Source organism: Ricinus communis, chromosome 3 (assembly GCF_019578655.1).
Source record: "Ricinus communis isolate WT05 ecotype wild-type chromosome 3, ASM1957865v1, whole genome shotgun sequence".
NCBI lineage: Eukaryota > Viridiplantae > Streptophyta > Magnoliopsida > Malpighiales > Euphorbiaceae > Ricinus > Ricinus communis.
In genome coordinates this window covers 25,499,826-25,641,265 of record NC_063258.1, presented here as the reverse complement: position 1 = coordinate 25,641,265, position 141,440 = coordinate 25,499,826, and the positions used below count along the sequence as shown (strand labels likewise).

General features: G+C 32.4%; 15 protein-coding genes across 24 annotated transcripts; 6 read left to right on the top strand and 9 right to left on the bottom strand.

The window, feature by feature from the left end:
- The first annotated feature begins 1,938 nt into the window (after positions 1 to 1,938).
- Positions 1,939 to 6,282, top strand: LOC107262268 (zinc finger BED domain-containing protein DAYSLEEPER). Of its 5 annotated transcripts, none has more exons than XM_048371535.1 (3): positions 1,939 to 2,487; positions 2,878 to 2,960; positions 4,080 to 6,282. In XM_048371535.1, exon 3 carries the CDS (start codon positions 4,103 to 4,105, stop codon positions 6,119 to 6,121), a length of 2,019 nt encoding a protein of 672 aa, XP_048227492.1. In that variant the 5' UTR covers positions 1,939 to 2,487; positions 2,878 to 2,960; positions 4,080 to 4,102; the 3' UTR covers positions 6,122 to 6,282. The 5 variants fall into 5 exon arrangements, with proteins under 5 accessions (XP_048227492.1, XP_015582571.1, XP_015582574.1 ...); XM_015727085.3 differs by having other exon boundaries at positions 1,940 to 2,487; positions 2,878 to 2,999; XM_015727088.3 differs by lacking the exon at positions 2,878 to 2,960 and having other exon boundaries at positions 1,940 to 2,487; positions 4,091 to 6,282.
- Positions 6,283 to 6,721: 439 nt separating this feature from the next.
- Positions 6,722 to 16,105, top strand: LOC8272222. 3 transcript variants are annotated; one of them, XR_007214970.1, is made up of 10 exons: positions 6,722 to 7,065; positions 7,149 to 7,275; positions 7,383 to 7,499; positions 8,164 to 8,362; positions 8,462 to 8,507; positions 9,162 to 9,237; positions 9,506 to 10,047; positions 10,228 to 10,326; positions 10,761 to 10,828; positions 15,633 to 16,105. XR_007214970.1 is itself a non-coding variant. In XM_002531913.4 (7 exons), exons 1-7 carry the CDS (start codon positions 7,009 to 7,011, stop codon positions 9,772 to 9,774), a joined length of 891 nt encoding a protein of 296 aa, XP_002531959.1. In that variant the 5' UTR covers positions 6,722 to 7,008; the 3' UTR covers positions 9,775 to 10,167. The 3 variants fall into 3 exon arrangements, 1 of the variants encoding a protein (XP_002531959.1); XR_007214969.1 differs by lacking the exon at positions 10,228 to 10,326; XM_002531913.4 differs by lacking the exons at positions 10,228 to 10,326; positions 10,761 to 10,828; positions 15,633 to 16,105 and having other exon boundaries at positions 9,506 to 10,167.
- Positions 10,869 to 14,108, bottom strand: LOC8272221 (probable galactinol--sucrose galactosyltransferase 6). 2 transcript variants are annotated; one of them, XM_015727080.3, is made up of 6 exons: positions 13,943 to 14,108; positions 13,804 to 13,847; positions 12,349 to 13,718; positions 12,052 to 12,261; positions 11,827 to 11,961; positions 10,869 to 11,730 (listed from the first exon to the last, which is right to left on the bottom strand). In XM_015727080.3, the coding sequence occupies exons 1-6, from the start codon at positions 14,073 to 14,075 to the stop codon at positions 11,046 to 11,048; spliced, it is 2,577 nt and encodes an 858-aa protein (XP_015582566.2). In that variant the 5' UTR covers positions 14,076 to 14,108; the 3' UTR covers positions 10,869 to 11,045. The 2 variants fall into 2 exon arrangements, with proteins under 2 accessions (XP_015582566.2, XP_015582567.1); XM_015727081.3 differs by having other exon boundaries at positions 13,804 to 13,840; positions 13,943 to 14,071.
- A 1,287-nt stretch (positions 16,106 to 17,392) lies between the features above and the next one.
- On the top strand, positions 17,393 to 24,173 carry LOC8272219. The gene is made up of 10 exons (XM_025159584.2): positions 17,393 to 17,687; positions 17,813 to 17,880; positions 18,360 to 18,421; positions 18,508 to 18,657; positions 19,475 to 19,651; positions 19,910 to 20,122; positions 20,675 to 22,380; positions 22,861 to 22,926; positions 23,024 to 23,093; positions 23,304 to 24,173. Exons 1-10 carry the CDS (start codon positions 17,476 to 17,478, stop codon positions 23,988 to 23,990), a joined length of 3,411 nt encoding a protein of 1,136 aa, XP_025015352.2. The 5' UTR covers positions 17,393 to 17,475; the 3' UTR covers positions 23,991 to 24,173.
- A 7,613-nt stretch (positions 24,174 to 31,786) lies between these two features.
- Positions 31,787 to 41,884, top strand: LOC8272218 (CCR4-NOT transcription complex subunit 10). 3 transcript variants are annotated; one of them, XM_048371695.1, is made up of 7 exons: positions 31,787 to 32,002; positions 32,105 to 32,381; positions 33,728 to 33,814; positions 36,161 to 36,343; positions 36,437 to 36,523; positions 36,610 to 36,681; positions 39,649 to 41,884. In XM_048371695.1, the coding sequence occupies exons 2-7, from the start codon at positions 32,139 to 32,141 to the stop codon at positions 41,587 to 41,589; spliced, it is 2,613 nt and encodes an 870-aa protein (XP_048227652.1). In that variant the 5' UTR covers positions 31,787 to 32,002; positions 32,105 to 32,138; the 3' UTR covers positions 41,590 to 41,884. The 3 variants fall into 3 exon arrangements, with proteins under 3 accessions (XP_048227652.1, XP_048227653.1, XP_002531955.3); XM_048371696.1 differs by having other exon boundaries at positions 31,787 to 32,381; positions 36,164 to 36,343; XM_002531909.4 differs by having other exon boundaries at positions 31,787 to 32,381.
- Positions 41,885 to 47,765: 5,881 nt separating this feature from the next.
- LOC8272217 (36.4 kDa proline-rich protein) lies at positions 47,766 to 49,638 on the bottom strand. The gene is made up of 2 exons (XM_015727083.2): positions 48,790 to 49,638; positions 47,766 to 48,018 (listed from the first exon to the last, which is right to left on the bottom strand). The coding sequence occupies exon 1, from the start codon at positions 49,535 to 49,537 to the stop codon at positions 48,797 to 48,799; it is 741 nt and encodes a 246-aa protein (XP_015582569.1). The 5' UTR covers positions 49,538 to 49,638; the 3' UTR covers positions 47,766 to 48,018; positions 48,790 to 48,796.
- Positions 49,639 to 63,259: 13,621 nt separating this feature from the next.
- LOC8272216 (vesicle-associated membrane protein 711) lies at positions 63,260 to 64,901 on the top strand. Its single transcript, XM_002531907.3, has 4 exons — positions 63,260 to 63,662; positions 63,935 to 64,125; positions 64,228 to 64,391; positions 64,529 to 64,901. Exons 1-4 carry the CDS (start codon positions 63,443 to 63,445, stop codon positions 64,620 to 64,622), a joined length of 669 nt encoding a protein of 222 aa, XP_002531953.2. The 5' UTR covers positions 63,260 to 63,442; the 3' UTR covers positions 64,623 to 64,901.
- Positions 64,902 to 66,491: 1,590 nt separating this feature from the next.
- Positions 66,492 to 78,863, top strand: LOC8272215. The gene is given in 14 exon segments (XM_048372378.1): positions 66,492 to 66,503; positions 66,547 to 66,793; positions 66,917 to 67,159; positions 68,308 to 69,394; positions 69,898 to 70,320; positions 70,322 to 70,359; positions 70,456 to 70,757; positions 71,245 to 71,537; positions 71,593 to 72,138; positions 74,639 to 74,672; positions 76,904 to 77,044; positions 77,298 to 77,459; positions 77,557 to 77,956; positions 78,001 to 78,863. Coding segments are annotated over 14 exon segments (4,032 nt in total). The 3' UTR covers positions 78,105 to 78,863.
- A 649-nt stretch (positions 78,864 to 79,512) lies between these two features.
- On the bottom strand, positions 79,513 to 83,714 carry LOC8272211. The gene is made up of 3 exons (XM_002531902.4): positions 83,072 to 83,714; positions 81,561 to 81,745; positions 79,513 to 80,267 (listed from the first exon to the last, which is right to left on the bottom strand). The coding sequence occupies exons 1-3, from the start codon at positions 83,544 to 83,546 to the stop codon at positions 79,743 to 79,745; spliced, it is 1,185 nt and encodes a 394-aa protein (XP_002531948.2). The 5' UTR covers positions 83,547 to 83,714; the 3' UTR covers positions 79,513 to 79,742.
- A 1,518-nt stretch (positions 83,715 to 85,232) lies between these two features.
- LOC8272210 (putative clathrin assembly protein At5g35200) lies at positions 85,233 to 90,996 on the bottom strand. The gene is made up of 16 exons (XM_002531901.4): positions 90,801 to 90,996; positions 90,169 to 90,292; positions 90,011 to 90,080; positions 89,809 to 89,906; positions 88,859 to 89,000; positions 88,669 to 88,769; positions 88,336 to 88,419; positions 88,118 to 88,168; positions 87,954 to 88,019; positions 87,807 to 87,872; positions 87,609 to 87,689; positions 87,448 to 87,522; positions 86,770 to 86,919; positions 86,585 to 86,660; positions 86,187 to 86,299; positions 85,233 to 86,033 (listed from the first exon to the last, which is right to left on the bottom strand). The coding sequence occupies exons 2-16, from the start codon at positions 90,265 to 90,267 to the stop codon at positions 85,659 to 85,661; spliced, it is 1,647 nt and encodes a 548-aa protein (XP_002531947.2). The 5' UTR covers positions 90,268 to 90,292; positions 90,801 to 90,996; the 3' UTR covers positions 85,233 to 85,658.
- Positions 90,997 to 94,623: 3,627 nt separating this feature from the next.
- On the bottom strand, positions 94,624 to 104,297 carry LOC8272209 (N-alpha-acetyltransferase 35, NatC auxiliary subunit). The gene is made up of 16 exons (XM_002531900.4): positions 103,875 to 104,297; positions 103,691 to 103,758; positions 103,274 to 103,429; positions 102,366 to 102,533; positions 102,047 to 102,197; positions 100,962 to 101,041; positions 98,734 to 99,006; positions 98,512 to 98,655; positions 98,038 to 98,172; positions 97,190 to 97,288; positions 96,852 to 96,908; positions 96,361 to 96,565; positions 95,904 to 96,022; positions 95,537 to 95,605; positions 95,224 to 95,322; positions 94,624 to 95,126 (listed from the first exon to the last, which is right to left on the bottom strand). Exons 1-16 carry the CDS (start codon positions 104,011 to 104,013, stop codon positions 94,887 to 94,889), a joined length of 2,202 nt encoding a protein of 733 aa, XP_002531946.1. The 5' UTR covers positions 104,014 to 104,297; the 3' UTR covers positions 94,624 to 94,886.
- A 980-nt stretch (positions 104,298 to 105,277) lies between these two features.
- LOC8272208 (probable glycosyltransferase At5g20260) lies at positions 105,278 to 108,621 on the bottom strand. The gene is made up of 4 exons (XM_048371644.1): positions 107,309 to 108,621; positions 107,069 to 107,229; positions 106,274 to 106,628; positions 105,278 to 106,058 (listed from the first exon to the last, which is right to left on the bottom strand). The coding sequence occupies exons 1-4, from the start codon at positions 107,510 to 107,512 to the stop codon at positions 105,390 to 105,392; spliced, it is 1,389 nt and encodes a 462-aa protein (XP_048227601.1). The 5' UTR covers positions 107,513 to 108,621; the 3' UTR covers positions 105,278 to 105,389.
- A 1,888-nt stretch (positions 108,622 to 110,509) lies between these two features.
- LOC8272207 (probable glycosyltransferase At5g20260) lies at positions 110,510 to 113,984 on the bottom strand. Its single transcript, XM_048372455.1, has 3 exons — positions 113,605 to 113,984; positions 112,160 to 112,514; positions 110,510 to 111,736 (listed from the first exon to the last, which is right to left on the bottom strand). Exons 2-3 carry the CDS (start codon positions 112,499 to 112,501, stop codon positions 111,080 to 111,082), a joined length of 999 nt encoding a protein of 332 aa, XP_048228412.1. The 5' UTR covers positions 112,502 to 112,514; positions 113,605 to 113,984; the 3' UTR covers positions 110,510 to 111,079.
- Positions 113,985 to 116,850: 2,866 nt separating this feature from the next.
- LOC8272206 (heptahelical transmembrane protein 1) lies at positions 116,851 to 120,079 on the bottom strand. The gene is made up of 4 exons (XM_002531897.4): positions 119,095 to 120,079; positions 118,889 to 118,981; positions 117,830 to 117,872; positions 116,851 to 117,661 (listed from the first exon to the last, which is right to left on the bottom strand). Exons 1-4 carry the CDS (start codon positions 119,409 to 119,411, stop codon positions 116,984 to 116,986), a joined length of 1,131 nt encoding a protein of 376 aa, XP_002531943.3. The 5' UTR covers positions 119,412 to 120,079; the 3' UTR covers positions 116,851 to 116,983.
- A 5,262-nt stretch (positions 120,080 to 125,341) lies between these two features.
- On the bottom strand, positions 125,342 to 132,773 carry LOC8272223 (probable sucrose-phosphate synthase 1). Its single transcript, XM_048371728.1, has 13 exons — positions 132,397 to 132,773; positions 132,164 to 132,253; positions 131,184 to 131,425; positions 130,828 to 130,891; positions 130,009 to 130,707; positions 129,001 to 129,117; positions 128,681 to 128,812; positions 128,364 to 128,540; positions 128,104 to 128,157; positions 127,482 to 127,544; positions 126,448 to 127,392; positions 126,164 to 126,291; positions 125,342 to 125,991 (listed from the first exon to the last, which is right to left on the bottom strand). Exons 1-13 carry the CDS (start codon positions 132,577 to 132,579, stop codon positions 125,712 to 125,714), a joined length of 3,174 nt encoding a protein of 1,057 aa, XP_048227685.1. The 5' UTR covers positions 132,580 to 132,773; the 3' UTR covers positions 125,342 to 125,711.
- Positions 132,774 to 141,440: the final 8,667 nt, after the last annotated feature.

Below are 141,440 nucleotides of genomic sequence, written 5' to 3'. Positions count from 1 at the left end.
AGGCCCATACCCCATATGTCAATATTTTTAAAGAATTAGGTTGCTGAGGTGAGTGCTTACTTTAGTCTTTTGCCCATGATTTTGCATTCTCCATTCCCTACCAACAAATCTCAAATCCCAAATTTACTCTTTGCCAATTGGCCCATACAATAATAAAAAGGGCAGAGTATGTCTAACTTTCTTATTATTATTATTATTATTATTATTATTATTATTATTATGCATGAATTAAATTGGAATAGTTATTCCTCAAAACAAATAAATTTTTTGTTGCCATTGATGATTGATTGACAAGTGGGTCATGGTACTATTGGCCCTTCCTCATGAGTTATAGGCCTTGTCATTTCAACATGAACTATCTTTCTCATCTTAGGCTCCCTTTCCATTTTTTATATAAATTATTATTAAAAATCTAACTATTGTTTATTATATGGTAGGAGTAATCATCTCTTATTTTATTGGCATCATGTATGTAAAGTGCCTAAATTTGTTATGCTTTGCCATTTGGCACCCTAAATTTTATTTAACTAGTTAAATAATTAATTGACTTTTTAAAAAAAAATAAAAAACTTCTTACAGCTGAAATGTGTAACATATATTATCTCGTTGAACTAAATAATAAATAATATATTAAATTTTTAAAAATTTTATAAGATCCATATAATCCATACAATTTTTTTTAAATAATTTATGGACTTTTTTGTAAAAAAATTTTAATCCTTAATTTTTTTAATATTTCAAAATTTTTATAGAATAGACTTTGATCCTTAAGAATATATTTATGTAGAGTATAAATTTTAATAGTTAAATTAAAATATTTTGACCCATATAAAGATATTTAGATGTATAAATTTGTTAGATTATCTTTTTGGTTCCTACAAAATATATTATAAATAAAGTAGCACTTTTGATCATGTATAACTATTGTTGTAAATAAACATTTAATTATTAATATTTAGAATTTCATAATTTAGAAACATTAACGATGTTTAATAAATTGCACCTATATATTTAATTTGACATTAAATATATAATTCAACTTGAGCAATATTTCAAGTTTGAGTTTTCGTTTCCTCATGTATAACTCTAAAAAATAATTAAATTAAAGTTTCGATTTAATTAAAAATACATATTATTCAACTTCTTACATTTAAATAGATATATGTTTAAAATAATTCTAGAAGTCAAATTATATTTTATTAAAAATTATGAAATATTAAAACTCTATAGGGGTAAAAAGATATTTTATAAAAATATAAAAAAAAGTTATTTTAGGGGTTAAAATGACATTTTAATAACATATATTTTAATAAATATTTTAGAAATTAAAAATAAGGAAATACTCTTGCTCAAAACGAATAAATATCTCGTTATTAGTTTCAAGTATTTAAACTAGTAAAAAAAATAGAGTTCAATAATACCAAATGAAAGATACAACATAAGTTCACGTGCCCATATCACTAAAATAATAAACTCACAATATTAGTGGGTGATTGCAAAGAGAATCAAACTTCAAACCTCTAAAATTCTTAAAAGTAAAACTATTAATCAAGTCTCTATCAATAATCTCCATAATTAAATGGACTTAAATGATAATATTACACAGTAATTGGGTTAATTTGAATGCTCCTATTTGATTAAAAATGTCTTTGGACCACACACATGTTAACATTCCAATGCCTTGTGAAATTTTCTTTCCACCAAAACAATAAAGAAACCAAACTAGGCAAAGCTAATCTGAAAAATTGGACCAATTAAGCCATCATGTAAGAAGAAAGATTTCTCAAAACACTATGGTCAAATGTAATCATAAGGACTTGTTCATGGAAAGAAAAAGGAATCTAAATCCTCTATGACCATTTCAAATTCTGAGTACATCTTATTGGGCCGTATGATAAATAAACCCCATGTGGACCCCTTACCCTAAATAAGCAGTCTATTTCTATTTTACAATTATCTGGGCTTTTTAGGAAAAAACGAAAAAAAAAGAAAAAAAGAAAAAGAACTTGCCTCTCACACGCTTACACAACATTCACACGTGCGACATGAATGAGATAGAAGAAGAAAGGGGAAGGAAAGGGAAGGGAAGAGGGAAGGGCAGTGTTTGGATGTGGGCTTTCTTTTTGTGGTCCGTGTTTGGACCCTAAATTCAAAGAGTCCAAAAAGTGAAAATACCCTATTCTTTGAAAATTTTATCTATTCTGCCCCCCAACCCCAACCCCAACCCCAATCCCAATCCCAACCCCAACAAACAAAGTCTTATCTGTTAAGTGTTAAAACCAAACAAACCAAAATAAGAAAAATAAAAGAAAAGGGTCCTAACAAGTTTTATTTTCAGGTCCAATTAGGTTTCTCGGGTTGGTTCGAGATCGAAGCCCAAATCTCTCTTTCTGTTACTGCAAAACCCTAGATCTTCCTGCAGAGGCATCGGAGCTCCGACTCCGAGACCGGCGATCTTGTCATCTTGTCTTATTCTTCTCGCGACTGGTAATAATAAAAAGAAATACTCCGACTCTAACCCTAATTTTGATTTCTCTCTCTTTTCGTCGTTTATGCTTCTCTTGTTCTCCTTCGATATTAAATCTCTAATTCTTTCTATCCTTCGATTCCTGTTTCTAATTTTGGTTGTTTGGCTTCGTGTGTGCGCGCAATTTGCTGAGGAATTGGTTTCTTATTCTCTTGTTTGTTGTTGAGGTCATAAATTGATGCGGGAAATTACATGTTTGAAGTGTTGTGTTTTTGATCTGGGCTTTGTTCTTGTTAAATTCTTCTCAGGTGGTTAGGTTTGACCTTGTTTAGATTCCTGGGTTTGATTTGATCTGGGCTTCTTTTTGTTTCTGTTTTTGTTGTTTATTTTATTTTATTTTATTTTTTTAGTGTGAATTATGAAGCCCATCTATGATGACCCGATGCTAGCCAGATGACCCGGTGCTAGCGAGGCGGTTTCGGCCTTAACTCATGTGGGTCCTCCAAACATAACCATCTGGTTATATGTCATGGTACTTGGACATCCCTCATCACATTACCAATATGGGGCCCATCTTTGGTTTACATGCTTTTGAGTTTGGGTTTGGTGGCTTGTAATACTACTGGGCCAGCGGTCTTATAATCTGTTGCATATAACAAACTCTCTAGAGCATATTCATTTGCTTGCTGATGGTATCCGAGTAGTTAGGCCTATAAGAACATGCGAATTATGAAATGCTTTGCATGGCTGAGACTTGTATCTTTAGAATAATTTTGGGACCTATTAGTTTTTTTTACACTGTAACACTTGGTGTATTGGTTTAAAACTATGAAAAGTCACGATCACCACCTTCGTCAAACATCTTGAAACATGGGGTTGTACTGGAATGAAGTTGAGTTAGGATTTAGGTGAGTCTTTGCCCTTATAAAAGAAGAGTAGTTTAGGTGAGATGCAACTATGGTTTTGGAAAGTAATAAGTAGCATGTACCTATGTACCTGCTCAGATTAATCTTCTTTCGCTTCATCTTTTTATTTCTTTTTAGTATGAGTGCAACTATATGTTGAGACTAAAACTTATTGAAGTGGAAGTAGACTGGTTTCCTTGGTCATCATTCTCTGACCATTTATAATGGAAATATTTTGCTGCTTCTATGAAGTGAGTATTAATTATGGTAAAAATTCTCTAGGATTTCTTTCTTTTCCATCAAATGCTCCTCCCTTTAGATCACTATGACTATTTATCCACTTTTTACTCATAGATTTTTTCCTTGAGTAATTTTTTCCTTCATGTAGTTGTGAATTGCCAAATTTGCTCTTACATATAGTGCTTCACTACGCTTCTAACCTTTCAATCCATATTAGTTCTGCAGCAACTATATGTTCTGATAGGCAATAATGTTCTCAAGTATTAAGGTCTTGACCAGGTGTTCTGTTGTATTTAATGTCATCTTGGTGCCACTCGTATATATTTAACTTAAAATTGGAATTCTGAGTCAGCATTGCCCTCCTTCAGTATCAAGATGATTTAGGTGGTTCAATATATTTAAGTGGACGTTTTATTATTTGGTCAAACCATATCCTAATGTTGCTGTTAAATTTATTTTGCTGATAGAGGAATCTCAGTTACGAGACAAGATGGCAACACCTGAAGAGAACAATGCACTGGCTTTGACTGAAGAGAACAATGAGATGACTACTCCAGAATCACAGCCTAACAAACGGAGGAAAAAGAAGTCCATAGTCTGGGAGCATTTTACAATAGAAAATGTAGGTGCTGGATGTAGAAGGGCATGCTGTAACCAGTGCAAGCAAAGTTTTGCATATAGCACTGGTTCAAAAGTAGCTGGTACCAGCCATCTCAAGCGTCATATTGCCAAGGGAACTTGCCCAGCTCTATTACGCAACCAGGGAAATCAGTTAACGCCGTTTACCCCAGGAAGTGGAAATGGCAGTGCCACTGATCCACCAAAGCGTCGTTATCGATCCCCTAGCTCACCGTACGTTCCATTTGATGCAGACCGTTGCCGCCATGAAATTGCTAGGATGATCATATTGCATGACTACCCTCTTCACATGGTTGAACATTCTGGCTTTGTAAATTTTGTTCAAAATCTTCAACCAAGGTTCAGCATGGTCAGCTTCAATACTGTCCATGGGGATTGTGTTGCAACTTACTTGAGGGAAAAGCAGAATGTTATGAAGTTCATTGAGGGAATGCCTGGACGTGTTTGCCTCACATTGGATTTGTGGACTTCAAATCAAAGTTTAAGTTATGTGTTTGTGACTGGACACTTCATTGATAGCGATTGGAAGCCACATAAACGGATTCTTAATGTTGTGATGGAACCATATCCTGACTCAGATACTGCTCTTAGCCATGCTGTTGCTTGTTGCCTTTCAGATTGGAGTTTGGAGGGCAAATTATTTTCTGTCACTTACAATCATCCAGTGGGTGAACCTGGGCTTGAAAATCTTAGATCCTTACTTTGCATTAAAAATCCCCTTATTCTTAATGGTCAATTATTGATTGGAAACTGCAGTGCTCGTATTTTAAGTAGCCTTGCAAAGGATGTGTTATGGGCTGGGCGGGATATTATCAAGAAAATCCGAGACAGTGTAAAGTATGTGAAGACTTCAGAATCCCACGAGGAAAAGTTTGTTGACCTTAAGCAACACCTCCAAGTTCCCAGTGAGAAAAGCCTATCTATTGATGACCAATCTCAATGGAACACAACATATCAGATGCTGGTGGCTGCATCAGAGCTTAAAGAAGTATTTTCTTGTTTGGATACATCTGATCCTGATTACAAAGAGGCCCCATCCATGGAACACTGGAGGGAAGCTGAGACTATATGTTCTTTTCTGAAACCCCTGTATGATGCCGCCAACATGCTTACCTCCACAACTAACCCAACAACAGTTGTGTTCTTTCATGAAGTATGGAAGATCCAGACTGATCTTGCTCGTGCCTTTACAAGTGAGGATCCCTTCATCAGCAGTATTACCAAGGCAATGCAAGAAAAGATAAGCAAATATTGGAAGGATTGCAGTCTGGTATTGGCAATTGCAGTAGTCATGGATCCCCGCTTTAAGATGAAACTTGTTGAGTTTAGTTTTTCAAAAATGTATGGTGAAGATGCGCCAACATATACAAAGATTGTTGATGATGGCATCCATGAGCTCTTCCTTGAATATGTGGCACTTCCTTTGCCTCTAACTCCAACTTATGCCGAGGAAGGAAATTCTGAGAACAATATGAAGACAGAGGACCACCAGGGCAATCTTCTATCGGACAATGGACTAACAGATTTTGACGTCTATATCATGGAGACTACAAGCCAGCAGATGAAGTCCGAGCTGGATCAGTACTTGGAAGAGTCTTTATTGCCTCGAGTGCAGGAGTTTGATGTGTTAGGTTGGTGGAAACTGAACAAGCTGAAATACCCAACTCTTTCAAAGATGGCTCGGGATATATTAAGCATTCCAGTAACCACAGTTGGTCCTGATTCTATGTTTGATACTACGATCAAAGAGCTGGATCAGTACAGAAGTTCCTTGCGAGCAGAGACAGTGGAAGCCCTTGTGTGTGCCAAGGATTGGCTTCAACATGGATCTGCTGAAGTCTCAAATGCACTTGTGAAAATGGAATTTTAGATGTAGAGTTTGCTTTGTTGCAGTATAATGTGTACGATGTTAGGTTTAGTTCTATGATTCAGCATTAGATAACCTCAATGTATCATTGGAAACAATTATCGGGATTCTGAGACATTAGAAATTAAATTCCCATTAGTAAACCTGACAACCATTGTGATGAATCTTCTATTACTTTGCGAGTGGCTTCTAATTGACAAAAGGATGGGGAAAGCTTCTCGATTGTGCAGACATAGTGAACAGGTCTATTATTAGTGTGCTCTTAACTACCCAGATGAGCATTGCCTGTTTGTTACTTGCATGTCTCTTGTGCTTTCTTATGTTTTGTTTTATTTTCTTGTCCAAAATCAACGGTAAGAGTATTGGCTATTTCTTTGAAGAATGAGCATCTCCATCTCTTCTTTGTCCTCCTTTTGGAATTGATTAGTAAATAAAACACCAAAAATAAACTAAGGGCGGGCCACGCGAGAAGAAGACATTCCTTGTCTAATTATGAAAGTCGACGGATCATTATTCTTTGTTTAACTGTAACAAATAAGATTCAATTTACCCCCTAAACTTTTCAGAGAAGATTAATTCCATCCTTTTGACCTTTTAAAATAAGAAAAAATGGATTAAAAAGTTAAAAGTGGTGATTTGATCTTTTCTAACAACTTCGAGCGTTAAATTGAACCTTATTCCTGGATATATAAAATGGCTATTTGAATTGGGTCTCTCTGGATCTTTTAATCTGCCGCGAAGAAATCAATCTCCGTTTTGTGCACAAAAATCAATCCGTGGGAATTTTTTAAAGGGAAAGAAAGGGCTTCTGTGTTTATATTACATTACTTTGTGCGAGTGTTAAGGGTTTTGTCTTGTGCTTTAGGGGTTCGAAGAATTTTTAGTCCTCAATGAGTCTGTCTCCGTTCAAGCAGGACATCGATGAGCTTATAGATGAGTTTGTTCAGGTAACTCTATCGCTTTTGTTTGTTTTTCTGGTTCATTTTCATGCTTTCCTAATTAATAATTTTGGAGTTTTGGTTACGGGTAGGGTGAGTCTCCAACTTTTGCTGAAATGAAGAAAGTTTGGCTTTCTAGAAAGTTCAGTTACATCTTTGAGGCTATGCCTTGTAACAAATTGGCCTTGTTTATGCAATCAGTTTATTCTCATTCTATTGGTACCCTCCTTTCCCCTCTTTCATTATTTTAGTTTCAATCCTTTTCTTTTGCTGTCAATCAATTTCGTTCTTTTATTTAACTCTTATTCATTGTGTATGATACGCAGGTTACATGATCAATAGCAGTGCTTCTTTGTCTCAAAGACTGGGTGGATTGTATTGTCTTTACTGCCTCTATGAGACTCAACCCTTCAAGCCTCCTTTCAAAATTTATCTCTCTCTTGGTTTGTTTTCCGGTCACTGCATCAGCTTTAATTCAGAATTTGATGAACATGATTTGTCTTTTTTCTTCCATGTTTGTAGATGATGAATGACATACTAATTGGTTTTCTAATTATTTCTTTGATGATTCTTTTAAGTCAGACTTGAATGCATCTGCATGGCTTTAGTTGTCACATTAATTCATGGATGGCGTTTTTTAATCTATTTTTTTTAACTCTAATAATTTGATTGCCATGATGGACTATTTTAACTGATTTATTCTGTGATCTGTTTACAAAATCCTCAATCAGTCGGAAATATCCAGTCATTATGATCCTGAGCATGCTTAAGGATTTTCTTACTATCTAAATCTGTCTTTAGGATGCTTTTCATTTGTTTTGATGATGTCGAATATTACTAACTGCATTGAGCTTGGTTGGAATTAGTAGAAAGTGAACTCAGTCTATCTAGACTGTAAAATTTAAATTCCTCTTTTTCTTTGACACTAAATGAATTCTGCTAGTTATACGTATTTTAAACCTATGAATTGGGCCATGCATAATTGAATTCAATTGAGTTTCTCATTTTTAGAGTTTTCTTAAATAATTTGTAAGTTTATTAGTATTCTAAAATCTTGTTCTCTTTTTCACTCTTTCTGTTACCTTGTTTCCATAACTAATCTGACAGGAGAGCTAAAGAAACTTAAGAACCTTGTGGTTGATGCAAAAGAGCAGGGTGTGCAAGTTGTACCCGTTATAGTCTCTAGAATGTTGGAAAAGGACATGTTTCTCTTTGGCTCTGTAGACTTAAATGAGGGCTCTACTACTGAGTTAGTGGACCAACTCACACAGTTGCAGAATGATCGTGTTCAACATGCATATAAGAAGTAAAATTCTGACCTTTTTATTTCTTTCTTTCTTTAGCTTGGTTATGATTTCATGCAGCCTATGCACCTTATAATTGTTCTTTTGCTTTTATCTTGCAGGTTATTTCCCGATACTCGCCTTAAACAGTTCCTCCACATGGACTTGGTAGGTTATATAACTCCTTGCATTATAAAATATAAACAGGCAACGCATGACTCTCCTACAGAAAATGTCTATATGTAAAGCCCAACAGTGGGAACTTCCTTTTTGGAGAGATAAGAGTGTTTCATTTATATAATCAAGATTCAACTTGACACGGATGCCTCCAAGACTATTATAAGTTTCTGCCTTGCATTCTATAATGTAACATTAATCTTCAATTAAGTTGAGCATGAGAAAGATTTATTCCAATTCTCAGTCAAGTTTTAACATTTCATTTATTTTACTTTATGTGGCGCATGTTGTTTTCTCTTTTTCCGAGGTTCTTCTGCATGTTAAATCTCATCTGGTTATAGTTTCTGGCAAAGACATTTCCAGCCAATATTATGACTTAACTGTTAACTGGTTGGAAAAATACTCATAGCTGAATACACAGAAAAAATGAAGAAGCTTTGTTCAGGTTTCTATAGGTCCATATACCATGCGAGGAGATGGGAATAGTTTTTATAATTTTGCCTGTTGATTTCATCAGTTGCTGCTTGTTGTTTCTCTTTAGATAAGCTTATGGATTGAATGATCTCTTTTTTCTTTTCTTGCTGTTTCTCTTTAGATAATCTTATGATTGAGCAATCTCACTTTTTTTATTGTCACATTTACCAGGATAGCGAATTTGATTTTAATGCAGTGACGAAAATGTCAACAGAGTATGCGGAGGCTAAGAAGCAAGCCATTCAAGGTAAATTTTTCTTTATTCATAAACTTTTTTCATTATTTTTCTTTCATGTTATTTCAGCAACTTGCTTCTGTCTGGACTTCACTGCTTTTTTTTTTAGTCCCAATTTTGTCCCTAAATTTTATTCGTTGATCTTTTCTATATTATTTCTGTTGCCATGCGAACTTCAAATATTTGAGTTTTCATGGATTGATCCCATCATTTCTTTTAACTTTGTTGATCGAGTAATTATTTATTTATTTCTGCTCTTTTCTTAATTTTCTTCTCAAAGAGGCCAGCAAGGTGGTGGATATTGAGGACATACAGCACATATCAGATGATAAGGTATTATTTGGAGATGTAGTGAAGAACATCAAAGGGAACTGGAATGTCCAAAGAGAGGTGTTTTATCAACAAACAGGGTTGAACCAGCATCCTGCTCAAGAACAAGAGCAGCAACATCAAGGGTATGAAGAGAAAAATGAGGATGTTAATGATAATGATGACAATTTTAGTCGTGAACTAGAAATGCAACTATACGAAGAAGAGCCACACGAATAGAAGCAAGAGGATGAGGAATTTATTGATGAACTCAAATTGCAATTTGTTGTGAACCAGCAACAAAACCATTATTGAGGACTTGATGATGAGGAATTTAGCCATGAAAACAAAGAAGATAGAAAAGTTATTCTTTAGGCTGCATAACCATATATGGACTTGCGATCATCATCAATGAAGATTTTTGCTTGTTTTGCTAGAGTTCGTTAAGCAAGACTTCACATAGGTACTGCACGCGTTCAATTTATGGAAGAAAGCTAACACCTAATTGGATAGGTATTTCCTTAGTTTTTATCTTATACCTGTAAATACTTTTTATTTTCTAGCTTTATATATAATATTGAAATAGTTGTTTAGAAGCAAAGATGTGAAGAATGCAAGATTTAGTTTGATGAACTTATGCTGCCATTTAGTTTGATAACTCTCTTTGAACCTATGTACCTAACCTTATTTTAGGATTTTTGGTGGCATTTGATGTTTCCCTGCACTTCAGTGCTGCAGCTGTGGCTGCTTAGGAGACTGGTATAGTGGAACCGCAAGGTCTTAAACAAACAGGTATTACTGAATGCAAAATGGTGGCAAAAAAAAAAGCATTGTGCTAAGTTGATTTGTACTGCTGTATGAATACTGTCCTCTCAAGTTTAGTCTATGCCAAGGAGGAAGATGCTTTTCTACTTGTCCCCATTGAGCTTTTATGAACAAACGCATGCCGAGTTCAATTAAGTAAACAGATTCTGAATGGTGTTTTCCCCTTGGGGATGTCAACCATTTAATTGAATGATGATCGAGTTTGATATCTGATCATTAAACTTTTTCCTGAGGAACTGTTTGAAGTGATTCTATGTTTATTCTAGCGTGTTCTCGTCTGTGTTTTGATTACTCTAATTAGGAAGTCATCAAACATGAAAAATTTATAACTCTTAGATTAGGAAATCACTGATCATGAAAATTATGTAACTTATGTTTAGTGGCAATGATTGACATTGCAGTAATGGCGCGACGACTGAAGATGAAGATGGGTTCCTGGCTTCACAAGCTTAAAGAAGTTAGAGAAAAGGTAAGAGTTAGTCAGAAAGAAAGTAATTTCTAACAGGGTGTAGTAGAAGAAACTTTATTGGTTTTCCCCACAAAATAGTAAAATATTACATCAATAGATTAATTCCTAACATAAGAGCAAATTTAAGGGGAAAACTGGTTAAATTCCCTCCAAAACAATCCCCCATTTTCACTGCATCTCTCATCTAGCCTTTTGTGTAACCCAGTAAAATAGTAATCTACACTTCAACCTCAACAAGATGAAGTCTACCCTCCTCAGCCAAGTTATCCAAGTTAAATGTAACCAGACCAGAAGATGAATCATACTCAAATTCAGCAATATTAGAATCAACAATGCACATCCTTGGTTTAGTTGATGAATACGCTCCAAACTTGCCACACCCTTTAACCTCCATGCATATTTTCCCTACTAACTCGCTACTGATATTCTCCACCCTTTCATCACTCACAGTGCTGTTTTCGCCCTTGTATCCCTCATCCAGCTCTACCAATTTTACACCTTTTACTTCATACTTGAGCCCTTCGATAGCTCCACCAGCATTATACATAGCAATGAGCCCCAAAGGTGCAAAGCTGAACCCGGGTGCTAAAACCTTGATGGGGGTCAGAGTGAATATCTCATGCTCAAGGACTTTAAGTGACACCGGCAACGATGCATTGTAAGGGACAGTAGTAAGCTCGGCAGTCTGGTGACAGTAGACAGCACAGTCACCATTCCAGTTAGAATCTGTAGCTGCTTCAGCAATGAGATGGACATCACGACCCTTGATGGCACCTGTTAATGCCTCAGATTTTGTTTCATGGAATGTGTTCTTTCTTTCAACACAGTTCCAAGCTGCTCCTTGGCAGTTGTAGACTCCTAGGACCCCTGTGTGCTTGTTCATGTTCCATATCTTCAACAAGCTGGCAATGGCACAATTTCAGTTAGAAAAATGCACATAGCATGCATAAATTTTATGCTAACACACAACAGTAACAAGATTCGTCTACTTGTCTTACCTAATACCATCACGGGCTGGATCAGAGAACAAACAGTCCCGGGTAGGCCGGCCGGGCAAACGGGCTCGAAGTATAGACCCATCAGGCAAGACCAGCTTCTTTAGCACATTAAAATCATGCTTCCCAGGCTCATCACTGGTCATAATTATTGCTCGTAACAATTAGCATTACAGCATGACCACTATATTTAAGAAAGGAAATGGAGAGGTTGTTATTATTAAGTACCTAACATAGACAGGGCCACCACTAATGGCCCTAGCAGATGCATGATATTCAGCAGCTGGATGGAGTGAATGGAACATATCCCAATCTGGCTGCATAAATTCTCCTAGAAATACACTATTATATGCCACAGCTGCTATATGTATTGTGTGTGAGACTGGGTCCCTCGGGAAAAAATCATCTGATGCTCTCACCACAGCCGTTTGTTTCGAACTGTAACAGGCACCCAAATAGTATTAGATTAAATCCCTTAAGAAAAGCTAAATTAATCAATAAATTATAACCTAAAAAGAAACTTACCAGTACAATGCATCAGTATTGTGACTCATGCAAGCAATGCACCCATTATCAGGAAAATTTCTAGCAACAGAAGCGTCAAGTGCTTGATGATACTGCCTAGTTATCTCTACCCTTCCTCCTAGACCAGCACCTAATGTTTCCAATATACACTGCACGTCCACCTTAACACCATCTATACCCGCAGACGCTAAATAATTATGCAACTCATTATAAAATTTATACACTGCCTTAGGATTCATCAGCCCCAATCCCTGCACTGCCAGAACATCAGTTCTCCATGTAGGCTCATTCTCCAACACTCCTTCTGAGACCTTTGGATACTTCATCAACGATCCATATTCCTCCATCTCCTTAACTCCCGGACGGACCCCACCCCAGTATCCAGTAATTGCATGCCATACGTAGACGTATTTTAACCCATACTTCTCTTTTGCTATGTTTACTATATTCTTAATCCCTACCGTTGGATCATCTTTCTTTCGAAACTTCTCATTTTCTTTTATCCCAATCAACCTAAGCAACGGCTGCGGTTTGTCTTCATCATCTTCCTGTGGATCTCCGCCGACTGATTGCCATCCATCATCAATGATTACAAACTTCGGAAGGGTCCCACCTTCAGATAAACTCTTCAGCCCTGCTTCTACCCCTTCTTGTGTTACTTCTTGGTAAAACGCATCCCAGGTGCACCATCCAAAATAATCAATGATCGCAGGCAATTTTTTCTCATGCCGTTGACGGAACGATTTCAAATGCAGCTTAACAGCTCTTACAGCTTCCGTTAATGTACCAAAAGGATCAGTACCGGCGTGAATAAAAAGAGGATGAGTAAACGACGCCGCTTTAGTGTCCACGTCACCGCTCTCTAAACATAATTCAAGCTCATCGTTATCATTTCCCTGCAAACAAGCTCTAAAAGATCCTTCGATCAAAGGAAGAAAAACTGTATAAATGATCTGATTCTCTTCATTTCCACCGTCCGATTCAAGCTGGGACCCATCCTTAGTTTCCATCATTAAAAACTGCGTTTCTAGTGGAATATCCCTTCCATGATCTCCCATTTTTTGTGCCATCCAAAATAGTTTGAACCGGAAACAGGCCATGAACCGGACGTCACGTAGAGTACCTAATGGCACTACATGGCGGCTGTTTTCTTCGTCAAAAACAGCTCCGATGAATACTCCCTCTACCGGACTGGATGATGAACCGGAAGTTGCTATCACATTGTCCTGTAGTCCAGTCAAGATCGTCCGATCTTTCACTATTAGTTTCCGGTCCGAAATCCGAACCGCTGGTTTAATCGTCATTGCGTCTAATTGCCTGTCTCCTCCTTTTTTCTCTAGCTTTCTAACAGTTGGTTTTATCTCGCTTTTCTGCAATAGATAATAACAAAATTATTCAGCTCGGACAGGTCTGATTCATTTAAAAATATATATGAAAAAGAAAAATAAATGATACCTTAAATGCGAATGCGGATGCTTTATTGGAAGAGTACCTGCAAACTCCAAGCCATGAAGCAAAATATCAGCAACTTAAATTTTCTCGGGAATCAAACAGAAAAATCAAAAAAGAAAAGAAAAACCTAAAATACAAATACCAGAAAGAGAGAGATGTTTCTTGGTTGGTCTTGAGATATTGTTAAGAAAGACTGCAATTGATGATTGAATTGAAGGTAAAAGTGATAATTTTGAGGTATTTATAGTAAGAGATTGGGGATTACTCGACGCCATTTGTCTGTTTCTTTTATCTCTACAAGTAATTTTCTTTTCTTCTCAGTCCAATTAAGTTCTAAAGCTCTCTCTTCTTGTTCATTGGCTCCCTTTATCCAACGGTAAATAAAATATCTTCTTCCCTTTGGCTGTTTACTTTTAACGGTAGAATAGACTGCCACGTAGGATCCACGCTGTACCAATCACAAATTCTTTTCTCGTAACATGACAAAGAGCTCCTCACACGGGGTTTCATAGTTCTTCTATGAAATTACGCCTGTTACCTTGACACGTGTAATTACATGTATAGTATATTGGAATAATTCTATTCTAGTGTTGGATTACGTAAACGTGTCAATTAGGGAGTTGCTGACTAAGGTATTACGGAAATTATGCGGTAGTGTTGGTTTGCGTTTATTCGTGTTAGCTTATCAGTTCACACTAATTGTTTTTGTTTGAGCTGATCTGTGTCCACGTACTCAATTTTTGACGTTTTCAGTATAAAAGTTTATAAATAAGTTCGAGGGTTGATTCCGTTAGGATCAGCCTACGTGGAGCCAACTTCTTCTGACACCATCTAACGGCTGATATTTTTCTTGAAACTTGTAACTGAATGAAATATCATGATTATCTATTTAAAATAAAAAAGAAATCCAGGAATTTGTTGCGTTGAAGACAATTAATACAATACTGAGTTGGAGTGAAGAATTTGTAGTGTACATACGGTATATCAGATTGAGTGTTGAAATTTCAATAACAATTAGCACAAATATCTTAGAGCATTAAAATTAAATGGTTGAAATTTTATTAAATATTTAAATTTAATATTTAGAAAATCAGTAATTTTATTGAATAGTAAATTTCAAATAATAATTTTAAATCAATGATTAAGATTATATAAATATAACATATCAATGTTTAATCATTTAAACATGAGAATCAACATCAAATTCGACATGCAACAATGTCCATAGTCAATAATTACTTTGTATAATTGTTCTTTTAAATGCATTAATAAAGAATTTCATATTATTAACATGACAGCAGCCACATGGCTGATGGGAAATCAGGCAAGTGGAAATGTGATTTTATATATATATATAGTCACACTGCAATGTGGATTGTTTTCTGCGAGAATTTTACCCTTTTGATGTTGATTGAAATGCGTGTATGTGAATGATTGAGGTGAATTTATTCAAGTTCATCAATCAATCCTTAATTGGATTCTGGCTGCTACGTGTATGGATATCATTTTTTTAGAGAATGATATATAGTCATATACTCCATCTAATAATAACTTATGTATAATTATAAAAAATCTTAATTTAATTTAGACCAGATGTAGATATAAATAAATTTTATATTGTAGTAGGCTATAAATTTGTTTAGATTCTGTTTCAAAAAGAATATTTTTTTATATAGTAATATTTTATTTTATGTGTTTATTTATATAATATGATAATATATTAATATATTTTATTTGTAATTATTATCAATTTATAGATAAAATTAAGTATTAAATTAAAAAAATTAATATTAAAATTTATATTCATAAATTTTATTTGATTTCAAACCTAGGTTTATAAAAGAAGTTTACTGTACTAAGAAAAGGAATGATTCTAGAAGTGTGCAAGAATCTCCTTCCTCCCGGTCACCCCCCGAGGGAACATCAATCAAGTTTAACGTTGATGCATCTTTCTCAGAGGCAAATAGGAAGTCATGGCAGTGTGATTGCTGGCAGATTAAGCAGAGATAAATGCTATCTCTCCTAGCAGGTGAAGCTTTAGCGTTGAAGGAAGGTTTAACTCTTGCCAAGACATGGGCTGTGCAGAAGCCATTTTTGAGTCTGATTGCTCGTTGCTTGTTACTACTGTTAATATGACGAATAGGGTGTTTTCCGTGGAAAATTGAGGTTTTTATTTACGACATCTCTCTTGTCTGAGAATGTTAATTATTTTGTCAAGCACATTAGTAGATCTGCGAACTCTGTAGCAGACTTTTTAGCCAGGAGAGCTTTAATTGATTCTTGCTGTTTAGAGTGATTGTTTTAACTGGTTATTTTGAAGTTGGTTTGCTGATAGAGAAGGCTGTACATAACCAACATGATCTCTAATTACTTAACATTTACTTAAAAAGCTTCATTGATTTCAACTATTTATGAAAACAAGAAAAGCTAAAGTGTTATAATAATAGAAATTTGACAGTTTATCAATTTAAGCCAAGTACCTCAAATGAGTAGCAGAAAAACCTTGCAAATAACCCACCATGCTCTCCACAGGAGTAACATTTTACTGTTTAACACATATTTTATAGTATATTCTATATTTTATGTATGCTAATATTTCTCATAAGAGTTCTTCCATACCAATTTCGAATAAGCAGTTGATAACAATAAAGTCTTCTATAGGTTGGGCTTATTAATAACTTAATTAATCCAATAAAATAGTAATAATAAAAAAATCCAAAGAATGAAGTGAATTCAGGATTTGTTGAAAGAATTAAGAGTAAATTAAAGATGCAGTACTTCAATTTTTATTAGGAGACTCATCAAGGAAATGCTAGTTGCACTAATACCTTTTATTACCTTAATTAAGGTTTAAGGTCATATTTGGCTTACAGGATGCAATGAGAATATAATAAAATAAAAATTATAATAAGTATAATAGTACTTCTAGGCTATTTCAATCAATTATTTCACAGACTTGGTTTAATTTTTTCTAAATAGGATTTAATTTAATTTACTATATTACCCTTGTGTAAGAATTTTATTATAATATTAAATTATAATTTTTGTTTTTGTTTTTATATTTCAATTGGTAAATTGAATTTAAGATGGACAGTTAGGTAAATATGTTACTCCTTAAGCTGCAGAATAACCACTCTTTAGGTAAATATGAAATATGTATTTAACAAAATTGAAGAATAATAATTTTGTGAAATAATAATTTTTTTTTTTGTTTAAATCTGAAATAAAACTTGGAATATCTATTCCACATGAAATAGTTGTTCAATATTTGTATTTTATGGTTATTCTATGAACCAAATATGAAATAGAATAATATTTCTTAAAAATCCTTAAGAATTTTTATTATATTTTTTATGTGTAGTGTGTTTAGTTTTTGAAATGAAATCTACAGCATACTTAATTTCAATATGCCATTGAACTTAATAATAATGAAATAATAATAATAGGAAAAAGGGTTACCAGAATACTGATTTTGTTTATTATTATTCATTTTAGAAAGCATAACACTATTAATTTTAAGACAATCAGGGACTAAAGTATACATTTACATAAACCTTAGAGGTTTAATAGTAATTAACCCTTTTCCCTTTCCCTGTCAATTCTTGGCGCGAAAATTGCACTGAACTCTGGTACGCTCAAATTAGGGTTTATCTCACAAATACTCTCTAATTTAACATGACAATGTCGAGTTTCTCTGATCAAATGGAGGAAATCAAATCCCTAATTCACTCAAATTCCAAAGAAAACAAATCACTTGCTTACTCTACTCTTCTTCACCTTCAAGAACAATCAAATAACCACTCTTCTTCTATACAAACACTAGCTAATAGTTCTCACACTTTGATCTCTTTGATTTCTGTTGATATTTCAAATGATGATGAAGAAATGTAAGTTCTCAAAAGTTTGACATTTCTGTTGATAATTTTTGAAAATTAAATAGTTTAAGTGTTCTGAAAAAAGAAAAGATTATTTTTTTTAGTGTTGTTCTGATTTTATATTCTTTTGACTTCAGTGCTGCACAGGCTTTGAAGTGTTTAGGATTCATGATATATCATCCTTCAATTGTTGTTTCAATACCAGGTAGTGAAATTTATGGTTTCTAGGTTGCTTTGTGTGTTAAATGTTTGCTCTTTTTTATTTAGTTTATTTAATTTTCTTTTATTTATATGGTTGTCCGTATCGACATAAAGGAAATATTAACAAAAGATTGAGGCTTATATGTTATTTGACGGATCAGGAGCTGGAATAGAACTTCTGTGACAAAACTGTGGATGAATAAAATGAAATCCCCTTAATGTAACATATGTACCCATCATGTGATTGAGCTTAGCCTTAATTTTTCTTTTCGGATTTTGCTCCCATTCTGTACTTATTAGAGTGAAAGGTAGAATTGTGGAATTTTGTCGATTATTGGGGCTTACCTTGTTATCATGACAAGGGAAAAGGGCAAGAGGAAAATTGTTGTAGCCTAGCTTGGTTCTTATGTTGGTGGGATGGTCTTGTTTTAATTACGAAACTAAGTCATATACTATTTACATTTTCTTTCTTTGGTATTATAGATGATGATGCTAGCATGACATTGGATGCATTGGCTAAAGTCATTATAACCACCAAGATAAAGGTATTTATTGCATAATGATTTGTGGTAAGTTTTAATGCACTATACTTCTCCTCTTTAATTTAACATATTTAACCTCTTAATTGCAGTCGGTCTGTAATTTAGGTGTGTGGTGTATATCTATGCAACAATTTGATGCAGCACTTCTTGCTTGTCACTTCCAATCTTTGCTGCAGGCAGTTGTTCATGCCCTTGACAACCCTTTTGGTTCCTTGTCTACCACTTTTGAGGCTATACAGGTAACATTTGCTAATTCAACTACCCCTCTGTTGGACATCAAGGTTGTTGTGTTGGTTGGGATATATGGCAAAGTTAATTAAAAAGTTGATTTGCTTTTTTTTTTTTTTCCCTACAGCATCCTTAATATGCTGATAGATCTATTAAGTGTACCATCTTGCAAATTGTGCAAAAACTTATATCTCAGTGGCCTTTAAAATTCCTTGGTGTCCATGCTTGTTTCTTAACTATGGCTGCAGGAATTTTCAAGAAAAAAACATATTGATCAATAGAGCCACTCCTAAGTTTGGTCACTGTTTTTCCAATAAGTTCATGCTATTGTTCATACCGAAAAATGGAAATGAGAAAAAAACTTGATGATCCAAACAACTTTTATTTTCCTTAATCTTCAATATTAAATTTTGAAGCAGGAGCCTGGACCTCATTCATAGGTATTCTACAATTTGTATATATTGATAATCCTTCTGTTAAAATTAAATTCATTTATCATAATCCACTTATCTGCTTCCTATTTAGCATAAGCATGTCCTATTTTGTATTTTTTCTGAACGGACTATGCATAGATATACTCACTAATGGCTACTATGCAACCAATTCTTTATAAACTGCCAAACTTGATTTTGCACATTGCTTTAGTTTCTGATGGATCGTTAGACATATTTGGTCTTCACCAGAAAGGGCCTTTCTTTAAGCACGGACATCAATAATATCTATTTGCTTGATAGTTGGAACTCGTTTAATTCTGTGTTTGAGTTGTTGCAATGAAATACAGCAACTAATTTGTTCTTAATATAACTATTTTTGATACTACTATAACAGGTTGTGATGAAGTTAGTAGCTCAGTTAAGTGAGAAGATGAGAGAATCTTCATTCATATGGGTTCCTCCAATATATAGAAGACTTCTCAGCATTGATAAGAAAGAAAAGGATATGTCAGAAAGGTGTCTGTTGAAGATTAAACCTGCAATATTTCCTCCTCCGGCAGCTCTATCTAAGGTATGAATATGTAGTTTCTTTCTGTCTCTGCTTTTTAAAAAATGAGCAAACTTTTTTTTTTTTATTATTGGTGAACACATGAGTTTTACTTTTAAACCTTCTGCTTTTCAATCGGATGCGAACCTTTCGTTTTTATGACTTGTGTGTCTAAGAACACAGGCTTCGAGAGATAAGCCTTGCATGTGAAAGGTTTGGAAATATTGTGTTGACTTCTGTAATCTGAGGTTGTCAACTATATCTTTTTGTTTCATTGTACAGGCACTTGTCAAAGATATGAAATGGAAACTGCTCACTGAGATGAAGGATCTTTTGAACCAGGGTATGAAAGTTCAAACATTGCAAGCATGGAGATGGTTTATTAGCCTACTGGGATCTCATGCTTTAAAGAATAGGCATTTAATTAATGACATGCTCAAAATTCCTGAACAGACATTTTCTGATCACAGCTCGCAAGTCCAGATTGCTTCACAGGTATTCCCATGTAGAAGTCGATTCATTGCATAAAAACAGGATGTGAGTTATTTTGGAATCCTTAGCAATTAACTGGCAACTCTGAGTTAGAAAATATGCAAAATTTTCTCTGTAGTTAGGGTGTTCAATTCGCGCAGTGTTCTTTGAAACAAGTTCATTATGAGTCATGGATGATATTTAAAAGCGCTCAAGAGATGTGTATAGCAATTGCAGTGTTGATGATGAGGAAAAGACACCAACTATGACAGGGATTTGGACCTTACTTGAAACTAGAGCCTCATGGATATTATGAGACCCAAGTTTTAGTGAGGCTTGAACTTGGATTTCAAACTTGAATTTTTCTCCATAACTTTTGATATTAAACTATGCCTTAGATTTGCAATAATGTTACTCTCAGCAGCATGTGTGTAGTGATTAGCATACTCTATTTCTTTGTGTTAGTGTTGTTCCTCGTTCTCTATCCTGGTTTCTTTTCTTTTATTTACTTTTTCCCTTTTACGTGCTTGATATCATTTTCTTAGTGACATCATCATGTGTGCCTTGATCTAGTAGGTTGCATGGGAAGGACTTATTGATGCTCTTATTCACACTCCAATGGTAACTTCTGAGGCTAGTAGAGAAGAAGTAAATGGTGTTCAACCAATGCAAGCATCTAAAGGAAATGGCTGTGAAGTCCATACAAGTGTGTTAACAAAAAGCATAAAACTTTTAATGACACCTTTAATAGGCATCATTTCAAGCAAATGTGATACATCAGTTCACATATCCTGCTTGAACACATGGTGTTATTTGATACATAAACTTAATATCTCCATCAACCACCCATCGGTGATTGAATTGGTTCTGACTCCTGTCTTTAAAGCAGTTTTTAAAATGGATCCTGATACCAAGACTGCCTGGTTATGGAGTCTGTGCTTAGATCTGCTTGATGATTTTATAATAGCAAAATGTCAGAAACTAGACAATGAATTAAGTAGTAAGGTAAGCCATCATTCATCAGTTGGAACCTCTATGCTAGGACCTTCGATATCTGGCAGGTGCTTAGAGAAGCAACATTCTATTAAATGGTTTCCATGGGGTATTGGTCAGTTGGACTTATTTATAGAGATAATTAATATTATCCTCAGCCATGCATCAAGTGCAATAATCACCCCTCAAAATAGAAGTTCAGCATGTGATGCTGCCTTAAGGATATTCAGGTCTCTTCTAAAAGGGGTCCAAGTGGAGTTAACAAGTTCATCCATAACTTATGCAGATATTATGCTGTGTTTAAACACAGTACTGAGGTTCATAAAAGAGGTGTGTCAAAATATAAATTCAGGTGGCTATGGTGATAATAAATTTCAGCACACTTCCATCCAGTTTCTACTGGCTGTCATTGATGAGATAGAACCTGCTATATTGGGATCCCCTCTATACAAGGTGTCTCTAGACCTTGTATGCATCAAGAATCTGCAATCAGTTAATGATGTTAGGAATAAAGATTTTCTAGGTATCAGCTCTGTTGCCTATATGGATATGGTTTCGCCATTGGTTTATCTTATTATTCTCTCAATCTGTATGGGGACGCAGTCAACTTCCCATAGACCCAGAGCGGAGTTAATTTCGACGACACTGTACAAAATTTTCAAATTGATACTATTTTCATATGATTCCAAGGAAAATCTACATGTTGCAATTGGTTTATTGTATAAGTTTGTGGGTTATAGGAACTTACAAATATGGATAGTAATAGCTGAAGCTCTGCGAGATTGCATTGGTGGTATACAGGATCTTTCTATGTTGAGAATGGAGCCAGACGGCAATGGTCATCTTTGCCTATACCATCTTTTGTCATACCCATTTGTCGCATGGTCTTCCCCCCCAAAAATACTGACTCCTGAGGAAGTTAGCTTCTCCTCAGAAGAGTCTCATATTCCAGTGCAGGGAAACCTTGAGCTTGAACATGTGATTGAAGTATGGAAGTCAGTTTATGGTGCTCTTTCTCTCTCAATCTGTTCTGCAACTAAAAGTTTTTCTGACAATCTGTGCTCCATGTTAAATTGGTGCATTGATGAAAATCTAAGCATGACTGACCGTGGCACTGAAGTAGATTTAAGTTATAAGAATCCTGATCTTGATTTTCTTTTTTTATCTGGCAATGCTGTATCATGTGTATTGGAAGAGATCTTGACAGCTGGTTGTGATGACAACAAGAACAATCGTGTTGAACCTCCAATATTCAGTGACATTAAAAATGTCTTGGCATTTGTGTCCAGGTATTTGCAGCCACTACTTCTTGAAAGCCTAATGTAATTATCTTTATTGAAATATGCCATTCTTAGCCAGTCATTTCAGCTGTTATGTGAGCATTGGTGCATGAAATCAAAATAAGACAATTTGGTCTTTCAATTGCAGTTCAATATGGAACATGTCCGCTGAATTGGATTTGGCTTTAAATGAAGTAACTCAGTTCACTTCAGTTGCATTTTAAGATAGAACAAGTCCTCTAGGTTGAATCATGTCCATAAGGATAACTCAGAATGGGAATGAACTTTGTCTATTCAATTGCCAAAAAGTCCTGTATCATGTATTTATTGTTAGGAACGTGATCAGAATTCAGTAATGAGTGTTATCATGTGAAATATGTGAAAAAGTTGAACTGATACACTATGAATGTATTGGAATGATTTTATTTATTTTCCTCAGGGTGCCTTTCTCTAACTACAGTCACTTTTCCTAATGTGGTACTATTACAGATTCTTGAAGTTGTCATCAACAAGAATACAAGCAGATCCAACCATTGGTCTTCCTGTAACTTCAAGGTTAGGATACATTTATTTTCTTTATTCTCATGGTTAGGTGGTTCTCTTTGTCATCTGTCTGCGGATTCTCATATCACTCGTCTCTATGAGAATGTAGGGTATTTTCTGCATTGGCACGTTTCATGAGTTGCCTACATTTGAAGCATACTATTCTTTCTACTATAGAGGTAAACATCTCTCATTGTAGTTATACCATGTTAGTGGAATCAAAGCAAGGAAAAATTATTTGCTTGAATGTCTATTTCTAGATCATTTTCTTTATGAAACCAATTATATAAAAGATTGCATGTGTCCAGCTCTTTTTATTTTTGAAGATTCAGAAAGCCCTGAAGAAAGAGAGAAGTTTGATTTTATCCTTTGCTTTTATTTCATTGCAGATATTAACTTGTCCACTAATTCAGTGGCTGTCACACAGAGAAATGCGTGATGGAAGCACCAATGATCAGCTTCGAGATCTGTGGGCTGAAATCCTTGATTGTTTAAGGAGGAGTCAGCCACCAATAGTCTTTGATTCCTCGTTCCTTAAATGTCAGGCATCTATCTTAGAGAAAACTCTTGATCACCCAGATTCCACCATTTCGGAGCTTACTATCACCTTCTGGAACTCAATGTATGGTGAACAGAGCAAATTAGACTACCCTGAGAGCTTGCTTGATATTTTAGACAAACTGTCCAGAAATAAAAGAATCAACCTCCGCAAGAAAAGCCCGCTATTTCTCATAAAATGTAACTATATTCCAGAGTTGACTGCTCAAACACACAGGGTGACTGCAACACATACTGGGAGCTCAAAAAGGGTAGAACTGTTGCAGGATGCAGTAAATCAATTTGAGCATAAAGATAAGTTGCATTCAAGCTCGAAAAGGAAAAGGTTAGAACTAACGGAGCACCAAAAGGAAGTAAGACGAGCGCAGCAAGGAAGGGGGATGGATTGTAGTGGACATGGTCCAGGGGTCCGAACATATACTAATGTTGATTTTTCACAAGGAAACGAGGATTCTCAGGATAGTCAGGAGATTCGGAATCCAGAATCTATTCTGGAGATGTTAAGAAGAGTTGTATAATTGTTTTCTGTATATGTGGCTTCTTCTGGCAGAGTACTCCAGCAAACTGGAAGGTACACACACCTATATAATTGATTAGCCAAGTTATTTGATTTATAGAACACTTAAAAAAAATCATCTATACAATGTTATTATATACTTTTATATAATTAAAATACTAATTAATTTTGAAATTTTGTTAAATTATTCCAGCGTAACTTTGAAAGACCGGATTTTTTTTTATGCTAATAGGCAAAACTATAATTCTGAAAGTATTAGAATAAGCAACTGATAGAGCAACTAAAATCTAATGCTCTATTTGGTTAAACTCCGTAAAATTTATAAAATTATTTGTAAATCTAAAGTTTATATATTTTGAATGAAGTAAAAGTTAATTTAAAATTTTACATAATCAAATTTATATGGAATTAATTATAGCAAAACTAAATTTAAAAAAAAAAAGATTTTTAAATGAATCTTATATTAATAAATCAATATATTTTATAACACAAAAATATCTCTTTTAATTTCTTTTTCGTATCTTTTTCTTAAATTGAATGAATTATTTTATAAATTTTAATTAAACATAGCATAAGGGACATTTGGATTGAGAAATTTTAAACGTCAAATTTTATAAAATTTATGGATTTTAACTTAAATTCATTATTCGGCAAGTAAAAAATGGTATAAATATGTGGATTTAGAGAAACTCCTTATCTTCTAAAATTCTTCTTTTTTAAATGTATAATGATTTCAAAATCCCTCATTTCTAAATATATTTTATGTGTGCAAATTATAAAAATTACAATTATATATAATGAGGCGCGGGAGTTTATTAATGTAGGAGTCAAGGAATGAAATATGCAAAAATATAGTCATCAAGTTATAGATGTCTATAAATAAAGAAGTATTATAATGAATATGTTCAAAATTAGGCTTCTAAGAGCATCAATGATATTCCTTATATGTCTTTCTATTAAATTATAAATAATTAATTTCTTATTTTAACTTGTTTTGAAATGTGTATATTCGAACAATACCTTCTATTTTACTTCCTAGTTAACTTTTTATTAATAAAGTAAAAAGAGAGAAAAATAAGTAAAAAGAGAGAATGTGACTCTTAAAGAGAAAAGATGAAAAAAAATATATATATAATATACTTAAAAGCCACTTAAGAGCTACTTTCTCCCTCAAAAATTTAATTTTTAGATATATTCGGTTAATAAAGAATAAGCATAATTTAAGAGTTTGTTGGGATGCTTTAAAAGACTCTTTAATTCATCACTCTTTTCTAAAACAATTTAAGAGTCACATTCTCTCTTTAATTTTTTTAAAATAATTAATTTTTAAAAATATTTAATTGTTTATCTTCTTTACAAATATTTAATTATTTTTTTTTCTCATTTTTTAAGAATCATATTCTCTCTTATATTCATTCTTTCTCTTCCTTTTCTATTAATAGAAAACCTAACTAGAAATAAAATAGAGAGTGATGTTGGAACACATATATTTTTAAATAAATTAAAATAAAAAATTAATTATTTATAATTTAATATAAAAATATATAAAAAATAATTGTTGGAGATACTTTTTAAACTCCGGCCAACCAATCAATAAAAGAAATTAGACCTTACTGCAAGCATTTTACTGTGTTGTCAAGCTTCCAACTTCCGTTCCATTACTTCAAGCATTTTATTTTTTATGCAATCAAATCCTCAGGTTTACAACTTACCAGTTTTCAAATCCTTTAACTTCTAATTCTTTAACTTTAAAGTCTTTAGCTTTCTATATATTTAACTTTCTTGTTCCTAACTTAATACAATCCTTAGCTCATTTTTTTAATTATTTTTAGCTAATCTTGAATATTTTGTTTTTGGTTCATTAATGTATTAAGTTTAACATCCTTAGTCACATCATATCAGTTATTGATTATGGAAAACATGCCAAAACGAAGTCTATACATGTGAAAATTTGTTTTCCTTGGCACATCATTAATGTCCGAATTATATTATTTTTCTCAGTAATTTATTATTAAATATATAAATCTATTTGGTAATAATATAAAAATTCAAATTGAAACTCATATTATATCTTGAACTTTAGATTATATTGTATTATGTATCAAAATTTTAATGCATGTGTCAGAGTTCTAAAGTATATTTTTTTAAAATTAATATTTATTAAATCGGTACTAAATACTCATTAAACATGTACTAAATGTTCATTGTCTATTAGTTTTATTTTATTAGAAAATATTTGTACCAAAATATAAATATTTGTAAGATAATTTTAGCTTAAATTCTTTTATTTACTAACTGTAAGGACAATTTATATTATGTCTACATTATATATGTCTATTTAAATAAATTAATGAATATAGTATTCATTAATAGTGAATATTCACTAACAAACTAATGAATGATGAACAAATTAAATGAGTATTATGTTTATAAATGATGAATACTTATATTAATCACAAAATTGTTTCAATATGCATTATAAGAATAATGAATTTAACTTTCATAAATAATCAACATTATTTTTATCTGAAAACAAATATTTCATGGTGATTGAAGAAACATATATATATTCTTCACTAAAATAATAAATATTTAAAAATTGACTGAATATAAAATAAATATCATTACAATAAACAATAAATATTATACTATAAATGATGAATATAATATCCATTATAAAAATGTAATACTTTTAGTTATAAAATTATCAATTATATATTAGTTTCATTCAAATATGCAAAAATATTAGTTTCATTCATTAATAATATAAAATTTTAGTATATAAAGAGTTTTTAAAAATTATATTATATTAGTTCTCATAAATAATTTATTTTATCATTGCTGAAAGTATTTCAACTTTTAATTTTCAGAGTATGACCAAATGAACAATAAAAAATATATGCCATTAATTATGTTAATTTTTAAATTATATATATATATATATATAAAAAATTTTAGATATACAATTTTTTAATGTGCTACTATATTTTGACACATTTTGATATTTGTACTATTTTTAACACATAGAATTTTAAATTTATGTATCAATAAAATTAAAAAAGATATTAAAAATATTTAATTTATTATTATTCATAAAAATATTATAAATAATGATAAAATATTGAAAGTTCTATTTAATTTTATTTATAAATTTAATTTATATTATTATTTAAAATAGTTATGACAATTGTACAATGTATAGATAAAAAATTAATTTTTATAAATGTAAAAATATTTACTTAAATTATATATTATATAATATTAATTTGTATAATTTATTTTATTATAATTTTAAATTAAAGAAAATAAAAATAGCAATACTGTGTTCCGCACGTATGTCCTTCCTTTCGGCCCGCGCTGCAAACTATAAACGAGCTTAAGTTGTTTTCTAATCCTTATTATAAACGAGCTTATGTTTTGTAATTCTTTAGTCATAGACATTTGGCAAAATATATATTTGAGTCCCTGACTTTTTTGCATTTGTTTTATTTCATCCTCGGTGATCAATTGTGTTAAAGGAGTTCTAGACTATTATTTTTATAATGTTCAGGTCCTTAATAGATGAAGCGTGTAAAGTTATAAATAATTCTGTTTAATTATTGAGACATAAGCTATTTTTAAAAAATAAAATAATAAATCAGTCATAGCCAGATTCTCTTTCTATATTCTCTATCTCTAATATCTCATTTAGAAACTGACTCATGATCTCTCTCTCATTCTGTAATACCCGGAATTTTTATATATTTAATAATGAGTTTTTATTTAAGTTAATTTTAGCTTCATTTTTATTTGATTTAATTTGAAATGATTTAATGTAAATTTTAATATTAGTCAATTAAATGAATTATTTTTCTATATCCAATTAGTTTGAAATTTTAAGAATTAATTAAGTAAATTATTTGAGAAATGATTATATTTTGGTTATTCAAATTTTCCCCAAATGCATATTTATATAAGTAAAATTATATATTGGAAAATTTTGGAAGAAATTGTAAAGGATGTTTTTATAAAAGAATTTTGGAGAAATTGGTATTTTAATTAGCTAGTGGTATTTAATTTTAAGTTGGAAAATATCTAGCAAATTGGTTATTTAATTTAATTATGTGTAGGACTTAATTGGAGAATTATTTTTGGATGAGGATTAAAAGTATAATTTTATTTTTATGGGGTTTTAATGGAAATTTATGAGTTTGGTATTTTTGTAAATAAATATGGCGGTCAGGGGTATTTATGTAATTGTGTATTTTCAATAATTCTAATTTGGCCCAAATTAATTAGTTAGGGGTTTAATTGAAAGGCTAAAGGAAAGTTTAGGGGTTAAATTGGAATTCTGCAGGATGAAATTGTAAGTAATTAAGAAAGTTGACGGACCCAATTGTAATAAGAAAAAGTTCAGGGGTCAAATGTTGATATTGAAAGAAAGGAAAGAAGGATCGGGGAGAGAGAAAGGAAAAATCAGGGAGAGAGAGGGAGACGTCAGGAAGAGGAAGGAAGAAGCTGTGGCGTCGTGCCTAGCGCAATGGCGTGGGGGGCGAAGGAAGGTAGGCGGCCCGAGCGTCGTTCGGTTGTTCCGGCCTTCCGGCCGATCTCGATGGCTATCGGCTCCCCTTGGAGAGAGCTTCCTTTTGGCGGTGGCGGCGTCAGTTTTGGTGGCCGGAAGAGGGAGTTTCGGCTTTTCCGGCGAGCTCCGTCGGAGGATGGACGATCAGAGGACATATCCCAACTCTCCTTAGCTCAAGCTTCGCAATGGCACCGGTTTCGTGGCGATCAGGCTTCGTTTGCAAATCGATGGCCGAGATCGTCCGCAAATCTCTCCGGACGATCGGGTGTCAGATCAGAAAATCGGAAGCGAGGATCGTCGTCTGCGCGTCGTTGTGAGTCCGATAGTGTGTTCGGATCGTCGATCGGACTCCAGCGGCCGGAGGCGAGTCGACCGAGCGATCGAGCGTCTCGGTAATTTTCTCTGGCCCGTTGATCTTGGAAATCCTTTATTTTAAAATTGTGCTTATTGTTTTGTGTTGAGTATTTAATATTTGTGAGTAAAAAAAAATTGTGTGTCAGTTTGCCTGCCTCGTATTTTGTGCTGTGTGGCAGAGTCGGGAAATAGTGAAGTTTGGGGATCCGACTCCCGTTGTTTGAATTGTTGAATATTTGAAGTGTTTTTTTGGCAGGTCCTGGACCCGTTTTTACGGGGGGTAATGTCCGTATTGTAGGGGAGGTTCTGCCGGATTTTCGGTCGAATTCTCCTGAGTCGAGATTTTTAGACAGTCAGGCCTAGGAGTCTAGACCTAGGATTAATGATCGATTGTTTCAGCGTTTTGATAAATTATTTCCGTGACTAGATAGTCCGTTTGTTCGGATCGCTCCAACCGAGGCACCGGAGCAGAGTTAGGAGGTCGCCAAACCTGTGAGTTAAAGTCATATATCGCTTATGCACGTGTCATGCATAAAATTTGATTGCTACTGTGATTATTCATTTACAATTTTAATTTTTCATTTAATTATTATTATTATTTGCATGATGCTTTTAATTACTATTTAAATATGTTTTTCCTTTATCACCAATTTTAATATTGCATGACGACTCAGGATGGGACGGCAGTAGAACATAGGAGTTGGATGAGTGTTCCAATATAAATCTGAGAGAGATAGGGAAAGGGTAAAGAGGTAAAAATTTTAAGAGAGAAAGATTAGGACCTGTCCTGGTCGAGCATCACTCTCTAGGCTTAGTTGAGTGTGGTTGCCGGAGTAAAGGTCCCTGATCGAGCTTTGCTCTCTGGGCGCCGGCTTATTTGGAAATTTAAGTGACCAGACTAGAGGTAAGGTCCCTGATCGAGCTTGCTTTCTGGGCGCTAGTCTTATTGGATAAGAGAGCCGAAAGGCTAAGGCTGAGAGTTAAGATATAAGTGACCAGGCTGGAGGTAAGGTCCCTGATCGAGCTTTGCTCTCTAGGCGCCAACCCTGTTGGAATGAGAGAGTTGAGATATAAGTGACTAGGCTAGAGGTAAGGTCCCTGATCGAGCTTTGCTCTCTGGGCGCCAGTCCTGTTGGAATGAGAGAGTTGAGATATTAGAATTGAGCTTGGTCGAGACGTGAGTTTTGAAATTGATCGAGATGTTGAGTTGGGATTAGGGTTCTACTGAAGTACTCCGTCCCGTTGTGTGTGGAATAATTTTTGTTTAAGCATGGCATGACACATATGGTTTAACATGACACGTATGGTTCGCGTGATTTATTAATGATTTTAAAATTAAATGAATGTGATATTGAGATGTTTGAAACTGTTTTAGATATATGATTTTAGCTCACTCTCGAGACTGACAGTCTCCATTTACTATTTTTTCAGATTCGTGACTGTTAGTCTTCCCGCGACTCTTACTCAATAACCCGACTCCTTCATCATCGGGTGGTGTTTGATTTGGTATGTCAAATTGTAAAAATCTTAGATTCTCCGCAATAGTAATAGTAGGGATATCAGTGGTAATTTTTTGTAGTTTCGGGTTTCGCCTAATTCTTCGGGCAGACCGATTTAATTGTGTAAAATTTAATGACTGTAAATTGTGGTATTAATAATAGTAAAATTTGAGTTGAGGTTGGTTTGAGTTAGTGAGTGTCAGGCTTACTACGAGATTCAGTGGCCTTACGCCTACCCGTTCTCTAGTGCCGGTCACTGGCCCACAGGTGGGGTCGTGACACATTTCCTCCCTGCTTAGCTCCTTTTTTTATAGATCTTTGCGATATATGCATTCAAGTTCTCTCCTGTTGCATGAACAAATTTTGGCTTCATAAACTCATTAGATAAAGAAAAGAAAAGTTACAACTTAATGAAGCAAAATATGAAATCACAAGTAAAGAAAAACATTGCCTGTAGCTTAATGTCATTAATTTCATTATAATTAATCGAATTACTCATTTATAAAATTCTTATTCTTATAGACTTTTCTCTTAGTCTTGATTTCAAATAATTTATTTAGTGTCTCATTTTAAGAGAAACATAGGATGTTTGATCCATTGTATGAATTCCATTATAAGTTGATTTGCTTTAATTAGCTTATTTACTTTAATAAGTGGGTTTGATGATTGTTAAGAGCTTAAGATTTTTTTATTTCAGTTTGTAGAAGTACAAACTGTTTGATTTTATCTTTTGTACTGTGATTGTAGTGGTAACGATGGATTCGCCAATAAAAGTGTGGTTATTGTGATTTTGTTGGTAGCCATTGATGTCAATTACTATAATTGATTTTTTTTGGGTATTGTGTGCTGGTGTTAGAGTTGTTAAAGGTATAGTTGTTTGGATGGTGGTAGAGATGAAGGTATAGTTATTTTATAGTATTTAGTCGTTGGACACTCTTTTTCTGGTCACATCTAAGTTTGCATATTTTATTTTACACACTCGCATATAACAACGACTGAATTTACTCTTTTAACTGTTGTTTATAAAATGACCTAAACATTAAAAAAAAAAAATAATATAAGGATTTTCTAAGACGCAATTGATCATTAGAGATGAAGTAAAATAAACTTAAAAAGTACAAAGAGCTAAATATGAGTTTGCCTAAACAATTTAAGAAGTTGCTTACATTTCGTTGGTCAAATTTTAAATGTAAATTAATCAAACAAAACTTTACATAACAAAGCCCTTATACTTTAAAATCTTATCTCATTTTCCCACCTAAGTATTTTTTTTTTTTTTTGAGTAATTCCCACTTAACCAAGTTAAATTTAAAAAAGAAAAATTCTGCACAATCCACTAACTCGCCCTATAAAAAATAAAGCTCAAAAAGAGAACAAAATATGGACTCAAAATCAAACGAAAACTAAAACGAAACCAGTTTTTATATATACTTTACATACACTTCCCTCCCCCCTTCTCTCTCTCTCCCTCTCCCTCTCCCTCTTTCTATCCATTTCTCGCCTTTAAAAATCTTCTTCTCTCTGCTACAGTGTCCTTGTCTGCAAATTTTCAAAACCCTAGGCCCTTCCCTTTCCCAATTATCTTTTTAGCTGTTTAATGTAATTTAATTTAATTTAATTTCTTCTTCTTCTTCTTCTTCTTTGCCACTTCTCAGATTCCATTTTTAAGTTAGGGTTTTGATAAACATTTTTGTTAATTAGATTCTTTTGCTTCTTCAATTTCTTGGATCTGGTCATGGACACTAAAGATTCGTCTTCTTCGCCGACCGTCGCCGCTAATCGAGACTCGAGCACCACTGCCACCACTCCGGCCGCCGCCGCCTCCGGTTCCTCATCATCGATTACTGAAGATGACGCTGTTCTTTCTGTAAACGCTGCTCTTGCTAAGGATGCTTCATTGCATTTTCAGTCTCGTCGTTTTGTTGAGTGCCTTGCCGTTTTGTATCAGCTTAAACAAAAGAAAGAAGACGATCCAAAAGTAAGTAATTATTTACTTAAAGTTGAATTGTTAGAATATTTTTGTTTTTCTTTCTTGATTGGCAATGGCATTTAAATTGGAATATCTTTTTTCTTTTGTTCTTTTTAGTTTTAGATATATAGTGAAAAATTAGGTTTTTTACTTTTATTTTAATGTGAAATGTGATAATTGATTGTTTATTTTTGAGTTAGTTTTATTCAGCTACTGCTATCAATATCTTGCTTAGTTTTTCTTTACTATCCTAGTGTTTTTGGCAAACCTAAAGATATAAGAAATTCAATTGAGTTCGATTTGGTCAAATTCTCACGTTTGGGAAACTCATAATTCTTAGATTTTGTTTCTTTTAACTTGAGGGAAAAAGAAAACCAATGCGTTTTTTTCAACAAAAATGAGATCATGCCAAAGTGACATGATTTTGAAAGAGCTGAGTTCAATTCTTGCACATGATTTATTCCTAACCAAGGCCTTCGAGATCTCTCATTGATAACTTAGTTTTTCTCAAATTTTAGGAACTGATGTTGCAGTCTGCATGAATCATGATACACGAATACTGCAAGTTCCAAGCTTATGAGTTTTTTTTTTATTTGTATATATTGATCTTGGCCTTGCATATAATTTGAAATTCCTAACAACATTATATTAGAGCCAAGTCAAGACTGATAGCATATGCTGCTAACATTTGGATGACTTGTGATTTTCTTTTTTTTTTTTATGCCTCAGAGCTTATAGAGTAAGTTTATACTGCTGTGAACTGTTTCAGCTATTTCAAGGACTATATCAGCTACGCTATTAAATTTGGCTCCTGTTATTTGATAATTTCAATCAGTAAACAGAACCAATTTTCGGATTCTGTGACAACTAGTCATCGTTTATTAGTCAAAATGCAAGAATTTCAATTCAATCAAGTCAAATCTCATGTATGAAAAACTCATAGCTGCTAGAATCCAATTCTCCTAATCTATAAAAAGAGGCATTTTGAAATAAATGAAATCATGCTAAAATTGACATGACTGAAAGAATTGATTTGATTTCTTGCACAAGCTAATAATGCCTTAGGGATCTCATTTATAACTTAGTTATTTCTCAAATTTTAGGAATTAAAGAAATTGATATTGTGGTATTTATTATATGATACACGAATACCATTACATCCTAAGCTTATGATCAGTTGTGAGCACTGTAGTCTATTCAAAGAGCAGAGTTGCAAGCATTTTAGTGGTAACAGATGTATATGTACGCTACATTATTCAGTTGAATAACTTCTTTTGGCATATGCTATAAACATTTTTTTTTCCTTTCTTTTCGTATCTTTTCTGCATTTTGACTTCAATGTTAATATATGTCAGGTTCTTCATAATATTGCTATTGCGGAATACTTTCGCGATGGTTGTTCGGACCCAAAGAAGCTGCTTGATGTACTTAATAATGTTAAGGTATGATTTTTATTTTTCATTTTAGCATTCTTCATGGGCTTATGGTAGCCTATACACCAATAATTTCCCATCTACTTCTCCTGTCGTGCCATGTTTATTACCAAGTTGCACTTTAAACATTTGAGGTATATTGTAGTACAGGTTGGTAATTACTTTTCTTATTTTTTGTAAGTTTACCTTTATTTATCACTATGGATGAGGTTTTTATAGAGAGGCAAGGAGATAAAAGAAGATGGAATTTGAGAGATTTTCCAAAAGGATGTGCTAAAAAAAGAAAGAAGATAACCGGAAACGAACCTATGATGGAAAATCCAAAATTGCCAAATTATTGCCTAGAAATACACCAATAACTGCCTATTTACTTTCTTCTGATGCCATGTTTATCACCAAGAACGTTTGAGCCATATTGTAGTACAGGTTGATAATTGACTTTTTTTTCTTTTCTTTTTGTGAGTTCAACTTTATTATTACCATAGATGAGGTCTTTTTTAGAGAGGGAAGAAGATAAACGAAGACAGAATATGAGAGATTGTCCAAAAGGATTGGCTAGAAAGAAAAGAAGATAACTGCAAATGAACCTATGATGGAGAATCCAAAGAGGGCATCAGATTTTTAATTCTAAGTTCAGCTATATTAGATAACTATTTGTGTTGAATTTGTCCAGGCCATGCACAGTTTATGGTGTTATGATAACTCCTAATTCCCAAATAATTTAAATAATGTTTTTTCCTGAACCATAGAGAAAGTTAATTTTACTCTTCTTTTTCTGCATAGCTCAGTCTTGGTGTTCATATTTGTGGTAAATAAAAACCGAGTCACTTCGAACATTTGCACTGTGTTTGGTTAAAAGAGAGAAAATTATTTTAATTTTCTTTTGTTGGACAGTTAACACTATGTTTGGATCCTTGGTAGTGGAAAGGAAAAGAAAGAAAATTAGAAGGGGGAAAGTAAAAGACGGGAAATTAAATGTTATCTCCATTCTTTGGGATTTTTATTATGATTATGGAAAAGAGAAGTGATATTGGACAATTATGTCCTTAAAACATTACAACTTTTAACTATTTAACTTCCCTCATTTCCTCCTGTGTTGGGAGGGAAGTTAATTGAGCTTTATTTTCTCTACTCATATATGTGTTACATTCTATTCTTTCCGTTCCTTGCTTCCGATCTGCCCGAACTTAGTCCAGTCCTATTAAAGATGGAGGCAAATCAAGCAACTCTTACAGATGGATGGGATAGGAAGGAAGAACCACTAATAGCATTTGCAGCTGCTTCTTTCCGAGCGATAACCCAAATAAAAGAAATTAAAAAGATTCTCTTTCTTTGCTTTTCCTTTCTCCTCATTTCTACCCAATCAAACATAGTGTACATGAAAAAGAGAAAAAGGAAAGGAAGGAAAAGAAATATGTGGAAATAGAGAGAAATAAATGCAATTAAAATTTTGTTCCAAATGGGAGGAAATAGAGGGAAGTGGAAAAGTTAAGTTATATAATCGTTTTTAACTTCCTTTTTATGCCCTCTATCAACAAAAGCAAGAGCCGCTTGGATATAATATTGCAATATTTGATGCCTTGTTAGTACATACTTATCTATGTACTTTTCTGTTTCCTAGTTGTTGATATATATGTGCATATATGCAAATATTGCTGCTGATGTGATACATATATTAGTCCATCGATAGAAGCTCTTGAATTTTTATTGAGCCAGGAATATTGATTCTCTGTGTTCATGCCTAATTGGGATTCACTTCCATGTATTAAGTTTTTGCAGTAGTGATTAGGCACTAGCAAATAACTTAATCTTAAATCTCTATTTAAGTCCTTATATTTTGATAAATTTTTTTGCGTGAAATCATTTTGATAGTTACATCCAAGACTTCCTGTCAATATGTGCTTGCTTCCAATTTGGAGCTGTAACTATGATTGTTGCATGATCTCTAACTTGTGATGTTGGGAACAAGCTGCATGCTGCTTTTACCATTATTTTTTGATTGAATTGCTACTAATAAATTAATTTCTCCTTCTCCCGACTGATCATGGTCTTTAGATGGAACAAACAGTTGAGGAAATACATCCCCAAATAACTTTAGATAGCTGGTTGGACTTTGTCATGAAGGTCATGTGGTTATTTTATGTATTAGTTTCAATATCTCATGATGGGGTTACTGATCTGATGTCATCTTTTGCTGTATTGTTGTGCAACAACTTGAATGGAATTTGTGAAAGGGTTTGGCATATGTTTGGAAAATTTTGTTGCATTATTTATGACTCCACTGATTTTCATTTTCAATCTCTGGAGTGGAATGTGATATTTTCTTTCATTGTTCTTTTGTTGGCATTGGTCTAGAAGAAAAGCGAACAGCTTGCTCAAGCTTCTGGAGAACAAGTTGAGGCTGCGAACAGTGCTGTAAATAAAGCAACTCAGGGATCTAAAGGAAGTGGAGCAACATCACATCAGTTTTCTGCTGCAAATGGTGGGACTCTTGTTTACATGGATGAATTTGACCCTGCTGTGGCAACATTAAATATCGTAGGTTCTTTATAGTTTCCTGGTTTGTTTATTGTTTTGCTGTTGATTATTCTTGCAACATTTGGTAACATGTAAATTCTTTTTCCTTTATAGGCAATTATTTGGTTTCATCTTCATGAATACACGAAGGCGTTGTCTGTTCTAGAACCCTTGTATCACAATATTGAACCTATTGACGAGGTTTGCTCTCTTAGCCTCTTTTTTTTCCCTTCTCCTTTGATGGTTGTATTATTGTATCATGATGTTCCATGTTTTTCTATGTGCAGACAACTGCGCTGCATGTCTGCCTTTTGTTGCTGGATGTGGCACTTGCCTGCCAGGATGCATCAAAATCTGCTGTAAGTTCATGAATTTTTTTATTTATTTATGTTTATTGGATATGTTTACATATGCTATATGTTCACTTCTCATCATTGTTGATTTAGAGATAAGAGTTGCTTCTTCAATCTTTCTTGCTGAAGAACTTTATTGTTATGATCGGCCTATGTTACTTTTCTTGTGATTATCAATTGAAATTGATTTCGTACTATAATACCCTAGTAGTATTCTAGACAAATGTTTTGGATAATTTTCATAATTCAAACTGTAATACCCTAGTTATTATCTAGTGTAAATACTTTGTCTGGTGTATTATAATTTCAAATTGTTATGATAGAATCATGTACTCATCTAAATACTTTGGATGCATGAGTTCTATGATACACCTATTACTTACTACTTCACTGAAACATGGAAATAAAGAGTATGTAAGGCACTTAGGTATGTAAAATGCCTTGAACGAAAAAAAGACATGAAAAACATAATCTAAGTGAAAACTGAAAAGAAACAACAGGAGAAACAGAATCTGAGCGCCAAAGTTTGGACAAGATATAGAATTTCAAATCTGCTGTTCATTGGAAATACAATCTCAAAAATTGTTGCTCAAACAATTGCATTGGAAGTTCTAGCCTTTCAAGTACATTCTTAATGCTATGGCTTTTGTTTTTGAGATATTGAGTTTGAACCAAATATTGCCACGCAAGATTCAAGTCAGAGTTCTTGGTATTCCCACAATCCGGAGTACTTGTTAGTTACGTCAAAATAAGAAATTCAAAGCTCTAATCCTTGTTCTTACAATTATTTTTCTTATGTTGAGGCCTGAAGGTGTCAAGTAGCACAAACCTTGAAAGTCCTGGAATTCCTTAAATGGAATTGAAAATTCTTTAACAACATAGAATGCATAGATGCTTTGCCACGTTTCTTCATTGATAGGATAGCTTGAAATCATCTTATAAATTAATGGCTAGTATGGTCCAATGTATACTTACCATCATAAAATGATTTTTATCTTGGCATTAATGAAGAAGAGAAATATCAGTAGAACGTTTTTCAAGTGGCACATGATTTTTTTTTAACCCACCGTGGATTGTCTTGTTCCGTTCACTGTGTGCCTTTGAAGTGTGTCTAAGAACCATTATGATGTGCATACCAGCTGTATAATTCTTTCATGATCACTATCGTGATTTCTGGTAGAAGCTTCAGAAATCTGAGGCTAGAAAAACCTAATTCATCTACGAGGCTAGCAAATTCTTGGATTCAGCTTGTGGACAGAGTTCTGTAGTTTCATAGAACTGACTAAGCGAAAAAAAAAAAAATGAAAAATAATGCCAAGTGATGAAGTGACAACTGGTTGGAAGACCTAAGTTCAGGGTTTTTCACAGGACAAGTGTCGATACTCTTAGATTTCAGCAAGAGATTTTTTATCATTAGTTTGAAGACTTGGCTTTAGGGCTGCAGTTGTTGCAAAAATATTTTGGCATAATACATGACCTTAGCAAATGTGAAAAAGATTCTTTCCTGAACAGCCACAAACAAGTGGATAATTTTCCTTCGGAAACCTTGTTCCATAACTTTTCCTTTTCCCCTTCGAAAACCTTGTTATGCTGTTGATTTTTAGTGCAAATTAAATGAAACAAATGCTATCTCGGTTGTGATATGAGATTGTTGGCTTTTCTGCATATATGGTTGTTATTTTGCATGGCAGATTTTGATTTACTTCTGTTGCTGTAATTTTATTCAACCGAAATCTTCTGTCTAGTCTTATGAGGTCCTGACAGCTCAGTTGAGATGACATTGGATAAACTGGCAGCACAGGATTATCATACTGAAAATGCTGCCATTATTTTAGCCATTTCCTGAAGAGATATAGAAAGCCTTTGGTCAAACTGCCAAAACTCTTCTGACTTGCTGCTTGTTCGCCTTCTGGATTTGTTTTTAAAATGTATGTTAGTCACTCCTGGATTTAAGTATTTATGGAAATGAATGAGTTTTGCAAAAAGCAATTAGTTTTTTGATTTCTGAAACAAGCAACTCTTTTGCATTTTTTTCGTTTAAGAAATCACTTTTTATCAATGAATCAAAGTATCAATTATTGGTTCCTTGCTTTGAGAATTGCAAAAGCCAAAGAGGTGATTCAATCATGGAAACCACACCATGCTAACACTGAAGATTGCTGAAAATTCTCATTCACTACTATCGTGCTCTGTGTAATCAGTGCTTATTAAGGGGAAGAAAAGAGAGGATGATAGGTTCTAATTTGGTTGTCAAACATCATTATCATTAGTTGCTGTTCAGTTGTATTTTCATGGAATCAGGAGCATGACCAATACATCCGCTTGGGGTTTCAGGCAGCCAGGCTGTAAAAGGTTGGGTTGAATTTATGGTATGGATAGGTAAAATGTTAGGATAAGTTCTAGTTGTGGTTCTTACGAATTAAAATACAAAAAGAAAATGCGAGCAAGTTCTATTGTGGCAGTCTTTTCATTTTGGAGTTTAATGGTTGATCTTTTCTTTCCACCGAACTGATTCTGTTATTTGGAGGTGGAAATTTTTTTATATTATTGAGAGAAGCTTCTTTTCTGTTTATATCATGTCTTTTGGTGCTTGTGGTTGAGATTTGAAGCCTTGGACCATGTAGGTTGTGGTTTTGTTGTAACTGTTTGGTTTTCATACTGCAATATAGTCGAGCTTTTGGCTGTTGAAATCTCTTGAAGTAGATGATTCCATATTGCAAATTGACGTGAATAAACAAAAATGAACATGGTAAATAGCAAAGTTCCTTTACCTCACCTACCTATACTTGCCTAAAAGTTGAAGGAAATGACTTGAATAACTTCGTTCCTCTCTCTCACACCAACTTTTGTGGCTTTGCATCTCTGAATACAAATACTGTTAAAGCTGTCATCAGCTTGCTTTGTTAAAGCACATATAATTTTTTTGGGTAACTGAATATTCCAGATAGCATCTCATTTCTTTCCATTGATCAGGATGTACTGATTTATCTAGAAAAAGCTTTTGGTGTTGGTGGTGTGGGTCAAGGTGATGGAAGCACAGCACAACAGCAATCTGCAAATCTAGTTGCAAAATCTACCTCTGTTCCAAGCAGTTCATCAGTCGTGGATGCTTCCAGTTCTGATTTAGCAACTAGTGGGAATGGCTTGGAAAATTCCTTATCAAGAACTTTATCATTATCAGAGGAGACACTCGAGTATGAAACCATGTTTTCACTTGAGATAAGTGGACAGAACTTGACGAGACCATCAGCCCTCTCATCTGCAAATGATCTTTCTAGGGCCCAAGTCGATAGAACTATGTCTTCAATTGATCTGAAGCTTAAGTTGCAGCTTTATAAGGTACGCTTTCTGCTTCTCACAAGGAATTTAAAACAAGCAAAACGTGAAGTTAAGCTTGCTATGAACATTGCACGTGGTAGAGATTCGTCCACAGCTCTTCTCTTGAAGGCTCAGCTTGAATATGCTCGTGGGAATCATCGCAAAGCCATCAAATTGCTGATGGCATCTAGTAATCGGACAGAGATGGGAGTTTCAAGCATGTTCAACAACCTTGGTTGCATATATTTTCAGCTGGGAAAGTACCATTCATCGTCTGTTCTCTTTTCCAAGGCCTTAACTAGCAGTTCATCTCTTCGGAAAGATAAACCTCTGAAGATGCTTACTTTCTCACAAGACAAGTCTCTTCTCATCATGTACAATTGTGGCATACAGCACTTGGTTTGTGGGAAACCCTTTCTGGCTGCTCGCTTTTTCCAAAAAGCAAGTTTAATTTTTTATAATGTTCCTATCTTGTGGCTCCGGCTTGCTGAATGCTGTCTGATGGCTTTAGATAAGGGACTTATAAAAGCTGCGGACAAATCAGAAATTGTTGTTCATGTTATAGGCAAGGGAAAATGGAGGCATCTTGCTATAGATAATGGAAAGCCAAGAAATGGATATGCAGATTCTATTGGAAGGGAAGACCTGTTTTTGGACAGTAATGGGCATCCTAAACTCTCTTTGTCCCTTGCTCGGCAATGTCTCCTGAATGCTCTGCATTTGTTGGACAGTTGTGATATAAACCATTTGAAGTCTACTTTGCCTTCTAGTATCTCCTTGGAGGAAAACGAATCAAGTGATGCAGGATCTCTCAAAAACTCAAATCACAAGAGTTTAACTGGCCACGATACCAGAGCATCTAATGTATCTGTGGGCTTAGGTCAGCTTAACTCAAATGGTGATGTAAAAGAGCCAAAAGGAGGGACAAGTCAGGAGATTATGCAGAACTCTATCTCTTACTTTGAAGATATTCATAGGAGAGAGAATCAAATGATTAAGCAAGCTCTTCTTGCTGACTTGGCATATGTAGAGTTGGAACTGGAAAATCCTGAAAAGGCCTTGTCTGCTGCGAAGTGTCTTCTTGAGCTTCCAGAATGCTCAAGAATTTATGTTTTCCTGAGTCATGTGTATGCAGCAGAGGCCCTCTGCGTGCTGAACAAGCCAAAAGAAGCAGCTGAATACTTGTCAATTTATATGTCAGGAGGAAATAATGTTGAGTTGCCATTCAGCCAGGAAGACACTGAGCAATTGCGAGCGGAGAAAAGTTATGATTATGAAGAATCCAATGGAGGATCGGCTACTGCCAAGAGCTCTTCCGTGGAGGAACCACAAGGTATGGAGTTCCTCAAGCCAGAAGAGGCTAGAGGTATCCTTTACACCAATTTTGCGACCATGTATGCAGCACAAGGTGAGATCGAGCGGGCACACCATTTTGTATCACAAGCATTGTCCCTTGTACCTGACAGTCCAGAGGCCACTTTGACAGCAGTTTATGTGGATCTTATACTTGGCCGGTCACAAGCGGCGATTGCCAAGTTAAAACAATGTAGTCGAGTCAGGTTCCTTCCAAGCCGTGTACAATTGAATAAATTTTGATGGTTGTATCAGTGGCTTCCAATTCTTGTGTTTGGCTCAACTTCAGTGTTAGTTAGTGGGTAGATCAGCGATCCTTTTGATATAGGATTTGTAACATATATATAGTTCAGTTCAGAGAATAAATTTTCTGTTTCTTTTCTTTTTTTCTTTTTCTTTTTCTTTCTTTGATTTTTCATATTTAGGGGTCGATCAATCGGTGTGGCAGAGTGTTTTGGTTAGAGCGGATGCCCACCTTTCAAATTTATGTTGTGCTCTTCTTGCTATTGAAAACGGAAGGAAAGAAATTATTCATCAATTTCTCTCAAGAGATTTCATTGTTCTTTCATTGTGTTCTTCCATCAATGCAAAAATCTTCTAATTAATGCTCATGTAGAAATGGTCAGGTGGAGATGAAAGGGTCCCCCACCTTGCAGAAAGCTCACTAGTATCTCTACGAGATTTATACATCATTTATTTTTGCTCTTTCAAGTGTCTAATTAGCTTCAGCGTTATGGTGTTATTTCTTGCCACGAGGTACATTTTCCGAGCACAGTGGAGTTTCTCCCCACCAGCGACTGACTTCACCCTTGCTGTCACTACAAGACAATGGAATATCTTAAGATGGATATCATGAAATGAAATCTTTTGTCATGGTTAAACAATGCAGTACCAATCATTTTAGGTAATAATTTCATCCCACTGATATTTTTGCTATATATTTATTAGATGTCTAATGTGCCAGATGTACTTCGTAAAAAAGTGATAGCTGAGAAGAGTATTTGATTTTACGACTTGCTCAAAATTGATTAAAGGAAAAAAACATTTGAAGAAAAGAGAAAAATTGTAAGGAATTGAGGGGAGATCGGTTGATAAACAGAGACAGTGAAACATGTGCAATTTGTCAAACAGCTATAACACCCAAGTGGATACCCACTTTTTTTTTGTTTTGTTTATCTTATGTGAAAAATTTTCATATTCCCAACTGGCATTCCTAAGAACAACAAAATGTATCACATCATTAGGAATTGTTGGGGTCTGGGATAGGCCCCTCTTCTAATTACTTATTCAGGACTACTTTTAGGGGGCCAAGTATGAAAACATTAAAGACTAAAGTTCAAAGAAACAAAAAAGAAATGTATAAAAGTTTAGAATGTACAGATCCTGTAATTGAGTATTATTAGATCCTTTAATTGAGCTTTAGTAAAAGAAAAAACAAAAAAGGAAAGAAGAATGGGGGAGAAAAGAAACTTGTAAAACATTAGTTGTAAAAGAGCAGTCACATCCATTCTCACTAAAATGATGATATGCAAGAATACATAATTTCTTGAATATTACTGATTGCAAGAAAAGGACAAACACATCACTCACATATGCATATGTATATTTGCAGGATTTAACCTGTTCTGCAACCAAGAATTTTGGCAATATAGCGAGCTGAAAAATAGCTTCCATGTTTCCACATGGTTCAACCATAGAATTTATGTCCTTTTATCAGAGAAAGATGCATAAAAGCTGTATCTTGCTTTAGATGTTTGCTGAAAAGGGGAAATTCACCTATTTACCAATAAAAACATATAAGACATGATCTGCTGCTCTCACCTATTGTATTCTTTCAAAAAGTTATTGTTAATCATCTCTAGACATCCCAATTGGATAGGTAGTGTCAATTTCCTTACCCCTACTACACAAAAGGGTGTATGTCTACCCATACTTCTACCGACATCTTTTAACATAATAAACGTTACATTCTTATATTTTTAAGAATATTATGGTAACGATTTCCGCTCGACGATCTATATCTCTCTCTATATCAACTGCATTCAAACTCTTAGAAAGTACTCTATGCGCTTTGGATTTTGAAAAATTACTCAAATAATTGTTGATATTTTTAAAATATGTGTATGACATAAAACATTAGATTTATAATCACATTCAGATCAAAATAATACATATTACATTCCATGAAACCATTTAAAGATAACTAAGAATACTAAAATGAAAAAACTAATAAAAGTTTGTACGAGCTAATCATTGAAGAATCTAAGATATATGGTGAAGATAGGTTGTTCAATTGGTTATGCCTGATATGTATTTCTGTATGTGTGTGTATAGTAACCAAATTTGCAACTGTGTTACTTGAATAGAAAAATTGACTGCAACAGTAAGTTTATACAGTTTAAACCCTGTCAACAACTGAACTACATGAACTTTTATATTTTGAATTGGGATTTAAAAGAGAAACCTTCTCTTTGAGCTTTAGAAGGTTTATAGGTCATGATAATTAGCTAATGGGAAATAGAGACAGGGTTACTTGAAGCCTGTGGTGGTTATGGACTCCATAACTGTTTCTAAAGTTAATTTTTGTATTGGATTTCAGATAATTCTTTCAATGAAATATCAGTAGCTTCATGAATTTTTAATAAAACCATCTAGACTCTTGAAGTTAGATGCGGCTAATAATATCAGTCAATAATGATTAGTTGTTGATTCTATTTTTATAAGTTAATAATTAATTTAATTATTTTATTTATTTTGACAATATAATCTTTTTAAAAATAATTAATAATAACTTATTTTCAATTGATCTCGTATAATTAACTTTTTATAGCTCATAATAAATAAATATTATTTTAAAATAATATTTAATAGTGAAATAATTATGCTTATAGCATTAGTAACGTTAGTAGCACTGTAATCCTCATCAGAAGATGAATATAAACCTAAAATATCATCATCATTCAACCCTGCAACACTGTAATTTACCCTAATTCTGCATTCTGCTCTTATCATTTGTGTACTGATAAATCCACAACTGCAATTTCACTATCCCCTGCAATAAACCCGCCACCCGTTTCAGCATCACTCTTTTCACCACAAACATCAACATTTTCGTCATTAACTGCACCAAACCTCTTAGCAACACCATTCTCTACTACTGCTTCATCCTCATGTGTAACATTAGGATTAAACTCCTCAACTGCAGCACCATAATTATCATCGATGGATCCCTATTCACAACAAAACTTACTATGCTTAATGGTTCTGACATATTGTATCATAGCATATTTTGCACATTCTTATCATCATTTATCTCTTCTATACTTATAATTCCATTTAAGTAATGAACTACAATTGATTAATGAAAGAGTTTCAACATCAACTCTAGATTGCTCTTTTAGAATAATCGATTATGAGAACGGATTGAAGAATTAATTTTGAAGTTGCTTTACTTTTTTCGTTAGTTTATTAATGTATAAAATATCGATTTGTTTTTTTTTTTTTTTTTGTCTAAACCCGTATCCTATAATATTAAGAAACGTGGAATGAGTGAATGTCAGTTTATGTCCAATTACTTAAATATGCTAACATTTTACATTTTCTTTAGTAAAGCAACAGATGGTTGCATCTTACCTTCTCAGATTATTAGCAAAGTTTCTACTAAAATAGCTAATACTCCCAACGAAAAATAAAAATTGCACCTTTTACTGAACCACACATATGCAACTCCATATGAGTTAAACTCTATCTATGGTAATGCTTTCTTCAAAAGGCTTCCTTCCTTCTTGTCAACAGACTAACAGGAGATCATATGTAACATGTTTTACTAAAAGAACAATATTGGACATGGCCATGGAATCTCCTGATATGTCAAAGCTAAATTAAAGGAGGTTTTATCAAATAGACAAGATTGTGTTAGTGGGAGGAAAAGACAAACTAAGTTCATGTGACAAATATAGCACAGAAGTGGTCCCTATAGAAATGTTCAATCATGGCTATAAGGGTACTGCTCATACATGGAGATACAGGAGCCAGGGCGTCAAGATAAAGACTGGGTGACGAAGGTTTTCTGTGTATGAAGAGAAGCACTTATTATATTTTCACCCTGATCACGGAAGTCTCAGAGTTATTGGGAGAAAAAAAAAATCTTGTGAAGTGGGGTTCTATTGTTCCCAAAGTGGTTCCCATTAGCCTTGCAACATGATTTTAAGATGAATAATATATATGAGTTAGATATTGCAAATTCCGGGACTTCAACAGCACAGATAATGGAGGGGAATTTGCCAGGACGAAGAACTTAACCGTCAAATCGGGTATTAGAATTGTGTTTTAAGTTTTGTATCTGCTTGGAATTTATTTATAAATATAAAATTTAAATGGTAAAAGTTAATTTAAAATTTTATATAATTAAAAATTTTAAATTATTATAGATGAGTTAATTTTAATAAATTAAGTAAAATTTTTAAATAAATAATTCTTGGTTGAAGACTAATTGTTAGATTAACGGACATCTAACAATTATAAAAGTAATCTTAATATTAGTGTATGAGAGTTAGAAATAATTTATAGTCTAAATATTTAGATACCCAAATCTGGACCATTGGATCGTTTTAACATTTTAATCTTCAATATAACTTGATAGACGCCTCAACTTATATTTTTTGTGCTATTTAAACACTTTTTAACGCATGATTTCGTTCAACACGTCCATGTGTATTATGTATATGTATTTAAAAATTATTATAAAATAAAGTTCATGTGTCAGATTAAATTGAAAATTAAAAGTATTTCATAAGTTATAAAAATATAATTTAGATATTTGTTAGATTAAATTGAAAATTAAAATATTAAAATAATTAAAATTTAAATATTTAATTATGCATTGTGCCTAATTTATATATATACGTTTATTTATTTATAATTGACCGAAAAGAGAAAGAAATAAAAAAGGCAAATACAAAAAGCATACCCAAATCTGTATACGAACGAGGGATGGGACAGTGTGTGTGATATAGTCTAATAAATATCCACAATACTAACTTAAAAAACCTGATACAAGACATAATTAATAAAAATTATCTTTATCAGTAATAATTTACTAGCTTTATATATCAAAATAATAAAATAAATAATTAATATATAATTTTATTATTTAAAATTAATAAATATATATCTATAATTAATAAATTTAGAAACTGCAACACTTATGAAATCATTACAAAGTGTAGTTGAGTGAGTGTCTTTTAGAGATATATGTAGTCAGTTGGAAATTTCTTGTCACCAGTTGAATTAAAGAAAGAGGCCAAATTGCCAAACAAACAGGAAAACACCAATTGTTAAAAAGTAGGGTTATAAGTAAAGATTAGCCAATAATTGCACATGTTATTCAGGCCATTGTTAAATTCTTTTGAAGTTGGCACTTGTGTGATAAGGTTTGCACAATGAGAGAGTGACAGGAAAAGAAATGCATATATGCAAGATCCAATCTCAACCATTCATTGGTAATTTTTGGAAGTGAATAATATCTCTCTTAAATTATTTTGTTAGTACAGCTTCATGGTAAAAGAAAAACTGTTACAAAATTGTGTCCCCCTAATATCTGCCCACAGAATTACTCACCTGGCAAAAGGAAATATGTCCAGTTTTATCAGTGTCCTTTTCATTCTTGCTGCTGATGCAATGTAGTGTTTCAGAAATAAGATATAATAATAGCCCACTGAAATTCTAAAACCAGCATCTCCTCTCTCTCTCTCTCTCCCCCATATTGTGAATTGTACCCTGAAAAAATGGAAAGGAATGTTTGATTGATTTAGCTCAGGAAGGTGACCCATTTCAACTTTAAAGCTTAAAGGAGGTTGTCCTTAATTATCGGCCAAAGTTGAAGAAAAGTGCTCAATCTTTTGTAGACCCCCTAAATTAAGGGTTTCTTTCTTTTCATACTTTCTTTGGTAATTAAATAATTACGCTTTTGAATTATGCCAAAAGCAAGTTAGTTGTGGAGATAATATTTGGATATGATAAAGAAAAAAGAGGAGATTTAATGCACCTTTTCACATACATATAAGAGGGGCTAGAGCGTTCTATTGTTTTCTTAAAGACAAACTCGTTTGTAGTTGTATTCATTTATTTTTAATTTTAACTTCTTCTTTTTTCTTACAATTTTTTTTTGTATTTTTAACAGTCATAACCTTTTATTTAGCTTTTCCAAATAAATTCTTGAGTCTTTTATCTGAAAAATTATTATATATAATTTTGATCCATTATTGTTATTAAAAGATTCGTTCAATAAAATGATGGTATTTAATTTCATTTTTACATTTTATGTTATTCATAAGTAGTTTATTAAAAAGAAAGAAAAGTTAATAATAATTATAGAAAATAAAGCGGATTAACAGATTGGATATCTAAAAGATAAGATCTGAAATGATAAGAGAAAATCTCTTCATTGCTCCCTTGTCTAAGACAAACCACACATACAACAATCTTAATCATAATCATAATCATAATAATAATAATACAAATTAAATGGTGTACAATGTAATCCAAACATCATCATTGCCAATCAAGAAATTAAAACAAAGAGAAGAGAGAGATGGAGAGAGAAATTAAGGGTCGACATCCTCTCATGTCGATTTCAAGATGCATGTGAGTGTCTGTGATTCTTCTGGCAACCTGCATGTACATACACCATCAAATATATATATATACATCACCCAAACATATATATATATATATATATATATATATGTAGCAGCAAGCAAAGCCTTTAAGAAATTACTCTAAATGGTCTATATGTTTACTTTATTAATTTTTAAATAGCTCAAGTCAAAAATATCATTTAGTGCATAGTTTAACAAGAATTTTAGGATTAGGCTGCCTTTCTTTTCATACATGTTTTTTTTTTAAGAAATCATGTGACTTGAATATAAATTCAAGGCATGTCTTCACCTGAAATTATATGTATCAACTTATCCAGACTAGTTTGCAGGGATATGTTTTCTTTTTTAAGTGACAAATACTTGTTGTTTGGTCCCAATGCTAGGAAAAGAAGAACTTCCAAAATCCTGGCCGAACTGCCAGAAATGAATCATCTAAAATAGACATGTGAGTCTTTTGCCATTCCACTTTATATTTCTCCTGTAAATTCTTTTTCTTTTGCTACATTTCTTTAAAGAAGCAAAAGAATTTTATGAAGAAGACAAACGTGAAATAAGGAAACACATGCATGTGAAATTGTGCAATAAGACTACTGAGCTCATTGGAAAATTAGAACCTGCAGTCCTATATGAAGAACTTAAGCAAAGTTACTAGTTAGGGTTTGTGAGTTAGGTGAAGTGGTAGAATACTTCAGCAATGTTCTTAAACCCTATAGTATTATTGTTGTCTCCAAAACTGAACAAATATTGAGCCCAAATAAAAAGAAAAAAGTAGTAATGTACTTAACTTGGATCTAGAGAGTGCAGGTGTAACCAGGAGGAGGAGTCTTGCCACAAGTAACAAGGAGTTGAAGAGCAAGTGGAACATAGATGTTAAGGTTTAGAAGCTTGAGTTTGAGAGTGGTGCAGAGACAAACTGCAGCTTCAAGCTCAACAAGTCCTTGAAGAACTGGACAACATTGATTGACAACTGGGTCACCAAGACCAATGTGCACTAACCCGCCAAGAAGATCAACACAAGCGCCTAATTTCAATGTATCGATTGGGCAAGTAGCAGCCTTTGCTGGTGGCGGTGGGCATGGCTTTCCACCACTTCCCTTCGGTGGGTTAGTAATAACTGGAGGAACTGTAACTGGAGGAAGATTGATTGGTGGTTTAATAACGGGAGGAATAACTGGTGGCAAGTTGATTGGAGGCTTAACAACAGGAGGAATAACTGGTGGCAAGTTGATTGGAGGCTTGACCACTGGAGGAATAACTGGTGGCAAGTTAATTGGAGGCTTAACCACTGGAGGAATTACTGGTGGCAAGTTAATTGGAGGCTTAACCACTGGAGGAATTACTGGTGGCAAGTTAATTGGAGGCTTAACAATTGGTGGCAAAAGACCACCACCACCCCCTTTGTGTCCTCCGTGCTTTGGTGGCTTGTGATGGCCGCAAGCGCCGCAGTCAGGGTTAACTGCGGTGGCTGCTGAGGAAGTGAAGAACATGCAAATGAAGAGAAGAGCTAAAATCTTGGTGGACTCCATCTTCATTTCTTGGAAAGAAGAGAAGATGGGAAATAAAAGGAAAACAATTAGAGTAGTTTTTTGTGTAGAGTAGTGAAGTATTATATAGAAATGGCGAGGAGAAGAAGAAAACAAAAAAACCCTAGAGCACACCACGTGAACATGCAAAGAGCTATTGAGGCTCTTCAAAGGCAACTGCCAAATTTTGCTAGTTGGCAACTACCTTACAAATACATCACTCCATTTTCCATTAATAATATCTTATAAAATTATTCCTAATGCTATTACTATTACTGTCTCTTCATCTTTTACTCAACTGTCGTATAGGTTATTAGTTACTATTAGATTAATAATTTAGTGGCCAAATGTTTATATTACAGTAGAATTATTAGCAATATTATGGAAATCGTTAACTACTTTTTAATTACCATTAGACTAAATGATTTAAGAAATCGTAGGGTTCTAGGTAATTAATGGGATTGGTGAAAGACATAGAAGGGTTGAACTGGCTAGCTAGAAGGTCATTTTGGATATGTACTCTTGGGTTTACAAATGTTTAAGGAATATGCCTTGCTTAATTCTGACCTGATTTCTTGGGCAACTTATCCTCAGCTTTCATCCTTTAATTATTAGCCATGGTCAGATTTTATAAAGAATGAAATGGTGCCAGGATGATGATTGTGTTCTCTTATTGTTTAGCATCATATATAAGGTAACTGAAAATTGGAAAACAGAAAAAAGAGATTCACTGCATATTCTAGTGCTTTTAAATGCTATATATTTATTTATAAACTCAGTTCGACAATAGATGTATATTTAAATAATTTTTTAAGAAATAATAAAATAGAATTCATTTTTATTAAGAAAAATACAAAACATTATTTTTGTCATATCATGTAGAATCAATAATTAAATATGTTGATTGGAGATAAATTCGTGATATAATATTGATTAGGTTTTCCTTTTGGATTAAAGTGACAGTCCCATCTTTTCTTTATTCTATAAATCACATCCTCTCATATTCTAATTGCTAAATATTGGGAGATTACGAGATTAGTTAGACTTAATACCTTTGGTTGTCACTTCCTTCTTCTTCTTTCAAATGGAACGTTAACAGGTCTACTTTGGGTAAGCCAGGGGCTGCTAGCGTAGAAGGTGTAACGCCTGCATTTTCTCATCATCCATGTTATGTGCATTTACATTTAATCATTGGGCATATGATGGTATATCAATGATATTTTTATTTTATGAGAACATATATATATTAATTATAAGTAGAGAATAAGAAGCATGATATTAGATTATTAATTTAGATAAGTTGATTAAGTACTTGAGTTATGTGTATTAAGCCTTAAGACTTAATTGAACCAATAGTTGAAGGTTGGGTAAATAGATTGGACTTAAAAGATACAATTAAAAGTTAGTACCTATACATGGTTAGTAAGAATTAATTTAGGATGATAAAAATAGTTTAGTAGGTGGTGGCATTAAGAGAGGAATATTGGAAATTGGAACCATGAGTAAGCTTATTTTACCTCTTCATTTCTCTAAAATTCGTACATGGCCAAAAACACAAAATTTGGAATAAGAGAGAGGAGTGGAATACCTAGAAAAACTTAAGATTAAGATAGGATTTTGCCAACTATTGAAGGAGCCAAGCTAAAGCTAAAGGATTTAAGCATATTAGCAACCCAAAAGCTGAAATTGGTAAGTTGTTACTTGAGTGTTATTAATTTGTCATTAGGGTTCTTGATTACAAATTGGAAAAACTTCATTTGATGCTCTCATTGATTAATTAAAGGTCTGATTATCATGAATTAGTAGAGTATTGAATGATTGCATAAAGATTAAGCTTGATTTAAGTTTAAGTATGTTAAGATAGAAAACTGTCAAAATTCCAGCAACCTTGATGTTCTGTATTTTAGGCATAACATGAGTTATATAAGTCCAAATTAAGCTTAATTGGTGTCTATGGAAAGTTTAAAGAGTCCTCTATAATTTTGTAGTTTTGTGAAGTCTCCTCCTGATGCATTTTTGTATGCAGTTATGTGATATATATGGAAGTATGCCTTATAAGGCATAAGAAGATGTTTGTAATACTTGTTAAATGATGTTTAAGTATAATCATATGTTTATATGTTAATAACCTTGTGTCCGGATTCTTAACAACCTACATATTGACCTATCTACTGTAGTATATATTCTACGACGCTTGTATGCTTCCGGCTAATGTTTATTGGTTAGCATGTGATGGGGGTGTTACATTTTAGTGGTATCGAGCAGGGATTAGATTCATTGGGAGTAGATTCATGTTGCACATCATTAAGCATATGATATATGTTCTTTGAACTTGACTGAATATTTGCATTTCATATATATAGATGGAGAGACAAGGAGAACACGCGAATCGGCCCGGATAAGTCATTAGAGTCATGCATGGTCATGAAAATGCATCCGAACATGATCAACATGATGAGCATGAGCTACATTCGAAAATGCTTGCACAATCGAATGTACAAAATGTTATGGAACAGTTTATGGATTTTCCGATGCAACGGCAACAAACACAAGCAATGCCTCGGACTCAACAACAAGCACCTACCGGACTCAACAACAAAAAGTCATGATAGATAAGAATTATGAAAGAGTTAGGAAACAAGGTGCTAATTTTTTCAAGGTACTACCCGATCCCTGCCGAGGCCGAGGAATGGTTACGAAATCTGAAGGGTGTTGGATAGATTTAATTGCACATCCGAACAAAGGCTTCTATATACGTGATCTTTAATAGAAAAGATGCACTTGATTGGTGGGAAACAGTTTTAAGAAGCAAAGATCGACCAATCACTTTGACTTGGAATGATTTCTTGAGAGAATTTCACGAGAAGTATACTCCGAAATTTATAGAGATAGAAAGAAGCTTGAATTTCTTCGGTTGAAACAGAATGATATGTCGTTGCAGAGTCTGAAGTTCAATTTGTGAGATTATGTAAGTATGCACGGGAAGAAATAGCCAATCAAGAACTGAAAAGGAAGAAATTTGAGATGGGTTTGAGGCTTGACATTCGTGAGAAAATGGCAGTGAAACCTCATAATTACAATGCCTCAATTGAAGCTGCTTTGAGAGCTGAAGAAACATCATTTGAAAGGAATACTATGGAAGCTAAAAAAAAGAAGATCATTGGTGCTTATAGTAATCCTCCAAGACATATTAGTATTTCTTCATTTAGAGGCTCTAATTCACAGCGGAGTAGTTATCGTGGACGAAGGTTTGGTGGTCAGTCTAGTAGATCCTCCACAGTACCTTATAGTAGAGGTGGATACAATTCATCCAGACTTGAGGGAGGACAAGTTTCAGCCAGTAGAGGGTTTGCTCCTGTTTGTCCTACGTGCAACAGGAGACATACTGGAGAATGTTGGGGACCTAGACTAGTAGTATGTTTTACTTGTAGTACGCCAGGACATTATTCTAGAAATTGTCCTATGAGAAGAAATAATGCTGGAGAATCTTATACAGTGGGTCAGAGTAGTGTTGGTGAAAATATTCCAGTTGGTTCAGTGAGAGGAGGAAGAGGTGGCGGAGGAGGTTTAACTATTTCAAAGCAACACCATCGGAACAAATTGGTCAACCACAAGCACAAGCTAGAGTATTTGCTACTACTAGAAATGAAGCATTTGTAGCACCGAAATTGTTCTTGGTATACTTTCTATTCATGATTCCGATGCACATGTTCTTATTGATCCTGGATCCACATGTTCATTCATATCACATGATTTTGCATCGCATGTTCATGCTAATATAGAGGCATTAGGTTATGATATATATGTATCTATGCCTTCTGGGGGTATTATCACAGAAATACGATAGTGAGATCATGTCCTGTAGTAGTAGATAGTGTCAAACTACATGCGAGATTTGGTTGTTATTAATCTTAGAGAGTTTGATGTTATTTTGGGGATGGATTGGTTGTCAAGAAATCATGCTATTGTTGATTGTAAAACGAAGGAAGTGGCTATGGAAATACAAGGAGAAATGAAAATAGTAATGGTGGGTGAAAGGAAGACAATTCCTAATTGTTTGATTTCAAAGTGTTGTCGATTAATTAAAATGGATGTGAAGCATATCTAATTAGTTTTATAGATACTACTAAGGTCACCAGGGGTATTAGACATTCCAGTGGTCGGAGAATTTCCTAACATATTCTTAGATGATTTGCACTGGTTTGCCACCAAATCGAGAGGTTGATTTTGAAATTGACATCATCCCCGGTATCGCACCTATTTCCATTGCACCATACAGAATGGCTCCATTAGAATTGAAAGAATTAAAGAAGCAATTAGAAGAGTTACTTGATAAAGGTTTCATCGGGCCAAGTACTTCACCTTGGGGAGCACCGATTACATTTGTGAAGAAAAAGGATGGTAGTATGCAATTATGTATTGATTATAGGCAATTGAATAGGATTACGTTGAAGAATAAATATCCATTGCCGAGAATTGATGATTTGCTTGATCGGTTAAAAGGTGCAACTGTGTTCTCTAAAATTGATTTAAGATCGGGTTATTGGCAACTCCGGGTTGAAGAGAAATCTATTGCCAAGACAGCATTCAGAACAAGGTATGGGCACTATGAATTTATTGTGATGCCATTTGGTTTAACAAATGCTCCTGCTGTTTTTATGTCACTGATGAACAAGACTTTCCAGCCATATTTAGATCACTTTGTTATTGTGTTCATTGATGATATTCTGATTTACTCTAGAAGCCTAGAAGAGCATGAACAACACTTGAGAATTGTTTTACAGATTTTGAGGGAAAAACAGTTGTATGCAAAATTCAACAAATGCGAGTTTTGGATAGAGGAAATTGCATTCTTAGGGCATATTATTTCTAAACATGGAGTGCAACCAGATTCATCAAAGATTAAAGCAATTATTGAATGGGAACCGCTTCTAGAAATGTTTCAAGTTCAAGTTTTCTTGGGTTAAACCGGCTATTATAGAAGATTTGTAAAAGATTTTTCAGTTATTGCTAAGCCTCTAATGACTTTGTTAAAGAAGAATGTGCCATTCCGATTGAGTTATGTGATCAAAATTTTCAAGAGTTGAAGAAAAGGCTTACTACTACATTGATACTCGCATTGCCATCCGAAATGGAGGTTATGTTGTATATCGATGCTTCTAGGCAAGGACTTGGATGTGTCTTAATGCAGCATGGGAAGGTTATAGCTTATGCTTCAAGACAATTCGCGACCTCATGAGCTGAATTATCCTACACATGATCTTGAATTAGCGGTATTGTACATGCATTAAAGATATGGCGACATTATTTATACGGGGAGACATTTCGGATATTTACCGATCATAAGAGTTTGAAATATATCCCTACGCAGGAAAGAGTTGAATCCGAGACAACGAAGATGGATTGAGCTTCCGAAGGATTATGATTGCACTATTGATTATCATCCTGGAAAGCAAATGTTGTTCTTCGATGCTTTAAGTAGTAAGTCGTTGGAAAATTTTTCAAGTATGATTTGTTACAATGTAGAATATTTAGTTGCACTTAGAGCTATGGATGTGAAGTTTTATCTTTATGACGATGATCCTGTTAGCCACATTACAAGTAAAGCCTTTGATTGGAGATAAAATTAAAGATGCACGGTGTGAAGATTCTTATTTGCAAAGGATGAAGGGTAGAGTACAAGAAGGAAAGAATACACAATTTGTGTTGAAAGATGATGGTGTGTTATTGAATAGAAATCGTGTATGTGTACCTGATGTAGGAAATTTGAGAAAGGAAATCATGCATGAAGCGCACTATGCACCTTATGCAATGCATCCTGGAAGTACCAAAATGTACAAAAATTTGAAGTCTTATTATTGGTGGTGACAGTGAAGAAGGATGTGGCGAATTTGTGAGTAAGTGTTTGACATGTCGGCCAAGTGAAAGGAGAGCACCGAGGCACCCTGCAGGTAAACTTCATTCTTTATCTATACCCTGTGGAAGTGGGATAAGATTACTATGGATTTTGTTATGGGATTGCCAGCGTACATTTAACAAGCATGATGCTATTTGGGTAATTGTTGATCGACTTACTAAATGTGCTCATTTCTTACCCTGTGAAGCAAAATGATTCACTCGATAAACTTGCTGAATTGTATATTTCCGAGATTGTTAGATTGCATGGTGTGCCTATATCTATTGTATTAGATAAGGATCCCGGATTTACTTCGTTTCCGGGAGAGTTTGCAGAAAGCATATGGTACTAAGCTTCATTTCAAGATGCATTTTCATCCTCAAACAGATGGGCAATCGGAAAGAACTATTCGGACATTAGAAGATATGATGAGGGCTTGCACACTTGAGTTCAAGGGTAACCGGGATGATTACATACCACGGATGGAATTTCGCGTATAACAGTTTTCATTCTAGTATCGGTATGGCTCCTTATGAAGCTTTGTATGGGAGGAAATGTAGAAGTCCAAGATGTCTTTGGGATGTTGAAGGTTTAAGACGACTTGAAGGTCCGAATTGGTACAAGAAACAGTGGATAAAATAGAGATAGTTAAAAAGAACTTGAAAGTAGCACAGATGCATAAAAGAGTTATGCTTTGATTTGCATCGAAGGGAAATGAAATATATTGTGGGTGATAAAGTTTTCTTGCGGGTATCACCATGGAAAGGAATATTAAGGTTTGGTAAACAAGGGAAATTGAGTCCGAGGTATGTAGGACCTTATGAAATTATTGAAAGAGTTGGACCATTGGCTTATAGGTTAGCATTACCTACAGAGTTGTCTTCTATTCATGATGTTTTTCACGTTTCTATGTTGAGGCGATATAGATCAGATCCTAGTCATATCATTCCAGAGCCAGAGATAGAAATCACAGAAAAGTTGACATATGTGGAAGAGCCGATAGAAATTCTTGATCGAAGGGTTAAGAAATTGAGAAAGAAAGACATTCCTATGGTCAAAATTAAGTAGAGTCATCATTCACCAAGAGAAGCAACTTGGGAAGTGGAAGAGCATATGAGACAGAAGTATCCGCATTTATTCCATTGTAATGTTGGTGAGTTGTTAAAATTTCGGGGACGAAATTTCTTAAGGAAGGGAGAGTTGTAACGCCTGCATTTTCTCATCATCCATGTTATGTGCATTTACATTTAATCATTGGGCATATGATGGTATATCAATGATATTTTTATTTTATGAGAACATATATATATTAATTATAAGTAGAGAATAAGAATCATGATATTAGATTATTAATTTAGATAAGTTGATTAAGTACTTGGGTTATGTGTATTAAACCTTAAGACTTAATTGAACCAATAGTTGAAGGTTGGGTAAATAGATTGGACTTAAAAGATACAATTAAAAGTTAGTACCTATACATGGTTAGTAAGAATTAATTTAGGATGATAAAAATAGTTTAGTAGGTGGTGGCATTAAGAGAGGAATATTGGAAATTGGAACCATGAGTAAGCTCATTTTACCTCTTCATTTCTCTAAAATTCGTACATGGCCAAAAACACAAAATTTGGAATAAGAGAGAGGAGTGGAATACCTAGAAAAACTTAAGATTAAGATAGGATTTTGCCAACTATTGAAGGAGCCAAGCTAAAGCTAAAGGATTTAAGCATATTAGCAACCCAAAAGCTGAAATTGGTAAGTTGTTACTTGAGTGTTATTAATTTGTCATTAGGGTTCTTGATTACAAATTGGAAAAACTTCATTTGATGCTCTCATTGATTAATTAAAGGGCTGATTATCATGAATTAGTAGAGTATTGAATGATTGCATAAAGATTAAGCTTGATTTAAGTTTAAGTATGTTAAGATAGAAAACTGTCAAAATTCCAGCAACCTTGATGTTCTGTATTTTAGGCATAACATGGGTTATATAAGTCCAAATTAAGCTTAATTGGTGTCTATGGAAAGTTTAAAGAGTCCTCTATAATTTTGTAGTTTTGTGAAGTCTCCTCCTGATGCATTTTTGTATGCAGTTATGTGATATATATGGAAGTATGCCTTATAAGGCATAAGAAGATGTTTGTAATACTTGTTAAATGATGTTTAAGTATAATCATATGTTTATATGTTAATAACCTTGTGTCTGGATTCTTAACAACCTACATATTGACCTATCTACCTGTAGTATATATTCTATGACGCTTGTATGCTTCCTGGCTAATGTTTATTGGTTAGCATGTGATGGGGGTGTTACAGAAGGCATTGCTAAGAAATTCAGATGAAATTCTCCTTGCTCTTTTCTCATGTTCGGTTGGAGTTTAAAGACTCAAACAAGACTAAATTACTTGCAATCCCTAAAGCTGCGGAGTTAACTAGCAAATCAGATTTCTTAATTGATAAATATGTATGCATTGAATCGGATTCGGATGTAGTTGTTAATTGGATCGCCTCTTGGAGAGCTTGAAATCATATATATGCATCAAATTAAGAAGCTAATGTTTGTTTAGCCTCTTATATCAGTATCACACATCTTCAAAGAAGCAAACTCAATTGCTGACAGTCTGGCAAAGAAAAGAATTAAAAAAAAAAATAACTAGATCGCTCAGAAAATTTATTAAGCTTTTAAGTGATTTAGTATTGTTTGATAATTTATCAAGTACCTAAATTTAATTTTGAATTGTTAGTTCAACTGTTATTTTCTTGCAATTGGGAGATAGAAAACTCTATATGCGTTTGTATTTTGGCAACTTCTTTCTCATTTTATATCAATAAAAATATTATTATATTATAAAAAAAAATATAATTTAATATTTGTCGGTTCCATCGTATTATAATTTGATAGAGGAGGAACAATTAATTTGGATGATAAAAACATGTCTAACATTTATTAATTAAAGTTAATATCCATATGGAAGAATAACATATATACGTGGGCAAGGAATATATTTTATTTTATTTTCTTATCTTAGATTGAGAAATTATTGATGTCAATGTGAATGATTTCCTTTAATTAAATAGAAATAGAAGTATTACATAAAATAAATAGATTTCTTGTGATTAGTGTGTGCTTATACAATTAGGTTGAGCATATGAACAGGGCATCATTACACCACAAGCAGCAGATCCGAGCCCAAGTTATCTGCTCAGCTTGTATAATTCTCTCTCTTCCTCAATAAAACCCTAATTTTTTTTTTTTTTAGGAAAAGAGAAAAAGAAGAAGAATTATGCATGGACAAGATTTACCAATACAAGATTTACCAACCAAAGAGATAAAACTGGAATAGAAATTAAAAATCACTTTCAGCACTTTGGATTCCAATATTATGGTGTGCATTTTTTAATTATTTTTCTTCTTTTAGGATTTTGAAATTGACAATGGTACACTCCACATTCTAATACTCGATTATTAGTTTTATTTTTTTTGAAAATTTCAGTAATTATTTTTTTTTTTTCGTTTTGTTTCAGAAACTCTGTTAGTTTATCATTATATCTTCCTCGGCTAAAATACTTTTAAAAAAATAATAAATTAATAATTCATGAAACATGACAGAGGTATGAGAAAAAAAGAATTTTGAAAAAAAAAAGAAAAGAAGAGAAAGTACACAAAAGGAAAAATAATATTAGAATTTCTGCAATTTTCAGGTTGTTGCAATATGGTATCTACTAACTAAAATTGTTGGTTTGCTATTATGATTATAAACCTGACATAGTTTTTCAGTAATAAAATCATTTCTCAAGTGGTTTACCAGTTCTAATCATATTATAAATTTATTGTAAAAATTATTAATTTTCATACATGTTTAGTTTTTTTTTTTTATATATATATATAGAATAATGATAGTCAGAGAGATACCGTATTAATTAAGAACGGTATTAGACTGGTCTACTACCAAATATGAAGTGATGGAAAGGATGAACCCTAAATTAAAAAAAGGATATTACATGATACAAAATACAAAAGGGTGTAATGAGAATGTAATTTCTTATACTTCTCCTTAAAAGTTGTAGGAAGCATTTGGCTATTATCAATTTAGATCACTTTACCAATTAATTTTTTTTTCTAAAACAAGTCTAACTAAAAAAAATAAAAAATCCTTAAATTACCTATAGAATCTAGCTACGTACATTTTTCTGTTTCCTTCTTCATTTATTTATTGGCATAACTGAGAATTTATCAAGAAATTCCCATACATTTGGGGATAATATAATCAGATGAGACTAGCTAGCTAATGCCATAAGAAAGGATCAAAGATTGTAAGGTTATATATAAAAGCTGTATCACAATATGGAGGCCTTTGTGTCTTTTTCCTTCTGACTTATTATTATTATTCAATGCTTATCTATTTTCATGAGTAAAAATGGCTGCAAATTTGGGGCCACTACATCTTCAATAGAGAGGCTACGGCACCAATTAGTTTTGAAGTCTTGGAGAAAGGTACTGGATTTAGTGGTCTAAAGGGTCACAAAAGTTGATTGCTTTTGAAATATAGGTCACATGAAAAGGGGGCCCTATCATTTCTAATGGCTTTATTAAAATGACTGGACATTGATCATAGGCAAATAGAAATGAGTTTTTGCTATCTTTAAGCTTGTGTTTAGGGCTACCTATGCTATGCAATGTCTTTTGTCAATATAGGGGTTTTAATCGTTAGTTCTTTTTCTAACATGCATGGGGTACTAATTATAATTAGTTAATATCTTTTTGATTCATATAGAAGTGATCAAATTTAAAATTACACATGTTGTTAAGACAAAACACATCTGTTACTTATAAACCTATGCAGCGATGAGAAAAATTGCAAGATGCCGACATTTGAGAGTGGAAACTGAAGTAGAAATCCAAAATGATAATAAAGCAATAATTGGTAGAGGGTCCATTCTGTGTATTCTGAAAATTGATAATTGAAAAGTATAAATGTATAAAAAGAAAGGACGTCCCAGAAATAGTGTTGGGTGGATGCACAAAGAAACATTACAGCAAGGCAACCATGTGAATATGGCATCGGTCGTTAGCTAGCTATACAGGGATCAACTTACAAAAGGCAAATAGAAAACGAAAGTATTGAAAAAGATTACTCATGAGAGAAAGACATTATTATCGGATAAGACTTGCCAATTCTAGACGTTTAATGTTATCATTAAGCGAATCACATTTCTTTTGAATATTTTATATTTTAATATAGAATAGTTGATGCATATTTTTATTAAATTATAAAAATTTAAATTTAAATTTTTTAAAAATATTTTTGAGATATTTATATTTTCTATAGAATCATCTAAAACATATTTTAATTGATCGAGTCTCTTTCATTTAGCTCTCAAAATTAATACGGCCGTAGATTTGAGCCTTACGTTGAGTTTATAATAATTTTATGAATATTTTGCAATAGAATTAGTATTAGTTTCTAGTTTTTTCTTATTAAATAAATTGATATGTGATTAATTATTTAATACTAATAAATATATATTAATTTTATTAAGTATATAGGAATGAAAAATAAAATAATAAAAAAAAAGAATAAAAGAAAAGGGAAAAGGATGGTCTCCTGACCTTGCATGTGTCCATCCGTGAATGCACATATGGTCATGGTTTATCTTTGTTTTTGAGAGGCTGTATTGTTTTGTTTTTTGGTGAATCCGTGATCTTGCTTTCCTCACTTTGATGTGATTGCACCCTTCTCTCTCTCTCTCTTGCAATTTTTGTCATTAACAAATTATTGATCTCTTTCTCCTTAACAGCGCATCCGCAAATTGTACTTTTAAAGCTTAACAATGCAAATTCTTTTTAACACATTCATAAATAATATTTCCATATTTAATAAAATAATAATAATTCATCTTTTACAAAATAGAAAAAACTCGAACTAAAACTTTTATTATCATCGCTCTAAATTTTTTTCACAATCGATTGTGATCGAGTGAGAAAGTGAAAAGTAAATCTAATTTTTTAAAAGTAAATTAGTTTTATTTTTTTTAACTTTTAATTAAAAGTTAATTTAACTACCCTTTAAAGGTAATTTTTAATAGTCAATAAGGATTAAACTTTTTAACAAGCATTTTTATCAAAAGTAATCTCAAATAGGGCTTCGATTAATTTTCTTATTATAACAAGAAGAATTCTTTTATTTTTTATTGTTTTAATTACAAATATTTCTAAAAAGTGAGTAATAAACAAATTTATCAAAGGTGGAAATTCTATAGGAAAAGATCAATGAGATCAAGCCACATGTCAACTCCATGAATTGTTTTAACCACGAAATTGCTGAGTGCATTTAACGCGACAGTGGAGAGGACGGAAGGTAAAATTAATTAGGTTTTGTCGTGTGTAATGTCTGCATGCAAAAAGATTATGGTGGCAGCAAAATCCAAGGCTGAGATCTTCTCTGAGAAATGAATGGAACCTAAAGATCCATGTGGATTGCGATCTAGTGGTTGTGATTTGTTTGGGCTCAATAACAAGATAAAGTACATATCCATATTGCTTGTTTGAGGCGATGAAGCTGCTATATGGTAAAGAATCTAGCTCTAATCAAGATGGCACGATTCCATTATGTAGGTGCACATGGATTGCACGTTTAGAGGGATGGATTTTATTCTTTTGCCAATTTATTAATTGTAATAACTTAATCTTAATACTAATATTTCTTAGCATTTTCTTATTTAAAATCAGGAAATAAATTTTATTTGAATAAACAGTCATTAGGATTATGCATGGATGAAGGTAATTCAAAACTCATGGGCATTAGAGACCTAAGCAAAGTAAAGACTTTCAGTCTTATGCTTCTTAGCAACCCACTTGATCAATATTCACTGAAATTGAAGTGAGGTGAAGAAATAAGAGTAAATGTATAAGAATTGTGAAGAAATCAACTCTCTACCAAAAGATTTGGAGGCTATAAATTGTGACCGGGTGTTCCACTTGTGTATAATATATTATCTGCAGTAGATTAATTTGTTTTTATTTTATTTTATTTATTTCTTTCTCAAATAGTTATATATTTAAAACGTCTTTAGCCTCAATTAGTTTGATGCTCTGCGAAAATGGATATAAAATTACTATTAGTTAACCGCTAAATCACATATGACTAAAATTAAAAATATTTACTATGATTGAATTTATTAATTAATAAATATCTATGGGCGAACTCAAAATTTAAACTAAACTTGTTATTTTGGGCCTGATTTATAGATTGTAAGAATATATTGCAAATAAATTATTTCGTATTCTATATAGTGCAAACAAATTATTTCATATTTAATGTAAGAATTAGAATAAAAAGATTATATTGAAAGTCTCGCATTAAAACCTCATTAAACTACTTTGTAATTTAATATATTTTTACTTTAAAATTTATGATTTATTTTTTGTTATTTGATTACTTTGTGAATATGATCATAAGTAAATAATGACTAAATTGTATAATACCGTTAAGAGATTTTAACGTGGCACAGAATAATTATTTTTTTTCAACTACCACGTTAGCACTTGCTAACAGTGTAGTAAAATTTGACAGTTATTTCTGAAATAAAATACGTTAAACCATTTCTGAAGTTTTCCACAATAAATTCCACTCTAATTCAAAGCTAGGAACAAAATGGGCTTAATATATTGTCGCAACAACTTACAGCAGCCCAATTAAATGGCAGGCTATCTGTTCTCATGGTAGGCCCAATCTTTTATTTCATGCCAATGCATTGCCAGCAATGAGCCGCCAAACTCGCTGAACGGCAGTTGTTTATTTTTCTAATTTTTCTCTTTTAGCCAGCTACGATTTCAGTTTGTGATTCATATTCCTAACTCCACTCTGTCTCTTCCTCCTGACTTTAACTTACTAAATTTATCCCATCTAAATTAAAACCCTAAACCAAAAAGAAAAAGAGATCAAATTCAATTCAATTCATTTTCAGTTGCAAACAGTGTCCACCGCCCACCATTTCCCATTGGCACGCCAAGCAACAGAAATGGAGATATTATATGGAATGGTGGCAAGGGGACAAGTAGTGTTGGCAGAATTTAGCTCCACCCAGACAAATGCAAATGCGATAGCGAGAGAAATACTAGCCAAGATTCCTGATGGAAATGAGGATTGCAATGCTTCGTATTCTAGTGATCGTTACATCTTTCATGTCAAAAGAACTGATGGTCTCATCGTTCTTTGCATGGCGAACGATGCCTCTGGAAGTAAGTTTTCAATTGTTTTTACAGAACATTGATGATCAGTGTATGCACATTTTTATGCTACGAGCATCAATTTTTAATTCTTCTACGTCTGTTCGGGTGCCTATATCTTAATTCTGTTCAGGGCCCAAAGAATTTGTTCACTATTATTAGCATCATGTGCTTAGATCCTAATAAAAGTAGCCTAGTAATGGTGAACAACTTCGAGAATGTGGTGCACCTTGAAGCCACTTGCACTTCTTAGTTTTAACAACTACGATGACAATTTGATGCAGGGAGAATCCCATTTGCATTTCTCGAGGATATTCACCAAAGATTTGTGAAGACTTATGGACGTGCTATTCATTCAGCTGCTGCCTATGCAATGAATGATGATTTTTCCAGGATTCTAAGCCAACAAATGCATCATTACTCAAATGACCCGGAAGCAGATAGGTTAAACCGTTTAAAGGGTGAAATGAGTCAGGTAAGATTTGATAGATTGGTCCCGTTACATGATATTGCATAAAGTCCCCATATATTATAATTTTCTTTCGCTTTCTGTCTTCTTGATGATGATGATACATAGGTGCGGAGTGTGATGATGGATAACATTGAAAAGGTCCTGGAGAAGGGTGATCGCTTAGCACTACTCGTCGAAAAAACTTCAACCCTGCAAGGAAATACCATTCGCCTTAGGCGGCAGGCCCGTCGTTTCAGGAATACTTTGTGGTGTAGAAATGTGAAGCTCACGTAAGCATGCTTTAAGACACTAAAATAATTAAGTTTCTATTCTGGCCTCAATCGTCTCCTCCGAGAGATCAGTAACACATGGGGTCTTTGAAAGCAATAACAGGCTAATCCTAATTAAGTCCTTCATTGTTTTGCAGGGCTGTATCCGTAGTAGTATTGATCCTGGTCTTGATTTACATTGTGCTCGCATTTGTTTGTCAAGGTCCCTTGCTTCTTTCCTGCTTCAAGTAATCACAGGAAGTTGCTGTTGAGTAATGTGATATGGCATCAAATACTGACAGTTGCACTCTAATTCTTATGGTAACGTAAATTCCAGTGCTGTAATTTTCACATATTCAACATAACATTGTCTTCCTGGAGAGAGGATTAAATCGCTTTGTAACTGTGTTCGTTATACCAGCACATATATACTTGTCCCGAGGTGGGTACAATTTTTAATGCCCCCAAATTTGACAATCGTTTTCATGCTTACATTAAGAATCAGTTTCCATCTCATATATAATATATGGATTAGGATGGAATGTGGATCGATGTTGTTTCATGATGACAATCATCTGGCTCTAACTATGAGATCATATGTGGAATTACAATACATTGTTAAATAAAAATATTATATTGTGTGGAGAGTTAGAAATTATATTATATATATATATTTATATTTAAAAAATATATATTATTTTATATAAGTATGGATAATAATGTGTATATTAGTAATTATGAAATTATTTAATCAATTTAAATTTAGTAATTAAATAATTTAAACAGTAAAAATAATAAAAAAATTATTATCTAAATTTATTTAGACTTAAACTGAACTTGTTAATAAATTTATCTAATAAATAGAAGTATATAATTATACCAAGAACAATCATATTCATACCTTAACCACACCATGACTGTAATCATTATACTAACCACAAAGTTAATTTCATGAAAAGAATTCAAGGAAAGGAAAAATAGAGCAGGGAAGGAAAATTAAGGGTTTGGATGTAACTTGCCAAGTTAAGTATGCTTGGTTTACATGCGTTACACTGTGGCCTCAAAGAACTACAGTAACTAATTGAACTCGAGATGAAGGTTACTGGTGTTTGAAGCTCAATGCAAAGCTATCAAAACAAATTATAAAACAAAGCAAAGAAAGAAAGAAAGAAAGAAAAAAGCTTAGAGAAATTTGCAATATTGATTGAGGGTCTATGGTTATCACTAAGTTGACTTCGAATTTTTATTTTATAAGCCTAATAATAATAGATCAAAATTCATTCATTCTTTTTTATTATATACAGCTTGCAGAAATATTAGTTTCTAAGAAAGTTATACAATAAGGCTTTTTTTAGGAATAAGTACAAAAAATATCTTGTAATTTTACCGGTTTATAATTTTAAGTATATGATTTTCTTAAAAAAAATAAAAAGAGATATGCGGTTATAAATTATGTTAAAAAATTATATTTCACCGTTAAGAAATTATGATTCACAAGAACTTAGCCATTTTCACCAATCAGCCATCATTATTATTTTGCCCATATTTAATAATATGAGTTTAAAGCTTAATAATTTTTAATTTTATTATTTAATTGTTACATCAATCTTATTATATCAATAACTTTTTAATTAATGAGCTAATGATCAAATAATAAGACTAAAAATTATTAAATTTTAAAATTATATTATTAAACATGAGCAATATAATAAAAATAGCTGATAGGAATAAAGATAAATAAATTCTTGACAATTGAAACTTTTAGCGGCGAATGTACATTTTTTGTCACGATATGTGACCATGTCTGTGTCTTTATCTAAAAAAAATACATAAAATGTTTTTATGGTTGGTTCTGAAAGGTAGGCTCTTGACTAAAGTTGAGTTGTTGAGAAGGCACATTAGGAATGATGCGCGCTGTGAGAGATGTGGCTAAGAGGAGTCCGTTCTCCATGTTCTTCGTGACTGCATTCACGCAAAAGCCATTTGGTGCGTTCTTGTACCTGTTCCTGAAAGGATGATCTTTTTCAGCTCTGAATTACAAGATTGGGTTTTGTCTAATTTGCTAATTAGAGGGAGTCTTCAGCATGACATCGACTGGGCTTGTGTGTTTGGTGTTGCTATATGGCGATTCTGGTATTGGTGAAATCACGCTGTCTTCGGTAATTTCATTTGCCAGTCTCAGAGGACAGCTGAGGATATCAGAATTAGAGCCCATGAACTCGTGAGGTTGCATACGAAATTCACTGATAATTTAGCTTGTATCACTAAGTCTGAATTCCTTGTTGGACGGAGTCCCCCAGCATGGCCGTGGTACAAGTTAATCACTGATGGAAGCTTTATGGCTAGAACGGGGTTGGCAACTGCTGGTGGGCTTTTGAGGGACAGCTGTGGGAATTGGCAGTGGGGATTTGCGATGAATATTGGTATGTGTTCCATTATTGATGCAGAACTTTGAGGGGTCTATCAAGGCTTATCTCTGGCTTGGAGCCGAGGGGTCCGTATGGTTTTAGTTGAAATCTATAGTCAATGTGTTTGTCGGATGATAGAGGATGAGGCCGTGTTGCCTAGTGTGCATTCCTCCCTTGCTGTGGGGATCAAGAACTTTTTATGGAAAGACTGGCAAGTTCGTATCACTCATATGTACAGGGAGGCAAATTTTTCTGCGGACTTTTTGGCTAAGAAGGCTGCTGCTCTTCGTTTGGGCTTGCATGTGTTTGACAAGCCTCCGGAGGATATTAAGGATATCCCTTTCCAAGATAGCTGTGGTGTTAGCTTTTCTCGCTTTGTTGGTCCTTAGAAAATATTATTTATTTATTTATCCATTTTTTCCTATTATTGTTGAAAGAAGTATTAGAATTGCCATTAATGAATAGCAGTAGTTCCTGGATTGGATCATGGAAATGGGATTTCAAATTCCATGGATTTTTTTTTTTTTTTGGAGTTTTTCAATCATCTATCTTTCATTGGGCTGATAAAAAAGGATCCCTTATATTCTAAATATTGGAATTCTTACAACATTATGATAATTGATCATAGGTGGTCAACTGTCAAATGAATTTCTCTTGTAATTATTAAATGAATATGAAGATCAAAAGAGGTATATGATTAAGGCGAGTAATTTACATTACTAGTTTAGCACCGAAGCTTTTAATATATTATGTTGGCATATTTAATTTTTAATATATCATTTTTCTAATAAATTTTCAATTAGTAAAAAATAAATGATTATTTTAGTTATTAGAAAAAGATCTTGAAAAGTTACCTTGTATTTTTCTACTTAATTTATTAAATACTCAAAATTATTAAGAAAAATATTTGAGTAAAATACTTAGTATATTTACAATTTATTGAGTTTATGAATGTAAATGTATTTGCTATTTTATCTAAACTTAACATTTTTTATGAAATAGATAGTTAAATTCTTCTTTTTATTAAATTAAATAAAAGACAATGTAGAGGTATTCCTTTTTTAGTAAATTAAATAAAAAATTATATAAGGTATTTTATCCAGAATCTTTATAATTTTAAAAAGTAAGTCCTTTTTCTAAGTAATTTAAACTAAAAATACATGATACTATCATAAAAGAATAATAGCAAATCAAAAATTAAGAAATTAAAAAAAATATTTTAAGAACTTAAATACCGTATTCCTAATATGAAATTCCGGCCTAACAGTTTCATGACACTCGATAAGAAGAAATAAACTATTATCTCATCACTAATGAGTTGGGTTAAACCAGCATTGCAGATGAATCTTCCTCTTAATTTGTCACGTATTATAATAAGGTTTCGTAACTCATAATTTCCTACATATTGAAATGGCAATAGTTTGGCCTTTATTTGGATTCCAAACTATATAGTCTACATTTGTGGAAGAAAATTTGTTATTTAGGCATTAATTTAGTTGTATGTTTTTTCTATTTTATAAGAAAATGAGTGGATCGCCGTTCAGAGTATTCTTCGTTGTTCAAATGGGTTGTTCCTAACTTCCAAAATCTCAAGCCTAAATCTTTACATAGTCCGTATTCTGTAGTGGGTAGGTTTGAATTTAGGCTTATATTGTACCCAAAAGGAGTCACTTTATCTTTACCTGGATACATTTCTCTTTTTCTTCAGATTAATGATCCTCGTGGCAGTCTTGATTGTTGTGCCAGTTACAAGATAACCATTGTTAATGTGGTAAATGATCAAAAGTCTTTTTATAGGGAGAGTTGTTATAGGTTTTCCAAGATTAGAAAATCAATTGGTTGGCCTGTATTTACTGCTCCCAAAACTATTTTAGACCCTGCATCTGGGTTTTTGTTTAGTGGATCTTTGCTTGTTAGTCTTGATATACGTATTTTAAATGAGACGAGATCATTCTCAGGTGATAATGATGAGACCAAATCTTTTGTGTCGGATGGGAGGGTTACTTGGACGATAAGGAACTATAGTTTGTTTAAGGATATTATTAAGACACAGAAGATGATTAGTTCGTCTTTTCAAGTTGGAGAGGGGAATCTTAGGATTCATTTGTGCAGAACTATGGTTGACGGTATTGAGTATTTGTCATTGGTTTTGGACATTAAGGATACTGAGAAACGTACTGTTATTGGTAGGAGTTTATGGTGTTTATTTAGAATATGTGTGTTCAATCAAAAGCCAGGGCTTAATCATGTGCATAGAAATAGTTATGGGAGGTTTTCCGTACATGGTCTTAGAGATGATACTACTCTTGGTTGGACTCAGTATTTGAAAATGTCTGATTTTACTAGTGGAGGATTTTTGGTGGATGATACTGTTGTTATTGGTGTATCATTTCATGCTATTAGGGAATTTAGCACTGTGGACAACTTGTTTGAGGGAAAAAGTACTGTTAGTCTGACAAAAAAAGGCGAAGGTTGTTCAAGAAAGTTCGTCTGGAAGATTGTGAACTTTGTGGGGTTCAAGGGTATTACGAAGAAGAAGAAACTTACAGGTCTATGTATTAAGAGCAGGACATTTCGGGTTGGGAATATGGATTTTCGCCTACTAGTTTATCCTAAGGGGAAGTATGTCCATTCATTGGCATTTTTCTGTGAGTCTTGCTCTATTAGTTGGCTGTTAATTGTCCAAGCATTTTCTATTAAACGGAAAGAGATTGAGTGGCATCTAACACCAATTTATTGTAGAAAGAGCAAATCCCATGTGATCATGGTGGTAGAAATAGAAAATATTGCGTGATCAATTTTATATGAAAGATTGCAAGAATCACTCTGTATAAATTGGTGACAGTTTAGAACATGTTATTTGTGTGTAACATGCAGGTAAGTGAATATGATTCATATGCAACTACACATTCTAAATGAGTGCTTGGATTTTTTAGTTAGCATTTCTGGTATGATAATATTATACAAAGTGGTAAGTTATTTACTCAAAAGTATTAATTTTCAGTTATTAGCAACAAAATAATGCAGATAGAGTTGCTCATTTAACTTTCATGCTAATAGATTGATGAGTTTGTGAAGAAAAAAACTGATGTGACTATCTCCTAATGATTGATGGCACCAGGGAAATCTCAGAAGCCATTCCACCTTTCACTGTTTCTTGAAGTCTTGGACCCGTTAGACACTTCTAGTGATTGGAGTTATTTTGTTATGTACCGGTTGGCAGTCATGAATCAGAAGATGATTGATTACTCTATCATCAGAGAATCTCAGGACCGTTGCTCCAAGGCGACAGAAGATTGGGGCTGGACTGGATTTATGACTCTATCCAGCTTCTTTGATCAGGGTTTGGGGTATCTTAATCAGGATACTGCTGTCTGCTCTGGTGAGGTTCGAATATTAAAGGAGACATTCATACTGAAGAGCCTTAATGAGTCAAACAACGAAAAGTCCTGTATTAACAGGGAAGGTAAAAGATGGTCTGTTTTATGGAAGGTGGAAAACTTCTCATCTTTAAAGGATATAATGGCAAGACAACGTTTTTTGCAAATTTTTTCAGGTTGGTGGATGTAAACTTCGAATCGGTGAGTAACTGTAGGTCAAGTTGTATGATTTTCTTAAGGATGAGATGTAGGCAATGGTTTCTCTAACTTAATCACTCTGGTCATATTGTATCATAGGGTTTTATGAGTCATCTGAAAGCATATGCGCATACTTGGAGAGTGATTCATCAGTTGCTAGCGATCCTGATGAGAATTTTTGGGTCAGTTACAGGATTGCTTTGGTGAATCAAAAGGACCCTGCTAAAAGTTTGTGGAAGGAATCTTCTTTATGCACAAAGAGCTGTACCAGTAAACCTCTTCAATTTATGAAAGTATCAGATATGCTGGAACCAGGTGCTGGATTTGCTGTTCATGAGACGGCTACTTTTACTTGTGAAATCCTCGATTGCTGCCCATGGTTTGATTTCTCAGAAGCAGAGGTTAGTAAGCATGTTATTAGTTGTTTGCAGTTTGTGCACTTATTTTCCTGAAGTCCTTTTTTGGTTGCTTTTAAAATGGACGTAGTCTTGCTTTCATTGAAAAACTGCTGCTTGAAGAAAAGGTGATTCAATGACTACCGAGTGCTTACCTTGCCATCATCTATGATGTCTTTCTGAGTACTTGTGCTGTACTGCTGCACATGACAACACTGTTATTGATTAGCTGATGAGCTTTACTGATTTCTTTTTACTCTCTTTCCTTTTTGACTTTGAGATTTATGTCATAAGGTTGTGATTTTGCATTTGACTATCTGGGTTGTCATTCTAGTTATTTTCAGCAATTTAAAGAAGCATTTGCCCGTGGTTCTAGCATTATCCATTATGTGCTGTTTGTGTTTAACAAAATGTGACAAGAAGTGTCCCTGTTTCGTATTATCAGTATTACATGTTTTTGTATATTTCTATATCAACTTTTTTCTGTTGTCAGCTTTTCACCATGGCCAATGACCATGATGATTCGTCCCATGGCATTAGCGAACTTTACGACCGTGAAGATATTAAGATGATGATTGGAAAGATGGAAAATTTCTTCGGTGAGCTTCTTGTAAGCGCAAGCTGCTACCTTGTAGATGAAGATTCTCCTAGACAGCTCCTAGTTAAATTGAAAGAGCTACTAAGGGGTACTGGTACAATAGCTGTGCTTCTAGCTACAACACGCTGTTACCTTGATGATCCAACCCATTGTAATAGTTTTTTTTCTTCAAGACAAGTTCGCTGGTAGTAATGCTAGGGAGAAATATGGTGGGGCAGATGAATCTTCAGCTATGTTAACTAGTACTGTGGCAACTGTTAAGGTTTTACAACAGGCTATCAATGATGCACTTCGGCATATTATGATTAAGTGTTGCAAACCATTAAATAACTCTATTGATGACATTATTGCTGCAAATTCAAAAGACAATATGGTCGAATTTAATAGTTTTTTTCCTCAAGACAAGTGCGCTGGTAGTAATGGTAGGGAGAAATATGGTGGAGCAGATGAATATTCAGCTATGTTAACTAGTACCACGGTAACTGTTAAGATTTTACAACAGACTATCAATGATGCACTTCTGGATATTATGATGGAGTGTTGCGAACCATTAAATAACTCTATTGACGACATTGTTGCTGCAAATTCGAAAGACAATTCAACTGTCTGTCAACTGGAATCTCACTGTGATATTAGACCCATGGTTTCAATTCAATCCTCCTTACATGAAGGATCCAGTAATGGGGTTACTATTACTTCCAGTTCTTGTCTTGCAGAATGTTCGGCTATAAACGGTCTAGAAACATCTATCAAAGATCCCATGGCTACAAATATTTTCATGCTTTCAAGGTAGAGCTATGCTACCCTAATAAGCAGTTGTATGGGCTAAGATTGAGTTATTGAGTTCTTGACCATTTATTTATACGCTAAATTGCCAGAGCCTTCTAAGGAGCTCTTACAGTTGATTATCAAGTCATTGAAGACTCCTGATGGCCCTGTTCCCCAAATTCATCCAAAGCCAAGTCAAAGGTCTCAATCTGCAGCAAAAGTCTTTTTCTTATTGGAAAAGCCCCTAAACATCTGCACCCAGATCTAGTTATTTTGCTGCCTAAGTTACTCAATGTGGTGTTTAAAAATATTTTTGGAGTTGCGAGAGAAGAGAAGAAGAAAAGAGAAGATGAACAGAAAACTTTTTATTTTTATTTTTACTTTTTACTTACATTAAAATAAGTGGCTTTTCATGTACCACATTAAATGAAGATACGTTTAAGAGTAGACTTACTGATTAAGCCAATCATAGACAACTCGTAGTTACAAAATACATCTATTTCCAATATCAGACTCAAATACATCAATACTCCATCTTGAGGTTGATATTGGACATACCAAGCTCATGCTTGAGAAAAGAAATTCTATTCCTTGAAAGAGACTTTGTCATCAAATCAGCAACCTGCATCTCTGAAGAATAGAATTCCATCTTGATCTGTAAATTTTTCTCAGCCTCACGAATAGCATGAAACCTCATATTGATATACTTTGTTCTTCCATGCTGAACTGGATTTTCAGCAATGGCAATAGCTGACTTATTGTCACACAAAAAAACAGTAGCATTTTCTTGCTAAAAACCAAGATCAGAAAGCAAATTTCTCAACCAAATTGCCTGGTTTACAGCAGCAGCAACAACAATATATTATGTTTCTGCAGTTGACTGGGCCACAACTTGTTGCTTCTTTAAACTCCAACAGATTGCACCTGAGCCAAGGTTAAAAACATACCCAGATGTACTTTTCATGTCATCCAAACTCCCTGCCCAATCACTATCAGAATACCCAATTAACTTCACACTTCCTATTTTGAAATATTTCAGCCCTTCACTTCTTGTGCCCTTTACATACCTGAGAACTCTCTTAGCAACTCCCAAATGAACATCTATAGGTGAACTCATAAACCTTGATAACAATGTTGCAGGGAACATTAAATCAGGTAGTGTTGCAGTCAAGTAAAGTAAGCTTTCAACCATGCTTCTGAATATAGAAGGATCAGAGTTTCTCACCATCATTCTTCGACAACTTCAAGTTTAAAGGCAATGGTGAATCAATTCCCTTGCAAGATTCCAACTTAAATTTCCTTAGAACATCTAAAGCATACTTATATTGTGAAATGAAGATACCAGCGTTGCTTTGATTAATCTTCAACCCAAGAAAGTAGCTCATCAAGCCAAAATTAGACATTTCAAATTCTTTTTGCATATTTAATTTGAATTCTGAGAGAGCTTTTTCATTGCTCCTCATCACCAACAAATCATCAACATTAAGAGAAACAACAAGAAAATCAACACTCTTATCTTTCTTAAGATACAAAGTAGCTTCATTAATGCTCCTCTGAAAACCCAACTTCTGCAAATAAGAATCAATTCTGCAATACCAAGCCCTTGGTACCTGTTTTAGGCTATAAAGAGTCTTCTTAAGCTTGTACACTTGATGTTCCCAACCACAAAACTTTCAGGTTGACAAACATAGATATCTTCTTCAAGCTCTCCATTTAAGAAAGCTGATTTCACATTCAAGTGAAACACATCCCAGGCCAATTGACATGCAATAGCAATGAGCAATCTGATGGTATCGTGTCTAGCAACAGGTGCAAATGTGTCACCATAGTCAACTCCACCTATCTGTGCATACCCTTTCACAACCAACCTAGCCTTATGCTTGAACACAGTGCCATCAGAATTAAACTTGGTCCTAAACACCCATTTCATACCTATATCATGCTTGTCATCAGGTAGATCAGTCAGGAACCAAGTATCATTTTTTTCAATTGCAGAAATTTCTGCCTTCATTGCATCAATCCATTCAGGTACCTTTACGGCTTCATCAAAACTTGTTGGTTCAGCAAAGACAAAATTGCACCTCTCATACACACTTGCTAAGGATTTAGTTTTCATAACCTCAGCATCAGTTGTATCACCTACACCAAATTCATCACTAGTCACTTCAATCTTAGAATCATCAGTTATAACAGCCTCTTCAAGCATTAGTCCACTACCATGCTTCTGGACATCATTCTTCTTCCAACTCCAATAAGAATCTTTATAAAAAATGACATTTCTACTTAAAACAATTCTCTTACTGTTCAAATTAAAGACTCTGTACCCCTTGGATTGAGAAGAATAACCAACAAAGATTCCTTTCCAAGCCCTTTCATCTAACTTGGTTCTCATATTGGCAGGTATATGACTGAAACAAATTGAACCAAACACTCTAAGGTTTTTTACAGAAGGCTTAACCCCAGACCATGCTTTAAGAGGAGTTTTTCCATCCACAGTCTTTGTTGCTAACCTGTTCAACAGATACACAGATGTAGCTACAGCTTCTGCCCAGAATGTATTTGGAAGATGTTTTTCAAATAACATACATCTTGACATCTCCAAAACAGTTCTATTTCTCCTTTCACACACTTCATTCTGTTGAGGAGTGTAAGGAACAGTGAGTTGATGATGAATTTCAGAGTCTTTACAAAAATCATTGAATTCCTTGAACACGTACTCTCCGCTATTATCTGTTCTTATAACCTTCAACTTATAATCGCATTGATTTTCAATAAATTTCTTGAATTCTTTGAATGTTGACAATACATTCAACTTAGATTTCAAGAAATACACCCAACACATTCTTGTTAAGTCATCTATAAATAATACAAAATATTTGCTACCATTCATAGAAGAAGTTTGCATTGGACATACAAATCAGAGTGAATTAACTATAACTTCATATTTGCTCTCTTCACACCATCATGAGAAAATGACAACCTATGTTACTTTCCAAGTTGACAACTATCACATTTATCATCATACATATTCAGTTCAGGCAAATCTGTCACAAAACCATTTGACTGCATGTACTTTAAGGTTCTAAGATTAAAATGCCCCATCCTTTTATGCCAAAGAGGAGTGACATCAGCCTTAGCAACAGACACATGTTCACAATCAACATCAAGCTTTAAATAAAAGCTATTGTTTTTCATTTTTAGAGCAGCAAACTTAGAACCATAAACATCAAATATGTTGCAGAAATCACTCTTAAACTAAATATTAAAACCATTTTTAATCATTTGAGGAATACTCAAAAGACTTTGATCTAAATCAGGAATAAAAAGAACATTATGGATTGTTCTTTTACCTTGTAAAGTATTCACTGAAATTGAACCTTTGCCTTGAACGTGAACCGTAGCACCATTTTCCAACTTCACATTTGTCTTAAAAGACTTATCAAGTGAATTAAAATATGCAGCCACAGGTGCCATATGACTGTTACACCCACTATCCACAAGCCAAATAGAGTTATGAAATGATTCAGCAACATGAGAAAACATAAACAAATGCTCACCCTGCTCTTGGTTCTCTTTAGTTGCATCTACTTGCTGTTGAGCTTGCTTCTTCTTAGTCCAACAAAATTTTTTTAGTGTGGCCAGCCTTCTTGCAAAAAGTACATTGAAATTTGGACTTGTCTTTGTCCTTTAAACGACAATCTTTTTCAGCATGATTTGTCCTCGTACAAATAGGACATAGTGGAAACCTTCCATTATAACCACTGGTGGAAGAATCAATAGTTTTGCCTTTGTTTGAGCTCTCAAATTTCTTCCCGGAGCTGTTGAACTTAACTCCTTTGTGAGCAGCAAGAAAAGCACCTTCACTTGCTTCATGAGCTCGCATAGACACCCTCTGTTCTTGCGCTTCTAACTTGCTAACAAGATCAGCAATAGTTAGACTCGTCATGTCATAATATTCTTCAATAGCTGAAATTTTGGCTTCAAATCTTTGAGGAACACTGATCATGACTTTTTCAACCATCTTTTCATCAGATAGCTTTTCATCATAAAGTCTGATTTGATTTACAATATCCATAAGCCTGGTTGAATAATTTTTAATCTGCTCATCATCCTTCATTTGCAACATCATGAACTCCCTTTTCGGAGTTAAAAGCTTTGCTTTCTTGACTCTGTCACCTCCCTCATAAGTTTCCTTGAGTTTATCTCAAACAGCCTTTGGTGTTTCAAGATCTATAATGCTGGTGAAGATGTTATCAACTAACCCAGAGTGAATACACGACAAAGCTTTATCCTTTTTTAAGATATCTTCATCATAAGCTTTAAGCTGAGCAACGGTGGAATTTTGTCTCAGTGCTGGTGGATCTTCATCAGTTTCTACAACCTTCCACAAGCCAAGAGATCTCAAATAAACTTTCATATTAACTGCCCAAACATGATAATGAGTTCATGTGAAAATAGAAACAGAAGTTGAAAGAGCATTAGAAGAAGCCATTAAAACCACTCAAAAAAAAACTCTCAAGCTCTCAATCTCACGGTGTTTCATTCTCACCCGGTATTTAATCACTCACAAACAGCAAGTAGAACCTCACAGCCCTCAAGAAGATGCTCTGATACCACTGTTGGTGTTTAAAAATATTTTTGGAGTTATGAGAGAAGAGAATAAGAAAAGAGAAAATAAAAGAGAAGACCTTTTTTCTTTTACTTGCATTAAAATAAGTGGCTTTTCATGTACCACATTAAATAAAAATACGTTTAAGAGGAGACTTATTAATTAAGCCAACCATAGACAGCTCATAGTTACAAAATACATTTGTTTCCAATATCAGACTCAAATACATCAACAAATAATTCAGAGCATCCTCTTGTTGCTTTTGCCCTTTTAGATCATCTCACTCAGCTAGATTCAGGACCTGCACTGCAACCAACTGTGAGACTATCACCACCTTCAAACGTTACAAAATGATTTGTGATTTTAGTGAAGGGTTTACAAAAGCATGGGCATAAATATATGTGGAAAGTCATGCAGTAATGTGATTATTTACTTGTGGAACTATAATAGCCGAGAGAAAATTTTGTATGCGGAAAAATGTGCTGTTCATAAATTTCTCTCTGCCCTTTAATCTATTTCTTTTCTTTTCTTTCTTTTCCAAATTTTTGAAGTAAATTATTTTGTACTCCAGATTCTTGCTACTATTAGTCGGTTGAACCTGGACAACGAAGGGTGGAAACAGACAATATGTCGAGCTTATCAACTTCTGAGGAAATCAAATGGCGAAGTGCTGGGAGCTATTATTGACTTCTTGTTTGAAGCTGCATCCCACTGCCAATATATTCCTCAAGCAGTAAGCATTCAGCAAAAGGCCAATATGATGGAATTGAATTTATCTTGTAAGCTACATTTCTTTCTTTTGATTTGCTATATTTTCTTTGCCCCTGTAGGTCAGAGCTGTTCATGCAAGGTTAGAAAGTTTAGGAGCTGAGGTCTCATCTTATGTGTTTGATCTTCTAAGCAAAACTGTGAACAGTAGGCGTGAGATTGCGGAATCAATGTTGAGAGAAATTGGTTCTGTCCTTGCACTTGATGGTAACTGCTTAACTAACTCAAGCGAACTCTTTCCAGATCAAGAAAAAGGAACTGCAACGAACTGTTTGGTAGATGGACCACTTAAGGATGCAAATCATCATTTTTCTGACATCTTTCTCTTGATCAATGTGTTAGCTATTCCTTCCCTTGCTGGTGAAGCTTCCCAAGTTTTTGAGAGAGGTATAGCGCATGGATTTATTGAAGATCATTCAGTTGCCATAATCTTGGAAAAATATGCACAAAGATTTAGTGTTAGTTTAGAACCATCGTCTTATCAACATCAAGTTTCAGAAAAAGAGAAAAAGGAAGAGTCCTTTGTCTTGAAGGAGTTTTTACCTTAGTTCTTGCTCTTGTCAGGACATTGTCTCTATCTGGAAACTCTCGTGTTCATGGTTTTGTTTAAGTTGTTTCTCCTGAATCCTTAAAATATGGTCTCGTGATCTGCCATTTTGCGAGCACATTGTGCTGAAACTCATTAAAATTACTGCAGACGTGAAGTAGCTAATGGTACAGAACACTGAGCAAGTGTTGTCATTTCATCGTCTTCTTCTTTTCTTCCCTTCCTGTCTTACTCTTTCTATTGCTTGCACATACTCGTAAATTTTGATGTTTGGCTTGTGGGTTTCAACTGCTTTCTAGAAATTAATGTGATTGGACCTAAATGCTCATCATCTACTTCTGCAGCAACATATCAGCTCTCTTGACAATGCACTTAAAGAGCAGATGTCACAGCATGCTCCTCTGTATAGTGTGGGCTTGGAGAATCTGTCAATGAGGGAATTGGAGATGGTTTGGCGCATCCATGAAGATGGGCTAAGAGATATCCGTAGCCTTCATTAGCATCAGCATCAGCATCGATCAAAGTACTCCTAGGGGCAACCCTATCTCAAAAGTGTTCTTCAGAACATACGTAGCAAGCCACATTCTCCGCCAGCCGTCTCGAAATGACTGGACTTATTTTGCTTTCTGCTGACCTGTGTTTTCTCCTTATTCAAACCATATAATAAATGCCTACATGTGAAACCCCAAGTTGTACAGTTTCTGTCTTCCTTCCATGTCCCATGTTCATGTACTTAGCTTAGGCACCACTAATGGTGATTATGGAATTTCATAACTTTTTCTGTTTGCACCAAAAATACAAGAAGAAAAGAATCATATTGCATTAGAAGAGAAGTAAGCATTTAAATGAATGAATACTTAAAACTGTCTCCTCTTGTCTTTTCTGGAAATTTCTCCAAGCCAAGCAATATAATATCACTGACACAGACCCAGACAATCTTTCTATAATGATTGGGTCAGCAATTCTTCTAAAGAAATGTTTGTGGCAGCCATATTGAAATATGATTCTCCAAGCCATGATGGAATTACGGTGGAGCTTTGTTAAGAGCAAACCCTTTTATTAAAAGGTCTTAACTACTAGCTTCTAAAATATATTTTCTTCTGAGCAAATTTCTTTTTTTCTTAGTTTTCTTTATAGACTTTTTTAAGCCTGCGAAAGCATACGGTTCCCCACGCAGATTTTAGTGCAAATATCTCGACTCTTGAGACACCTTGCAGTCCGAATATTGGATGATAATTAAAAAATAATAATTTTGTTAATTCATTGTGATTTTTTTATTTAAATAGGATTAAAATATAAGATTTTTTAGTAAACTCTACAACCTTTTCATTTAAAAAAATATTTTATTTTCTTGAAAAAATATTTTCCTCGAAAATAATTTTAGACGTGATAAAAATATAAGATTCTCTTGAAAAATGCTATCCTCGAATATATGAAACCAACTGAATCTAAATATATTTCAGAACAACTGTAAACAATTCTAGAATTCCTTTTACTCAAAAGGATATATACAAAATACCCAGAATATATAATCCATCAGGACAAGAGACATTTTTGTAAAAGACTGAATGGCTTTACAGACACTTAAATTATTAGTTTAAGCATACTTAACAGGTTGAATTTCTCAAGTACAGAGACCAAACGTTAAAAAGGAAAAAAGAAACTTTACAATAAATCGGTTATTGACAAACACTGGATTTTCTAGTCAAAGTCATCAACTTTAAGCCAATCATTGGACTCACCATCTGAATCTTTCTCGCGAGAAATAGACTGCCTTGCCTTTTGCAGACCAGCCTGAGTCTCAGAACTCTCGTTCAGCTGGACCCAATCACTAGATCCACTGGGTGAAGGAACCCTAGTAATTTCTTGTGCTTTCTTAGAACCTGATAGTCTACTTGCAAGATCGTTGTCATCATCCTCCAGGTCACTAAATGACACATCCTCTTCATGTTCGAGTTTTTTCTGTCCATCCAGGGTGGTGTCTGTATTGATCTCTGTCTCTTTCAACCACTGATCAGCACTCTCTTCATCATCAATCTCTAACCTTCCAGTTGCATTTGCAATCTCAGTGACCTCTTTACCCTGAGATGGGATATTGTCCTCTGATCTCTCAGTTATTTTGCTGCTATCTTGAGATATATGAAGACTGGCAGGATCAGAGTTCTCCACCTTCAGATTTTTCTTGTTTTGCAGCTTCTGCAGAAGTATATTTCTTGTTTCAACTATCTGCATGTGAACCAACAGGCAAATTAAAAAGATAAAAAGTATTATTATTATAAGAAGGATGTTGTAACATATCATATATTTCTTACATAACCAAGCCAACCTGACCTGAATCTCATGTTAGATGATAAATAATCAAATGAACTCGAACAGAATGCCTAAAATCCAATATCACACACCAGTTAAGCATGACTGGCAAATTATAGTAGCTAAATTCTTGAAACAAAACATTAGCATGGAAATCAGAACCTAAGACCTTAGTAGTACATTATCCTGTAAAAGTTTCAGAGGATAGGCAACATAAAGCAAATAATAACCTGTTCCATCAAGAAAAGAAATAGAGAAGGTGCAACTTCAAGCTTATAATGCCAAAACAAAACCCTCAACAAAAAGTAAATTTCCAATATTCAAACTTGGAAACCATTTTGGTTCTCACTTTCCCCAGAGTTAAGGTCTACTAACTGCTTTGATGGCCAGTTGACCAAGTAAGAATTACATCTGCGCTCATGATTCTCCCACCTAAGCCTCCCATCTTCTTTGCTTTTTCCGTTTATTTCCCCTCCCCCCCAACCCAATGATCAAATCTTCAGTTCTGATGCCAATGTTAGGATTAGAATAAGCCCCTCTATGTGAAAAAGTTGCTAGGAAGCTCCAATTATGTTCGGAAATGTAGCAACAGAAAATGAATAATCAAGGCACGGAAGGGAGAAAATTATCCAATTTATGGAACTACAGCCATATGACACTTGAAGCAGATACCTGGTTGAACATATATCCTAATTGAACATTTAATCATTAATTGAGTCCTGAAAAATTTGTGAAGTAATAGCTCAGAACCAAAAAATATGATAACATACACAAACGCATAAGAATCAGAAACCATTTGAACTCTATATGAGTTGCACTTAGTTGCAGCTATAGTCTCCATGTGATAAACTGATATAGTACGTACTTACGCCAATAGAAAAAACATATATGGTAAGCTCAATAAGAAAGTAAAAAGACATGTCAGTTCAGCGCACAAAAATAACTATGAGAACTATCCATTGTGGTTTCATTCATATGAATGGCTAGAGAAGCTTCATTAATAGTTGTTCTATCTCTCAAAGGAAAGGACAAACAAAAACAAAAAAGGGCAGCACTTTGATCAGATTCATGTACTTGAGGACATGACCAACAGAAGTTTGTAGGCCCTACTATACATGCAAAACAATGCAGGGGAATGAGAAAAACATATAGATGCTTGAAAAATAAAAACAATGAGAATAAAGTAGAGTATAGAGAAAGAGATCTTGCCTGGGGAGTTGATAGAATCTCAATGTCATGTTCATTCAATCTTGGAAGCAACAATATAAAATAAATCAACCAGAACTGTTCATCCCCCATGTGACCATGTAGGTTAGCTCTAAGAGCTTTCAAACTGGGAACAAAATGTTCAACAATTGAAGCATGTTCCCTCTGAGCATCAGACATTTTAAAATCTGCAAAATACAGCAGACCAAGATTCAGAGTTGTGTAGTCCTTTGGTTTTTCTATTGCTAAATGAGCATCAATAGAAAATGTATCACTTATTTTTATGATAAAAAAAGGACTAAGCGTAAGGGCTCCTAGGGGCTGCCAACCCAATACAAAAGAAGTTCTAGAGCAGGATCTCTCCTATGTGAGAGCAGTAAAAGAACTGATACATGAATTATGTGCAAGATAGAACCTATTAACTCCATTGTAGACAGTACCAAAGTATATGGACTAATAGAACCAAAATGCAACAAAAGCTAAAGCATAATATCCTTGAGCAAGGAAAAATGCTTTTTCTTCCCATACATATTCTTCAATTCCATTCCATGCATCTCCATTCATTTTGAGGATAAAAACAGAAAGGAATGCCCTGAAGATTATTTACTATGGTAAAATGGGACTGAACTACATTCTCATTCATATAAATGTCGTTTGGAATTCAGCGCAAGTAAAAAATGCTGAGCAGGTCAAACTCAAATATCTACCAAAATGTTCAAAGGTTTTCTAAATGATTTGAAGTGATAATGTCACCTCCATGTTCAAATATCATGCCTTAAAACATGTATGATAAAGTGGCCAAAGAGCTGAACAAACAACATAGGCAATATCAATTTGATTAAAAACTCCATCCAGAACACAAAAGAAATGCACAAGAGAGCTCCATGAAATGATGAATTAAAATTCAACACACTTAACCACTGCCGTTAACATTTAGTAACTGAACTTGCCAAGCTTCACTAGTTTATAGCTAGGCTATTCCTGTGATTGTTAACCAAACCTATTAAAGAGAAAACCGATACAGACATGAGCATTACTTCTAATGCATCTTCACCCATTAATATCTCAGCCAAAAGCAGCACAAGGCGGATATCATATCTGGCACACTGCTAATGATAACAAACCTCCTAAACAACTATCTAAATCCTCTGTTACACTCTTTCTAAATTCTAAAAATTGCAAGAATTTAATTCTAATCTACTTTATCAACTCTCTCATGTTTGGAAACCTCATAGTTTGTTACAACCGAATTCCTTCAACTTAAAAAGAGAAAAAAAATAAATTTTGCACATAATTTATTCCAAAATAAGGCCTTAAAACTTGGGAACATTACTTTCTGCTCTAGTTCAACTTCTAGGTTACTTCGATTCCTTTTTCTCTTTAACCAGAGAATCTTAATGGATGATTATTTTCAATAACTTCAAATTAGTATCCAACAACAAATAAATTAAGTGACTAACATTAAGGGAAAAAAGAACATAATTATTATTGTTACTAAAATAATAAAATTTTACCGTAGTGTAGTGATAATGGAAAATCAGTCCAACATTCAGGTCTGCTAGAAATTTCTTTAACAAAATCAATAACCTCATTTGTAATTCCTGCCACGTCATCGTCGTCATCCTCATAATCATCATCGTTATCTCGATAATTACTATTACTTTGAAATTGCAATAAACTAGAGGTAAATTTAGAGATCTCAGTAACCGCCTTATTAGTAGAAAGTAAAGAGAGGCCACTTTTCAAGCTCCCTCCTATCTCCGCTAGATCATTTCGGATCCCTTGAAGAGCCTGCGACTGAGAATCCAACGGTTCTGATTTATTTTCAGACGGAGACGGCGGTGATGGAGGCGGTGCCAGGAAATTCGCTACGCCCCGTAATTGCCGGCTGATTGAGTCGCTGATTACTGATATGTCGTCTTTTGGAGATGATGATGATGATGATGAATCTGGATCGCTGGATTGGAATGACTTGAACAGCCAAGACATTGTGATTTTTTTTTTTATATATATAATTTTCTTTCTAGAGAGATGACATTGAAGAAGAAGAGCAAAGATTAGGTACTCTGAAGCAGAAGCTGTTTTGTTCTGTCTTTTAGGTAAGCTTTTCTTTTTCCTTTTTCTTTTTTTTTTTTTTCTTTTTTCTTTTATAAATAAAAAAAGTTGTGATATTTATAGATATATATATATATATATATATATATATATATATATAATACTCTAGTCCAGTTAATACTATGTTAGTTCACCGCCACGTCAGCATATAGATTGTTGTTGATTTGTTAATGATGATATTTGATTACCGTATAGCTGGAAACTGAAATCTTTATATGCATGACTTGAAAGATTTTTCCTTTTTTCCTAATTATGTTGAGCTTAAGAAATTTTTTCTTAATATAAAGTTTGTAATCTAAGTTTGATATTTTATACGTTTATTTATTTATTGAATTATATTTTTATTATATATCTAAAATTAAATTAGAGGGTATTATATATAAATTTTACAAACAATGAATTTTTTTTTTAGAAAAATATTTAATAAAATTATATATTTAAAAAAATTAAGAATTTAAGTAAACTCAAAAAGTTTCTCCTATTTCATCTACGTAATTTTAAATTAGTTAAATTGATCTAATCAGAATTTCCAATGTCTAAAATAAGTCCCGAGGATACTAAAATCAAATACGATTACTATTGCTATTGCCAAATTTAGGTTCCTCTTATTTATTTTTTCTCACCCATTTAAAATGTGTTATAATAAATTAATAGTTAAATTATTTAAATGAAATTATTTGATACAATATTTAAAAATAGATATATCAGTCTATTCAAATTAAAATCTCAACTATCATTTAATGTAATTGAATACTTATTTTTCTGAACAAAATATAAGTGAATACTTTAAACAAAGTTAATTAACATTATCAGTCAACTTAGTCTAAAACTAAGATCAAGTTAACGGTTAATTCAGTTAAAAATCAAGCTGAATTCATACAAGTCGGACACTTTTCTTTTTTCTATATTACCACATCTTCTTTTCCCCATAATAATAATAATAATAATAATAGTAATAATTATGAAGAAGAAGAAATAAATAAATAAAATAAAAAAGATAATTTTATAAGTATATATAAATTGCCATTATCCGTCCCTTGTCTTACATTAAATATCAAATCAACTCAACGTTCAAATGGAACATTCTATAAAAGATGTATTCCCCTTTCTATTAAGGAACACCACCTCAACACAACACAACACAGGCAACAATAAGCTACAGGCAAAGACTCTCATCAGATATCATCAACAATGACTTGCCAATTTAAGAAGCATCAAGGACAAAAGGCATTCCGCAGCAGAGGGCATGTTTCATTTACATGGCCAACATAAATATACATTCAAAAGCCAAGCGTTTACTGATCTAAATTCAAAGCAACTTAAAATTAAAGTCTCTCACTGATAGGTGCCCTCACTCAAGTAAATGTAATGCTCAAGGGAAAGTTACACCTTTGTCTGCTGCTACAACAAAAGGGAGTTGCAGCTTTGTCTGCTACAACCAATGAGACGAAAATTCTTAAAAATTGATTTTGAAGCCACAGCGACTGCGGCATTACTTCATGGAAAACAGATATAAAAGAAAAAGAAAAGGCAGATGAAACCCAATAGTGAAGACTGCTGTTTCAAAAACCAAAAGAATATAGGAGCCACAAATCAAACTTGACATCTGTTCATTACATAAATGTGGTAATAATCACAGAGATTACAAATCATTTCTATCATCTATGGGTAAATCTTAGCAGGGAAAGGAATAGGGAGGGATAAAATTCCTGCTCAACCATAATAAACAATATAGCAGGTTGAATAAACTATAGTAGTTTCAAAAGCATTATTGCTAATTTTCATCAATGTAAATAATCACTACCCAAAACCCTTCCTCCTGCTAATTATTAAAGAAGAATCTCATTCTAATTGACTACTACACATACACAACATATGGTACAAACTGTCTAGTCTTCCCCAGTCCCAAAATCTGATGCTGATCAATCCCCTTGTTCTTTCTTTCCAGTATTTCCAGAAAAAGAATGTGTCTCGCATGCAAACCAACTACATAAGGCTCGAATATGGATTGTAGGCTTGAACAGGTGGCATAGGCATACCTGAGCCATATGTATGGACACCGGCTCCATAAGGATTTGCAAATGGATTTGACGGCTGTTGCTGTGGCCCCATCATCATCATCATTTGCTGCTGCTGTTGCTGCTGCAACATGAAGGCCTGCTGTTGATTGGCCATAGCAGCCATCTGTACTGAATGTGGTGCAGCCACTGCATTGGAGGCAAAAAAAGGATCATGTGCAGTTTGCGTCATGGGAGCATTCATTGGGGCTGGCTCCCAAGGGTTGTAGCTCACAGGCTGATTGCTTCTTCTGATTGCATCATCGTATAGGCTGTCTAAGGTGAGTTTATCTAGCCCTCCCGCCTTGTTAATGGACATGATTAGTGCATGTCAGTATTAGTAAGAACAGCACAAACACATCTTGTGCATGCACACTAAGTTGAGATAGTTTGCAACCAACTGATATTGTTCTTATACGACATTAAGAAATAAGGTAACTAAAATCAGCATAAATACCAGTTTGCTAGCAGCCGCGGCGCTTTCATTAGAACTTGGAGCTGTAACAAGTGCCAATTCCCAACCTGTTGTACCATTTGCTTGACTTGGGAAAGTCGTACTGGGTTGATCAGCTAAAACAACAGAAACCACACAAGAAAATATCAGGTTTTCCAGCAGTAAGCAAGCAAACTACCAATATTGTATATCCAATTAAAATAAAATGCCATGCTCTTAGTTTCTTTTGCTTCTTGATGATTTGAGGATTTACTCTTCCTAACATGGAATTCAACACATTACTCAGAACAAAGCATAATGGTCCTTTTATTTAATCAAAATCCAAACTGAGGTAAACTATTGACTTTTTGGGCCCTTGTTCAACATGTAAGATTAAGCCAGACAATCTAAAAAGAACTTACTGACTGGAACAATAGCCAAAGCCAGAGCATTCTTCTCATCTAGTTGTGAAGCAACCGGAGCAGGATCATCCAAGCCCTACCAATCCAAAGAGAGGGAAAAGCAGCATGTAAGGAAACCACGAAACCTATTGGATGTCCTTAGAAGAAAAGTATTTTTCACCCAAGCAAAAGAAAAATTTACTTACCAATAAGTCAGGCGGTTCAACAACAGGCACTTCAACTTTTACTGGTTCAGGAGGAGGCGGAGATGGTGGATGCTCTTCCTTCACTTCTGGTTCTTTTTTGTATTCTATAGCTAATACTTCCTTCGGAGCAGTAATTTTGTTTTCAACAACCTGCTTGATTATCAATTAAATTCTCTAATAGTTATTGCAAGATCTAAAGGGAAGTGACAGCTTAATGCACCAACAAAAAGTGGATATATATGGGCGCCATACTAGGAAAGTAGGACTTCACAAATATAACAAAGAGTTGCACATATCTACAGTATTGCACATAATTTAGAGAAGATATTGTCGTCTAATTCTTTAACATAATTTGTTGATAAAAGGTTCAAATGACGTGTTAGTATGTCAAAGTCAAAAACATTATATTCATGATAGCTTTAGAACACCTTGGACAGTATTAACAAACAAAAGCAGTATATTAATCTATTAAGATAGCCCAGTGTCAAAAAATCAGTTGGAAAGGTTTTTAGATATTAATCTTGCACAGCCAAGTGCCAAAAAACCAGTTGGAAAGTTTTTTAGATATTAATCTTGGACATTTCATATAGTTCCTAATGATCAGTGAGATATGATCTTAATCTTGTGCTATTTTCACCTCATCCAATAGAATTCATAAAACAGAAAGCATCCTAATACCTGTTCTTTGCGAACTGACATTCGTGGAGCTTCTCGCACATACTCTTCCATTGTTTGTAGGAACGATGCCGGAGGCTTCATATCAAAAATATTTATTCGAGGATTAATTTTTTGAATAAAAAAGAAAAATTCCAGGAGGCACCAGGATTGATAATAAGAACCTGCTCAATCTTAATAAATCTTTCTCCGCGGCCAATATCCATGCTCTTACATATCTCATAAAATTCTGAAAGTCTTTCCGCCTGAATGCATATATAGTTCAAAAGCATCCCCATTAAAATAGATCTTGTTATTTTTCAGGAACATTAAGAATTGGAAGATGGGTTAACCGTCAATGCAAATACATCTCAAAAAATTACCTGCTGACAAGCTCTCCTATATATATCTAGAGCCCTCATGGCATCAGGACGTTGCATTTCAAAGAACTGCCATTGATAGTTTTATAATAATTAGATGCTTTGCTGAATATTCAAGCTTCTGACCTAAAGAACCAAGGTTATGTTTACCTTATCAACCAAATTGGCAGTACCATCATTTATAGCTTGATATATTTTGACACTTTCAGAAGCAACCTAATATCAGAGATGACAATCAGGTATAAGAAGTCAATCCCATCCTAGAATCAGTCCAGCTAACACAAGGTAGAAGCAAGATGAGAAACTTCACTTACCAACGAAAGCGCTAACTGAATGACAAAGTTATTAACTGCTGCTCCTTGCGGCTGCAACAGAATAAAAAAGTACCATCCTCATTAAAATTAAAAGCAAATGAACCAACAAAAGGCAACAGCTAAATTTTAGGTTTAAGCATGCCATTTGCATTTAAATGTGAGATGCAATTCAAATGACAGAAATCCACTATAATGATTTGAGCTGGCTCCAAAATTACCTGACAACCAAGAACACGGAATAGAAGTTGTTGCAGGGCAGGAAGATGCTCCAGCAGTTCAGCTGTGTCCAGATCTTTAGTTCTCTGCATCAGGGTTTTATCAATGCCTTTAATAACCATCAGAACTTAGAAAAATTAAGGATAGCACTTAATTATATGTCATCAGAGGATGAGAAAAAAAGTTGCCATGATTTCACACCAGCATAGCACAATTTCCCAACTAACAAATTTTCAAGTTTGTACATAGTAGAGTACGTATGACGATATTCAATAAGGATAAGAAAAAAAATGATTGAAATATGCAACTGTAGGATAGGTAATGATAGGCCTTACAGGTCGATCTGTTTCAATATCATACTTCAGGACACGAAAGCATTCAAGCCTTTCCTCCAAAAATAAGGCATAAGTGCGAACCCAGGCAGAATAATCCCATGCTGCCCAACGCACAACACTAGATGTCATAAAGAAATTATTTAACAAGATAATACTTTTAAGAGTGGGGAAAAGAGAATAAAGAATATACCATTTGGACTGGAATCATCTTTGAAATGAGCCATGTTAAGCATATGATTTCTGCTTCTGCCATAATTAATAAGTTCCTCATGAAATGTGGGGTCCACTTCCCTCAGAGCACGATGAATAACAATTAAGGTTTTCAATGCAACCTAAGAACCAGCAGCATTCAGAGAAATGTACTAAAGTAAAATACATAAAAATGATTGACTTATTTTTTTGTAAACATTAAATCTTTGGAAGCATCAATTTCTGAAAATAACTCATTCAGGCCAATACAGTTAATGCATCTGATACACTGATTTTTGTTTAGCCAATCAGAACCTTTTATAGAAATAGAGATAAAAATCATAGCCATAACTGATAAAGTGCTGAAAGTTCAATGAGAATAAAACTCTTTTACAGTGCCATGTTTTAGAGCAAGATGGACATAACAGCACACAGCTGAAACAACTACTGATCTTTCTTTTCCAAATTAAGGTAAGTTATGTAACAGAACCAAAATTTGGTTCATACATTTGATTGGGAAAATATATTTTTGTTTATTCCTTCTTATGGGACGAAATTAGTACAGATACACTAGAAACTACGGAAAAAATAACAAAATGCCATACAAAGTATACAAGACACTGTCCGCCATAATCCACCAAGCATATCTTGGCTTTGATATCATCAACCTCTCCTTCAGTGTTAGGCCTTTATTAATCTAACGGATTCTTTAGCACTCCAACAACTGCCACTACTTGTGCATTTTCTATAGCTTATATAAATCCAGCTACATGGCAGTTCTAATATACATGAATAATTTAAACACAAGCATAGGCACTAATATAAATTCAAGGGATCCTCATTCTATGCAAGATAATAGAATGATAATCTGGAAAATTAACATAATAGATTTCATTTGCTTCATGCCTCTAGGTATTGGATCAAGAAATAGTATTAATGTGACGCACATACCGCCCAGTTATGCGTCTTCGATAACCTTCTGGCAAGAGCATGAATGCAATAAGCGACATCAGCCCGAGGCCTAGTAGCTGAAATGGCAGCAAAAATAGCTGCAAAATAACACATACATATCAAATGTGTAAGGTCCCCCATTCATTCGCTGTTTACTCTATCAGTGCACCAAAGAAATACAGTCAAAATAAATGTTGTTTACCTCTAATGTGTCTTTCCTTTGCAGGCCTCTCAACATGATTTGTGGCCTTAACTATAGCAATATCCAATTCCTAAAGAATTACAAAACCAAAGCAAACCAAATTAAACTTAGAATGACCATACATGCACAAGTGGATAATGATTTGATATAAAGCACACCTTGTAATCACTATTAACTTTGGCCAATGAAACAGTGGTAGTGTCCTTAAGGGCCCCCAGTGCTTTCCTTATGCTTTTCTGAGTACCACCTCCAGACATTCTCTCTCCCTCCCAATCAAAAAATCTGCAAACACCCACCGCAAAAAATTCTCTATTCAAAATGGTACACCATAAAGTCTTATCAATCAATCTTACATCATTTAGTTTAAATAAGTCTCAACAATTCACTCTTTCACAGTTATACACCATACAGTATCATCAAGATTTAGAGCCTTTGACTTGAAGTTTCACATTACAAGAATTTAGATCCAATCTGATAACCATTCATTAGTGATTTTCCTTTTCAATAAAAAAATCAAATCATATACAACGAGCCGAAATGTTTTACCAGTATGGCAAAGTCAAAAATAAAACAAGAAATCAAACTTTTAAAAAAAAAAAAAAAAAAAAAAGAAGAAGACAAACTAAAACCATCAAAGATAAAGAAAGACGAAATTAAATGACCTAAAAAACAAAGATTTTAAAGAAAACAGAAAAGAAGAGCATCTGGCAATTCAAGAATTGAATTAAAGAAAACACGTAACCATAATATAAAATAAATATATAAATCAAAAGAGGTGATTTTCAATTACCTGAGGCTGAATTGGAGAGAGGGAGAAAGAGAGATATCAAGGAATCGAGAAGAAGAACAACAACAACAACAACAACAAATGAGAGAGCGCTGAAGAAAAATGAATGGGAATTTTTGAGCTGGGGAAGAGGAGAGAGAGTTCGGTTTGGTTGGGCCGTCGGCGTCGTTGTACAAATATTATTATATATTCTTTTTCCTTTTTAAAAAGAAATGAAATTCAATAATAAATAATATTTTAAATTATTAATGTTCTGTTCTGTGTCAGAAGAAAGTTGTAGTACAGAGTAACACTACTGCTGCCTCCTAAAAGAGGTCAATTATTTAGATGATTTTCTTTTTCTTTTTTTCTTTTCTTTTTTTTTTTTTGCCCTTTTCCCTTCTCTACATTCTCTTCCATTCTTCTCCTCCTCCTAGTTTTGCCACGTCATCACCATATTCTTCTTTTTTTTTTTTTTAAATTCAGTTATTTGATTCTTTTTTATTCATTCATTTAATTTCTCACCTGTTATTATCTGAAATTTACCAATTTTATCTGATATTAATGAATGTAAATGTGACCCATAACTAAACCCATGATGTTTTGTATTAGTAAATTTCAATTAGGTTAAATTAGTTTATTTTCTGAAGCATTATTAATTTTAGTTTTTAAACCGGGGGTAAAAAAGTAAAAGATAAAATAAAATATAAATTTTAATTCGAGATTAATCATTTATCATCAGGCCATGATTATGGATTATATTTTCAAACTTAATTGCTAGTATAAAATATTTGAGAGAGAAATGAAAAATTGATTAAAATAACAACATATGAAAGCAATAGTTATAAGTTAATGGCTCTTTGTGTGTGTATTAAATGAATTATTGATTCAACATGGAAGTGTTAAGAGTACTCAAAGGATTGATGAAAATCTTGAGCTAGAATTTGAAGTCAAGAGACAGTGCCAGCTAAAATGAAAGACACCAATTTTGAACTTTACTTTACTTTCTTACAACATTTTGCCCTTGGATTTTAGTAAAACTACCAAAGGAGGGGAGGTTTGCTATTTTAAATTTAAAGTGTGTGTGTGTGTGTGTGTTTGTGTTTTGTGTTTTTTAAATCAATTGGGTCCACTCTCATCCTTAATTAATGATTGTCATCATCAGCACACTGCCATCATAAATAAATTAAAGACTTCCTGTGTGTTTGATGGAGGAAAGGCATATGGGAAAAATAAATGGATTAAATGAATGTGTAATTTGAAAAAATAAAAATGGTGGAGTTCTTACTAGAGTAATGTACTAATTTAAGTTTGAAATTTATTATAATTTCACTTTGATTTAAGAAGGATAAAGTAAAAATCATGTTAAATTGATGGTGATTTTATTTCTTTATTTAGATAGAAATGCTTTAATTTAAGATATTATTGGCATTTTTGGTTTGGATTATCAACACATTTTGTAACTCGTAATTAATACGGTGATAGTTGGTAGATGTTAATTTGGTAAAATTAATTATAAAAATTTTAATTATTATAATTTTTTTTATTAATTTATATCTTTAAATAAAATATAATAATGATAAATTATACCTTTAATAGTCATTTAACATACTAACAGCAACCACTAATAAAATTTTATTAAACGATTTAATTTATAAGTCATCAACTATTAGCTACCAGCTGTATCGATTAGTTGAACCAAACATGCCTCAAGTGGTTGAGCAAATATAGCCACTAAGAATTTGTTCAATTCAGCCAATTAATGCAGCTAGTAATTAACAAAATAAATCATTTGATAAAATTTAATTGGTTATTGATATTAATTTATTGAATGACAATAAAAAATAATTTATTTTTAAATATATTTTATTATATTAAAGGTTGGAAAAAGAATTGCCAAATCTGATGTGGATCCTACAATTTCAACTACACTAAACCTCATGATTAATTTAGCTTAAAAGCTAATGAAAGACTAGTTAAATATATCAACAATGGCTGGTTAGAAAAAAAGAATATATTAACAATAGACTTAATAAAACGCAGAATACTCAAAATGTAAACTAAATATTATTCATAAACACTTTTTATGCATTAAATGTACAAAACAAATTAAAGCTACGGAAGTAATAGTGTGAACTTTTTCCCTTCATATTTTGATTGGCCTCCTAACATCCTTACCACCTATTGTGACTTCTAAAATAGTAATATAGGACAGATCAAGGGGCAAATTTGTAACATGATCACATCACAGTAGGTGCTACGTGGAAGACAGATCCACCCGCCAGCAGTGATTCTAAAATAGTCCATGATGTGTGCCACCCATATACCAGAAGAACCATTAGAGAAAAGACGATCATACCCTTCTTATAAAATATTAGAAGAAAACAAATTTACAAGACAGATCCCATGTCAATTCAAGGGCAATTTTTTCTTTTAATAATTATTTTTTATATTTTATTAACTACTATTTTTCTCTTTTGTAATTTTGATGTTTAAAATTGGATGTGGGTCCCATGTAAAGGTCAAGTTAGAATAGAGATGAGCGCCAACCCACTTCCAACCTGTGGACCAGGTGGCCTTTGGTGTACTGTGTTTCACGGAATACTACTAACTGAAGCTTGTGGGCTCCACTTCTATTTATTCCTTTGTTTTTTATAAGAAAAACGATTTATAAATGTGTGCCGTTCGATCACTTTTTACTTACATGTACAAAAGATTTTGTTTCTGTTCTCTTAAACTTGAGCAAATATGCATAAAAAGTTAAACACAGTAGCACTGCTGCAGATTATCGAAAAAGTTAACATTTGAAATTCTGAAACAGCTGCATTTTGTTTCCTGGATATCATGCATGGTTTTACCATATTACCCATGTATATAAGATTTAATAGGGTAAACAAAAGAAGAGTTACTTTGTATTGTGGAGCTGAGTTAAAGCTCTTTAACAAAAGGGCTAAACAAAATCTAATTCGAGTTCCAATATGTTAGAAAACCTGCTTGAAATTTCTTTTCTAATGGGGTAAATATTAAGATGATGGAAGTAGGCCAAGGATGCAGTGCAGTGACCCTGAACAAATATCAGACCTTCAAATAATTCGAGGGAGGAAAGCTTTTCATTTTACCAGTTGAATGATTAGATGCAGCACTATTTCTTTCACTGTACTCTTTTGAATCCATAAATTACAGGTAAAAAGGAAATGCACTGTTCAATAACGGTTTCACCCACTTGAGTCCCAAATATTTATAACTACTATTGGATATTAAAAATCAGATCTAAATTATTTTTAATTTAATAAATATTTTATATAATTTAATTTTGTCAAATCAGCTTTTGAAAAAAAAAAAGGTATTAATTTATTTCAGAAAACAATTTTCAAACCTTAAAAAGAAATTATAGAAGAAAAAAGATAAGCAAAAACAGACCTGAACGTGTCATTTTATCAAATCTAGAAAGGAAAGTAATGAAAATGCGACTGAAGACTGGTCAAAACTGAGATGAACAAGTAGTTGACAATAAAGGAGTCAGAAACTCTCATCCTATGGACAATATTCACTTGCAAAATATTAGAATAGTATATATCAAGGTGGCTGAATCTTCTTTTGACTTGTCTCTTTGTTTGATTTCGAAGCAATATCTCTTCGTCAAGCCACCGTCTGGAAGTTGCCACATTGAGGAAATATGCAAATACAGCATAGCAGCCTAGAAACCTTGGAACTAAGACCACTTCAAACATAATATATTATTTTAATAACCTCGTGTAAACATCTGAACGATACTTGGCGTACAACATAATATTAGCCTACTGTATTATGTCCCGTGTCAGGTATCCCGAAGGGCATCAAGTCAAACTGTGAAGATAATTCTTTCCATATGCATAACGAACAGTGCTGCTTTTTTCTTTTTCTTTTTTCTTCTAAGAAAGCTCTTCTATTCATGGCAGATTATGGCTTTCATAATAAAAAAATAATAATAATGATTGAGAGAATTGATAAAACTTAAGAAGAAACAGAAAGCTAAAAAAGATACAAATACAAATGTTACAGTTGCTGTACTGACAAAAATGGCAACCTCTGAGTTGTTCCAAAACTGGTGATGTCTTTGAAAGAAACCCTTCATGATCTCTTAACAACAGCGGTTGCGAAGCAAGGGTGGTGGATGAACTCAAAAGAGACCTTCAATGATGGGTCAAGGGCTCCAACCTGGCAAATGACATTAAGGGCAATACTATTGTGCTCTGCAACCTGTTCCAATCTTCGAACTTCAGCTAATCTGTCTGGATCATTGGAAAAGCTACTTTTAACCTCCTTGGCAATCTTCTGAGCATCTTTGAAATAATTATACGTTGCTATGGTCTAAAGGCCAAAAAAAAAAAAAAAAAAGAAGGAAAATTAGTTGGGTTCCACAAGAGGATGGAAAAAATCAGCAGTTGAATGTCACAAGGCTACCCACAGAGAAACTAGCATAGGATGTAGATTCCTGGAATGACGGATACGAAAAGTGATCAGGGATGCAAGCTTTTTGTAGAAGCTCGAAATGCTGTATGAATCTCTGAAGAAAATAGTATATGATGTGAGATTCATTGATACATAATGGTCATATAGCATGTTAAATTAACTCTTCTTACCCTGCAAATAAATATAACATTCATAGCAAAGATTTAGCAATTAATCTCTAAAGGGATCAGCCATGTTGGAGATATATCTAATATCATGCTATTCATCAGTCACATTTTAACGTTTATACAGGAAGTATGTATTTGTACCTCATGCTCAGAATTAAATGGGCTTGGACTCTGTAAAATCCTCAGCTCGTTCCTCAGAGCAGCAAGTAGCTGCAAAGATTAACTCCTCAAGTATTGAGATGAAAATGAAAAGCAAACATTCAATGTGAAGAATGGGCAGGATCTATTGTTACATCCAACATAAGGAAATGGGAACGGTAAAAATCGGGAAAACTTATTTAGAAATATGCAGATTAGAATTTAAAACCAGCTAAATAGCCAAAGCATATGTAGGCTAATTACACTAATGGCATTCTTAATTAGGTAGTTCCCACAATTTATCAAAGATGAGCTCATTAGTCACATGAAAGGTTAAAGAAAATAGAGGAGAGAGGGGAGCCACAATTACCAGTGTTAGCCCTTCAGCAAGACATATCTGGCACTGAAGAAACAAGACTGCAGGAGGGATCCGACTTTCCCTTGTCAAATCCTTTGGAGAATCCTTTCTTTTCTTTCCTTTTCTTTTAGCTGATAAAAAAGATGTATGAATTAAATAAACTGACATCATTAGCTTCAGTAGAAACAGAATGTTAAAAGTGGAAAAACAAAGACTTTCAGCTTAGTCGCAATTTGTTGTTATTTCATAACAAAGTTTCCAATTAACATCTAAAGGAACTAAAAAAAGGAGTCAACTTCTTGTGAGAAAGCAGCATGAACATTTAATTTCAATGTTTTTTTCTTAAATAAATCTCTTTTATAATGTAAAAGCACCAAGAAATAATCCAGTTATTTGCACTTTTCTTTTACAAAGTCATAAGCTTTTCAGTCATCACAGATAGAACAAGTGAAAAAGTATGTTGACCTACCAGTGCTATTGGTCGCTGACATCTTAAGATGTGTTTTCTCAGCAAGCTTGATTAAGATAACATACAAGTACCAGTACACCATGCAATATTCACCAGGTGAATAGAGATCTAATTCAAAACCGAGCATGAGAAACCGGTGAGCAATCCAGTAAGTTTGCTCCTCCAACCAAATGAGTATGTGTTTAAATATCGTCAGCGAGACACTCTGCAAAAGTAGACAGGTATCAATGATCTAGTAACGAAAAGGAATTAAGTCAAGTGACTTATAGCATATGGAAAATCAAACTTGGCTGCACAACAAATCTCTTAGAATACATGAAACAGAAAGCTGGCTAGAACATTAACCCAAGAGCGAAACTTCTTATCCCTCATAAAAATCAAATATATCAAAGACAAGAATAAACAGAACACTAAAAAGCAAATATTCTGAGACAGGTATCAATAAAAAACATATATTGAACAAGAATAAATAAAACAAACAGGCAACATACCTCGCCATTTGATGTGTTTGAGACTTCTCTGTATTCCTTTGTAAAAGCAAGTTCTAGCTGTTAGTCAACGGATATAATGAAAGTCAGAATGTCTGCCATATCTCACAGATCATCTTAACAAGAACAGTCAGGGTCAGGAATTGTTAGCTCTAATTAATTCTCTTGAGTCCTAAGTACACTCACTGTGAGGTAAGGAAGTCCATCTAAACATGCAAAAGTATCAGATGATGTGCAAAAACATAAATGCTAGTAAGATTAACCTACGCTTAATCTAAAATAGCAAATATACTCTTGGATTAAGTTATCAAGCAGAGACAAAGGAAGAAAGATTGAGCCACCTGTACGTAAAGAATGCGCCAATCCTGCAAAACTTTCCCAAGTTTACGCCTCTGCCATGCAGCATTTGTACAGAGAATTTTAAGCATATTGATCACTAGCTGCATTACAATGAAATGGTCCACATGTTAGCAAGAAATTTCAGAAATTTCCTCTCTGCAATCCAAGCATGTATTCCAGTATGAGTTTTACTTGTAAAGAATTTTAAGCATATTGATCAATAGCTGCATTAAACATGAAATGGTGCACATGTTAGCTGGAAATTTCCCTTCCCTATTCACTCCAACCATGTTTTCCAGGATGTTTTTTACTTTTAAAGAATGTTACATCTGCCCTGAACCAGTGCTTAGCTTGACCTTTCCTTCTGATGCAGTTAGAGAATTACAAATTTAGAAATTATTTTGATTTAATTACTAATTATGAAATTCATTTTTTTTTTTGTAATTATTGATGAATTCTATTCTCAGTAGGAATACTTAAATTTATATTTTTATTATCTTATTAAGTATTGGGTTAGAGATCTCCTGTTAATTTTGGTTTAAACTTCCTAACTCAGAAGTTTCAACTATAACAGTGTTAAGATTATCTTTGGGGTTCTAAATAATCCATGTAAGCTACCTATCTTGTTAGGTTATGATTTCAATGATCAGAAATATTTACCTAAGCTAGTTTTTTTTTGTTACATATGCTGTTCCTTAGTGGTTCTACATCACTTACATCTCGATTTTCAACCAAAGTAATTCAGCAGAAACACAGCTAAACAAGATGGAAAGTCAAAGACATTCAAAGAAAAGAAAAAAGGAAATAGAAGGTTAAAGATACTATACTAAGGGATTATAGTATTAACCACCTGTCCTAGTTGTAAAATACATTCATTCTTTTGAATATCATTGTTCTTCACAACTTCAGGCAAAACTGCTGCTCTAATAATTACAGCAAAGATTGAATCCCGTCCATAAAGTCTCCCATCTTGAACCAGCAGAAGCTGTATGAGTACAGGAATGTAAAGAAAAGGAGTTACAAGCATGAACCTTGTGTAAAGGATGGAGCAACAGAAAATAAAACAGTCAAAAATTAAGAACCTTTATCAGACAAAAGATTGCATTCCATGCACACTTGCACAGTCACAGTATCTTTTTAGAGGCTAAGAATCAAGAAAATGTAAAGCTGATAATTTTTTCCAAAGTTAAACAGAGAATCCTTGTTGTCTGGAAATTAACAACCTAAACCCAAAAAGCTATAATAACATAGGTCTTTGCTTTTTATTTTGAAAACAAAGGAGGAACAGTCCATTAAGAAAGATAGGAGGAAAGGAAAAAATAACCTGGAGGTGTGCTCTTGCAACCAAATCCGGTTGAGATTTCTGAAATTGAACCACAAAGCGCAAGAGAACTTCCAAAGATGGGTCCAATGAGTAAGAACAAATATAATCCAGGTCGTGAAGAAGTTTTTCAAAGTACTCAATAGCCTGGCAGAAAAAAAGACAAAATGCTTCAACAAAATAGTACATGAGAATATTTACCAGTTCTAATTCCAGAGTTGTCACCTTTTTCCAACTAAGAAGTTCAATTGATCGTGGTGGAGTGGGGGCAGAAGTTCTACTGTTTAAAGTAGCATCAAACCCAATTGGTCGATGTCCAGAAGCAGTAGTTCTACCTTCCATATCATCTTTACAAGCTCCATGAGCATTTGAAAAAAGGAATTCTGCTGATTTATAGATGGATTCTAGCTCTGAGATGCATGCAGTTATATGCTTTCTGGCCAACTCCATCCCCCTACCTTGTGGTCTCCTCATACAAGTGAGAAGGTGGAAAAAATGCTGAAAGTAGAGGAAAAGATGGTGAAAATACAAGTAGAACTATATAGTCATAAACATAAGTATATAATGCTACAAGGGTCATAAATATAAATATTTAGAGCTACAAGGCTTAAGCACATAAATGCTACAAGGGAAAACTAAATAAACTTAACTTGCAGACAAGCATATTTGCTCAAAGTGAATGCAAAGGGGGGAAAAACATGATCTCGGGAAAGAAAAATAAAATCAGTAATATTGACAAGCATTCACGTCACCGTTAAGATAAGGGTTAAATACTATTTACCCCTTGTGGCTTAGTCTAATATATGAGTCAGTCCCTAAATTTTTTCTATTACATTAAAATCCCCTTGAGTTTTAATAAAACTAACTACTATTCCCTTCCGCGTTAATTGAAGGACTAAACTGGTAATTTAAAATTACAATTTGATCCTTAGACTTATTATCAAATATCAAACTCGTCCAAAATTAATTTCATTATCAAATTAGAGTAAAATCTTATTTTTAGCACAAGTTAATTTTAGTGTCTAATTAAAATAATAAATTTAATATTCTTTTTCTTGCTCTAATTTTTTATTTTTAATACAATTTAATTCAAGCAATTTAAACTACTTATATTCACAATAATATTATTAAATTACTATATAATTTAATTTTAGCTATTAATATAAAATAAACATTTCTAGTTAAAAAATATCATTCTATTGTTAATTTTATTATATATTATAGTTAATCTATATAAAAAAGAGTAAAAATTAAATTAAACAATCATATCTTAATCTAGTGAAATAATCTAGACATACCAAGTTGACAAATTCACTATCAATGAATAGATCGTGTTAATCTTGTATGTTAAAATTGAATTTTTTATCAACTATTGAAATGAGATTAATATAAGTACAATTTTTATTTTTAATATAGTTTTATTTTAGTGCCTAGTAAAAATAATAATTTGCAACTATTTATTTTATTTAAAAGTTTAAAATTAAACTACATATTAATTTAATAATATTAATAAAATAAATATTTTTAATACGTCTAGATTTTCTTAGAATTAGATTATACTAAGAGAAATAAAAGATATAAACAAGTAAAATCTATTATTTAATTAGACACTTAAATTAACTTGTGCTAAAAATAAGATTTTATTCTAATTTGATAATAAAATTAATTTTGGACGAGTTTGATATTTGATAATAAGTTCAAGGATCAAATTGTAATATTAACTTACCGTTCAGTCCTTCAATTAACATGAAAGGGGGTAATAGTTAGTTTTATTAGAACTCAAGAGAATTTTAATATAATAGAAAAAATGCGGAGATTGAGTCATATATTAGACCAAATCACGAGGGGTAAATAACATTTAACCCTTAAGATAAATAGGGATATCCATATGACAAAAGAACAAATAAGTAAAACATCTAATTATCAACACCGATTTATAACCAACAAAAAAAGGAGAAAAGAAAACAAAAAAGAAAATGATATGACAATAAACAATAAGAGAACGAACGCGAAAGTAAACAATAGGAGATACAACTATACAATGAACATGCATTTCAAATTACGTACAAAAGAAAAAATGAACCCTTCCTCAACTCAAGTAGGAGATTAAAATATCAAACTAATAAAAAAGAGGAATAAAGCAAGGTGGAGATCAAAAGTTGATGGGCAAAGTGATAATTTTGTTTTTGTTTTTCTAAAATGACAATTTTTCTTAAACTCGAATAGAGGTATTTAGTATTCTCAAGTGAATTATAGTTTTTGGCATCGATGAAGACCTCAAAATTCCTAAAACATGATCACATACCAACAAAACCAACACCTGAACTGTGGTGGTCACAATGGATTATGAAACAGCTATAAAAGAAACAAACCATAATATAAGAGTGAGAAGAAAATAATTTACAGGCAAGAGTCGATATCATCCAGAATTAAGTGCAAACACAGGATAAGACCTTACGAAAACGTATGCGGCACAACAATGCTTTGCAGTAGCCTTCCTCCAGATCAAGATTAGTCTGTAACGGCTCTACATCTGTTCAATAAAATTAACATTTAGTAAGAAGAAAATACAAATTTCAATTTTTATTAGCATCAGGACTTAAAAAGTCATAAGCCACTAACATTAACCAGATGGACTTAAAATTCAACTCCCAACAACATTAACCTCAAAGGCCACTCGGTCAGTTACAAGAAATTGCCACATGGCAAACATCACAGATATTAAAAAAATCTCATTTACTAGTTGTGACTTTACATATAAAATACAGTGCCAGTGAACAAACAATGATATTCGACTTGCAAAATAACTCAACACTCAACAGGAATAAGAAACCACAAGTATTTTAATATAAAAGACATTCAAATGCAGTGGAAACTACTTCCATTAGAATCATTCGAGTAATTATCTGGGCTAAGATGATTGCTACAATAAAATCGCGAACATACTGCTGAAGACATGAATTATTGTAAAAAATGAGTCCTTTTTTAGTGCTGAACAATTGAAACAAATATTACATGAGCTATTTAAGAAATACATAAAGAATTTTCATTTAAAATGTGGACCTTTCTGGTATTTTGATGCATGCAATTATAATATAATTGATCTTTACATTAGTATATCCACTTCTGACAGAAATTGTCAACAAGGTATTGATTAAGTATCACTTTTAATTGCTAGAAGCATTTTGATTAACTGCGATGGGCTCAAGTTAAGTCCTTGAATAAAAGAGATTTACACAGCTGATTATGATGTAAACAAGTTATGCTTCTTCATTGGAATTCAAAAAGCTATCCTACTTGAGAAAAATATCGCACAAAGGAATGTAGAGGGTTAGTTGATTTTTCTTTTTCTTTAAGCAGTTTGTTACGAGAACAGTAACCTCAACCTTATGAAAGAAATTTTATTCCTTCCAGTTTGGTTCCTCAAGGTTAAATTGGAAATAATCATCAGTTCCAGTGAATATATCATATAATCAGGTCCTCCAAAAATATTAATTATCATGCTTCTATATAATTTGAGCATATTGTGATACAATACCCTCTAATATTTTTCTTTTTGATGATGGGGCTCTGCAAGCACGCAGTTGGCGAGAAATATTTTCTTCGACAGCATTCAACAAGGATAAGCACTTTTCATCTCCATCGCCACAAAGAGGAAGGCCATAAGCCATTGTGAAAAGATCCTCTTCCTGCCAAAAGAACCAAAACAAAAGATAAATGGCGAGCACAACAAGCCTTTAACCATTTTTTATCAAGTTTTATGCATTATCATTCATATATAAATAAAAGTAATGCTGAAAAACCATCTATTATTTCCATAATAAACAGAGGCCAAAAGAGCTGCTGGAATACTTTACTTCATGTGTACGCGTTTCTGATACAACTGAAACAACTGCTTTGCATGTTGCACGAATGACTTTACAGTAAGAGTCCAATAAGGGATGTGATGCTGTCCTCTCGGGCTTCAAGAGATAGATGCAAGAAAAGACAGTTTGTGCCAAAGAGTGACCCCTGTGCCATGTTGCCTGTCATATAAGGCTGTTGTTTAGAAGTCTTTTCACACTCTTAAGGATAAGAATCAAATTTAGAATCTCTCCTGCTACCTTTCCATTCTTTTAACACATCAGACAAGATCCTAGCTGGTAATAATTTGTGTATCTAGAAGAAATAAACACATGAGAGGGGAAAAGCCACTAAACATGGAGAAGAGAAGACATGATGCACGCAAACAAACAAATAGGCATAACTAACTTGCATAAATTATGTATCTACTGTTCACTAACATGTCTCTAGCTTTCTTTCAGCAAAAAATAAACAAATAAATAAAAGGGAATCCTGTTACTTCCAAAACGTCACTTGAAAAGTTCATGAAAGAGAATACCTACGAGTACAAGAGAGAGGTGTGCACTTCATATAAACTAGGCAAATGGCAGATGGGTATTAAATAAGTAGATTATGTATTAAGAAGCATTTCAGAAGTACATTTGGATGACATATACCAGCATGGTCGGGGCTATGAACAAGATTTCTAAGATTAAAGAACAATAGCCAAAACAACTTTGCAACTTCTACATTCAGCAATGAAGCCTGCTCTTCCTTTTTCTTTTCTTTAGTCACATGCCTTTTCCACTTAAAAGGTTCAAAATAACTTTAATCCTACTTCCTTTAAACATTAGGGTCTCCCACAGTATGAAATGGTTGTTTATGATATTCCTCTCTGTCATATAATAAACCTCATGTTGAAAAAACAAAAAGAACACAATACCTCACAAGCTAGAAGATGGTCCATGATATCAATGGTGCATTGGACATCAGTGGTTTTGTCAAAGCTAATAGGAATAGGAGCAGCACCATCTTCGATTGCTTCATCAACAGAACAGTATCTATTGATTATACCTGAATCCATCTTTGGATCCATTATCTATAAAAATCAACAAACACTTAAAGTCATAGATTATAACTTGATAACTACAGTAAAGCAACAAACTCTTCCATGGTACAAAGACTTTATAAATCAGACATTTTTTACCTAACTGTAGAAAGACTCTGTCATTCTTAAGGCAATGCTATACTAAAAGAAGATTTAATATAGATTTTTAAGAAAAATATAATTGACTTAAACTCTATTAAATGAAAACAATATGAAATAGCAATAAGTGGAATTTTCAAAGTTAAGAAATACCTCTAAAGCAGACATAGCAGCAAAAAGATTAAAATTCTCTCCATGAATAAGCTCTCCATCTCTAAGTTCTGCAATCAAACATTAAACTGTAAGTCACTATGTAATTAGGTTGTTAAAGAAGCATAACATTAATTAAAATTGAAAATCAGAAAAGGAGAAACCAATCAACAACAACAACAACAACCTCCACAGGCGGCTTCTAGGAGGGTGGACACGTCAGCCCATACAGTGTCTTCGGTAGCAGGAATATAAGATGCGGCGGACGGCTGCCGTGAGTGGCGGTCCATCGGTTGTCTTTCTATGTTTTGCTTTTGCCACTCCATTTTAACGCTTTAGAGTATATAGTATAAGCAAAGATTCTTTGCTTTGATTCTAATGGCAGACTCACTCTGCGCGTGAGAGAGGGTTTTAGGGTGTTTTTACTTGGATCGGGTTTAACTCCGATTACCGGATCCTGTTTCTGAATGCATTCTATGATGCATTTGAAAGTTTTATCTTAAATCTTTAAAATAAATTGTAACTTTACTTTGGAATAGGAAAAATAATTTATTTTATGCGCATGCAGAGGATCGTAAGCAAATTACTTTTAGTGTTAACCATATTTAAAAATAAAAAATAAAAAAATCGGGTTCTGAGTCTAAATGGGTAAAATTTGAGGATGATATGTCTCAGTTCGGATTCTTTGTAGGCCTGACACACTAGGTCCTACTCCGAGTCGTGGGTTACGTCAAGGCGACCCACTGAACCATATTTATGGATAATTACTTCAATAGTATCTAGAGTTTTTCAATTTTAACAAATCAGTGCGTGAACTTTTATTATTGACAATTTGGTTATGCAACATGTAAATTGGCAATTATTTGGTGTTTTACTAGGTTAATGCTCACATTGAAAAAAAGGTCCCACTGGTTGATGATTTGTAACAAAAGTTGCTGACTCAATATGCGGTTGAGTTTCATATGCTTCTCGTAAAGATAAAATTATACAAGTAAGCTTCCTTATATTTTCTTTAATTAATTTAAAAGGGAAAAAATATTTAACATATAAGACTTGTTTATTCTTTCTAAAATTACCACCGAGTTCTACTGAGTTGAATTTGGAGAAAAAAGACGTTCAACTCGTAGACTAATATTTCTTATGTTCATATTCTACTTTTATAATTATTTCTTATAAATTTAAATTTATATGATTCACGCATTAAATTATAATTTTTAATGTTTTTAACACTTAATTAATTTAATATGTTAATTAATAATTTATCAAACTAACCCATGTTATAAAAAGAAAAGATCATATGAACTTAAATTGTATCTATATATGGCAATTAGTCTCAACGCATATATAAATAATTTTATTTTATTTCAATAAAATATTAGTAATTCCATTAGATTAACTTTTTTTCATTAATTTATTTAAAATTTGTTATTGTTTCCTAAAACACCACAGAATGCTAAGAAATTTGAAAATTCAATTAAATCAAGAATAAGATATCAAAACTACAACATGTCAAGCCATTTATTAAATTGCTACTGTGTGTTCAATATGCTGATAGTCAAATTAACATATATAATATATCTCCAAATAAAAAAATATCAATATTATTTTCTAAATTAAAAATATAATTAAAAATTAAAATAATAATAAAAGATCGAGTAGCGCACAAATAGAGGTATTATACAATAATCTTTGAATGAATACCTCAACTAAATGGCAGTCTGATATTAAGCCTCCTTAACCATATAGAATGGAGCATCATATGAATCATATCAAATGGCTGAGCAGGTCTGTTCAACATAAAATGTCTTCGAACTAGCATCACTCTCTTATGCATCTTAAGATACTGTCGGGGCGAGATCCCTTTCAAAATGGTCTTAATTTCCTGTATCTTCCCGGACGGAATGTGAACTGAGAACTTGCTCCAATCAAGAACATCACTAAATGGCAATGTATAGTTATCAGAAATTGTGACAGGGACACATCCAAGTTGAATTGCTGTCACCACTCTAGGACTTGCTACTTCATACCCACTTGGACACAGGCAAAACCTGCTTTGACCCATTAATTTGAAGTAGTTTTGCTTCTTGTCAAGATACTCATGGACTTGAATCTCACTGTCTTTGCCTTTCCAATGTTCTAAAAGTAATTTTCTGATGTAACCATGGGATCCACCAGCGAAGAAAGCAAGAATTGTTCGGTTAGATGGAGATGAGGCTTGATGAAGAGGAGGACCAAGCTTGCCTGAAGGAATGTTAATTTCTGGTATGGAGACATCTCTTTTCGGATTGAACCTTTCAGATGTATTGGCATTGCAAAGGACTCTGATAAAGTTCCTGTATAGCTCAGGATTTGCTGTTGAGATATCAGGTGCCTGCGATTTCCAAGCAAGATATTAGCAAATGTGCATATGAGTATTAGATTCCTTTCTAAAAATGGAAATTTTTAAATAGAAAAGAACCTGTCAGGATTTGGATTAATTTCTTACACTACGATTCGATGAGGCTGAACTGATATCAGATCATGCGATAAAACCTTTTTAAGCTAAAAATTTTAAAATTTAAAATTAAAAAAGGGAATTTGACGTACCCAATCGTGGCAAGAAACCAAGAAATGATCAGCTCCACTGCTTCTATTCCAATAAGGATATTTGTTGGCGACAGTGCCTACATAATCAGTGACCAAGCGTTGCAGCTGATCACGAGAATAGGTGACGATCGGTTTATATATGAAGTTGATAATATTAGCGACACTGACTGGGAGGAAGAACACTTGTGCTTCCTCAGGACGGCGGGCAATGAAATGGCTCCGCCCTCTCTCCATTTCGTCGATAAACTGCCCTTCCACGCCGTAGATGTTTTTCACCGGCCCGCCATGGACTAGGGGTCGCTCCCCTTCTCTGTAAACCCACACCTTCAATTTCTTTTCCATCTCTATGTGACTCCTGATGATCAAGTCAATCTCATCATGTGAACATATATTCTTACATTTTGTTAATTAAAATTGTGATTTTGAGACCATAAAAATTCCCATGCACCACTAATTGAATCTGTCAATCATAAGATTAATTTGTCATCTATTGTTTAAAAACAAACAACGCTAATATCTGTATAAGTAAAACTGTTCTACTTCGACTGTATATATCATAATAAGTAGAGTGTATGATATAAAAATTAAAAATATTATATTTGGTATTCAATAATTGACATGTATTTTATTCATCTATTGGTTTAGTGTATAAATTAATATACTCTATGAGCAGATGAGCATTTCCTGCATTAAACGGGCATACGGACTGTAACTGCAATAAACCAATTAAACCAGAAAGGATCAATAATTCAAGTAAAACACTTGATTGAGAAGAAATGTATATCAAAACTTTACTGATGAAAAGCATAAGGATTTCTGTACACGACTCCTCTTGGAATGTAAGTCTCCTCTTTATATGATGAATAGTTTCTTGATTCAACTGCTTTATGAATGGCTGCCCTTGCTCTAGCGAGACCATCTTCAATTCTCTCCAAGTTACCTGTCTTCTTCTTCTCCTGCATGCCCACAAAATTAGCATGCATGAAAACAAGACTACCCAGGAAAACTCAGATCACCAAAATTAATTAGGCTTACTTGATGTGGATTAGTAAGCGTTGGTAGCAAGGGATTTGGTGAAGAAGAAGGTTGAATATTTTCTTGGTTGGCAGAAGTAGGGCAATGATCATAAGTAATATTCTTATTTTGGTCTAATGGAGATAAGTAGAGAAAAAGAACAGTAGCAAGTAAAGCTAAGGGAAGAACTACATGAACGTTGGAGAATTTTATAGCCATGGCCATCTTACTATTATCTTTCACTATCAATAATATATGTGTAACATGAAAGAATTTGTATGAGAGGTAGGGAAAAGATGCTGTTATATACTGAAGTTATTTCCAAGACTGCGAAGTTACGAATTTAAGAAAACCTAGCAGTGCCTATAAAAGGAAATAGAAAGGTGATCAGTTGGACTCGTGCAGATGCATGCAACAGATTTTTATGGCTGCTGTCAAATGATAGAGAAGATCGTTCTGTTATTTATTGTATTCAAGATTCTACAAAATCTAAAGTTGGAGAAAGAAAAGTTGGCTTTCCATATGCACTTACGTACGTAATCAGAAGGTATCCATTATGCCTTTTAAAACCAAAATTATCAGATTTGGCAATGAATTATGCAATTCAAGATAACCATTTATAGGGCAGTCTTAATTCCTTTTTTTTTTTTTTCTTTAGCTAGATCTGTGCTTGGTACCAATAGAGACAAACTATTTTAAGGCTCTGGATTTTATAGCACACAGATTACTGTAATCTTTCTAATTTATGCTTTTTTATTTAGTTTTTGTTTTACTTAATTTCGAAAAACATATTCTTACAATTTTTGTTCAACTTAAATGACTGATGATGGTACAATCATATATTAGGGCAGTGAATATTTTGATATTTTTAATCAGTCTTTATTTACCCTTTATAAAATAATCTAACATGGTTCATATTATATTATTTAAAGAAAATATAAAAATAAGTGTCTTGTGACGAATTATATGTTTTCTTGATAGAGAAGTTTCTTATAATATTTTCTTACATTTTTACTCTTTTGCCAATTAATATTATTAAACTTAATATTGACATCATACATTTTCAATAACACACTTATTTGTTAAGTTAAGTGATTTAACATACAATAAATTATATTAAATTTAAGATAAGTAAAGTGAATTTTTTTTTTTTTTCATAGGACATCCAGCGAGCCATGGACTGCACACATAAAAGACAACTATGCATAGAAAATAATTGTTAAAATAAATTTATAATAATTTTAACATAGTTTGAGGATAACCCACAAATAAAATGATTTAATCAATAAAACTTAATAATTTATTAATATTCCATTATAAAATAATAATAATAATAATAATAACATTACTTATTAACGTATTAAAGTACAAAAAGAAAAGTACAGTACTTCCTTGTTAAGAAAAATTACCACCTTTCTTCGCATAGTATGTTTTTATATTCTTTTCCTAATAACTTTTTTTCCTACCCTAGACGTATTCCTCTTAGAACCTGAGCCTCAGTCTCCATTTGTATTAAAAATGATAATAATAAGATATGACATTCGAATTTGGCCAACTCATCCCTAATTATTTGCTTAATCGGATTTTAATTTATAACTATTCCCTTGAAGCTTTTGTCTGGCATCAAATGAATTATTTACAGATTATAGGGGAGATGTTTACTATAACATCCACACAACATGAAAATGGAGGGGAAAAAAGAAGATGGTGTAGGGTGAGAGAAGGGTATAAATTCAGTGATTATACAGCCTAGTTACTTGATGCCGCCGGCGGCAACCAAGTTGGACTTGGCGGTGGTCTGCGGTGGGATTTTAAGGTTGGAAAAAGCTGTATAAGATGTATGAAAGTTTGGAAACTTTTTAATATTTTTCATTTTTTTTTTTTGGTTCAAAAGTAACATTAATGTTCAAATTTACAAAGTTGAGTAAATACTGTGTGTAATTTATAATTTTAAATATATATACATGAAAAACACATTATTATTATTATTATTATTATTATTATTATTTGATCTACACCCACCCATACCTCCATTGATGTTGTTAAGGTTTAAATGTTAGAATTTGGAAATCAAATCCAAGTTTCATGATTGTTTGAGGAAGTAGCGATTTTCCTCGCACACACACTCTCTCTCTCTCTGTGTAAGGTTGCAAAGTCAACCATCATCTTCATTAATGCACTTCCATTCTTGGTTTTGAGATGGACGTATCAAAATACCATTACTTAATTTACCCAAAAAAAATATCATTACTTAATCCAGCAATACACTTGGCCTACTGTTGCTTCTCTTCTTTCTATATAATATATCAAAAAAACACGAAAATTTAAAATATTTTAAAGAGATATTTTTAATTAAATTTAATTTATCATATATTATTTGTAAATCAAAATCAACTATACGGTGATATGTAGCTTTATCTTTTAACCATTAAAAATATAATAATTAATAAATAAAATCATATATCATTATGCAATTAATTTAATCTATAATAACGTAATAGATCGAGTTTATTTAAAAAATTTTCAAGCTTGAATGAAATTTCAAGTACGGTAACTATCAAAATAGCTTTCTCTTTTAGTCAAATTATATGAACAAATGACTGAACTAAAATATTTAAATGATAGAGTTTTGGTACTGGAAACTTCAATATTATTTTCATATGAATTATATATTGTTGTAGTTTTGGGCTACTAAGTTTGGGTTTTTTCTCTAGCTAGGATTTTAAACAAAAATATATTTATTATTTTAAAGTGAAATTTTATAAAATTCCTTTTTTATGATAGTGTGAAAGAAAACTCTTATTTATAGTAGTTTTTCTTGAAATTGAGAGGGTGAAGCTTTATTTACTAGCTGGACCAGCGCACATAAACTGTCCTCCAGTTGGACTGGCAAACAACTTTTATCCACCAAACAAATACTATATTTAGAAAAAGATTATGTAAAAACTTCACAAGTTTTTTGGAATAGGTTTTCTAGGATTAAATATTGGGTATTTTAGGAGGTTTTTTTCAAATTTATTTAAATTTTTTTATATAATTAATAATTTTTATTATTATAAAATTTTTAAGTGATGTTTAATTGTATATTATATTTTTCTACTAAAGTAATTTTTTTAATTTTATATATTTAATTGTAGTTGATTTTATTAATTCTTTAATTATAATATCTTATTTATCTCTGATTTTTAAGATAAGTGGTTAAAGTAAATAGTATAAAATTAAATTAGTTAAGTAAAATTAATTTTTAAATTAATAAAATAATATATATTAGACATTTTTTAATAACATAATATATGTAACCGTATTCATATTTATTAAAAATATCGAAAAATGTATTATTTGTTGAAAGAGTTATTAACATAAATATTTTAACTTTATAATAAATATTATCGTTTTTTCTCTAAATTATTGAAAAGAAAAATAATTTGTTATAATGGAAATATATAAAAAGAAATCAGAGAAAGAAAAGGAATAAGAAAAAGAAAGAAATACCCTTAAAAAAAGAAAAAGAAAAAAAAAAGGTTCCTTTTAGATTTCATTAACGATGCTCACTGTGAGGGGGACACTTTTTTTTTTTTTTAATCTCTTTGGCTATTTTAAAATCATTTTAAAATTGAAATTCTTTTAAATTTATCCTAAAATAAAAATTATTTATTTTAAAAACCTTAAATTAAGAAAAAGCCCACAAGCCTCTTTTACATATATTTTATGAATGAAGAAATCGACAATGCTAAAATAAAAGAAAAGAAAACTATCAATCCGCCAATAAAATGCTACTACTGCCTAGCAATATCACAGCCTAATGTCAAGCCTTCTAAGCCATACAGAATGAAGCACCATATGCAGCACATCAAATGGCTTAGAAGGTCTGTTTATCTCAAAATGCCTTTGTACTCTCCTAACCCTCTTTTGCATTCTCAAGTACTTGTCATTAGAAACACCTTTCAATATTGTCTTAATTTCAGGAATCTTCTCAACTGGAATTTGTACAGAAATTTGGCTCCAGTCAAGAACATCACTAAAGGGCAGGTTATAATGGTCGGAAATGATAACAGGTATACATCCTGCATAAATTGACTCCACAATTCTAGGGCTAGCTACTTCGTACCCACTCGGGCACAAGCAAAACTTGCTTTGTCCCATTAATTTTCTGTAATCTTCATCTTTTGATAAGTACTCATGTACCTGTACTTCATCATCTTTGTTTTTCCAATGATGCAGCAAGATCTTACGTATGTATCCGTGCGCCCCGCCGGCGAAAAATGCGAGGATTCTGCGTTTATGAGAGGGTAAGCAATGATGAACATGGTCGAAGCCTCCTGGAGGAATGTTTAGTTCTGGCAATGTCACATCTCTAGTGGGTAGGAATCCTTCAGAAGTGTTGGCATTGCATATTACTTTTATGAGATTCTTGTATAACTCTGGGTCGTGTTGTGAGATTTCTGGTGCCTGAAAATTACAACTGAAAAGATATAAGCATGTGTTTTTATGTGATTGATAATCTTGCAAGTAATAAATAAAATTTATATAGTATCAAATGAAGTTTGGTTAATAAACTTGTAATTGTAAACTAATCACAACAAGAAATATTTAAAATTTACTCGATTAACTTATCAAAAAAATAATTATAAGTATAAGGAAATCTTTAATTGAAAGAGTTTTGAGTTTGAAATTTTTCGATACTATATATTGATATTTTTTGATGAGTCACTGTACATTTTATATTTTTTTCTAATTTTTACTCTATGAGAGTGGAAAGAGATCTCAAACTTGAGATTTCTTCCAAGGGCAAAAGCTCTTACTAACTCAACTGGTATTGAATTGATATGAACCACTGATATAATATCAACTTATATAGAGAAGAAAACTTGCCCAATCATGGCAGGAGAGCATAAAATGGTCAGAACCGCTGCTTCTATTCCAAAAAGGGTACTTGTCTGCTACAACCTTAACATAATCCTTGAAGACCCTAATCAATTTATCACGATCATAGGAGGTGATAGGCAAGTAAATGTACTCAACAATGTGTGCCACACTAACTGGCAGGAAGAATACATGAGCCTCATCAGCGTGGCGGGCTATGAATGGGCTCTCTCCACTCTCCATTTCGTCTATGAACTGGCCCTCGATGGCATAGATGTTTTTCATGGGCCCACTGTGAACCATGGGTCTTTCTCCTTCCATGTAGACCCATATCTTCAGTCTCTTCATCATCTCTATATGGCTCCTGGTGATTGCAAATTCGAAAAGCATTTTGTTATTTTTTTGCCTAAATTACATGTAAATAAGATACAGACTCACTCTAATGTACTTATAGGTATATAAAAATTTATTTTATTTTCATTTTAATAATTCATTAATATAGATTTTAAATATTATATTATTCAATTTTATATAATACTTAATTATTAATCAATTAAATATATTAATTTTATTTATTAAAACTTTTTGTCTATTTTTTAAATTTAACCGATAGCACTTGATAATTATGAAATTTACCTATATAATTTTGATTACGAATTATATATAAATTTTAAAATAATCTATATTGATAGAAGGACGTATAAAATAAATAAATTATTTAAAATAGTCTGATTAATTATTTATAATTAAAAAAATAAACTTATAATGATAAAGTAACAAGATATTAGTTATGCAATTAAAGGTAGGCCCAACTTTCAGCATTCCACATGCCTCACTGAATCCAAAGCTCAAATCCTAATTCGTTTTTCAAAGTCAAACCCTAAATAGTTTAAAGCCTACCATTTGTGGGAGAAAGAAAATGTTGGTACCAATAAATGCTTCTTAAAATTAGATAAATAAATTATCAGCTAGGTGCATAAACAAAACTCCTTTCTTTTTTCTTTTCAATTTTCTAGTGTTGTAATAGAAAATGAAATCAAATTTGATACTTATTTTAAGGCTTAGTGGTATAAAAAAATTAAATTATGTGATTTTAGCCAATTTTTTTTAATTTTGGTAAAAATGGCATGTGTTACAAAATTATTGACAAATTCGACCATTTCTTGATATTAGTCAAAATTGAATAAGTTGAATGATGATGTGGCTTATTTATGTCATGTTATCTCATATAACACATCACCTAATTTTGATCAAAATTAAAGGCGGAATAAAATTTCTAACAATTTTGTAATTCTGGCCATTTTACTAAGATTAAAAAGATTGGTCAAAATCATCAAGTCACATGAATTTGAATTTTGGTTACTATTAGGCCTTATTTCAAACATGCATGTCCATATTCTAATCAGCTTAAGAAAGAGAAAAGAAGAGAGGATATATATTGAAAAGAACTTAACTGATGAAATGCATAAGAATTTCTATATATGCTTCCTCTAGGAATGAAATTCTCCTCCTTTTCAGAAGTATAATTCTTTCTACGAACCGCTTCTCTTATCGCCAACCTTGCACTTGCTAAATCTGCTTCGATCCCCTCCAAACCATTCTTCTTCTTCTTCTTCTTCTTCCATACATCGCCAACTTTAGCATGGCCAATGATGTTGTTACTGCCTATACTGGGGAAATATGTTGCAATAGACCCACGAAGCAAAGATTCTGGTGCAAGAACTTGAGAAGTGTTTTGGTTAAATATGCTTAAAGAAGGGAAAGTAGTGAAGATGACATTGTTTTGGTATAAGGGAGAGATGAAGAAGAAGAAGAAGAAGAAGAAGAAGAAGAAAAGAAGTAGAAGAGAAGAAGTTGAGAAAACAAGAGAAGGTAATCTGCTAGTAAATATTGTTCCCATAATAAGTTGAGCCTATTGAATTTGAATAATCTTCTCTTAGGAGTTAGCTACTGTATAAGTATGTATACAAATTAACACTTCTTTAGTGGGTTACTTGTATATGAAGAGGAGAAAAGTAGGGGAGAATCACCTGCATGTGTGCAAAATGTTGACCAACTAAGACTCCCCAACTCTCTAAGAAAAATATTTCCAAGAAAAATCTTAAATTCTATTAATCCCATAAAGATTAGGGCAAAGGGAATTATATAATTAGTCGCATAAATAAGAAATAAAATATATACTATAATACATTTTTGCTCTCACCTATACTTAATTAGTTTGAATTTGCAGAAAAAATAATAATAATATAACGAGCAAGTGAGTGATAAGTGTATATAAATATTTTATATTTTGTATTGAATAAATGATACATAATTAATTATTTAAAATTAATAAATATATATTATTAATCTCTTTTTATAACAAGGATTAGTTATTATTGAATCAATCTAATTAAAATTGATAAAATGTATATGAAAGCATCAACACTTGATTATATAACCAAAAGATTGAATATGTCCTTGTGTTATTTTATTTTCAAAAGATGATGGTGAAATTAATATGTGTGTGTTTGTATCTAATCTTTAATCTTCAATTTCACTGTGAACTTGCAACTTATAAGGAGGCTTAAGTGATTTCATTTTTCCTTGTTGATAATTTTATGAGGAACTGTAAGATATAAAAATAAAAATGCAATAAGTTAGATATAAAGAAGGGAGTGAAGGGATGAATTTGATTTATATGATCTTAGTTTTGAAGTCAACTATTGGATAAAGAGCTGGTTGACTATTTATATAATATTTTGTAAAACAACATCTATAATAATAAAGAAAAGAGGTTACTTAAACCCTAAAAAGGCTAGCAAAATTGCCTCTTAATTAGAGTGTTACTCACTCTATATATTTATCTCCTTTCCCTCCTCCTTTAATGACCACCTTTTGAAGTGGTAGAAACTAATAAAAAATCGAAAAAGTCTTACTTAGGTATAGTATATATGTATCAAGACTAATAGAATAATGATACGTGTGTACATGAGTGTTTTATATTCTAATATTGTAATGACCGAACACATACTTTATTATTTAAAATTAATAAATATACATAAATAATCTATCAGTTTGATATAAATATACGAATATTGCATTAAATATGAACAAAACTTTTTCTAAAAAATCACATTTTGGAAAAAAAAAAATCACTGATAAGTAATAAGGTCTTAATCTACTGTTCTACGACTGAGATCTTCATATCAAAAGATTTTGAGTTTAATTTTTTGATTCATAGACATCTCAATGGGTTGTGAGCTATATAACATAGGGTAATTATTTTCTTACACTCGCCGTAAAAATGAAATTTTACTTAGTGAAAAAGTAAGGGCTTGAATTCAAGACTTCACCTTCTAAGATTAATAGCTATTGCTATTTAAGCTAAGCCTCGAGAATATTTTGGAGTTTAATTTATGATAGAGGATATATTATTTGAATTTATTGTTATAAATGGAAAAATCTTTGCTGCTTTTACATCTTATATTACTATTCTCATAGCCAGAATTTCCCAAACTAGTTGACTTATAATGTAGTTTGTATTGCGCAGTCTCCGGCAAAAGAAAAAACAAAAAACCTTTTTTAATTTTAATAATGGATTAATAATAATTAATTAGTTACGGGTCATTAATTCTCTAAGAAACCAAGAATTAAAAAAATAAAAAAGTTGTAATGCATTAGACACTTAAGTTGCTGTACTTTTAACAATACTTTTTTTTTTTTTGTTTTATTTCTATCATTGTGCATACTATCCAACACATTACATATATATATTCCATTTCTCGAAGCCCTCCATCAGCAAGAGGAACAGGTGCATATATACTGGTTGAATCTGTCGTTATTAGTCTTCCTTTTTTCTAGCTGCTGCAGATTTTAATGTTAGCCGTGATGGTTCGAATTATAAATATTTAAAAATTTGCTAAAATTAAAAAATTATATTAAAATTATAGTTTGACTTGAAAGAAATAAAAATAAATAAATAAGGTGCACATGGTACAAGGTGGCACAAATTACGCCCCTCTTCCTAGCGTTGGTGCCAAGCAAGCAATAGTCATACTTGAGGTAACGGTGAAAGATAATAGTATTTCAGAACTGTCATATTTCACTCATAAATTAATATTTATTTGCTACAATTTCAAACCCTGTCAAATTTGCCTCCGGAAAATAGTAAGCCATTGTTGTTATGTACTTTTAACAATTTAAACTCTTAGCCCATTTGGGACCATCCATATTTATGTTAATAATTGAAATCACAGTGTTAGCATCTGTCAGAATTTGTTGGATTGCCTCTGCCTCTGGAGAGAATAGTCTGCCATTGTTGTTGTAGTAAGTAGATCTTTTTACTTTACTTTTTAACAATGGAAGTTACCGTGGAGGGAAAGGAAGAATACGTGAAAGGTCATTATGATATTCCTTAATAAGTTGATTCATACTATAATAACAAGGAAGGAAAGGAAAGGAAAGAAAGAAAATGCAAGAACACACATCTACTCAGTCTTTCATCATCATTAGCTACATTTCTTATAAAAATCATAGCCACCCTTCTTCAGGGGCATTTATCTGTTTATGTTTTACACTGTTTCATCAACAAACTCTAACAAAACTTATAGGGATCATAAACATACAAATTATTTATGCTAACTGTATGCACAGTCGTATCATATTAGGTTAGATAGTACTAGGCATTCCATTTTTATTTATCTAAATTCTTATCTATGTGATGTGGTATATAATATATTTATAAAAATTGTCTTTTAATTTTAAAATATTAAAAGACAGTTTAATAAAAATACAAGAATTGAGATAAATAAAGCTAGATTATATAGCATTACTCTATTAGGCCTTACCGCCTTAGCATCCAACACGGTCACGGTACTCCAAGAATACAACTATAGCACCATAATGAGCCAATGCTCCCAACACAACGAAAACATGAAAAATTTGATGGCTATGGCCTGCTAGGTCGAACCATCCTGGCTTCAGTCTTTCCGGGATCCGGCTAACGTAGAATATTGTACCGATCAAATAGAATATGCCCATGGCAGACTCATAAGCTATAATGGTGTCACGTATAGGGTTAGTCCAGTTCACAATTATAGCATGAATTGCAGGAATGCAGCTGAAAAATCCCATTGAAGAGAAAAGAAGGGCTCGAAGAGTGCGAAATTTGCCCGCAGAGAGTGATGGAGAAAGCAGTGTTATAATGGTGAAGGTGCCCATTGCTGTTACACCACCAAGGTAGACATATTCCCAGTGTTGGTCACATTGGAAGATGTAGTGAATTGCAGGAAAGAATGAGGTGATTATCATTGTAATGATACCAACATAGTCAATACGCAGCAAGAAAATGTTTAGGCTGTGAGAATGGCAAGAAAAGAGATGGCAAATACTGCTTGAGAGGAGACAGAACATGGAACCACCTAAGAATACATAAAATGGCCACCTGGTTACTGGCATTACTGTCCCTGGCTGAGCACTGCCCATTGTTTGTTCTGTTATTTGCTTCAAATCAACAAGTTTTGTTGCCCCCTGCAAAAATTATATACATGGTGTTCATTGAGTTGTTTGATCTTTTTGTATTCTGAAAATCCTTAAAGAGGAATGGAGCTGTCAGGATTTGAACTCCCAATATCATGGCTTAGTTTGTCTGAAACTGGTGTAAATTAATGCAAGGTTAGTTTGTACGAGGCGACTTACCAAAAAGAAATCCTTCGGATTATGGGAAACATTTGCCACTGCACTGCATCAAATGTAATAACAGGCTTAATAATTTCAATCTGAAAATTATCCATATCACTTTTATATGGTTTAGTTGGTTTGAGTACTGATCATTTAATGAAGTAAAATCTGATAGCTCTTTTATTACTTAATTGAATTTAAGCTCTCCACACAAAAACACAATTTTCCAAACTCAACCCAGGTGGTTTTGCAAAATTTGTCCACCAAATTTAAATAACTAAAACAGTTCATCAGGCATCATTTGCATAAGAATGAAATGGCTTGGATTTAATACATGAGTTTTAGTATCTATTTGTTTGCTGCCATTTTTATGTCCTGTTTTCATTTCTCAGATTTAAGATGTTTATTTTTGAAAAACAAGCTGAAAAGAAACAACCAGAATAACCATTTTTAGTTTTTCTGAATTGTGACAACCTGTTTTTCTGTCTTGAAAAACAAAATCATGAAGAATAAATAATTTATGAATAATATTGTATTTTAAGAATTGAAAAGTAAAAATAAATAACCAGACAAAAGAATTAATACCAAAAAACTGTGTGGATTGTAATTAGTATTCACACCAAACATAGTACAAACTTGAGGATGAAGATGAAATGTTTATTGTAAAATTAAAGGAAAATATAATTTCAAATACACCCTTTAGAATTTGGATTAAAGATTGCCCATTGTTGTGTTTACTATTATTTATCTTTAATTATACAATCTGCACTGTATAAAAAGAAACAACAAATCCAAAAACAAAAAAATCTTGAAATTTCAATTCATTATCAAATGAACCCTTATGCAATTTGACCCCCTATTTGTTACTTTTACTGCAACTAGTTCACTTTGTTGAATGATTTTTAATCCTCTCCCTCGTAAATCTAATTAATAAATTTTTGTTTTCAAAAGCATGCACTAATTTGAACATAAAAATTGACTGCCCAAGAGCTCTCAAAGAGACAAAAATACCCAAATAATTTATCAATGTTTTGTCTATGGTAAATTTGAAAAATATAAATAAATAAATGAACAAACCTGGTAAACATGCCGAGAAGATCTGCTACCTGAGGAACTTGCATTACACTCGCAATAGTCAACCCCAAGAACAATAAAAACCCAATTAAATGCCTATAAAATATGGAGAGAAAAAGAAAGAAAAAAATTACTAACAACAGACACATAATCGATTGATTTGAAGGGGAAAATAATAATAACATTAAGCTAAAAGTTAAAGAACTTACGTCCAAACATTGAGAGTTTCATTATGCCAACAAAAAATGCTAAAAAAGGCCTCTTTAATAGGCCAATTAACTCTATAATAGCCAAGAATGAACTCATTATCTTTCAAGTACTCAGGTAATTCCCAGAACGACAACAAAGCATAGCGTTTCCTTTTGGTCGACGTTTGCGTCTCATAATCATGTTCAAGAAGATCACCAACACCATCTTCTGATAATTTCTTGCTGCTGCTGTTCTTCTTCTTGAAAATTTGTGCTGTTTGATCCATTTTCTTGATTTTTCTCTCCAAGACTCCAGTTCTTGAGTAATTATTCTTCATAATCTTGCAAACTGAACTATATCTATCTATGTATATATAGATATATAGGAGCAAAAATTTAAAAAGGAAGACAAGAGAAAGAAGAAGAAGATTGCTTTTTTACTTTGTTTTGTGTTTCTTGGATTGGAGTGTCAATTTTGTTGCAGGTTTTTTTGGGTTTTATTCAGTGATAAGATTTTTCCTTTTCTTTATTTTCTTTTATGTGGAGGTAGAGGTTAGAGGATGCTTAACTGCAACAACTAACTGCACCATTTAAGGACTTGACTCCTCCTTTCTTTTTCTTTCTCTTTAAAAGGTTAGGTTGGAATGACGTCGGTGTGCATGGAGTAGTGGCATTAACTAGCCAAGCGTACAGCTGGTTAGGTTACCAATAAATAAACTTAATATACACATTAAATCCATAAATAATTAATATATATTTATTAATTTTAAATAATAAATTATTCATCAATTAATTTAATATTAAAATATAAAACACTCTTTTATATATAATAAATTTTTATTAATCATGATGTATAAGATCCCACCTAAGTCTAAGTAATTTATTTCTTTTTTTTTCTTTCTAATGACTGCATGTGCACAAGAATGCCGGATGCCACTCCCATCCCATCAAAATCTGCCTTCAATTCCTCACTATTTAATGCTTTAATTAATTTTAAAGTTTATTTTTTATTTTAATTCAACTATGTATACATAGAGCAACTTTTTTTTTCTTAATTTCATTTATTTAGAATTAGTTTACCTATTTTAGACCATATTATAAAAAAATTTATAGACGATAAAATTTTCAATACAGTTTTTTTTCAAATATTTATATTTAAAATTTTAATTAAAGTAAAAAAACTGTTATCACACTGCTATGCATGCGGGTAGAAAAATTTCAACAATTTAATTTTCTATATAATAATATTATTACTTGTGAGAAAATGCTAAAAAAAAAATTAAGTTCCTAGAGTTGTCTATGAATTTAACATGCCATCAAAAGAGGAATGTTTTCAATGGATAAATTACTTATGGGCTGATGTAAGGTTTATACCTATAATATATAAAATTATGGATTGGGGGTAGCAAGTGACTTTACTTAAGAGCTTATTGTTATTTCAAGAAAAAGTAATTTAGTCATTTATTAATTAAGTTATATGATTAAAATATATAATTATTTTAAAAATTGAGCAAAGATGAAATTGAAATTTATTCAATTTTTTTTAACACATAATAAACAAAGATTTTAGATTTATTTAAAAAATATTTTAAATTATTATCTAATTATGAAATTAATCATTTAAAATTATCAAGTCAATAGAGTACAACTCAAAGAATGGTTGTGTGGCTTGGGAGTAGTAAGCCAGTACAAGTGAATTAATACTTGAGGGCTGAAAGTAGATGGCTGAAAACGAAGAACATTCAATAGTAAATATAAATACTATAGATTCGATAGAGATGTACAATTAATGCTTTCCATGAATTATGAGGAAAGATAAAATAAAAATAAATATTGGTCGCATCAACTCATTTAAGTAGGCTTGATATTTGCTCTATCTTATTTCATACTTTGCTTTTACTTCCTTGTTACTTATTTATTGAAAAGGATTTTCTTTTTTTTATAAAGGATTCATTGAAAACGATATTTGATAATGAAAATGAAAGTTTCTTTTTTCTTAAATATAATAAGTCTTTCGTTAAAATAATTAATAATTATAAGTTATAATAGATAAGTAAATATAACTATGTTTAAGAAATACATATTAATTTTGTTATAAAGACTAAATTTTATTAATCGTATTGATATAATAATTGTATACAACACTTTGGCTACATTTGGCACATCGGTAAGAAATACATTCTACTCGATGGCTATATTGAGCAACAGACCGATTTTATTATCATCTGACAAGTCTTTAAAAGAATCTGATATTTTAAATACCATAATCAAATTCATCCTAACTCCTATGATAAAAAAGAAACAAACTTCTATAAATGAAGAAAAAATAAAATACTTATAATATTTAATCAACAAAATTAACAAACGACTAAAAAAAATAAATATAAAATAAAATCCTAAAAGAACTTTAACCAACTAAATTCATCTTTATTATTGGAAGAATTTGATTTATTTTTTAAAGTTAAAACTTTAGCAGTCATGAGATTTTCTTACATATATTTTTATTTGTCATTTATTTATCTAAAATTCACTACTAAAAAAAATAAGAGATTTTGTAATTAAAATGTATAAATGTTAATCAATCTATACGAATAAAATGAAAATATAATTTATTTATTTAATTGTGATTGAAAAATATTACTAAAAAAAATAAAGAATTAAAATTAACTACCGTTGATGGCAAAAGAAACCGCCGACGGCGGTAAAAAGAAAAATATAAAAAAAAATTCTTGAGTTTTGGAGGGTTTTTTTTCTTGAAAATGAAAATTTTATAGCAAAGGGCTTTGCCCGATCTTTAGCCAACTAGCTGAAACTCTCAATCAAGGCAATAATTCTCTTGTACCATTATAGTATTATTAATTTGCTAAGTTACCTTCAAAGACTTTCCTCTGTTAACTTATTACTTTCACAAGCATGTTACATAGATAATTTCCTCATTCAATCATGTGGTCAAGCTGTTTTCTTTTTTCTTTTTTCTCTTTTTTGGTTTCCTTTGGTGATTCAAAAATCTTTCTAGCAGATGGTAATTGAGTGCTTGTATCATTGTTTTAGTAATTACATTTTTAGTTTATAGTATAAAACATCATAGGTTTAGATTTTCATAGATTCTATTGAATAATATTTATCGCTATGTCCAATTTTTTTTAAAAAGAATTAAAAGATGAAGAGAGACATACACTGGAATTCAAAAATATTAATTGAATGATAAAACATTCAGTTATTAATATAATATTTTAAATAAAGTAGTGATCTGAATAGTATTCTCACTTATATAAATTTAAAAAATGTCGAGTTTAAATTTTCTTACCATTATTTATTAATATTAATAAGAGTTTATCGCTTTTATAATGAATTTAAGAGAACGACTAGTGTATTATTTAGCTCACAATGCATTAAGCCTTCAATGAATAGATCAAAAAGAAAATTACATACTTCAGATAGCAGGCTCAAGCAGCTTAGACATGGCAGAAAGAAAAGTCCCAAAAAATCAATATTTCTTTATAATGACAACAAATTTTATATTACTTAATTTATTGTTCATCACCCACACTTCAGTTTTGAGTTTTGAGTGGGAAAGGGTTTGAGTGTTTGTTGGGTATTGAAATCTGCTTGATTTCCTAACTTCTGGGATGGAAAAACAACTCTTTTCTTTTCTTTCTTTCCCATTGCATATTGTTTACTTTGTTTCTTTTCTTTAAAAAAATATAGATATCAACTTGCCTTGATTGTTGGATTTAGCTAAGATCACTGCTTATTATTAGGAGACCATATCTACCTATCAGAAATTGGTGGCTGACCTCTGAAACTTGTAATTAATTATTAATAATTATAGTAATTACTATAGTAGTAATTCACAAACTTTTAAGACACTCCAAAGCTTACCCACAAACAATAAATTTCTTGTATTAGTGGTTACTTATTAGTTACTAAGCTCTAATTAAGCCTTATCCAATCTTATTAATGCCATTGCACTTCAACTAAACCAGGAATGCATTCTACTACTTGCTAAACTTAATTGCTCAACATTAGTATTCTACTTATACAATAACAGAAAAGTCTTATTTATTCATGATGTATCGATGTGTAATAATTATTAATTAGTCATGATATTGTTTTTAAATTTAAACACTGACCAAATTACAACGGCCATATTCTATAACTACTATAAATTTCGTTATTATTTCATTTTATCTTACGAAATAAAGGAACCAAGAGAGTTGGGTGCACTTGAATTGATAACCTAAGGCTAATACTAAAGCAACTGTTAACAAAACATCTGTCTGTTAAAAGATCTAATTCCTCATTCATTGCGGAAAAAGATGGCAGATTCTGTTATTCAAAGAAGAACCATATGTTAACAGAGTTATATGAAAAATTCCTTTGTTTTTTGATTAATTGCAACATAAAAATCCATCATGACGGCACCAGAATCTAGGACCTGCATGAGGAAAAAAAATTTAAAAAAAAAGTATTTTTCTTTCTCCTAATCGACATTCTTGACGGTCGAATATAAATATTCTAGTCTCACATTCGTAAGATTCGATTACTCTATCAGTTCAATTCATATTAATAACTTGATCGTGGTAGTAAAATCTGTTGGCCCTTCTACCCTTATTCTCGACATTTTGCAAAGCTAGTGGGTTTCCAACTTTGCCTAGCCCGAATCGGAAACCATCAAGATGTACAAAAAGATCATAATGCAAAATTGTACATAAATAACGAAACGATTGAGGGTAACTGAAACCTGAAAGTGTAAAAAATTCTTGTAAAGATGGATTTTGCACAGTAAATGAAGCCAATATGAAATGGACAAGAAAATGCATGTTACTTGCTAGTATTGAACCGCATCTGACCTGGCTTTTGGCACGAAATTGTCACTAATAGAAGAAGAAAGGCAAAACCGATAATTTGCCCCATGAAATTTCTAGATTTTGGCAATATATGTGTTATTGAGTCCTTAAACTATGTTGATTTGTGATATTAAACCTTTCTTAACGGAAATTTTTATTGAAATCGGATGGAATAAATCCTAATTTGCCTCTAAACTTTGTTACTTTTTCTATTAAACTCCCAAATAAAAGTATGTGCTATCAAGATCTTAAATTATGTGACTTTTTTTGCTAACTACTTTTTAATTTATAGAAATATATTCCCATAACCAAGTGGTTGTAGAATTTGAGCTTTTAACTTTAAGAATAATTTGAGTAAGAGGTATACTTACAAAAGTAATTAGTGTTAATGTAATGAATTATACATTTTGCGACTTTTTTATAAGAATTTAGATTCTATAAAGTATTTTTTCGATTTGTTTGAAATATATAACAAATAGAAAAAAGAATTATTAAATCTTAAGCTCATATCCATCTATTAATGATTTTATCTTCCTTTTCATCTTCATGACCTTTCATCTGTCAAAATAAAAAGGATTATACTTTGCATATGCTTTTTCATTCAATTAAAAGTTTTGTACAAAAAGAGTTCAATAGCAGCAACAGTTCGCTCAAATAATTTTGAGTAATGAATTTTTCTAAGATTGAAATTGTATTAGACTTTGATTAACGGTTCCATTCGCTTTCAGTGGCAAGTAAGCCGCACTCTCCTCAAAACCGTTACCGTTACGTAAGAACTTGATTTAAGGGCTTAATAGTAATAACGCCCAGGAATAAATCAACAGGTTTTGCCAAGGATTAAAGGGAACTGAAATATGCAAACCTTGGCATTAGCATTGATTAATGATTTGTCTCTTTCCTGGCTTCTACATTCAACTCATACGTGGCCGCAAAGCTACAGTGAACAGAAATTCTGGAACCATCCACATCCACAGAGATGATGCGCTTGTTGTAAGAGCCCACTTCTCTAAATAACCCCTGCCATTTTCACACAACTGTCGTATGCAGGTTACCTGTACCCATCACCTGTCAAGGTAGGCAAGTCGGCCATAACTATCAGCAAATGCTTATTTGCTTCGTTGCTAGTTAGCCCAGCATTGATTACCCACACTAATATCTTCTCCAAATCACAGAAGGAAAACCATTTACTGCCAAGTGGAGCATAGTGCACACACGTTCACCATCCTTATCAGGCTAATGCTGAGACCCTGTGCATATATTCGCAAAAGAAACTTGCCCATGACAAGCAAACCTATGGAATTGAAGTTTTGACGGTATATCTGTTGGAAAATGTGGCAAGCAGCCATGGCAAGAAAAGACAGCAGGCTCATCTAAAGATTAGGTGACAGGGAAAATTCAAGTGCCACACCCAACATATATAAGATTGCAAATATTGTAGGATACTCTTCACTGGTCTGATTGATACCATGCTGTAAGCGGGTGCAACTGTGTACAATAGATATGGAAATAGGACACGAGTACGTTTGGCTAATCATGGGCCAATAAGGGCAAAAAGGATAGACCCTACATGAGAATAAACAAGTTGGTAAAAGTTGAAAGTGAGGTTTTTTCAGGTTCCACAAGAAAACCCACAAGCAGGCTTCTGAAGACCCCAAAATTTTATGAGTAGGCTTATGAGACGCTGTTTGCCACGAAAGCAAGCAGGTAACAGGACTCCTTATGATGAGAGCAACATAGAGAAGAAGCTCTAGAACAAAGTGGAGTGATGCAGGGCAAGATTGAGATCGTCTAGCCCTTGAGACATCCTAGTTGCTCCAAGGAACCCAGGATGTCTGAACAGGTGCATTCTTCAGCTGTCTGAACGACATTTGAGTTGTCTGATGGTATGACATCCGAGAGAGGGTAGTTTCTGTTGGCATGGAGTTGGTTATTTGCACCACAGCAGACTCCCTTCAATATTATACTCTTGTGTATCCCACCAAGCAATCCTTCATAATCAGTGTCCCCACATTCTCCAACAAAAATCACCATATTTGCCAATTCCACACCCCACCGAACGTACAGATACCTGAAAAGTGTTTTTAAGTCATAAATAGTCATGAATTTGCGGGTGGCGGGGAGGGCTTGTCTGAAAACTTTAAACTTAAGCTACAACTGCTTTGTTCTATCAGCTAGCCTGCTTAAAATTGATGTGGCTTTATTAAAGTCGATGTCATATGGATTCACAAAGAAAAATCTACCTGAGGGCTTGAGAACGAGACGCCAGCACTGGAATTACATTTATCCTGGTTCCATTCTGGCAATAGATTACATGACTTCGGAGAGCCTGAATCCTCAGCAACTTCCGTAATTCCTTAACTGGGGGAACCTGCAAAAGACAAACAGATAGATATTTCATCATATATACAATAGCGTTACACCATTTACACATCATTTATCAGGAAAACAAAATGAAGACTAATACAGACAGGCCCTACAGTTGTAGGTTGGTTGGGGAAGGAGGAGAAAAGGAAAAGGACATTACCAGTCCTGGTGTTTGCACTTTGAAAGCATAACAATAGTTGGTTGAAAGTTGTTCAGCTGCTGTAACAATGTGTTCCTCATTTTTGGACTTTTTATCATTAACTGAAGCTGCCCAGCGAACCAGAGTTTTCCTTAGCCCCTCTCCACCCCATCGGTACTCAATATGTGAGTGGTAATAAAAGTCAACCACAAAAGGACCATCCTCTGGATTATGATTTGAATAATAGAGGTCACTACCACTATTGCATATAAAAGCATCAAAATCACTGGGACTGAACCCCCCTGAGACAAGAAATGAGTGGATCTCAGATATGGTCAAAGACGTTGACAGTATAAATCCTATTGAGCCTTCAGTCCTCTCTCTTTCAACGGCGTCAAATATTTTTCTTGTTGCCTCTAGAAGTACAGAGATGTTATCAAAATCTACTGCAATGACAAAGATTTGTTTCCTCCTCCTCAAAGCAGGAAACTTGCCAGAACTATTGTTATGTTCTCCTTTCTCTGTGGACCCCATCTTTTGTGTGTTCTTTGAAACACCCTTTGACCATGCTAAAACAGCATTTTCTATTTTAGTCTTTTTATCAGAGCCATCTCCTTCATACTCTAGAGAATTATCAGTTCCACTAGCTCCAGTCTTTTCTCCATCTAATGAGAACTTCAAGTTCAAAGAAAGATCATGTATGTCTCTCAAGGAGTCACCAGGTGAATCAGTATCTGAAGTATCACCTCCGTCATTATTTTTCTCCCACTTTGGATGCCTAGGTTTGCAACTGGCTATTCTTGATAGGTAACTTTTGCAATGCTCTGGCCATGAAAATAGGTGAATATTCTTCAACCCATTTTGCCTGCATTTTTCCCAAAGCTGCTTGTCAGCAACAAGCTTTAGAAGAGCATCAGCGATAGATTGTTGATCATGAGGATCAACAAGAAGACCATTATCAAGTACCTAAAGAAATATCACCAATCAGTACCAGAAGATTTAAGCGCAGCAAACAAAGATAGTTCTAAACAATATTTTTTTATAAGTAGGCTTACCCGGTGTATGTCTACTGGGCCTCCATTTTTCGTGGCAACAATGGGCAAACCATGAGCTGCTGCCTGCTCAAAGGAGTAACATAAAAATGTCGAATCGTGAATATCAAATAGGCTAAGGCAATTTGCATAGCTATTATGACTAAGGTCACAGTTATTTATTTTGTAAGAATTAAGAAGATTAGAACAGCCTGAAAGAGAGATTAACAGCTTATTTATTGGGTATTTCGACTCCTAAACCTCCTTGCACCTAAAAGAACAGTGTTGGTGAATCATCATTTACCTTTAGCTAATGAGCTTCCTCGACACTTTCTGATGTTCAGAGACAAAGAGAAAAAGAAGAAAAAATAATGCAGAAAGATAATCTTGTATCTTAGAGAAAGATGAGAGCCATTACTTGTAATAGATTATATTCACAACAACAGGAACTCTTAGATGTTACTTTAGGTTGAAAAAGGAGATAAAAAGGGGACTCAGTTTGCAGATTGAAGGAGAGTAAAGCAAAACAGAAGGATAAAAGTAGAATGATGAATATTTGATTTCCTGTGATTTAAATAAATAAAGTCGACATTCACAAGCCTTTTACGTCATTATAGATAAAAATCCAGAGTGTCGACAACAGCACCTCAATCAAAGTAAGCCCAAAAGGCTCAATGAATGCTGGATTGATGAAAACACCCTGCATAAATTGAGAATCAAAGTGAGATATCTAGCCACAAAGTTGCAAACTTGCAATTGCAGTATATTAGAGAGAACAACTGCAGACTGAAAGGTCTAGAAGAGAATACAGAATTAGGACATTCACAGGATAATGTAGAAATAAGTCAAAAAAAAAAAAAAAAAAAAAGGAATTGGTTTATCTGAAATGAAAACTACAGGATATACCTTTGTCTTTGCTGCTAGACGATATATATCAGGCACATCAGACTGCTTGTGGTGTTTAGGGTATGCAACTTGCCCATACAGATCATATTTGTCGATAAGCTTAAGAACTGAAAGGAGGACAGAAGCATTTGTACTTGACATTTCATCAATTCCATCTCGGTTACCCATAACCAGCGTCTGCAAAATGAATACCAGGGAGATAGAGGAGGAAAAGAATATTACTAAATAAGATAACCTAAACAGTAAAGTAAACTCAGTTGGGCATTATTTAAGATTATTTATCCACCAAATAAGTCTTGTTAGTTGACTGCACGTACAAGATTAGCAAGCTCTCTCAATGGACGGCATTCCCCAAATGCTTTAACCAGAGTCGTAATGTTCTTTTTGGGATCTGGCCTAGCAAGGGCAAGTATCATAGGCTTACGGGGATTTGTAAAGAACCGCATTATCTGCAGAATAGCATGTAATTGAACTGACATCAATTTAACAGCTGCATAAAAACATGGAAACATGTTCACTGGCTTTAAACACAATACTCAAAGCAGTCTATTTGCCCTTGAATAGAGAACTAGAATGAAATGTATTGGCCACCTGTCTAGGATGCATCAAAGTAAATGAAATAAGGAAAAATGAGAACCTCAGTCCAGATCGGTGGATCAGGAGAAGTAGGATGGTCTTCATTTCCTTCAATTTCACCATCCATATCCCCTTCTTGAGGAACAATGTGATGAAATTCCATTCCAGGAGGAATTATCTGCAAAGCATCACAAGTTAATAATATTCACTCCATTAAATAGCAAATAGCAAGGGATCAAACACAGGTGTCCATCAAGACATGACAAGAACAGAAAATCATTAATATTTAGGACCTTAACACGTATCCTTGGAAGAGGGAACTGTAGAAACCAAGGTGCTGCACCAATTCAATGTGCCATAGCAGTTCAGATCACTGAGTTTCAACTTTTAACAAGCAAATAAAACCGCACAGATTTGCATGCACAAAAGAAAGGTAAGAGGGATATAGACTTGTAAGTTGTCACACTCCTCCCAATACTAACCCAAACAGCGTATAAGCCCCGTCACAACATTTCTATTAGTTGGATAACAAAACCATCCATTCAATTGATCTTTCCGTCAGTCTCTAAAAATAGTCAGCGAATAGTATCAACAAATATAGATCAATGTTTCCTCTAATAAACATACATCACTCACCCATTTAGAGACACAGCAAATAGGAAAAAACACAAACTCAAAGAATATTTAAATGAGATTTTTAAATGGTAATTCAAAAATACTAGTAGATTACAGAAACAAGAAAACTAGATAGGGAAAGCAAATGAGAAATCAGTTTTATCATATATAATCTCCTCCTATGGCTCCTAGTGCGTAATTTCTTGAAAAACTATTGGACAATAATATCAATAGATAACACACAAAATACCAAAATATATCAGATGGGACAGAAGAATTCATTCTGCATATTATTTTAATATACACTAATATGCTCACATGTTTCATAACATAACTAGAGTCCAAGACAGGCTTAGTCAGGTCCTGACAACAGTATCTGCTACTAAGAAAGCAATTAAGGCTTCTAAAAGAATATTTTATTTGAATTAAAAGGAAAAGTCATTTTAGTACTCACAGCCATGCGAGGCATAAATCTGCCATAACAGCTCACATTACGCTTGATTCTCGCTCGCAGTTTGCGCTCAAGTATTGGATCAAAACCATCATACAAGCGCCACTGCTCATCAATTTCCTGTCTAGTGCTGGTTATGACTATCTCAGAAGAATCAAGGGAGAATTCCTCAGCCTCTATTCGACGCATTATTTTGTATGTAAGATTTATTTCATCCCTCGATAGTCGGCCTTGTTTTAGCAGCTGTTCTAACTTATCCCGGCCAAGTGAGTGACCTGTGAAAAGCATCGGGACATTTAAAGCACCAGATAAAAGAGCAGCAGAATCGCCTGCATCAGCATAATGTCCATGGATGGCCACAGGCCATATTGGCTTCCCACCACCAATTTGCTCCCCTAGAACTTTGGACATCTGAATTATGTGGTTAAGTGCACCATCAACAAATTCAGGGATGTGAGGCCACAATAGTTCCTTAGGAACATATTTATCTCTTGGTCCAAAGGGTATACGAACAATATAGGCACCACTGCTTTCTCCCATCTCATCTTCAAAATTTTCCAAGTTTCTAAGAGTCAGCATCTCTGTGGGCTCACCATAACTCCAATCTACATCTGGAGATGACACTTGTCTAGTTAACAAATCAACTCGATAGACTCCTGGCATTGAGCCCAAAGCCCTCGCAAGTTCCACAACATACTTAACCTAAAAGATAAAGAAACAAAAGCCAAAGATCATTGGTTGTTGTATAACAAGATTATATGAGCAGAGATTGGAACTGTATAAAAACCACATTGAATGAAAACTTCTATCAGAAAATATTACCTGACCACCTGTATCTGAATCACGCCCAAGCTCCATATTTTCACCTCGTATTAGACCATGAAGGCTGCATGTACACTACTTGTTAAAAATAACAATAAATAATTAATTGGGACATTGGAAATATCACAATTTGTATCCTAACATCATAATCAGGATATGTTTCATAGCCTATGCAATTTCCTTCGAGCAATTATTGGATTGATGTTTAGACAATAATCACGAACTTTGTATCATATACAGAGTGCACAAGTTTATAAAACCTTGTGAATAAACCATCCTAAATACCGGAATACCAACTACTTAGAGTCCTCTGCATCACAACATTTGAACACCAGAAAACTAAGTTCAGTACATGCCTTATTAATACAATGTATAGCTTTTTGCCCTTCTGCTGACTAGCCCATGCCTCCATTGCATCAACAGAATTGATTCTGGGGAGTCTGCCTCTGTGGCTATCACCATGACCTGATATATCACCTACTGTGTCTCCCTTTTCTCCCTCTGATAGATCTTCAGACATATCAGCCGTTGCTTCTCTGCGGCCTCTTTCACGTTCAATACGACGTTTAGCATTCCTCTGGGCGAGCTCTCCCTCGAGCTACATAAATTAAGGCCACAATTAACAGTTCAGAAGTCATTTAATTCTAGCTTAGAATAGAGAATCTGAGATCAAATGATATTACATGATTCAAAGCTTCAAATCAGTAAGACTGATAGAAATAATCTTAAATATCTCAAAGTAAAGAAAAAGAAAAAAATAATGTTAATCTGAAAAGCAAATAGTTTGAAGCTAAACATTTGCCATGCAGATAAATTTACCCCGTCACCCGGGATGAATAATGTACAGAAATGATAGTCCATTTTCTAGTTGTTATAAATGTCAAACAAAAATCATTACCAAGCAATAAATTTCTAATACTGTCTTAACAAAATCATTTCTTGATTTGTGAAAGCTTATAAAACAAAAGGCAACAGTTGCTCAGAAAAAGAATATACAGATATGACACTATAGTGTTCTTCAAATACATCCTCTGCTGGATCATCAGACCCAAGTGAAAGACACTTTACTTGTGATTACAGCTATCAATTAAGATTAATTCATAAAGAAAACTAACCAATTTACCACTTAAAAATCAAAATTAAAATTAAAATTTCCATATTAAACATATTAAAAAAGAGAATACCAAACACCTAATTTCCACTAATGACTTCTGCTACCATTGAGCTATGATCACTGCTTTATGCAAACAAAAACACTAAACATCAAATCTAAAAATATAAAAAAAAAAAATTAATTCAATAAAAATACATTATAAACAATCAAACAAAAACCAACCTGCTTCTTTTGACGAGCTAAGTTCCAAATCCTCCAACACATATTCTCCAATCTTGTATTCCTCTCCTGAGGACTCCTTGTTGCCTGGGCCTATAATAACTCACAAAATTAAAGACACCATCCAATCACATATACAAATATACACATAAAAAGTACAATCTCTTTTTTTTCAAGTTAATCACATAAAAAGAGTGATCTTTCTTGTAAACAAACAAAGCAAGAGATAAACATACTCGAGCCCATGAACGATGTAGATCAGTTTCATCAAATCCAGTAATAACTTGTTCAACGAAATACCTAGTAGGACTAAACCTTCCTCTTTCTCTAAGTAACAAAGATGATTTAGCATCATCTAAGCCAGGACCCACATCAAGAATTGCTTCAAGGTAGCTGTTTATCCAATCATTACCTGCCATTTTCACTCAATTTCCACTTCTTGCTCTTCTTAAGAAGAGAGAAAGAGAAAGATAAACTGTTACTAGAGTGAACTTGTCTTGGTGTTTGTGCTCTGTTTTTCTATTTCTAGACTCTAGTACATGAACTGTAAAAAGATTGAGAATTTATAGAGATTAAGAGAGAGAAATTAGAGGCTAGAAATGGGCAGTTGTTTACAGGTTACAGCAGTGTAATTTTTTAGCATATAAGAGCTTTTGCTGCCTTGAGAATTCCTTAAAGCGGTGCAAAAATAGTAAAAATGTTATTTCTTTTATTCCTTTTTTCTCTTTTTTCATTAAACTTTTTCTTGTGGTCTTGCAATTTTCTTTTAACTTAATGATTTAGATATGTCGTAGGATATTTGTCATCCGATAGAAATGCAATCATACATAATTTATATTATTTCAACTTAAGTTGTTTATTATTTTATTAAATACATAAATATTTATTTACTACTAAATCTATGTGACATTATTTATTAAATAAGTATAACATCTATTAATATAAAATTATTTATCAAAACTAAACATAGTTTATCCTTATTAAACAATATCATGTATATATAATTATATAACTAAATATAGCTCTTCTTTTTCTCTAGACAAAAGACTACATAGCCTTAAGTTAAAAATGTATTTATTTTATTTTGGTGCCTTATTTATTTATTTAAATTTTTTTTATCAATTATTACTTCCAATGGTTGTTTGGAATATATGTATTTATAAAATGTGATTATAAATTTAATTAATTAAAAAAACTATTGGAAAAATAAATTGTATTATTTCCTTACATCTCATAAGGAAAATGTTTTTTTTTTTTTTTTAAGTTATTTCATGAGGAAAATGTTGTGGTAAATAATGAGTTACCAAAAGTGGTGGATTTGTTTTAAGATACAATTCTCACTCTTGGCATTAAGAATATTCGAATAACCTTTCTAAGTGAGACATAATTACCTCTGGCAAGTCTTATATTGTAATCTATGTTCTCTCTTTTTTTCTTTTTTCTTTTTTTTAATTTACAAGAGAAATTGATATTTCATAATAAAATTAAAATCAACTAATTTTCCAGACAATAAAATTATAGCACCTACAGCTTGAACCTAATATATATGTATATTTTAAGTTAAATAATATTTTTAATTTGAATTTTTATTCTCTTACTTATTAAAACCATAAAATTTGATATGTTTTATATTTTATATACATAAATTAGATTGGACACCCTTACTATTTATTGGATGCAAAAAGAAAGACTTTTTAGTTGAATGATTTTACACACCTTATTAAGTATATTTTGATCAAACTTCAAAATTGAAATTGTGCAAAAAGTAAATTAATATTTTCTAATACCTAGTAAAATAAAAAAATAATTATAATCTTAGTGTCTAAACTTGTTAAAAAATGACAATCGAATAGTTAAACTTATAAAAATATATAGTAATGTGTATAAAAATAATGAAATAGTATTTTTAGCAGGTTACATATTATAAATATCGATGTAAATCTTTTTATGTTAAAAATAAGATGTGGTAAAGATGTATTATAAAAATAATAAAATGATAAACTTAACTATTATATACAACCAAGCCATTAGAGTTATATAGTCAATAAATATTATACTTCATAAATTAGAGATTAAAGATTAAGACTACTAAATTGAGAATTAATAGAAGTCAGAGAAAGAGAGTTATATAAGATAAAACTTACCATAAGGTTATATCACTAATGAATATATTTTAGTTTTTGACGTGCTGAATAAGTTTTACTCTCTCATCTATATCTAAAAAAAAATTTAAAATAATTGAAAATCAGCTATTAAAAACACTCGATTATTAGTTTTAAGAATTCAACTGTTTAATTATTATTTCTTGACAAGTGCAAATTATTCCTAAAATAAATAGTGCAACTGCGAAAATTATTTTAAACAATGTTCTTAATCTATTATTTATAGTTTCATTATAATTAATAGTTTAAAAGATGTTAGTTCACATAGCAAGTATAATATTAAATTCTTTCGAAAAGTATATTGGCTACTAACTTATACAATTTCAAAAAAATAATGATAAAATATAATAATATTAATATTAATAATATAATAATAATAATAATATAATTAGTGGATGATAAAATCATTGCATGCAATAAGTGTTTTTTTTTTTTTTTGAGAAAATAGAATTTAAGTATTTTATATAAACATAATTATAAATGGAATAATTCTAGTAATATGCTTCAAGACCAACTGTTTATTGAGTAGGGCCCCCCACGTTTAGCTCTTTGCTACTCCAAGGAAAGAAAAAGGAAACACTGGAAAGAAATATATTTGGTTTGGTTTAGCTTCAATATTCTTCACATTATTGTTTTCTTAATGTAATTACTTTATTTTATAGACAATAATTAGTACTGTTCGCTATTTAAAATTAAAATTAACTTTGATATATTATTTGTAATTTATTTATGGCAAAAAAAAATAAAACACACTTGATTTAAGTAAAACGACAAAAGAAATTATGATTGGAAAGGAGAAAAAAAAAAGAAATTAAAATTACTGAAAATTATATTTAATAGATATTTAAAATTTATTAACTTAATTAAAATTTTGAATTCGACATTAAGTATCCAGCAACAATAAAATTTGAGCGTTGAATATATACCCACAATGAAATTTAAACGTTGAGCATATGATTATATTAAAATTTATAAAAAAAAATAATAAAAAAATTAACTTAATTAAAATTTTAAATTTATGAGTAGAATATAACAATTGCATTAAAATATTTGATATTAGTTAGATTAATTTTAAATAGGATATAAAAGAATTATTAAGAATTCAACCAATAGCATTCATTCTTAAAATAGGACACGTCTAATCTTGATGGATGATTTGGTGAGTTAAGATATTGATGAACTTATTCTTTACAGTTGACATGGACTTGCTCTATTATTATATGCAAATTTTGGAAATTAATTTAGTAATTTTTTATTGTTAAAGTGAAACTACCTGCTTCTGCTGTCATCCTTTTTTATTAGTTTAGTCTTTTGTACAGTCTTTCAAGAATCATCTAAACTACCAAATTCAATCAGATGATTACATCTTATCTTATTGATTTTTCTTTTTTAATCCATAGTATATGTTCCCAACTCAAAATTATAAAAAACATATATATAATATCTTAAATGTTAAATAATTAAGAATCTTTATCAATTTCAGAACACATGTTTCTTCCTCTGACCGCTTTTGATGACTCTTTTTAAAGATTCACTGAATTCTGATGTCCGATCTTATACTATATAATAAATACAAATATTAATTATGTAACTATATTTATATATTTGCTATAAATATGAATATTGATTTATTATGAAAGTTGAAGATTTCAATTTAAATTTTTTACTTTTAAAAGAGCAACCGATTTTATCATTTTGAGTTCAATTTTAGTTATAATATTAAGATTATTTTAAAAATATTTATTTATTTACCGAACGATTATTATCGATGCAATAACAAACACTTGAATTAGAGACATTTATAAGTTCTAAATGAAGATCCTCCAAACATAAACGTGAATGCAAATTCATAAATTGGTCCCTTTCCCTTAACTGATTTTGAATGTTATTTTCTTATTTTTCTCATGAGAGCCTAACGCGAATAATTGTGTTTTCGGCTAACTATTTGTTGGTCCAGCCAAAATGTTCCTTTTTTGTGTTCTAATGGGATGCTGACTATAACATTCAATTATGCTTTACAGACACCCAATCATAACTCTTTCCTATACCTAATTTGTTTCTTATAGCTCTGAAATTAACTATTGTGCCACCATTTAACTGAGATTGTTACTTTCAATAATGATACCCATTAATATCCGGTTTCCTTTAACACCATTCAATATATAAAAATATATATATATATATATATATATATTAATTTTGATATTTAATATTTTATTAATATATATGTTTAATTTTTGACACACAATATTTTTATTTTAACGTTTGTATTTATTTATTTTAACATGTATATTTATTTTTGACACATGGAATTCAAAATTTTGTGTGATTTTATAGTTTTTTCTATCAATTTATTATTCATAAGTTATATTCCTAATTAAGTATGTACTCTAATTCAAAAAATAATATATTAATTATATTTTAATATTGTATTAACTAATAAATCGTTTATAATGCTACTAATTTTATCTTAAAAAATAGCATACTAATTAGTAACACTTCTAATTCTAGAAAATAATATCTTAACTCATATTTTTAACATTATATTCAATTATAAATTAATTTCTTTAATTATATAATAATTTTTTTACTTTTATAAAATAGTAAGATCAATTATTTTGATACTATTAATTTATATAATATTAAAACTAATTAATAAATAAATTTTAAGATACTTTTTATATTATTGCACTAATGAAAATTTTAAAATATTAAAAAATTAAAAAAATATTTAAAATAGTTAGTTTGCTATATTTTTTTATAATATTGTAAATTAATATTAAATATTTAAAAAATTATTAAATTATATCTATCAATTTAATTTTATAGTTGAAATAATAATAACAGCCGCACAATGCACGAGTAAGCGACTAGTTAGAGTAAATTAGCTATTATATCTTTTCGTCAAATTCTTTTGTTAGTCAAACATTATTTTTATTTAAAATACCAATTCTATCTTTATAAATAAATATATTTTAATGTTTCTAAATTTTATTAGATTATATTAATATATTCCTTTGTTTTCAATAATTAATTTTAACATCCTTTTTAGAAATATTTAAATATCCTAAATTTATAATTTAACAATTTTAAATAAATATATATATATTACTAAACTAACTCTTTTAATTTTAAAATTTACAAACTTCAATATTTAAAAGCTAAAGTTATAAATTATTAGATCAATTGAAAAAATCAAAATTTGCATTGAGATACTTAAACTAAAAAAATATGTATTATATAGAATTATATAAAAGGTTTTATAAGATAATATTTTTTATAATTAATAAATTTATGCAATATTAAGTTAAGTCAAAAAATGTATAAGTTAATCACATTCTTTCAATATATAAGTAAATTGTATAAGAATTATACATAAAAAATTTGGAGTTGATTATCATGGGTAATACTAATATAGTTATATTAGTGAAGGTAAATTGATATTTTAATTTCAGTTAATATTTATCTTTAATTGAAGGATGTAATAGTTTAACATAATAAGACGTAAAAATGTTAAAATTAGTTATGAAAATAGAAACATTTAGTAATACAATTTAATAAAACTTCAAGGATATTAAAATATTTAATCCATAAAGATATTTTAGATATTTTATTTACATTTAGTATCTATTTTTAATTTAAAAATGTAATAGTTTAACGGAGTTAAGAGATAGATATGTTAAAATAATTATTAAAAATATAAGAATCTACTAATATAATTTAATATAATTCAAAAATGTTAAAATAATTAACCGTATTTATTTTATATCCATATCTATAAATTATTGTGTGTAATTGAATGTTTCACGCTTTTATGTACTAATTACATAATGAATGAATATATGTAATTGTTTATCTTCTTATATTTATTGTAAAGAAAATATAATGCATTGATAGCAAAGAGAGTCAAATTCGTAATTTTTGTAAATGAAATCATAAATGGAGTTAGTTTCTAAATATGTTGTCAGGAGATAATAAAGTTACTTATTTTCTATATACAAATAATATGAAATTTTTATATTATTAACTTGTAAAATAAATTATATATTAAATTATACGTAAAATGGATATTACAGAAAATGAAAAAATAACACATATATTTATTTATATTTTTATTTTGATATTAATAATTAACATATATAATATTATTTAAAATTAATAAATATAAATTAATTTTTAAGTGATTTGTTTCAGCATGTTATTAACTATCTGCCTTTGTTAGTTTATTATTTACATTTTCAGTGTAATTGAACTATGTATCTATTTGCAAATTAAAAAGATCATTGATTTATATATATATATACATAGAGAGAGAGAGAGAGAGAGAGAGAGGAAAAGTTGGCCATCACTGCATATATTAAGAGGAACTAGGTAATGGGCTTTTCGGTCCATTAAAACGAGTAGTCTGAGGCCATCACTGCAGATATTAAGAGGAACTAGTTATTGGGCTTTTGGGTCCATTAAAACTAGTAGTCTGAGGCCATCACTGCAGATATTACGAGGAACTAGGTAATGGGCTTTTTAGTCCATTAAAACGAGTAGTCTGAGGCCACCACTGCAGATATTAAGAGGAACTAGTTAATGGGCTTTTCGGTCCATTAAAACGAGTAGTCTGAGGCCACCACTGCAGATATTAAGAGGAACTAGGTAATGGACTTTTGGTCCATTAAAACAAGTAGTCTGATTTTGCCATTTTACAAATGCTAATTTGAAATGGACTCCTCAATATTTGAAATCAGCCCAATTCACCTTAGAGACTCGGAACAAAGCTTTGCAAAATATGTCAATTTGGTTTACTAACACTAAAATATTTTTACCTATTCTTTTAACACAAAAATAATATTTTCCTTTATCTAAAAGAAATTCTATTAATATATAATGATGTAATATCAATGTTTATATGAATCTTTTGAAAGTATTAGATATCTATTAATTTAATTTGAAACTAGATCATAAACATTCTTCTTTGTTTTTCTTCCAACAATCTATTTACTTTTACATGAATGATTTGCCTCTAACTAATAATAATAAAAAAAGAACTTTATATGAAAGATTTTTTAATTTGAAGAGTTGTTTATGAAAAACTATTAACAATGAAGAGATTTAAATTATTGTTCTTAATCAAGTACTCTTGATTTTGTTGTGATTAGGAGCATGCATCGACCGAATTGAAAAATCAAATTAAATTAATATGAAAATTACAAAGCAAAACTGAACTAATTATAAACCAAATTTATTATATTCGGTATGGATTTTAATTTTAATTGAATTGTGTACAACCCTGGTTGTAATCACAACTTTTCATAATAATTCACTGTGATTGGCCACAGATGATTCCAGCAATGGTCATATGCTATAGTGGTCAAGAGGTAGAGATAGTATTAATAGCTAGCAACCATTTGTAAAGATAGTGGCGCTAAAGAATGATATGGTCCAAAAAGGTCACCAATATGATAGACCAAATATTGTAGAAATAATGTGACAAAGAACCCAGATTCCAAACAATCTTTTGATTCTCAAAGAATGAGGGATGTGATAATTGCATTACTTTTTGCTTCACCCTTTTAAGTAATAAATGATGATTAAAGATTAAAAATCTAGTTTTTGGATTCATTTGATGTAACAAATGAATATTGAATTTAATTTTAATTTTATATTCATTATAAGATTTAAATTTTACTTTTTTTTTTTAATTATTCAATTTCAGTTATATTAATAATTAGTTATTTTTCTAATGAAAAAACAATATTTGTATTTTTTTAATTATTTATTTTTATTAGCTATTTTTGCAACGTGTGAATTTTTATTTACGAAAATAACTAAATTACAATATAATTAAGATTGAATAATTAAAATAAATTAAATTAAATCTAAGACTAAAATACAATCAAATACAAAATTTCGGAGAATAACAATTAAATAAATAAATTATTTTTTTCATATATATATATTTAAGACTTATGGTTTTGAATTAAGAGACAGGGTAAAAGGTAGCTGGTCCTTTTTCTTTTCATATTTTATTAAAAGTCAATAAATCACGAATTATATAATATAAGTATTATACAGAAAAATTCGAACTAAAAACTTTTACATTTATTTTATAAATAAAAATAATAATTAAATCACTCTTTAATTATTTAACTTAGTCATTTTTTAATTAGTGTGTCACATCCAGGGAAATAATAATTTTGAAATTTTATAAAAGGGGTATTACCTTTTGGCAGGAGAAAAGAAAGAGGAATTCAAGGTTCTCTCATCTAATAACAAGTTAATTAATTTTTATAATCAATACTTGTATATTATTTTAATTAAATCCACCATGAATCTATTGACTTTTTTTAATTAACTTCCTGCAAAGTGTGAAAGAGTAGACTGTGGTTAGTTTAATTAATTTGTTGGATAATATTCAAAATCGAATTTCAAATTGTTTATTAGATAAAAGGAGGAAAAAAAATGAAGTCAAATGAGCAATGGTTGCTAACTCTACTCCGCCAGCCATTCCTTAATGGTTTCTTTTCTTTCATTTGCAACTCTATTTACGTTAATCAAAAGGCGAAAATCTCTTAAGATTTTAAAATTCAATACTATTTATCTTAATAATAACACAAATATCTTAATTTTTAATTATTTACGGCCCTTCTATAATCCGACAACAAAAATAATAAAAGTAGATAGAATATAGATTTATCACTAGCTTCGAGCGATGAAAGGATTACAGCACAAGTAATCTTTTAACCTAATTGAAATGAATCTATTGCTGAGTTGTTGAATGATCACTTTGTGTTCAAATTCAACAGTCACAATTCAGTTAATTTTATTTGGGTTCTTGTTGATATATACTTGGTAAAGAATGTAGAAAAATCTTGAAATTTCAGCATATAATTATGTTTTGTTTGACAATTAAGAAAAAGAAAGGTCAAAAGAATGGAAGCTGCTTCTACTACTGATCATTTTGAGTATTGGATGAATGGTCATTGAATTATACAAAAAAAAAAAAAAAAATGATAAGAGTCCTCTCACCTAATAACACTTAAAATTGAGATTTATTGATTTAGATTCTAAATTCTAAAGTGAAAATGACAAAATAAATTTAAAAAAACAAAAGGGTGGATGAAAAT

What these genes read in the sequence shown, in the direction of transcription:
- LOC8272210 (XM_002531901.4), bottom strand. Translation starts at nt 90,267, where the DNA reads ATGTCTGGAGGTGGTACTCAGAAAAGCATAAGGAAAGCACTGGGGGCC. An exon ending in TGTCAGTTCGCAAAGAACAG is followed by an intron (nt 86,920 to 87,447) that starts GTATTAGGATGC and finishes ATAATCAAGCAG; the next exon opens with GTTGTTGAAAACAAAATTAC. An exon ending in CCGCGGCTGCTAGCAAACTG is followed by an intron (nt 86,034 to 86,186) that starts GTATTTATGCTG and finishes TCCATTAACAAG; the next exon opens with GCGGGAGGGCTAGATAAACT.
- LOC8272223 (XM_048371728.1), bottom strand. Translation starts at nt 132,579, where the DNA reads ATGGCAGGTAATGATTGGATAAACAGCTACCTTGAAGCAATTCTTGAT. An exon ending in GTCTAGCAGCAAAGACAAAG is followed by an intron (nt 128,158 to 128,363) that starts GTATATCCTGTA and finishes CAATTTATGCAG; the next exon opens with GGTGTTTTCATCAATCCAGC. An exon ending in TCTCGTTCTCAAGCCCTCAG is followed by an intron (nt 125,992 to 126,163) that starts GTAGATTTTTCT and finishes AACACTTTTCAG; the next exon opens with GTATCTGTACGTTCGGTGGG.
- LOC8272206 (XM_002531897.4), bottom strand. Translation starts at nt 119,411, where the DNA reads ATGAAGAATAATTACTCAAGAACTGGAGTCTTGGAGAGAAAAATCAAG. An exon ending in CTTCTCGGCATGTTTACCAG is followed by an intron (nt 117,873 to 118,888) that starts GTTTGTTCATTT and finishes CATTTGATGCAG; the next exon opens with TGCAGTGGCAAATGTTTCCC. An exon ending in ATCCGAAGGATTTCTTTTTG is followed by an intron (nt 117,662 to 117,829) that starts GTAAGTCGCCTC and finishes TAATTTTTGCAG; the next exon opens with GGGGCAACAAAACTTGTTGA.
- LOC8272221 (XM_015727080.3), bottom strand. Translation starts at nt 14,075, where the DNA reads ATGGCGTCGAGTAATCCCCAATCTCTTACTATAAATACCTCAAAATTA. An exon ending in GAAACATCTCTCTCTTTCTG is followed by an intron (nt 13,848 to 13,942) that starts GTATTTGTATTT and finishes CATGGCTTGGAG; the next exon opens with TTTGCAGGTACTCTTCCAAT. An exon ending in CATCCGCATTCGCATTTAAG is followed by an intron (nt 13,719 to 13,803) that starts GTATCATTTATT and finishes TATCTATTGCAG; the next exon opens with AAAAGCGAGATAAAACCAAC.
- LOC8272211 (XM_002531902.4), bottom strand. Translation starts at nt 83,546, where the DNA reads ATGTCTTGGCTGTTCAAGTCATTCCAATCCAGCGATCCAGATTCATCA. An exon ending in TCCATTATCACTACACTACG is followed by an intron (nt 81,746 to 83,071) that starts GTAAAATTTTAT and finishes TGTATTTTGCAG; the next exon opens with ATTTTAAAATGTCTGATGCT. An exon ending in AGATTCTATCAACTCCCCAG is followed by an intron (nt 80,268 to 81,560) that starts GCAAGATCTCTT and finishes GTTCACATGCAG; the next exon opens with ATAGTTGAAACAAGAAATAT.
- LOC8272209 (XM_002531900.4), bottom strand. Translation starts at nt 104,013, where the DNA reads ATGGAGTGGCAAAAGCAAAACATAGAAAGACAACCGATGGACCGCCAC. An exon ending in CCTAGAAGCCGCCTGTGGAG is followed by an intron (nt 103,759 to 103,874) that starts GTTGTTGTTGTT and finishes GTTTGATTGCAG; the next exon opens with AACTTAGAGATGGAGAGCTT. An exon ending in CATTTAATTCTGAGCATGAG is followed by an intron (nt 95,323 to 95,536) that starts GTACAAATACAT and finishes TATTTTCTTCAG; the next exon opens with AGATTCATACAGCATTTCGA.
- LOC8272208 (XM_048371644.1), bottom strand. Translation starts at nt 107,512, where the DNA reads ATGGCCATGGCTATAAAATTCTCCAACGTTCATGTAGTTCTTCCCTTA. An exon ending in CGCTTACTAATCCACATCAA is followed by an intron (nt 107,230 to 107,308) that starts GTAAGCCTAATT and finishes GTGGGCATGCAG; the next exon opens with GAGAAGAAGAAGACAGGTAA. An exon ending in AATCCTTATGCTTTTCATCA is followed by an intron (nt 106,629 to 107,068) that starts GTAAAGTTTTGA and finishes CTTGATCATCAG; the next exon opens with GAGTCACATAGAGATGGAAA.
- LOC8272216 (XM_002531907.3), top strand. Translation starts at nt 63,443, where the DNA reads ATGGAGATATTATATGGAATGGTGGCAAGGGGACAAGTAGTGTTGGCA. An exon ending in GGCGAACGATGCCTCTGGAA is followed by an intron (nt 63,663 to 63,934) that starts GTAAGTTTTCAA and finishes AATTTGATGCAG; the next exon opens with GGAGAATCCCATTTGCATTT. An exon ending in TGTAGAAATGTGAAGCTCAC is followed by an intron (nt 64,392 to 64,528) that starts GTAAGCATGCTT and finishes ATTGTTTTGCAG; the next exon opens with GGCTGTATCCGTAGTAGTAT.
- LOC8272218 (XM_048371695.1), top strand. Translation starts at nt 32,139, where the DNA reads ATGGACACTAAAGATTCGTCTTCTTCGCCGACCGTCGCCGCTAATCGA. An exon ending in ATGTACTTAATAATGTTAAG is followed by an intron (nt 33,815 to 36,160) that starts GTATGATTTTTA and finishes GCATTGGTCTAG; the next exon opens with AAGAAAAGCGAACAGCTTGC. An exon ending in CTGTGGCAACATTAAATATC is followed by an intron (nt 36,344 to 36,436) that starts GTAGGTTCTTTA and finishes TTTCCTTTATAG; the next exon opens with GCAATTATTTGGTTTCATCT.
- LOC8272207 (XM_048372455.1), bottom strand. Translation starts at nt 112,501, where the DNA reads ATGATGAAGAGACTGAAGATATGGGTCTACATGGAAGGAGAAAGACCC. An exon ending in TGCTCTCCTGCCATGATTGG is followed by an intron (nt 111,737 to 112,159) that starts GCAAGTTTTCTT and finishes TGTAATTTTCAG; the next exon opens with GCACCAGAAATCTCACAACA.
- LOC8272219 (XM_025159584.2), top strand. Translation starts at nt 17,476, where the DNA reads ATGACAATGTCGAGTTTCTCTGATCAAATGGAGGAAATCAAATCCCTA. An exon ending in CTCCGGCAGCTCTATCTAAG is followed by an intron (nt 19,652 to 19,909) that starts GTATGAATATGT and finishes TTCATTGTACAG; the next exon opens with GCACTTGTCAAAGATATGAA. An exon ending in CTATTCTTTCTACTATAGAG is followed by an intron (nt 23,094 to 23,303) that starts GTAAACATCTCT and finishes ATTTCATTGCAG; the next exon opens with ATATTAACTTGTCCACTAAT.
- LOC8272222 (XM_002531913.4), top strand. Translation starts at nt 7,009, where the DNA reads ATGAGTCTGTCTCCGTTCAAGCAGGACATCGATGAGCTTATAGATGAG. An exon ending in GTTCAACATGCATATAAGAA is followed by an intron (nt 8,363 to 8,461) that starts GTAAAATTCTGA and finishes TTTATCTTGCAG; the next exon opens with GTTATTTCCCGATACTCGCC. An exon ending in AGTTCCTCCACATGGACTTG is followed by an intron (nt 8,508 to 9,161) that starts GTAGGTTATATA and finishes CACATTTACCAG; the next exon opens with GATAGCGAATTTGATTTTAA.
- LOC8272217 (XM_015727083.2), bottom strand. Translation starts at nt 49,537, where the DNA reads ATGAAGATGGAGTCCACCAAGATTTTAGCTCTTCTCTTCATTTGCATG.